The 111,269-nt window shown below is 39.8% G+C and overlaps 1 protein-coding gene across 3 annotated transcripts; it reads right to left on the minus strand.

The window, feature by feature from the left end:
• Window positions 1-6,677: 6,677 nt before the first annotated feature.
• PRMT3 (protein arginine methyltransferase 3) lies at window positions 6,678-99,486 on the minus strand. Of its 3 annotated transcripts, XM_067558189.1 has the most exons (15): window positions 99,289-99,486; window positions 96,260-96,342; window positions 90,830-90,879; window positions 89,528-89,630; window positions 87,043-87,196; window positions 83,330-83,474; window positions 79,636-79,701; window positions 74,480-74,601; window positions 72,258-72,357; window positions 55,659-55,737; window positions 46,584-46,771; window positions 42,799-42,885; window positions 25,520-25,570; window positions 25,236-25,323; window positions 6,678-7,385 (listed from the first exon to the last, which is right to left on the minus strand). In XM_067558189.1, exons 1-15 carry the CDS (start codon window positions 99,396-99,398, stop codon window positions 7,276-7,278), a joined length of 1,536 nt encoding a protein of 511 aa, XP_067414290.1. In that variant the 5' UTR covers window positions 99,399-99,486; the 3' UTR covers window positions 6,678-7,275. The 3 variants fall into 3 exon arrangements, with proteins under 3 accessions (XP_067414290.1, XP_067414291.1, XP_067414292.1); XM_067558190.1 differs by lacking the exon at window positions 25,236-25,323; XM_067558191.1 differs by lacking the exons at window positions 6,678-7,385; window positions 25,236-25,323; window positions 25,520-25,570 and adding an exon at window positions 41,836-41,998.
• Window positions 99,487-111,269: the final 11,783 nt, after the last annotated feature.

Genomic DNA, 111,269 nt, shown 5'->3' on the forward strand with positions numbered 1-111,269 from the left:
AGGGCACCACACCTTACTAAAGACATGTGAACCCACCCACAGTGCCCAAAGTGCGCGCACTGCGGGTGTGGCGTGTGTCCCCCATGGCAACTTTGTTCATTTGAGTAACAGAGGGCAGTGTAGGATTGGATTTAAGGAGCGTATTGCCGGAGATTTTAACCCTGGGCTCAAGACACCTAATCCCCACAGGGTTGGGTATGGAACTCCGCTATGGGTGCATAGCACCCCGTTCAAGTTTGGCACTACAGGGCATTGTGGTGTTGGGTGGGGGATTATAGGGGGGGAAGTAAAGGTACTCTTACACAATCTCGGTCCTGCGACAGTTACCATTCACCAGGGGGACCGAATAGCCCAGTTGATCTGTGAGCGAGCACTGAGGTACTGGTGAGTGAATGTCCAGGGCCCCCTACCAGAAGGGGACTCAGTGGCTTTGGAAGTATGGGGCAAAAGATATGGGTTCATATGCCAGGGAAAGCCCGAAAAGAGGGGGAGATATTTGCTGAGGGCCCAGGTGACACATTTGCAATTTTGTTGAAAAATGATAACCAGCCTGTTTATGTTCCTGCCGCCAGATTATTCTCACAATCTGGGCAGAAACCCTCGTGTGGCAACAATGTTCAGCCTGCCAGCAGGGTCCGCATCCCATCTACGCTATGTGCAGCCTGACGGCCTCCCATCTGAATGCTACAACAAACCCGTGTGTCAACTGGACCACAGTTCAAGGGGGCCACCAGGACTGGGGCGTGTTGGCGGTAAAACATTACCATGAACTGTAATTGGACCACCAGATGGAACCAGGGGCATATTTGGGTGGTGGGGAATGGGAATATATTTTGGACACTTGTCCCGGCCATGGATATAATTATTGTTAGGTGCTCAGGGGAAGCCCCCGGGGGGATGGGGGAGGAAACCCACTCGGGCTGAGCTGGAGGCAACCTGAGTATGGATTCTAAGTTGCCTGGCAGCGGGTACCACTGGAATACTGTCCCCCAATGAAACGTTGGTAGTGTATGCTCCTAATTTGTTAGGCCGCCCCGGCAACCCGGGTCAGCCAAAGATCTTTGCTTGTTTATGGTATTACCCACTAAGCAGGGCCGCAGTCGCTTCTTGGGACCGTACTGCCGCCTGAGGGAGCGTCCACAGGGGTCAACCCGGTGCCTCATCCGAGGGCGCCGTGGTGCAGCAAGTGTCAGCTTGCCAGTTTATGATACAAGCAGCCCTAATCTGGGATGTTACCTTAATCTTTGACATGTCCCGAGTTAATGTTTCAAGTTATGTCCCTGGGTGCTGGCAATATACCCACTTCATGTGGCCCATACCCCCACTGCGCATCCAACGAGATCTGGGCACAATAATAGCCAGAGGGGTAGACCGCAGGGACGAGATTACCTCCCTGATGAATTCTGACACCGAGCGAAGCTATTCACTCACTGCTTATGAGACCCAGGTAGAGAACTTAAAGGTTACCACACCCGTGGCTTCAGGAATACAATTAGAAGGGTGACAAGTGCAGCACCTGTTTGCCCGAGCCAAGGCTTCGGCCAGGGTAGCAACAGTTAGAATGACAATTGACAGCCAAGGGGTGGTCTGCTTAGCATATCATAGCCCACAGTTAACGGTATGTCATTGGTATGATATGTTTTTAAATTGGTCCCCTGGGGCCAGCAAGTTTTTAAATTTAATATTACTTATGTTAGTGGTAAGTGTAGTGGTTAGTATTTGGAATGTTTATGTTTGTTGTAGATTGAAGAAAGTATACAGGAGTGTTTTGTATTTGCAGCACATCACCAACGGTCAGACCATACCCGCCTCGCCAAGGGGTAGATTGTAGGCCGCGGAAGATATTTGTGACGCGTTGGACAGAGATAGGGGCTTGACAGGCCTGGTCAGAACCAGTTTGATGAGAGGCGCTGCTCAGCTTGGTAAACAGGCTGTGCAAGGTCGTGTGAATTTGTCTGTGGTGCCAAAAGAGGAGGAAAGTGAGGAAGCAAGGTCACGTGCTGTAAATGAGCCAATGCTTGCTGTTCCCCAGAGAATGCTGGATAAAAGCTTGAAATGCAAATTGCGCCACGAGACTCGGCCATGAATCCACTTGGATTGCGTGGCAAAATCCCCCGGCAGCCCGCTTTGCAGCTCACCATAGAGTCTCCCATTGCTGTTTGGAGCGTAAGATGTGATTAAAGATAAGTGTACCTACCTGGTGTGGGCGTGTTTATTCCTCACCTGGTATCCAGAACTTGCAGGCAGCTGCGAGCAGCAGTGCCTGGTATAACAATTGGTAACCCACCTTATTAAAAATAATACAAGCTATTTTTTGTTCAAACCAGAACTTGGATCAAACTGGTTTTTTCGATATACCGTATACTATAGTTGAATGTGGTGGCTGTGCACAAACTTACACATTTAAACCTACTGTAGGGCACAAATACTGTACAACTTGGGCCTCTATATGTGTGTGCGTTTGCATGTGCACACTCATGAGCATGCACATACATATAATATTCCAGTACAGGAACAACACACAGCAAATATTCTAAATATATCAATAATAGAAAATAAGCTATTTTACAGTTAGGTGTCAATGATACTGCAGTTCATGTACTGCTTATTATATGATTACAGGTAAAAGTTGTTTAAATAGAATTGTAAATTTACATGGCACTCTGCAACAAGCAAACTGGACCAAACTGGCCCAATATTTTTTTTAATCTGAAATGTAAATAAAGTTTAAATAAACTTATAAAACTAAGAGCCCAAGCCAGTAGCAGAATAAAGAAATACTATTCCCCAGTGGTGGACAAATCATCCTATATTTGTGCACATGCTTCCACTCATGCATGCATTGTCAACCACTAACATCTGTGCATAAAGGTGTGATAGGATTTGCACATGTATTTGTGTGCACAGGAATTTGAATCTGACACCTGGACACGTGTTTGCCTGTGTGCAAACACAGATCACCAAATATTTAACCCTACATGTACAGACTTCAATATAAATATATGAAAGAGTATCAGAAAACAAAATGTAACCATACTTACATGCTAAGTCTTCAGTACAAGAGTCACGTTTGCCCTGAGGCAGCTAATGACCTTGAACTGTTTTAAGTGAATGTAATGTCAAAGCTGTTCAACAGAAGTCATGTTTTGGCTGGTAATTGGAGAAGTGCCTTTTCAAATAGTTCCGTTCATTGTTCCTCCTGCAAGCGTGCAGTACTCTAAGAATTTTAAATTTTTTATAAACAAAATCTTTCAGTGGAATAATTCCAGCTAGTTTGCTCGAAATCTCGTTAAACCCCTTAGACAGCACTTTTATACAGATTTTTTCTTTATATTCATATCATACTGGTGCTATTTGAAGAGAGATTCTGGAACAGAGTATTTTGATTAATGACGACGAACTTACCTACATTGTGTTACCAAAGCTGCTGAATACTGACTCCTGAAATTTATTTCTAGAAATCAAATATTGTGAACAGAAAGGGTTTTCCACTGGGAAATCGGCAAAATGGCTACAACACCTAGTTATAAAGGCCATTCCTTTCCCAAAACTTTGGCTCTCACACCTTGCAAATGAGTTGGCTGCCTCTGTGCATTCTTGTGGGGCCAGGTTACCTCTGCTCTGACCTTTATTCTCCTGCTTCCAGGCCCTTTTACAGAGACACTCTTACAGGGGTCTGAGTTTATTCAGACAATGAGTTTTGCTTCTGAGTTAGAGACCCAAGTATCTGTCCCAAGGCATAGCTCTGACCTCAGATCCTGGGCAACTGAAAGGGTTCCTTCTAGTCCTTTTTGTTTTTTGAATGAGTCCTTAGGGGGTGACCTGCCTGGAGTTCAGCTTGCAGTTGTCCAGTTCAGAGCTGACTTACCTGTAGACTCCCAGGATCAGCCCCCCTAACAGCAGCTTTGATTCTCTTACAAGGAACCAGCTGCTTGTGGTTCCCTCCCCACACTCCATGTCTCTGGTTAGCTCATTTAGCAAGCTTGCTCCAGGCTTAAAGTTTCCTGCAGGCAGCTCCCTCCTTCCCTCTGCTCTTTCACTCCTCCTCTCCAGACTCATGATATTAATGGTCAGGGCTTTGGGCTCTCTCTGCTTCCTCCAGCAGAGAGGAAGTCATAAGCAGGTGTTCGTGAAGCTGTTGTAGCACCCTACCAAAACCCCTAATGAACCAATAAACCTTTTTTTCATAAAATGCCAATAGTGTGTTAAGCATCATAACTGCAGGGAATGTCAGGAACTATTAAATAGGTATGCTCACACATGACAATTGCTAGACCATCTGTACACTTGAAAATTCAGCTGACTGGAATGAAAAAAGTGACTTGTAATTTTGATAGCAGCCTACATGAGTGTTTGTAAATATATCCACCACCTTTCTGAATTCCCCTTAGAGCTTTGTCTATCTGAGGATCAAAAGCCTTTTTCTATATCACAGGCGTTGTGTCTCATTAAAGCAAACACCATGCAAAAGCATAAAGAGCAAGGACAAACTAAGGTACATATGAAGAAATGCTATTAGGGCCCCCAGCAGGAGGCTCATTCAAGAGACACTTGCTAATGAAGGACCTCGAGCTGCATCCATGTTAATGTTTGGCTTCCCCTCTCCCATGGGTAAATCAGGAGATCGCTTTTGCAGCTTGACCAGACAAACGTACAAACGCCATTCAAAAGCTTATAAAACAAAAACCAAAAACCTTGACCTTGCTGGAAAAGGACAGGTTAATTTTCAAATTGGGTTTCCTATCGTCCAGCATCTAAATACAAGTTGGGAGCAGCAGGTGCCCAACACTGTTTCAGATCAGGCCACTTATATTGAAAGGCACATGAATATGGTTTTAGCCAGAGTCTGAATGTGTTTGTGAAAGTACAATCGGAGTCCTGATGTTCATCTGAAGAGATATTTATAGAGTTTTCATCAACCATTAAACAAATGCAGCAGTCTTGCATTTGGTCTTGGTCTATGCCTTTTATGTAAATTATACCTGTGGGAAAATAGATGACTGATGTTAATAACTCGTGTTTACTGGAAGCACATTCAGGTTTTTTGACTAGTTATCCCTCAATAAAGCTAACATTCTTGCTCTCTGAAAGCTTTGCAGGGTTACAGGATCAAACATCTATAAACACAGCAAATGGTACATATCATTTGCGAGAATATTAACTACTAATGAATAATTTTCAAACTATTTCCCATTTAAGGGGTGGGGGGGGGGGTGTATGTAAAACCAAAAATAATTATGGGTTACTAGAAGAGATAATTGAATACGGTAGCTTTCTCCACAAATTCTGTAGTTACTGCAGCTAATGACCAATCTGTTAGCTTTAATAGCCTGCAGTCTTTGAGCCATTAACTAGCAAACTAATCATTAACCACCATTAATGATCAAGTTCTTGGGGATCTTCCTTTAAGTATTGAGCTGTTCTCACAAAATATTATTAAAACGGATGTTAAATTTAAGGATTGAAGAAAATGCCTATTCTCCCTTCCCCTGATGGCAAATATGGCTCTAAACTGGCCAAAGGTTTTGGCTGAAAAAATTAACTGGCTCCCTCTTCGCCATCCCCACTCCCTTTTCTATACGTTGCTTCAACATGTAGGGTTAAATGAGTCTCAGAATGTTTAAAAAAAAAATCTTTTCTCCTAAAGAGGACACAAAATTTAGTGCTAAAACTTATTTTTACAGTTAAAGATTTAAGTTAATTAGAATTCTGATGCACCCATGTTCTTAATACCTCTACACTGAACTGACAGGGTGAGCAAGAGATTTTCAGCAGAATTGCATTTGGTTACAATGGATATTGTCAAGATCATTTTTAAAAACCCCACCTGCCTTAGCACAGGTAACAGTAGAAACTGAAAATTAAAAAAGTTAATTATCTAGTCATTTGTGCTATTCCATTCACCCGCTGTACTTCACCTCAGACTGAACAATTAAAATAGGTGAGTTGCCATCAATGAACTAATGGAACTTTGTTGTCTGGAACCACAGTGCTGCTTAGGAACATTTATAGACTTTATTAATTAGAAACGGGCTCAAACACCAAAACTAAATAAAATGCCCTCCTCCTCCCCCTGCGAACAGGGAAAGGTGGGTTCAAACTTTGCAAGTGGTCATTAATCACCACAAGCTGCATGATGCAGATGGGATAATGTTACTGCAGGAATGTTGAGTGATTTTTAAGGACACCTCAGCTCCCACTTAGGCCTCTACATGAAGTAGCCAGGTTTTCAGAAGGATTCAGCCCCCAGCTGCTCCCATTTAAGGTGCCTAAATGGGAGCTGAGCTCTTGAAAATTTGGCCCTTGAATTTTTGAATCTTTTGTTTTGTACGTTACCGTGTACAATATTAAACATTAAAGCAATGTCAATTTTTACTCTTAACACAGGGTAAAATTCCTGTCCTGTGCACAAAGTCCAAGGCAAATTTTTGTTTTGCTAGATGGGAGAATTGGATATATGACAACAATCAGTTGCATTTTTGTGTAATGATGCTCTGAAGAGGGACAGAGTGAATGAAGGATTGTACTATCCAGATACATGTGCAAGTTTGCGAAAGACAATCCATAGACCAATGCAGGAATATCCTCAGTAATGACTAGAAGAGCCATTGTAGATATTGAAATTCTTAATTTTCCAATAAATGGACAATGAAAATTAAGGCAAATGCAGAACAAAATGTACTTTAATAGTTTATTATGACAAGAGCAATTTACACAATTGACAATACATCATACAGTAATAGAAATTTTATATAAACAAATGTAGTCTTCATCACTAGAGCGTGATGGGCCAAATCCTGAAGCACTTACTCCTACTGAATTTTTCCAAATAAAAACTAAATGAGGTCTGCATAGAATTTGGCTCTCTTTTAATCTTAGCTATGAAATTGTGCAAGACTGTCTTTTTTTTGGTGACAATAATACGGTTTGCCAGTTAGCACAGTAAGAATAAGGTATGCTCCGCTGAATTAAAATTTTACAGACAGCACGTTATCGTTACGGTAAGAATTTCAGAGCCACATCTGATACTTTTCTAGTAGAGTCATCTAAATTAAAACCTTTTTCATTCCTTCTCTCCAGATTATATGAAATGCACTCAGATTTGGTTTCATTGTCTGATCTATCACCTCTGCAAGACCACACAAATAAGCCAATCAGTTCCAACTAAATCTTGCATCATTCTTGAGGCAAACACCGTTTTTATTTAGAAGAATTGTTTAGTATTTACATCAGATACATATAAAATTTGCATTTCTTGACATCTGTTTAGTATTTTCACTGCAGGCTATATGTCTGTTTTGTATTGTTCACTGAAAGGGTTATAATGAGGGACCGTGGATCCTTCCTATTCTTGAGGACAGATATGTTTCCTCTCAAGGCTTCACCTACAAGAGCAAAAAAAGAAAGATTGCATTTACATTAATTTTGATCCAGTAAATGGCTTAATTAGAATAGCAGTATTACATTTCTCCCCTTGTATTGGTTTGCATGAGGAGCCTGTTTTAGAGGACAAGAGATGAATAAGAGGCACTGAAAATTACAAAAGCTACAGCTATGTGCTGAAAGCATCTTCCTACTTCTATCAATTAGTAAAATCATTGACTGTGAATCTAGCCAGTCAAACTGATTGACTTAATGTAGGTTAGGTTTCACTGTACCTGTTAACTTCTCATTTGACCCATCCAGTGAGCTATTAATTCCAATCAAGATTACTATACAATTTATCTGATTATAGCAAAGGACTCAATATATCCTGCATACACAGAGTTCTCCTCCCCCAAGCCTCTCAGAATTGTTTCTAGTTAGGAGGATATGCACACCAACTGCTTAGCAGGCCACTTGCAATAACTTCTGGAAGCATTCCTCAATACTTCATTAATATAGCAGATATAAAAAGTCATCATTTTGGTATTACTTCTGCCCTTGAGTTTAAGAAGTAGCTCTCATTCCCTAAGGAAAAAGTTAAAATTTTAAATGCTTTAATTACATATTAGAAATCTTCTTCATGAAGTAAACATTTGGTGTTAGCAATAGAACACTATTAAAAGCAAATTATTACTCCCTGAAGCGTACATCTGTTATTCCTTCCATGTGTTCTATATGTAAACAGGGACATTACTACAACCAACTCAAAGGAGTAAAACTCAGTGAACTGTATAAGACTTTTCACCATGTATGCGGAGTGTTTCCTATTTGTATTACAATAACCTGGGCCTTGATTTTAGACGGTTTCGTTTTTAGACAGATCCTGCAGAGGAATGTTTAAATAAAAAAATCTTCATGAAATTAAAAATCTGCATAAACATAATTAGTGTAACAGTTCTAGGCAACTACAACTATATTGTCCCTCCAAGACCCACTCTCAGGTTTCCAGCTTTCCCAGTCGTTGCCTCCCTAGGGTGGAGACACATCCCTTTCCCTCCTGTTATTTCCAGGCTCAACAGTTCCCTGTCTTCACTGTGTTATTCCCAGAAAAATAGTTTACCTAAGCAGGCCTGCTTCACTTCTCTCCTCCGATGGTATACAGTGTAACTGACACAGCTATAAGTTACCAAAGAGTTCTTTCTAACCAAGCACAAATTTATTCTTAAGGTAAAAGCAATACAGAGAAAACATATTAAAAACAATAAAGAAACTACACACACTAATAAGCTTACCAGAGATCACCCCTATTGCAACATGGGCTCTGTCAGGAGAGGCCTTTCATCCCTGCCTACGGGTTTTCCTGTAGTTTCAAGTTCATCACACCCTTTGCTCTGAACAAGAACCCTCAAGCGTAACCTCTCATTCATCCAGCATGGCTCTTTGAAGACATCATGACTAGATAATCAGTGGGACAGAGGGTTTTTGCTCAAAGTGCAGCTTCAAAAGGATGGCTTCGAAGTGGGTTATTTGCATTCTCCTCACCCCTAAATATTTCCTAGGAAATCCACTTCACATGTATTGACCCAAAAAGTCCTTTGAAGTTCCTAATATCTCCCAGAGACTACATTAATCCTGCTTTCCTCCTAAAAAAGTTCTATACAATCGCACAATATAAAAACATTTGCATTTTCAATACGCTGGATCTCAAAAACTTAATTTTAGAAGGTTTAATTCCATAAGGTTTGTTCAGGATATGGCAAATCACTGTCACATCAGTCACAATTAGGATTACATTCTGTTAAACTCAAGATGGCTTAGATGCGAAGGAGACGTCTTGGCAGAGGTCTCAAAGCTCTTTTCATAAGAGTAAGGACGGGGTGGGGGGAGGGGACGGAGAATTACCTTTGGTTTTCTGGCTATATCCCAACTGAGTAATTGCACTTACCTACCTAAGTTCCATCCCTCCATGTTTCAATTGAACACTCTTTGAACACTGAATTTGCTATTAAACAGCTGTTAGACAGCTACTGTGTTTCATCCCAGAAACCTTTGTGCTTCAATAGTGGATAAAAACTTCCCTAACTTTTTTAATCTATCTTAGAGATTTCTGAAGCTTATTAATGTTTGTAAAACACTTTCAGATCCTATAATGAAAGGTGGTATTATAAGGGTAAATTAATAGTATTAACAATTTGGTACCAGTGTATGCGTGGCTGATTTTTTTTTTTTTTTTTTTTTTAAGATTAGTCTGATGTAGCAGACTGCATAAGATTTGTGGGGACATATGCCAGTAGGCAGGATCCAGCTCTTAATTTTCCAGAGTTACATAAAAATATCCTCCCAGGAAAGACTTCAAGCGTATATCCAAAGGGATACATTTTTCTGCATGTTTTTATAATAGACGTGGACAATAGCTGTTTCTGCAGAGCTACAATTTTGGTTGTTCTAGAAAAATTTACTTTTCTTGATGCAAGATTTCCAGACCAAGAGAATAGCAGTGAGTTTAGAGTTATGAAGACCACCAACAGCTGATTGATGCTTTATGGATCTGAACAAACAGAAAGGACAGAGATCTACAAATAAATATACATATTTGCCCAGAAAATAAAGAGGTGCACAACTGCTGTAGTATTCTGAACAACTGCAACTAGTCACCGTTGCTTACTTTGTACATTTCTTCATGTATTCTCAGATTGAAATGTTAATAAAAAGCAAAAAATGAAATAATGCAGTAAATTTTCATTCCTTCATTAAAGAGCCAGAACTTGCAAATGACTCAAAGCAGCACTTACTACTGACCAAAACACTTGGAAAAAACCCTACAATTTCAGATAAGTTATCAATGAACATAATTGAGAGGCCAGATTTTCAACAGGGAAGTGAACCTCTGTGCAAGGAGTCACTTGCACAAAATTCAATATTAACAGTTGTGGAAGGAACAGTTTTATATACTTTATTTTTTGTATTCCACTTATATACCTAGTTCTATATTCTATTTTGTATTAAGCTTTTAAGACTCCATCTTGTATGCTAAAAATTCCATCTTGGATTTTTAGTAGCTTTCTCAGCCTTGAAACAGGTACATTTTGCAGATGTTGCAGGTTTCTGCAGCTGTCAGTAAATAACAGGACATTGCTAGCTAGCTTCAAAAGATAGTTGTTATAGTAATCAGGGGCCCTGTTCAATTAGCAATATGGAGGAATTTCTTAGTATATCTTAGTGTAGAAAAGGTTGAGCTAATGGAAATGTACTGCAATACGTCATCTTTTTCTTTGTTCTCTTTGTCTGAATACTGTATAAAACTTAGTGATGTGAGTCTGTAAGGCAGAAAGTCCTCGGGAGCTTTAGGGTGACCGACACTTCTCTGAGCTGCTCGTAATAAGCTGCCTCAAAGAACTATGCACTCAAGTCTTTATTTAGGAGGGCCCTGAGCTTTCCTATGACACAGTAATATTAATTGCTATTGCTAATATGACTATTTAACAACAAATTACAACATTACATTACTATTAATTAATATTGCTAACATGGCTAACACGAACACTATCTAGCTTTTGAATAGCACTTTTCATCCATGAATATCAAAGTGTTTTACAAAGGAAGGTAAATATTAAACCTCCATTTTAAAGGTGGGAAAATGGAAGCACAGCCAATGGACTGACTAACTTACACATGGAAGGTTGGCAGCAAAAACTGGAATTAGGACCCTAGTGTCCTAACCCACAGTCCTATGTCCTCTCTACTGGAACATGCTGCACAAAATCCATTTATGTTCTATGCATGTGAGCAAACAGGACTGCATATATAAAGTATGTTACTTGTACCCATGCAAAAGTGAACACAAAAAGTTGTGTGCACGTAACAAGACAATGTTAAGTTAACCAATTCAGAAACATTCTTGCAAATTTAATCTATTTAGCTGTTTATCTTGCACTTTGTTCCCTAAATATTCAATTATAAAAAAGAAACCAATACTAGGTTTTTGAATGTACTGTAACTGTTAAAATTGCAGTGATGCCATCTGTCATAGGAAGTACATGGCTGAGATTCTTTTCATAGTTGTCATTTAGAGTCCACTTCAGTTTGTTTTAAATTTCATTACAACTTTTTGAATACATGTATGAATGCAGCACAAACTGTGTTTCTAGTCCAATAGTTCAGTTTCTTTTAAACCCATGTATAACAAATGGATTATTTATCAAGTACAGAAATACCTACTCCATAACTTCATGAAGAATGGATAATCCAATGGTTAAAGGCTGATGCTAGATAAATTCAGACTAGAAATAAGGCACATATTTTAATCAGAAATTATGGGTTTGATGCAGGAATTAACTGGGTGAATTTCTATGGCCTGGGTTATGTGGGTGGTCAGACTAGATCTTTATAACAGTTCATGGCCATTAGGGAAAAAAAAAATCTATAAATCCATGGGTACGTTCAATGCTTTGTAATATTATCAGCACTTTCATACCAGATTGTACTAAAAATAGAAGTTTAATCCACGAGCAAAACTTTTCAGATATAAATACCTAAAATTAAGCATCCATACAATAACAGCCTGATTTTTGGAGGCACTGAGCACCTGCATCTCCTAATGAAGTTAACAGAAGCTGTGGATATGCAACGCCTCTGGAAGTTAGATATTCAAATTAACATGGCATCCAAAAGTTGAGTCATGGCTCATAAGACAAATTGCAAATGGAACATGTATTGCCAGTGAATTTAATTTAGATGTACTCTAACAGTCTAGCTTTGGTTTGTGGCATCATATCTTCCAATCTGATGCTCAAAAGAATTAAGAGTCAAGCTACATATGAATATCCCGCCTACTCTCAAGAGATCATCAATCAATATGCATATTCCTTCACACGGTGGGGAAATTTGACCTCTGGGTTTATCATAGGACTACCTAGCAGTGGGATCTCGAGGTTGGCTACCTTTGTTCTGAGGAACCTTTAAGACCAGATCTGCAACAGAATTATCCTTAGGGTTTGGGTTCTTTTGTTTTTTTTTTTTTTTTTGAAGATTAAATTATCTATTAACTGTTCATCCTTAGAAGCTCTCCCCTTTAACATTTTCCAAAACATTTAGAAAAAAGGTAACTGAAAAAGCTTTATAAACAAATTATTTTTCTTTCAGCCTTACGAGGGTTTCAAAACAGTAAAATATTGTAAATACCATTTGGAAAATCCATAAACTGGGCTATTTACTATCATTTATGCAGAAAAACTGAGAAGTTCTGCTTAAAAATGGATGGTAATGAACAGTGCAATAATAAAATAGAAGGATATTTATGTAAAGCATTAAATTAATTTGCTGCTCCCCCAGCAGGCTGTATTCTTTACTGATCTTCATCCACCGATCCCCTAGCCTCTCCAACAGTGATCTTCACTATTTTTCAAGTGGGGACCACTTTGACAAAAAACTTTCAATGTGAGAGCCACATCAACTACTAAATTAACACATTGCTTGCTATTCCTTAATGGTGTAATGTTACAGAGCGACTCCTATAACGAAAACTTTTGTTTGTTCGTTTCATTAATATCCACAGTTACCTTCTCATCTGCTTTTTCTCCTGTTTCACTTTCTGATTTTCTCTTCAACGGAATTAAGAATCTATCCATTCTTTCCAGTAACTCACTGGGGCCAAAAAATAATATACAACACAAAGGTTGAACACTCCGAGTTCTACGTTGGTAGCTATGGTAATATTACTGTTATTATACAATGGATATACGTAGATGTACTTATTGGCACACATCGTACCATGGGGTCAAGAAGACGGACTTTGATAGGCTCGGTACATATTCTAATGTTAAAAATAAATTGGAATATGAACAGGGAGCCACACTTAGGGTCGATGGGAGCCGCCACTGGCTCCTGGGCCTTGCAATAAAGAACACTGCTCTACTACCTTCTCATGTCTCCCCTCCATTGCTGTTAGTCTCAGAGTAGCTAGAGATGCTTGTTATTTAGTAGGATTTCTAAAGAGATTGTCAACATCTGCAACTTTTGGTTGTTGTTGAAAAAGGTGAAATGTATAGTGCTGTCTTTGGATAAACAAAAGCTATGAGCCAAGAAAAGGCAGCATTATCAGCACTGTTTAAAACCAAGTGGGACTGTTTCAAATTTAAATGGATTTAAAAAAAAAAATCTATTCTTGCAACTGTCAGCTAGATACCATATTAAACATAAATATGACACCATATCCACATTTAAAATGATTGAATGGCAGGAGTTTGTCACAGGATGCAGTATAAATTCAGATTCAAGGAAGATTTTCAAGAGAGTTTAAACATGGTAGAGTGGTACCCTCCAAAGGACAATAAAAATAAATCTTGTTCTCAAATTTTAGAACTATTTAGTCATTTCCCTGAAATTCCAGCAGAGCTTTTATTAATGGTCCACTTTGCTCAACAAGACTGCTCCACTGTGGTACTTGTTATTCTATAACAAAAACACTGTTAAAATGGAATGACTAGTTACTTAAATGCAACAAACCTGTCAAGCCAAAGGATAAGATTTGATACCAGTTAACTACTTCATCACCAGCAAATGGAAGACATTTTATATCAGACTAATATATGTTAGGGGAACTCTCATTTTTAAAATAAAAAAATGAATGTCAGTTTCCACCGTAAGTGGTCCAACTTAACCTACAGAACATGAGCACTGAACTCTAATACAGCAGATCTAAAATAAATATGGCAAACTGAAGACTGTTTCAAAGCATTTTTGTGATCATCTTTTGAGCGCAGATCAAGGATATCTAACATTCTATTATACAAAATTAGGAGGTTTCTATTAGTTGTTTAAAAGCTGGCTCACACATAACTGAATGTTAAAAATCCTGAATTTCAGAGGTGTTCTACTTTAACATGCTCTAAATCAGTGTTTTTCTATCTATATTACAATTACAAAAATATTAAAATTAGCCATTTTTAATGTGAAATAATCCCTTGGAATCCCCTAAACCCATCTTGTTTATTTTTTTTTAAAGTAATAGAACTAGCAATTAAAGCCGCAAGAAAAGCTTTAAGAGCATCTCTAATAAATTGCCGATGATTTCATGAAAAAGAAAGCCCTCAGTTATTTATAAAAAGTTAATTGCATTAAGCAATTCATTGTCACGAGGCACAGCTATGCCTACCCCCACCACACTACCCCACATTAAATTTGCCTTTCTGGATAGTCTTTTCTGTAGCTGAACCAAGCAATGGCTGCGTAACCATGTAACTGGAAGGCAGAACAGAACAATTAATCAATGTCATGTAGATATAAAATGACTGATGCTTTTTAACAGCTCTACTGTCCTATAAGCTGTAGAGGAAGCTCTCTCTCTGGGACTGAGATGCATCACCTTGCTCTTATTATGCTCAGAAGTAAACAACATTGTAGTGCTGCACTCTGATTAGGACAAAATTGAATTTGTTATAATCCTGTTCCAGCATTTTTATTTGTCTCTTGGAAAACCTTGAATTTTATCTCCCAATAAGAAAAAAAAAATACCGCAGTAGATGCTTGCAGCAAGGAACCTGCAATTGCAGCAGATTTTTTAAAAAAAGTCTCCATTTCCATACCAACATAATTCAAGAAGGTAAATTACACATTTACAATTGCCCTACATATGGTAGCATTCTATAGACATGACACTGATCCCTCTGATGTACTATTGTGGCTCTGCTCTGGATTATTAATGTTTAATGAGTATGAAAGGTCCTCAAGACAGGGACCATAACTTCCATTTACATTTGTATAGTGCCAACATAGGAAGTTCCATACTGGGTCTGAACACTGATCCACCTACTCCAGTATCATATCTCTGAAAGGAGCAAGGGCCAGTTTCTTTAGAGAAAAAAATGCTGCAATAAGTAGTTATTGTATAATTTGTACACAGGGTACGTCTCTTTCAACCCCCATGAATTGTAAATGTATGCCCTGAAGCGTAAGAAATAATATCCTGTCCAAAGATGATTTTTTTTAAAAAGTCTTTGCTACTGTAATTTAGGATTTAAAAAAAAAAACTGGAAATTTTTAAATATAACAAAAAAATCCATTTAGCTCTAAGCCTCAGTCATGTCTTGTGTGTCAATGAGTTCCACAAACTAATCATACATTGTGTGGAAAGGTATTTCTTTTTATCAGTTTTAAATTTTCTCCCTTTCAGTTTAATTGAATATTCCCTTGTTCTGGCATTATGAGAAAGGGTGAATAGAAGTGTGTACACCATTCATTACTTTATATACTAAAGGAACCGAACAGGAAAGCCAAAACACTGACACCAGATAAAGGTCCTTGAGGAAACAATGGGGATGCTGTTTATTTGGGAATAAACCCTGCCTGACTCCAGCTGGGCTAAGGCCATGTCTACACTAGAAATCTGACAGTCGCACAGCTATACCAATGCAGCTATAAGATTGCTCGTGTAGCTGCTCTATGCCAATGAAAGACAGCTCTCCTGTCATAATAAAACCACCTTCACGAGCAGCGGTAGCCATGGAGACGGGAGAAGCTCCCCCATTGACATGGCGCTGTCAATACTGGGGGTTAGGTCAGTGTAACTGCGTCACCAGGGATATGGATTTTCCACACCCGATTGATGTAGTTATACCTATGTATGTTTATAGTGCAAATCTGGCCTAAACAACAACATTTATTTTGAAGAACTGAGTTGCTTTAACCACCTTGCTAGCTACAGGTCCCTGGAGCAAATGGCTTATCGGTGTCAAAGTGGGTTGGGCTTGTCGCATTAAAACGGATGGAAAAAAGGGGGCTGCTGCTCAAAGATCCAGTCTAAGGGTGGTTGGAACACATAGTTCCACCCAGAGTGGGGTGGAGGAAGCTAGGTCTCACTGAAGCGGTGCACTCAAAGGGACTAAAAGGGACCTACAGCACAATTTACCCTGGTGGTGACAAAAGGACATTTTTTCAACATTCTCTCCCATTCTCTTACGCACCCTAACATGGTTTAATTCTTGTCTGCTGCTGCACGTTGAGCAAAGGTGTTCACTGAGCTGTCTCCAGTGATATCCAGATCTTACTTGAATGGTACAGTTGATTTAGAAACCAATAAGGGTGTAGGAGTAGTTAAATTATTCCACCCCTGGTGCAATACCTTGCATTTGTCAACAATGACTTTTCATCAGTGGACAGAATATATTTGTAATAGGGGATTTAGAGTCAACTGTGCTCAAAACTAAAATCCACAGAATTTTTAGATGAGATTGCAACAAAGCCATATGAAAGCCAGGGTAGTAAGTCGAAGGTTCACAGGGAAGCAAGAAATCAAACTATGTACTAAAAGAGTGCAAGGGTTTTCTTAAAACTGCACTAGGTAGTAGTATTTCAAGAGACTGAATTAGTCACAACCTCTCTAGTAGATCACTAAGACCAAGAACCTCTGAGTGTCTTCTGAATGGGTGTTTCAAATGTGAATCCAACACATTAAATAAGGATATGAACTTCTGTCTTTTCTTTCATTAAACATTTAGAGCACAGACTTTAGCAGGGATTTCATTGGAACCATTTCTAGTAGGGTTCCTATAGATTGCAGTGGATGGCGAGACTAAGTGGTATGTTAGCTTATGGTGAAACATAAATGTTACTAAACAGGAGGTGCCGAGTATTCATTCCCTGTCTCATCCTAAAAAGCTGTAATTATTAAAATAGTCTTCCAAGTAGCGGTTATACATGCATTTGCAGTTGTGCAAAGATGCCTTACCAGCAGGTAACCATAGAGCTGATGCCAACACAAAACAACATTCCAAGTCAGAGGTGCTATATCTATCTTAGTTTATTTTCAGTAACTGGAATATATTTTCATATGATAAAATATCAGAGCATGCATCCAAGGTCTGAATTTAAATAGGGGAAAAAATATTTTCACATCCTTTGTTTTATTGAGCAGATTTCCTTTTATTGATTGTATGGTTTACTGACATGAAAGTGGAAATTCAAAGCAGTCTACTCTCCCATCCCACCTCAAGGCAAACTGCACCCCTTTCTCCAATCTTCATGATTAAGGATAAGATTTTATCATGGAGGTCACAGAAGCTGTTAGCTTCTGGAGCTCTCAGCCTGTCCCAGAGCTCGGAGGAGTGGGGTGAGAGGAAGAGAGGAGAAGGGGAGCAGCAGTAACTCTCAGCTGCGTTGGGGATCCCCCACCTCCAAGCCACCATGGGCTGCAGGTGCCCCGCTGCTGTCCAGCAGAGCAAACAGCGGGAATCCCCGGCAGCATGGGCAGTAGAGATCCCACAGCTCCAAGCTGCCGCAGACAGCAGGGATTCCTGCTGCTGTCTGCGAGGATGGGCAATGGGACCCTTGGCTTTGCGCCTCCGGCAGCGGCACAGATCCAATGGCTCTCAGCTGTGGGCAGTGTGGGGGGAGGACAACACACACCTCAGAGCCCTGGGCTCTCTGCACTGCCCACAGCAGTTCTGAGCTCTGGGGATCCCCGGAGCTCTCAGTTGCTGCAGAGGGGAACCCGCAACCGGCAGCCACTGCAGGCAGTGGAGGAACCCTGCTACCCCCAGCCATGAGGGGCGGTGGGGGGACCCTGTAGTTCAGAACCACTGTGGGGGGACCACAGTGCCCCAAGCCAGTGTGGGCCCTGCAGTTCCAAGCCATGGGCAGCGGAGCAATGTCAGTGCTCTGGGGTCCCTCTGCTGCCTGTGGCGGCTGACAGAGGGTCCCGGAGCTCTCAGCCGTGGGTGCTCCTAGTCACAGCTCCCAGCTGCTGCCCCCAGCTGTGGTGGGCAGCGGGGAGACTCCTGCTGGGGGACTCTGGAGCAGGCAGCAGGTCCCCCCAGCTCCCAGCCGCTGCACCCCCTTGGCAACTCCCAGCTGCCCCCCTATTATTTTTAGTGAAAGTCACAGACAGGTCATGGACTTCCGTGAATTTTTTGTATATTGCCTGTGACCTGGACCATGATTTTTACTAAAAATAACCGTGACAAAATCTTAATCTTAGTCATGAGTCAACAATAAGAGATTCGTGACTTATGAAAAGCCAGTAAAAGTATTCTGCTTCAACAGGAAAATCATCTGGGACAAAGACAGATAGTAGTTGCATAATTTAAATTCTATCAAGATCCAAAACAGAATTTTTTGTAGAACTGGGCTTCGGACCCATTTGTAAACGTTTATGGCCTCTTGTGACCCAGTAAATTGTCTGGAGACGTAGGCCCTGGGGTGGTTTCAGTTGGATCCTGCCTCCCCCGATCCATGGAGGGAGGTTGGGTCCTGCTCAGCACTCACCCCACAGGGGCAGCTCCTGCACCTCCTCTGCTGTGGGGCTGGTTGGGTTTGGCTCTCGGCTCTGGGCATTGCAATCTTGGGGGTTGCAGCACTGCTCAGGTTTGGCCCTACCCTCCCCAAATGGACCAAATTTGTTAGTGGAGTTGTGACCTGGTTTATGGGGTTGCAGGGCCACTCACTCAAATTTAGCCTACCCCAATTCCCGTCATCATGACAGCTGGGCCAAACGTGAGTGGTGCTGGGACCCCAGAGGTTGCAGTGCTTGGAGCAGGGAAGCGACGAGCCCAGCCAGCCCTGTGAGACAGGAGCTGTCACATGATCCTTTGAAACATTCTGGCACCCAATTTTGGGTCCCGACCCACAGGTTGAGAAACCCTCCATCTCTTCTGATGATAAAAAAACAAGGAAGGATAAGAGATCCTCCAAAGGATTGTTTGCCTTAAACTTAGTAACTTCTACTTATTCCTCCCACACTGCTAGGCTTCCCATTTATCTTGTATTCGAACATTTGCAGCACCCTTCACCCCACACACAAAAAAACTTTTCCTGATTTGGCAACTTCTGCTGCCGTCATCACCAGCTTACAAACGCCAAAGAGCAGCCTCACTTCTGTAATCACTACTGCGGATTATAAAACTGAACTTGTGACTCCAGGTGTTTCAAGGAACTTGTTAGTTCTATAAACTAATTGCTCACTCATGGTTATTGGGCAAGTTCTAGAATTCTCTTTCACATCTTGAGGCTCAGGACCACATCCTCATGAAGGTTTTTCAGAGGGAGTTATTATAGATGTCCTCAAGTCAGACCACGTACTGCCGTACCTCTCTATCAGAAGCATTTTGCAGTGGCATTGTGGGAATGGAAAACAACTATCAGTCACTGGGATGTTTTATGTTCAGATAGCATAGTGGTGTGGACTAAAATATTTATGGTGAGATTGTGTAAACTGACAGGCCAGGGAGGGGTAAAACTAAATTGGTTTTATGCTACCTTTGTGCTCTCCCATGTCTGGGCAGCTGCAGGGGTTAATGCAGTCAAGTCAGCCCTGGTCTGCTGCCTAAATTACAGTATTCTGTCCCCACTTGCCCTACCTTGGGCCCACTTTCATATGCTCAGCAATGCTGCTTGGAATATCCCTGCAGCGCTATGTGCTGCAGCCCCACCCACTCCTACCCCAACATGCCCCTATGTCGGAGTTTGTAATGGGAGGAGCATAAATAGTCTTACACAAAGCCTGCAAGGGTAAATTCTCCACTAGCCAGATCTCAAACTTAACACCTCTTTTTACACTGCAGCAGCATAAAAAAAACAAGAGCAAGGAGAAAACCTCTTCATTAGAAGTGGGTTACAGAGGTTTCTGAAAAATCTTGAGAGCAGTTTACAATGTCAGGTACTGAAAGACGTGTCATAATATAATATGCAAAATACCGACATTCTTACTCAATGCAGGTAATTTGATATTTTAATCTTAAAGAAATGAAAAAAATTAAAAAAGACTGGGTATCAGCAGTTTCACTGGCATGGTCCCCTTTGACCTTAAAGTTCAGTTTGCAAGGAAAACTAGATTTAAAAAGGACAAGATATCGCCACTTCACTTATCAGTAAATGATTGCTATGGTGACAGGGTGACAAAAGAGAATTTAATTGCAATCATAAATAGGCAGAATAGCAATAGAATTTCATTTAAGAACTTAATTCCTCCACAGACTGAATGGGGAATGCATAAGTATCTCAGTTTAAAAATCAAGACTTCAAGTTGCGTTCATTGCGCCAAAACCAATTTCCTACAATTTAACAAACCTCTCTGAGTAAAGAAAATTGACATTTTAAAGTTAATTAGGTAGCTGTTTGCAAGCTAACAATTATGGAAACTGAGGAGGAGTAAAAAGATAATCAAGAATTTTATAAGGTTTAGTTGTAGGATTCCTATTTCAGTTTTGCTGGACTCAACCTTTTTGGCAATGTGGAAAAACAACATCAAGGTTTTATTTCCACCACAAGGCAATATCAAGAACATAAAATAACAGCAATGTGCTGTTTTATTGCTAATGAAGTTTGTTTGCATGCACATGTTCTGTTTCAACGTAATGCATTGTTATAGGAGAGGGGAAAAAAAATCAGTCTAGAGACTCTTAAGACTATTTTTGGAAGCATTACATTTGCCAAATATCTGGACCTACATCAAACTCGTGAACCCATGATCTTCTCTTTTTAATCTTTTGTTTGGAGAAGTTTAGCAAAAAATGTTTAACAGGATGGAAAGCAGTAGATGGAAAATCCAGAAACAAATGCAGTTTTTCTCACTAACAATCCAAGTAAACATAAAAGTATCTGGGTTTTTTGTTTTTTTTTTAATTTTTAAGGAATTTTCAAGGGTGGCTATCTGAAGCCTGAGTGGCATCTGTAGGATGCACATAGTACTTCTGCAATGTGCTCAAAATGGAAAACATATTTGTCTTGCTCCCTCTAGTTTCTTTCATTTTGTTGCATTGTTAACTATTAAAAACAAAACCAGCAGGCTGACAGCACTCTTTTGCTCCATTGTTCATCAGCTTCAAATCACAGATCATGCCCAGTAGGGGAAAATACAGAAGTTACCTTTCAGTTTGAATCAGTAGCAAGAGCTTCCTTCTGCAGGATTAAAGCAGCACATTTCTTGGTTTACTACATAGTTCTGGCTGAAATTGTTGATTACAGACAAATCTTTACATGATTATCATAACAACTAATGTTTATTGACTTGGTCTCAAGAACTTTCAGCCCATGCTGAACCTTTTGGCTCTCTCATCTCCCCACAGACATACTTCTTTCCAGTCTCTCTCATCCAGGTATGGGCTCTTTTTTTTTTTTTGTTTTTTTTTTTTTAAGCAAAGTCTAGTTGTGTTTGGTATTATTAGTATTAAAGTAAAAAAGAATAAACATACATTTTTAGCTCTAAAAGAAAAATACAGAGACATAATTTAAGAGAATACGAACTGGCATGATACCAGATTGAACTAGCTCATACTGCAGAACTGAATAGTCTTGCTTTGGCATAATGCAGCCCTTTTCCTGTTAACGTAATACCCAACAGACTCAACCAGCCGTAGCATTGCAGACAGTAAATCTAAAACAACAAATGCCTTACAACCACTTCAGGCAACTCAAAACAAAAAACTAGCTTTTGTATATTTGATAATTAGAGGATGAGGATTTAGTTTTTCGTGCCAATTTTAACAGTATTTTACTTAACTAAAAAAGGTGTGCAGGAATCACTTGAGTTTTGGCAAACTGGTTATAAAACCTGCTTTCAGAGTCACAAAAAGGATGGGATAGAACTGAACATTAATACTAACCCTAACCATCTTCCTAGAGTCCGAGAAATTAAGCATCTCCCTGAAGTCCTCTGACAGGTCACATCTGGAATCAGGGAGATGCCAATTCTCATATGGGAGTGACAAGACTATGCCTGACAGCTTCCTTTGAAAAGCATGCAGCATTGGGAGGTTCTTCAATCTATTCAATGCTGACAGTATCTTTTCCCAGTTTTTTTTTTTTTTTTTTAAATTGTTTAATGCTTGTATTTGGCCACCATTATGCCCATACCTGTGCAAAATAAACTGATTTAAATGTAGAGTCATACCTATTTACTAGATATTTCCAAAGCCTACTAGGAGAACTGATAATTCTGCCATTACCAATATTTTTGCTGAGCACTGGAATACTTGAAAAGAAGGGATACAATTCTTGGCCAAGGAATTTAGACATTTGTTAGATAACACAATTAAAAATCCACTGATGACCAGGAGAGGATAAAGTCTCCAAATAAACCACATTTGCACTGATCTTTTATACTTGTTTCTTCAGTGCATTAACATTGAGAGGATCCATTTGAAAAAATACTTAGATCTAAATGCTGAGAGTGGGCTTACCTATCACACCAGGTGAAAAGAAAATGGCACAAAAGTGGTGCTAAAGAGAACCATTGGTCTGTGAGGAGCATAAGCAGTGGGAGAAGCAGACAGAAATGAGAACAGAGAAATAGGAGGGGTGGAGCTGTGCAGAGACAAGAAAGATGAGAAAATGGAGTCTGACATAAAGGGAGAGTGAAAGCCAGTGAAGGGAACCCAAGAAGGAGTCATCTAGTCAAAGTGGCAAGAGGAATATTTATGCAGCAGCATTTAGAAAGGACTGAAAGAATGGAGATGAAAAGGAAGTTGTGGTAGGTTAGCTGAGAGATTATTGAACCTTAGAGTTCTAGAGACAGGTATAGAGCAGAACAGATTTTTGGAGATTAAGGGAGAAACCCACGTAGTTACAGCGGTAAGAATATGCAAATAAAAATTAGGAAGACTAGGACCATTTAGATCCCAACTGCTGCAGCATCATCATGCACTCAGGTTACCTGCAAATATACTGGACACCTGCACAGTGATTTTTGCCTTTAAAGCACTGCACAAACATTAAGTAATTAAGTATCATAGAAACAGATGAAAGGGCTGGAAAGGACCTCAGGAGGTCATCTAGTGCAACTCCCTGCTCAAAGCAAGACCAACCCCAACTAAATCATCCCAGCCAGGGCTTTGTCAAGCTGCACGTGGAAAACCTCTAAGGATGGAGATTCCACCACTTCCCTAGGTAACCCATTCCAGTGCGTCACCACTTTTCTAGTGAAAACGTTTTTCCTAATATCCAATCTAGACCTTCCCCATTGCTTGAGACCATTGCTCCTATTTCTGTCATCCACCACACTGAGAACAGCTAAGCTCCATCCTACCTGGAACCCCCTTTCAGGTAGTTAAAGGCTGCTATCAAATCCCTCCTCATTCTTCTATTCTGCAGACTAAAGAAGTCTAGTTCCCTCAGCTTCTCCTCATACGTCATGTGCTCCAGTCCTCTAATCATTTTTGTTGCTCTCCTCTGGACTGTCTCCAATTTTTCCACATCCTTTCTGTAATGGGGGGTCCCAAAACTAGACACAATACTCCAGGTATGGTCTCACCAGTGCCGAATAGAAGGGAATAATCATCACTTCCCTTGATCAGCTGGCAATGCTCTTACTGATGCAACCCAATATGCTGTTAGCCTTCTGGGCAATAAAGAGCACACTGTTGACTCATATCCAGCTTCTTGTCCATTGTAAGCCTCAGATCCTTTTCTGCAGAACTGCTGCCTAGCCAGTCAGTCCCCAGTCTGTAGCAGTGTACGGGATTCTTCTGTCCTAAGTGGAGGACTCTGCACTTGTCCTTGCTGAATCTCATCAGATTTTTTTGGCCCAATACTCCAATTGTCTAGGTCACTCTGTATCCTATCCCTGCCTCCAGCATCTTGTATTTCAGTTTAGACTATTACCTAACTAAACCTCATCTCCAAAGTCATAGAACAAGATGGCTGCAGCCATTGCACATATTCACTCTTCTGGTGGTGTTATATTCCTTGTCCCCTACCCTATATCAATCTAGTGTATTTAGTATGAAAGGTCTTGGGAGCAGGGAACACCTCTTACTCTGCCTTTATACAGTGACTAGCACAATGAGGCCCCATTCTAGGCTGATCCCTAGACACTACTAGTATCAAAGTCTTCATGATGACTGAACGTGAGGGTACACATTCTTAATTCACAAGATGGTGATGACAACTTCAGTTACAAATTTATAGCTCACTAAAAATTATCATCATCTACTTTGACTGTAAAACTCTAAAAAAGATTGAGGTCACCAAAAACAAGAGGGAGACGTTTGGTCCAATGGACTGGACATAGGAATAGGAGCTAGGAGTTCTTGAGTCCTAATCCTAGCTCTGCTACTGATTAACATTGTGCCTTTTGCAATTCACTTGTGCCTCGGTTCCCTCCTCCATAAAATGAGGGGTAATAGTAAACTATCTATTCACAGATTTTTTTCAAAATTGATGAATATCTGTACAATGCTTAGAAGTAGTACGTAGTAATTTTCTCATTAGCACTATTTAATTTCAATGTTCCCAGATGAAATCTTACATTAGAGTTTTGTTTCACTTCAATGAATAGCAAGAGAATATGGGCTTGATCCACGAAAGGACTTAGACATTGCGACACTCAACATTTCAATTTCACAGTATTAATTTAAGAGCAACGGCAACAGCAAAATATGTAGTCATTGATCTGATATATTAATGTAAGCGTCCTTTTGTAGTGGCATTCAATAAAACTATCCATAATTTGACAAATAGGGAATTTAAACAAATGGGTACAACTGTCACATTTTTAAAAAACATTTGTAAGATTAATACTCAACGATAAATACTGCAGTACGCTAGTTTTACATTACCCAGCTACAGAAAAGAACAAACAAACCAACCATCTATATCCATTGAAAAATGGGCAATTTAAAAAAAAAAAAAACAAAACCCAAAGCCAGACAATAGTAATGGGAGCAGGATAAAAATCATGAATAGATATTTTTTCTCATTTCCTGCTTATTGTAAAAAGGAACTTCCAAATAATCATTTTCAACTTATAATGGTGATACCAGGTTTTAAAGTGTTTTCAAATATAATTTAATAGTGACGTATAGCACTGTCACTGTTACATCAAAAGATATGTTTCTTTAAAAAAAAAAAAAAAAAAAAAAAAAAAAAAGATAAAAGCATACCTGTTTTTATAGAAACAGGGTTCTCCAGAAGAAACACTGTTTGTTTCCAGTGTGTTTTGGTATACTGGGGACCCGTCGAGAACATGACCTGAATTGACAGAGTTCAAAAATCTGATTACATACAACATTTTTAATATCATGCTACATTAATCTATTACACAAAACACACTTCAAATGCTTGCAACAGCAAAATAGGCCTGCTCTCAAACACCTCGAGGCGACAAACTGAAAAATACAATACATTTGACATAATTAATTTTGAACGTACAACCCGCAGTACTCACACTGTTGTGGCAGTTCCTCTCAAAAAATACATCGAAGTAGCCAGCAACCGCCTATAATAAAAAGGAAAACACAAATGTGAACAGGGAATATTAAGTACAATAATAGTGACACCCATTATTCCATACATTTTCTATGAGTAAAATATCCTTTTTTTTAAAATCAGCAAAGGTAACTTCTTCCTTAACATAGTCATTTCCATTTTTCTGCAGTGGTAATTCAGGAAATTAAAATAGTCACAAAATATTTGAGCTTTACTGGAAAGCCTATAATAAAGAATAGATTGAGATAATTCCTGAATTAATTCCTAGATTTATATTTCTATTGTTTCCAAATATGCCACAAACTTTATTTTACAACTGAAATGAAGAGTCACTTGGATCTAAAAAAGAAGTTTGTACCTTCAGACAAAACACAGCCACATATCACTTTGAAAGTCAAAAGATTTGATCTCAACTTTCATTATACTGAAGCTTTTAATCATGACCTTTCATTTAAAAATTATCACACTGGTGCAACCGTAGCTATTTAATATTACAGTAATTTCTTTAGGTACACACTCATTAATGGGTAATCCAGCCCTCTCTTTTGTGACTGCTATAATATGCACCTATGGTGCAATTATACACATAAAGGGGGCTGTGCCAGGCCTCCATGATGTTTCCCCTTCTCTTACATTCCACCTCAAATGACATGGAGCCCTATTGTACACAAGCTCCCTGTGCATAGAGGACAGGGCACAGCCAGTACGAGGACTAATCTCCTCCACCACACGCACAGGTAAAGAAAAAGTCTCAGAAAGTAACCCCGCATGGATAGCTCAGTACTTTGATTTATACCCAATTTAAAAACTACATAAAGATTTGACCTTAAAGAAGGACTTTCTACAGGAAAAGAAGAAAGAACATTTACACCACAAGCAGGCTTAATATACCAGAATTTATTTTCCCTTTAAAAATTAACTGCCCTGCTTTCATAAGGAGGGGGGAGTTCTTCAGAGGCCTCAGTGATCCAAAGGATAAAGTAATGAAAAAACCCATCTCAATAAAAAGGAGGCTACTAAAAAATGATGCACAACAATGCAATGCACCAGGCTCTTCCTCAGACTTACTTGTTTCCTATCATCTTCTATTAAAAAAAAGTAATGTAAAAATGCTTGACAAATGTGGCCTCAAGGCAGACTATGGTTATACAATCCAAAAGTATGAAGCTGAGACCTATAAGAGTCCTTTCTGTATTGTGCATGACTGTCAAGCTGGCAACTGGGGAATCTCCACCCAATGGGATATCAAATAGGGTTTCCTTCTTGTCTCTTCTGGTACATTCAAGTAGGACTCCACATGAAGGCAAGTTCACTGAATCAGTTCTCCCTAGTGCAACTGACTTGCTTTTGTTACAAGTATCTGTCTGAATGAAGTTTCCTACTCACAGCCCAGCTTTTTACTTTCTACTTAATGTCTATTTAGAATACCAGTCTCTTGCTAAGAAAGTGATTACAAAAATAATAAACTAAGCATTATGCTTCTGTATTGACTCAAAGAAATGGATTGTGTGGAAAAAAATACCTAAGTATCTTCAACAAGACAAAACATGTGACTGGTAAATAGATTTCTTTGGGTATCAGGTACATGAAATATTTAACCACTGCGCCATCTCATGTTTCCCCTTTCTAGCCTAAAACCTGAATAGGCCATATAATAAATGGAGAATGTGGCATCTCTTAAAATGGATCAATCTATGTCTAAACATTTTATTTGATTTTCAACTAAAAGCAGTCTGGAAATTCTTAGAAAGCTTTAAACTCCAATTTGGACTAATATTCTTCTTGGCAGAGAAACCACACCAAGGAGACACACTGTCAATGACTCAGTTCAGGAGATACAAATGCCAGCCTCTCAAAGCAGTGATTGTTCAATTCCTCGAGGGCCACTCTTTGATGTTGAGAATCCCAGTCTCTAATCTCTGTTTCCCTTGGAAGATCCACAAGGTTTTGGCAAAGTCTGGAGTCCTTAGATTATTTTGACCCCTGTCAAACTGCTTTTGTTAATCCACAATCTCTTAAGAACGGACAAAGATCTACTGAGTCATGCAAAGCCTTTCAGGTCACTAGGTTGATACTTTCAGAGGGGTAGCCGTGTTAGTCTGTATACAGCAAAAACAACGAGAGTCCTGTAGCACTTTAAAGACTAACCAATTTAATTTCTGCAGGCATAAGCTTTCGTGGGCTGTAACCCACTTCGTCAGATGTCCGACAGCCCACGAAAGCTTATACCTGCAGAAATTAAATTTGTTAGTCTTTAAAATGCTACAGGACTCTCGTTGTTTAGGCTGATACTATTGATGAGGTATTGTTGACATACCTGAAGATGCATTCAGGGATATGGTGCTATCATTTTCTCTGCGGTGTTATTAATTTCTTGTGAAGCCTCTCAATCCGAGCACACGAGGCTTTATTCTATTATCAATCTTGTTCAGTGTCTCTTTAAATACCGTAAACAAATGACTTTTGCTACCTTTAAGTGTGCATACATTTGTATTAACATAACCGAAGGAAAACTCTAGGAAAAATCCAACTTGAGTCGCAAACAAAATTTCTTCAGTCCATCTAGCAGGCAAAAGCCTGGGACGGAGACTAACATAGGACAATAACTCCCCTTATGCCCTTTTGAAAATCCCAGCTCAAGTGAACAGAAAGGCCTTGTAGAGTGTCCTAAAGTTCATCAAACTCACGTTCTGATGGATCAACCAGGGAAGCAATTGCCTTAAAAGAAGACCCCATTGCTGGAAATACCTTGCCTCCAGTTACTTAGGGAATCTGGCAACTATTAGCAAAACTTGTTTGGCTGTCGGGACAAAGCACAGAAGAAAGGCTCTCTAAGGACCCAATCCTGTATGTACACAAGTAAGCCAACTTTTTTTTAATGCATAAAGTTAAGCACATGCTTAAGAGCTTGTAGAATAAGATTTAAACAATATCTGTGCTACCACACTTTAGATTATTAAATTTGAGGGACTGTTATATGTTGTTTATTTTTTACATTTCTCTTCAGCTTGAATGATTAACATCAATTGCCAATGCAGTCAGGTTCCTAGTGCAACAACTTTTGATTCTGAATGCTGTGGGGAGTTTAGGAACTATTGCTTCATTGTAAGTTTTATTAAGAATTTTAGAAACATTTCTGTCAATCCTAGATTTAATAACAGCTTGTTTTTAGAAAAATAGGGTAAACTGGCCAGTGACTATGAGAAACCTATCCATGAAGTTTGTTTTCCCAAAGTACAACACATCTTTTTACTTTTAGGAAGTCTTTACTGAATAGAATTTTAATACATTTTCAAAGCTTAATGAATCAAAACGTATTAACACATGTTAAATATGCAAAGAGAAACAGTATGAATTGTGAAGCTAGTTTTCATAATAAGCTTCTGTTGAGGCTACAAAACCATTGATTGAGGAAGCATATGTTGATTGCCATGAAGCAAGACTCAACATGACCTGCAGCATAATTGATTTTTGACACTCAAACAGTCATCCATTCTGCCAAGTAGGATTGAGGGAGACTACAGTTGTTTAGCCGAGTCCATAAACTAAGATCAATGACAATAGTTAGATACTCCTTACACTCAAATACATAATTATGCTTTCCCACTGATGGTTTCCTGTTTTCACGCTTTCCTTCACGAGTGAGCCACACATAGTAACATTCAGAGCTATGGTTTGCCTCCTTTTCTTACTTAACGCAAAAAAATCAATCACTGACTCACTAACCCCAATTAATATAACTAATTCCCTTTACTTCTGAAAGCTGCATTACTGAAATCATGCCAAGACCACAAAATCATTCAATGGAGTAGACTCCCAACTAGAATGCAAGTCTTAGTTATGGAAAACACTATTTAGCATGTTAACACTGATCTAAATGAACACAAAATTAAGAGCAGTACAAGAAACACTGAACAAGAACTCCCAGAACTTACATGTTCTCAGACTGAGAACCTCCTTTCTACAGGTCATAAAATAAAGGTATTATATTTACTAAGCTATTCATAAAACGATCAGAACACAAAGCCTAATCTTAAAATCTATTTATATGATAGAACAGGTGTTGCTAAATACTCATTTTAGGTAATCCTTCAAAACAAGCATAAGCTCGCAAAGATCAAAACCCCCTTATGAACAATGAACGATATAACAATTAAAATTAAGTTCTAAAACCAAAAGCATTGTTCCAACCTGAGTAGCATTTATACCAAGTGTCCTTGTTTTTAAAAAATTAAAATATAACACTCATTTTCTCAGGCTCTTTCCAGAACGATCTTCCCTCCCACAATATATTTCTAAAAACTTTTTTTTAAAAGTATGTCTGTATGTTTTCCTCAGATTTCCCCACTTATAACTTTTTAAACAGCTTGCAGGTAAGGTTGAGATTTTGAAACCACCCTCCTTACCCCCCGCCGAAACATACATCTCTTTCTGTGCTGGTACATAAATACTGAATACTGAAGGCCTGTTGGTGTTCTATTGAGAACTATATTCACAAATAAATCAGTGAGATTATCTAAGTTTCCCAAAAGCACTTCCCCATCTTTTATTAGCAGGTAAAAGAATGTATATGAGATGAAATCACCAAATCAGATTTAGACATTGGTCCCAAAACAGGTACAGGAAACAAACCAATCTCAATATAATTTTATTTATATAATTTTCATTTAGAAGTTACCAACTGCTAGTAGGAGTTGACAGATTCCATTCCAGCAATAATGTCATTTAACGTTACATGCCAGATGATGTCAGAAAAACAAAGAGGATTAAAGTTGTAGGTCAGGATTCTCATCTGTAGTATTTGTATCAATAAAGTGTGGTTACAGACAGGAGATCGCACTACATAAAACTGGCACCTTCTAATTTAACTATTTGCTTACAGTCTATTTCCAAGTCAAACCTGCTCCATTTTCCTCACAGAGCGCCAAGTTCTGTGCGATTCCTACTGACTTTGATTGATGGCTACACGGTTAACGGAAATAAAAGTTTCTGATCTGAGGCTGGGGTGAAATGGGGAGAGGCACTCAACAGTGAGCAGATTTTGCATTAAAATTACTAATGCCCCAATTCTTTGCTCAATGGCAAGCACAAAGTAGCTGAGCACTGGACAGATGGGCAGAAAGAATAAATATGATGGAGACATCTTCTTGGCAAGCCAGTAGAATCACTTCAGAGGCCATCTCAGCCCAACAACTAAAACAGCAACTGCTGGACACTGGAGGTGCAACAGATCCTCTGACTGTCCTTCCTGCTCATATTCAACCATCCCATTCAGGTTGTCACAGGGTCAGTCTTCAACAGAGCTGCTGTCAGGGGAGGGGACCCTTTATGGCAGCAGAAGCAGAATTTGTGCCAAAGAGAATAAACACAGTAATCCACATATATATGTTTACTGTTGATTTTCTGGCTCTAGCTTAGTTTTTAAACAGTGTGCACCTGTCTCTAAACTAAATGTAGAACAGGTTTGGGAAAAAGCTAAGAGAATCAAGCAGTAACAGTTTTTCACACTTTTGTCAAATATTTCTAGCTAATTTCTCTTTAATGTTGGCAAGTAACTGATTTCTCTTCAGTGCTGGAAGCTCTATTCCCTGATTCTGCCCTCAAACAATGATTGTTTGTATTTTAAGTTCAATATCAAAATTACACTTTGGTCTCAATCAAAACTCAAAAACACACTAGGTAGTCAGTATCATGTCAGATGTAATTTTGCTTTACATTCATCATCTCAACTATTCTACAAGCCAATCATACCTGAAAATATACAACACAAAAAAGAAATACATAAAGGCTGAACAATGAGTCAGCTTTGGAATGATATCTGAAGCTCAAATTTCAGCTGGCAGATTTTCAGATTCACTCCATAAGACTGACCATTCCAAAAATATAACAGTATTTTGGTCTTTCTAGGTCATGTTACCCAGCTCATTAAACAAGTTATTTTTTCTATATTACTAACCAAAAGCTTTTGATATGGAGTGACTAATAAATGGAACTAGTTTTATAATTTTGCTGCTAAGGTGATCACTGGTCATTTCCTAAAAGACCCTTTTCCTTTACATTGAGATTTTGACAGATGTTAGATCAGCCAGCTCTTCCAGCTAAAAGAATTCTCTACAAGTGGTATTCCTCTCTAGTACATTTAGATCCTGATTCAGCAAAGCACTTACTTGCATATGTGCTGAAAATATTAAGTTCATGAGTAGTCCTAGTGATTTTAATGGAACTACTCACACGCATAAAATGTTTTGCTGGTTCATGGCCTTAGTGTGTTTCTGAATGATCTTGATCATGTCTGGCTATGCCCCAGGTTAGAAATTAGTCCAACTGTTCTCAAACTGAGGTGCACAGATCCATGGAAGGGCCAGCCTATAAGACTGGTTTATAGAAGTACAGCAGAGAAGCAGCCACCAGACACTGCTATTAGGAGCTGCAAGGCTAGGTCAAGTCCCAGTACTGGGTGGTTTTTGTGTGTGTTTGTTTTAAACATAAGGACAATACTTATTTCTTCTGTTGCAGTTTCACTATCTCGTTACTTCATCTTCGACAGCCCATCTATAGTTCCCTTGAGGACTAATTTGATGAACTTTAGCATTTCTCTGAACAACACTTACTAAGAAACTGAAAACAATGACTCCTAGACTGGTAATAAATAACTGAAGTTGTAGCATGCCACATGCTTCCAAAGGATTCTATATGTTAGGAAATGCAGCAGCAAAAATTATTCTGCTTCTTGTTCTCAGTAAGTATCTTGTCCGGAGAAACAGAACTGCTAAGAAAAAAAATTAAAAGGCAAATCAAAGCTAAAGCAGCTAGGTTAATTAAGAAGCAAAGTAATAGTCATAACTGACTACTATTGCTTAGACTGCCAAAACAGCATTCCACTGCAGTCAGCAATGTTTCAATCAGCTATAGGAGAGTAAAAAGTGAAACCTCCTCAAATGTGATCACTAATCTATAAAAGAAATGATTAAATCTATGCACAGAATACGATCACTGTAACACAATGCAGCCAGGATATTTTGCTTAATCTCTAAACTACACTAAATGTGTAAATAACATTTGTTTTAGAAATGCAGGTTAACATCCTAAACACTGCTAAATTTGGAGACTGCAAATGCAGCTTCTGAAAGAGATTCTGTACGCTTCCAGCACAAATACAAGAACCAATATTTGTCACAAACTACAGACATTTTACTGAATTGCCTTAGGAAAAGTAGATTATTTTTACTCAAATAACACATGTGAAATGTAAAGGCATCACAAACATTAAGATACAAAAAAGTTAACACATGGCATACCTCGCAGCAATCAAATATCCAATGTATAGTCCTTACATTTACACTTGGTCTTATTTTATGACTAGCTAGCTGAAATGAAAAGAAACCACTGGCTTTTGATTCAAGTATCTTATTATAAAAAGTCTTTCTATAAAGAAAATGGCTTTGTAAACATGCAGAATCTCATCTGATCTAAACAAATAAGACTGCTTGAGACCCCATGAGAAGTAGGAAAGACAACTTTACCAATTCACTTAAGGAACAAGGAAATTAAAAATTATCATCATCCCTATCACCTGCAGGGAGTAATTTATCATTTTTGCTCATCACTGGTATCATGTTCCAACAGCGCCTGGCTATATCAGATACAATTAGGCAGCTGGCCACAGAAGTAGGACGATAATGCGCTTTTGATGGAGTTTATCCAAGCATGGAGATGGAATGCTTGTAATCCAGGCAGCAGAGAAAGTTACTACATTTGTCTCACAGAAATACAAAGGCTATTTTAAAAACTATTATTTCTGTAAAAAGAATACAGAACCCTGAGGTGCCCTATTGTATAGCTTTCTCGACAGCAAATGGATTATAAAGACAAGTCATTTTTAATAGTATGCTATAGCAATGCATAAATTATCCACTAATTTAAAAACAGACTAAGTGTATTCTAGAATGTGTTTGACATTGATACATACGACACAAGGCCTGGGTTTCCTACTTGTGTCTATAGATATTCAATACTATGATTATGGTTCAAATTAACACTTATGTATTCAAATACCTGTGGTTAGGCTCTTATTGTATCTGGCAAATGAGTTCTCAAGTGCAGCAACCAAAATTGTTCCAAATTTTAAATCTTTCAGAAATACAGCTGCCCTTCAATTAAAATCACTTTAATCAAAATTAACTGCATTTTTATTCTAGTCACTGAGATTTAGTACATTAATAATGTCCTCTCATTCCCTTTCCCTTTGTCCATCCCCTTTTAATAAAAATGCATACACTGCTCTTTGACAACTGACACTTCCCTTTTTCTCCCATGGGATATTGCTGTTCACCCAGGAAAGAACCAAACAAACAATCTTGACAGGATCATGGGGAAAGCATTCAAACAAAACAGAAAGTTCATCAATTGATCTCTGCTGAGGGTAATACTCCATTATATTTTAATCTCAAAAACTCACCAAAAACTAAACTTTCAAATACAATTAATGGAATATTCTCCTAACACACTCTCTTGACTGATTTTAGCAAATATCTCATTAAAATCTGCAATGACAACCTTAGTTCTCTAGCAGGAAAGATGTGCTTTTCAAGCTAATTAGATTTTTTTTTTAGCAGATTAATTCTGTGAGGTTGAAATTAGGTCAATCTGCACCAAAAGGGTTTAGACTCATTATGATCATCTTGAGCCTGTTTGCACTCTCAGAGAATTTTCAGAGGCTATGACAGCAAAATTTAAAATCAAGGTGATGCCAAGAAAGGAGAAGCTTAATTCTATGAGAGATTTAATTGGAGAAAACAAAAAGAAAACAGTGGAAAGAGAAAACTTGGCCAGAGTGGAGGCTTGAAAGTTTATGCTTTCAAAAAGCTTTGAAGATGAAGATCCACATACATCAAATATTAAATATTAAGTTTATAGTCAATTTTAAACATTTAATTTGACTTAACCTTCACATATTTTCCAGGTCAAATGAAAAACACTTCCCAAAAATTCTGCAAAACTGTGTTTAATTGTTTGGACATCTTGAAGAATTATCTGAAGAAATAAATATAACTATTTAAAGAAACAAAAGCCAGTTCTTTTTAAGGCTATTATAGGATATTTAAGCAATAAAACAAATCACAGGTTAAGTTGGAGTAGTGCTGATCCACGAACACTGCAGAGGCACATTAAACAGGGTGACAGTAAGGGTCTGTCTACCCTGTAATATAAACTCAAAGTTCAAACTCAAGCTCAAACCTATCGCCGCTTCCATGTCTACACAAATCGGGCTTATCCGAGGCTTGGACCTAGAGTCCTAGAACCCTTCCAAGCCTGAGTCATGTTAGAACTTAGCATTCAAGCCCTATTGCTTTGCAGTGTAGACACAACCCCACTGGACTCATGCTCTGGGAGTGTGTCAAAAGTATTTCACGATCCCACTGTCCTCTGGATAGTCAAGTTTTCCCACACTGCAGCACAAACAAAGGGCCACATTCTGAGAGGAGGCTAAGAAGTCTGTGATATGGGTAGTTGGACTCAGGCCTACATAGCTCAGTGTTGATGCTGGAGCCCCAGGTTGGGACCTAGGATTCAACAATTCCTAACCTAGGTTACAAATGAGTGTAAATGCTCAAGCCCTCGGTTAACCAACCCAGAGTCTGCTAACTTGAATTCTACTAACCCTGGTGCGCTCCGCCAAGGCGGAGAGTTCTATTTTTAGATCTCAGTGGTGAAGAGACAGGTAGTGCCCAAACAGCAGTTTATTCACGCAGCACTTACGTTACAGATTTTGGGCTGCTGCTAAGCTGTTAGGAGTACAATTTAGGGATCCAGGCGCTTACCAGCACGAGGGCAAGGAGACCCATGCTTTGCCCTATGAAGTGAGTTGCAACCAGGAAACCGGCCCACCCGAGACATCCGCTATCGCCTCAACGGATGCATGGAGAATCTCAGGGCAGGGAACACGTGGGTGGTCCTAAAATACCCCCTCCCACAATCCTAGCAATAAGCTTATTGGCTACATTTCAATTCCCGTGGGGATTGGGCCTTAACACTTGTTATTCTCTTTTCTATTGGCAGTTAGCTAGGGACCAATCCACTATAAGACGCAGTCACTTGTTTACTGCTGTAGCTAGCTTTTAGCTGGCTTAAACTGGTTTTGCAGTCAGCCTACTTCTGCTTTCATCCTGAGGTTATGTCTGGGTCATTTTGGGCCTAGCTATTGTTACTTATGTCAACTCAGGCCTAGCCATTGTTACTTATGCTAACTCAGGCCTAGCCTTGTCACTATGCTACCCTCGCGTTACAATATTCTTCCGCTCCTTACACCTGGGCTTACATTGCAGGTTAGTGGGGGAAGATCTCCAAGCCCAGGCTCTAGCCCAACCCTGGACATCTTCACTGCAGTTTTATAGCTCTGCAGCCTGAGTCCTACAAGCCCAAGTCATCTGACTTGTTTAATTGCAGTGTAGACATTCCCTAAGTTTCTCCATTAATCTGCATTACTTAATGCTCTAAAATATCTTATTAAAATTGCAAGGTGGAAATAAAAAGTTAGTGTTATTGAAATCTTCTCCCTCTGTGTAATAGTTTAAGTCCCCTGTACTTCCAAATACATGAAGTTAATCTCAAGGTCAGCAATGTTGCATTTAATATTATTTTTCTGGCATCTATTTCAGTTTTGTCTCCATTGTCCACTGTCCCTAACACTCCACTTCAGTGCTTCAGGTGTGTTGGCAGGGGTGGGGAAGGTTGAGCATTGTAGCAGTGCAGATATGCCTGCAGGTTTTGCTTCTGTCGTTCTGAGACTGTATCCCCATGTTCACTCCTTGCATGCTACTGCACTTCGTACAAAATATGCCTGGTGATAGATCATTTGAAAACTCACAATTTGCTGATCATTATTGTCCTGGTAAATTATGTGTAGCAACATTGTATGTAAAGTTATCAGATTCCACTCTACGGTGTTACTAAAACATGTTCCAAGTCTGGGGAGTGGTCAAACCAGTTCCTCAAAGACAAAGAGCAAGCTGATGCCTCAGCCAGGTATAAACAAAGTCAATGGGCCATTACCTGCTAAGTGGCTATTCAATGGCAGGAAGAAAAGGGCCATGGGCAGAAATCTACTTCTTAGGTCATGTCTACACTAGTACTTATGTCGGCAAAACTTTTGTTGCTGAGCAACAAGCTTTGCCAGCATAAGCACTCAAGTGCACAGAGCTATGTCTCCTGCCAACATAGCTACCACCGCTCGTTCAGCTAGTTTTATTATGTCAGCAAGAGAGCTCTCTCCCATCAGCGTAATGCGGCTACACAAGTGGTCTTACAACAGCACAGCTGTGCTGCTGTAAGCTTGTAAGTCTAGACATGGCCTTAGTAAAGCAGCAGCATGGGGTTTCCTTCCTGCCTGCATCATGCTCCCAGCTGAAAATGCTTCTCAAACAGGACAGGACTATACAAAGAAGGGGCAGACACCCCAATGACCACCACCCTTCTCCGTCTCCCCCTCTCTCTCTGTCCATCGATTCACTGCACTAGAAGGAACAAAGGAAGCAGCCACTACAGAGAAGGGGTCCTGACCTAAAGTGGCCAGTAAGAATGATGAGAGCATATGATGAGAAAAACTTTACTTGGAGTTTAACATAGTTTGTCAAATTAGGCATTCGTTGCATTTTCTATATTTTTCTTGTAACCATTTTTTACTTTTATTATGCCTCATTACTGATATTCACTTAAAATCTCTCTTTGTAGTTAATAAAAGAATAAAATAAGTTTACCCAACTCAGTGTGTTTGAATTGAAATGTTTGGGAAACTCCACTGCGATAAGATTTGTGCATGTCATTGCTATTAATAAAAATGATGGACTTTATATAAGCTTGCATTGTCCAGTACAAGACGTACATTTCTGGGGGAAAATCTGGTACTGGGAATGTGTTGGGATCACTATGCAGTATAATTCAGGCTAGTAAGAGCCTAGGTGTTACTGGCAGGCTGTAAGTGCACATGGACATAGCTGGGAGTGACATGTATGCTATAGGCTGTTTGTGAGCAGTCCTGATGGGCAGTTACAGCAGCAAAGCAGTGTAAAGGGTAGGGGTGGCACAGCTACTCACTAGTCTAGATTGTGCCCTGAGATGTCACAGCCATAATTCTGCAAGACACCAAAAATCATGGACTGAAGAGAGAGGATTTATAGCTAATTAAAATAATCTATAACCCATTAACACCCCTGCCCCCACTATGCCCCCACTCCTTTCCTCCCTGTGACTAGAGGTATGTTAACAGGCCACTTCACCTTGAATGTTCCTTTGAAATACATGTTAACTACTTATGCTAAACAATCTATTCCATCTTGTATTTAGCTGTAACACTAGTAAGTTTCCTAGACCTGAAGATTAGCTCTGTGTAAACTCTTGTCTCTCACCAACACAAGCTGGTCCAATAAAAGATATTACCTCATCCACTTTGTCTCTCTAATATTCTGGGACCGACACAGCTACAACAACACTGCATACAACAACTTAAAGTACAGTGTTATTTTTATGTTAAAAAACAAAAGTCAGAGCAGGCACAAACATCATCATTTTCTTTTATCAGAACTTTTGTCAAGTACAAAAAAACAAGCTTTCAGATTTTCTTCCTCTCGTGTAAAATATAAAATTACATCTTAAAGAAACAGAAGCTGATGCATTCAAACAAAGTCTTTTAATGCTTAATGCATCTGACGAAGTGGGTTGCAGCCCACGAAAGCTTATGCCCACAGAAATTTGTTAGTCTTTAAGGTGCTACAGGACTCACGTTGTTTTTCATTTTAATGCTGTTTTCAAAGCACACATCTGTACTTTTAAAAGCACCACCTCAAAAATTCTCAATATAAGTAATGGACTTTTATTGTTCATTTACTGCAAGGTTAGGCAGCCTGATATGACAGATGGACTGTCAGCCGCTAACTAAACCTGCATACTCCATCATAAAAGGAATGGAAATTTTACTCATAAAACATCAATCTGACATGATTAAGTGCAAAATACTTGAGAGAGTTCTACTTGCTTTTTTTAAGGCCTGTGTTAATCAGAAAATTCCTACAACAAACAATAAAATTTCATGAAGCATCAAAACTTAAATCAACATTTAACCTACATTACCTTAAAACAGTAGCACAACAATAGAGGGGAGTTTTTGTAAAAATCCAGTATTAAAGGAAAATGATACTTTAGCCAATATCCTGTCTCGCTCCATCAAACAACACAGGACGACAAAGACCAAGTGGAGTTCTCTAACTGATCATAATTATTCAAAGAAGGCCAAATAAATCAGTGTCATCCAACACTAGCATGAATTAAAAACAGGAGATACGTTTTTATAAGGCTACAGGGTCCAGAGATCATTTTGTTGCAATTAAAATATAAAATCTCTAATTTTTCATTAGAAAACATTTTATTATGAAATGTTCATACAAAGAATTGCACTGAGAATTTGCATATTTCACTTTTGATTCACACACATTCAATAAATAAGAGAACACAATGTTAACCATAGCATTCCAATTTACAAAAAACATGGAGAAACACCCAACAATGGCATATTTTTTTACCCCTCTTGATGCACACAGCCAATACCATTATTGGGAGGTACACTTAGAAACACTACAAAGTAGTTAGATTTTTAAAATTTCCTGACTTGTGTAGCTAATTTCTCGATTTTAACATTACATTAATGTGAGTTTTTCAATTTTATATTTATTATATGGCCATACATATCCTTTTGTCCAATCTGCAACTGCCTGTCAAAGGAAATGCACATCATTCTCCTGCATCCACATAGAAAAAGCAATGGAATTTAACTATGGATGTAAATTAATCCAGTTAATGCATGTGATTAACGCAAAAAGAGTTAACTAATTTTTTTAAAATTGCAATTAATCGCAGTTTTCATCGCACTGTTAACAATAGAATACCAATTTAAATTTATTATAAATAGTATTTTTCAATTCAACTCATACAAGTCCACTCAGTCTACTTTTTGTTCAACCAATCACTAAGACAAACAAGTTTGTTAACATTTTCAGGAGATAATGCTGTCTGCTTCTTACTTACAATGTAACCTGAAAGTAAGAACAGGCATGGCATTGTTGAAGCTGGTGTTGCAAGGTATTTACGTGCCAGATACGATCAGCATTCATATGTCCCTTCATGATTCGACTTGCAAGCACTGAAGTTTTACACTGCACTCAAAAGCAAAAGTTATGTAAAAAAAATTCTATATTTGTAAACTGCACTTTCATGATAAACAAATTGTACTACAGTACTTGTATGAGGTTAATTGAAAAATACTATTTCTTTTATTTATCTTTTTTCAGTGCAAATATTTGTAATAAAAATATAAAGTGAGCACTGTACACTTTGTATTCTGCATTGTACTGAAAATGAATATATTTGAAAATGTAGAAAAAAAATCCAAAAATATTTATAATAAATTTAAATTGGTATTCCATTATTGTTTAACAGTGTGATTACAACTGCGATTAATCATGACTATTTTTTTAATCTCACTATAAATCGCAATTATTTTTTTAATCGTTTGACAGCCCTAAATGTAACACGCACACAGACACACACACAGCTGAAATCCCTTCACTTTACTGTTCACACATTTATTTTTGTCTCTTTCTGGTCCCAATTGTGTGAGGTACTGAACACCTGAAGCAAGATATTAGGCATCTACAATTCCACCAAAATCAATTTGAGTTTAAGATGCACAGCACGCTCCAGAACTATGCTTTCAGCACCTATTACAACAACCCATTAATACAGATTACTCTTTTGTTAGGTAAATTCTTTTTTATTCCAAACTTCTCAATACAATTTGATATAGACATTCATAAAATGATACAAAAAGGATGCCTTATAATACACAATGGGAAAAAATGCATATATACAATTTTAATTGAGAAATCAGATATACAGAAGACAGGAAATTCAAAATTTAAGGTCACTGCAGCAATTCATACTTTCCTATTTATTTGATGGTATACATTTAAAAGCAGTAATACATTAAGGCAACTTTACAAAATTGTATGCATCTACTACCCCCAGGGTACTTTTAAGTAAAATTTCACTAGATTCCCCCCCCCCCACACACACACTATTGTCTCCATCATGGTAATGGGTGGTCTGGTAGACTTTGTGCTTGAATCTGTGTCTTCTCATGATTATTTTGCAAGGCTGCATTTGAAATACACATTTAAAGACGAAAAACAGGCATTAAATAATTCCACTTATGTGAATAGTGCCTGTGACGGATGACTATGGCTGTACATTTGATCTATAGTCTTGCATTATACTGCTGAACATGTTTTAAAAAGGGCTTGTCTACACAGCAAGTTAAGTGTGCAGCAAACCAGCACGTGAATCTACATCTCATTAGTTTGTCATGCACTAACTCGCCACATGGACCCTGCTACGGCAGAGTAGAAGTTCCATGGTGTGCTTTGACGTACAGTGTTCCAACAGTATGGCAAAGAGCATTATGGTACTGTTACAGAACGGTTAGTGCGCTGTAGCGAGGTCCACATGGAGAGTTAGTGCACGGTAAGATAGTGTGCTGCAGATTCACACACCAGCTTACTGCACACTTATCTTGCCATGTACACAAGCCCACAGAAACCTTTCTATCGACAGCGCCCAACACAACAGCAAGGGCCCTAATTAAATGCCTTTCGGCATTATCAGAAGAAATGATTACATAAAAACTATAAGAAAACACTAAGGTTGAACTGATAAGCCCCAAGAGATAAGAAATTCAATTTTAACAATCTTAATTCTGCACAAGGGGTGTCTATATTACAATAGTCTGATTACATATACATGTTTTCTACAGACTTATACGGTGCCTCTTAAGATGCGCAATAAATCAATTAGGTATGTAAATATCTCATGACTCAGGATGGCAGACAAAGTAGTCCAAACAGCTATGTACATATCTAAGCCAACACTTTACCTCCTTCTCACCCACCATCTTGTGAAAACTGTATGTATGGAGTCTTGGCAGTCCTTTCAGACTCCACTAATAATGGATACCCAAATAGTAACCCTTAAAAAATGCCTCCTTCCCTCTACAGATGGGAATGGGGCATGTTCCCTTGGCTAACAGGACTCAGATATGGCCATTTAGCCATATATTTTGACTGACAGGTCAATAGCTTGACTATTCCAACATATCATACCCAGGAATAAAATCACGGACAACTAAAAAGATCTAGCTCATTCAACATGCAGCAATAACACACACTACTCATCAACACAGGTTTGCTGAGACATGGCTACACTGGCTCCCCATTAATTACCGGACTGATTTTAAGGTCTTGATCTTGATTTTCAGAACTAACAGCAGTTAGGAACTGGTTAGTTTAAGACCCTGCTTCTCCCTCCAGAGGAAGTCCTAGAATGTTGGCCAGGCCTTTCAGGAAAAAATGGGACCATCACAAAAGCAGAACTAGAAAGAGTTGGGAAACAGAGCCTTATTTGTCCATAGCTGTGAACACTCTTAAAACCTAATAACCAATCTTGAGAACAAAATGCATGACTCAAACCATTGCCAAAGTTATACTGCATAAAAGGTTAATGGTAAAAATAATACATCAACTCAGCACCATATATTTAAGTCCCTATTGCATTAATCAGGTTCAAGGACCTACTACAAATGAATTTAGTATTTAATAATTTACATTGGCCTGATTCAGAGCAGGGACTTGAACCTGGGTCTCCCACATCTCAAATGAGTGTCCTAACAACGAGGACATTTGGGTGGGTGGGTGAGTCATTTTTGCAAAAATATTTAAAAAGGTCTGATTTGTCTTGATGTGGAATGGGAAAATTGTTGTAATCTTGAAAATATCACAGGATGGGAAAAAACATTTCCCTCTCAGCTCTATGCTACAGAAAGCTAAGTTATAGTAACAGAAAATTCTTCTGACTAGCCTGGAGGGGAGAGTCAGAGTGCAAGGCAATAGAAAAATACAAAAGAAAAAATAGCTTTCAATAACCATGCCTCCCCTTTTACTTCCCCCACTGAACCAGACTATTATTGGGGGTTCTGCCTTAATCTATTTAAAGGACCAGTTTCACACCTCTGTAAATGCACAGATGAACTGTCAAAGGCAATAGTTACATTCATTTATCATCAGCCCTTTAATGAATGCACTGAGCTGCCAATCAAGAGCAATGTTAGTCAAATGCAAAAAGAGTAAGTTGTCTTACCGTACACACAGTATTTTCAGTAACAATTAGGGTGAAATCCGACGAAAACTCCAGATCTGGAATGGATGTTGTGTGACAATCTATACGCTACCAAAAAAGTGAAACATTAATTTTAACAATAAACAGTTTAATCAGAATTAAGAAATACATCTCAGATGAACTTACTCGTCCCCCCCTCCTACTTTTTTTAAATAAAGAAGACAACTCATAATATACTACTGATCAATTCTTCAGGGGGAGAGAGAAAACAATCCTACACAGTGAAATTTACAAAAAAGACCTAGAACAACATAATTAAGTAACAGTTGTGCAAAGATCCACAAAGATTTGTCTAACAACAATCCCCAAACATTTAACCTTAACATAAAGAAAGACTCTAAATAGAAGTTGGGATATGGAGCCTTTGGTTGAAGTCTCATTAAGATTAGTAGTGACCTAGAGTATATCCATTTGGATGTCTTGGCCTAAGGTAGCCTAAGGTGAGTAATTTGCTGGTTTCAGTCTAGCTCCCTATGGACAAATATCCATATCTCAAAAAAGATTGTTAATTATATTAATTGGCATCAATGTTGGCAGGTTCAGTAGAAAAGAATGGTTAAGCATGGAGACGTCTACCCTCTGAACAGGACAGTTCCTCCAGGTTACAGTTGAGGAATACTGGCATGGCCTAATGAGAACCTGCATTGTAGCAGCCCGCTATGCTGTATGCATTCTGGGGATTAAAAATTTAACAGTAGTAAGAAAATTTAGTACCACTATCAATAGAATCCCATTACACATTCAATCTCATCATAACCCAAAAACATTTCACTGTACACATTTTTGCTTTCTACTGATCTTTTTATTTACTTAAAGCAAATTCATAATTTGTGCAGTGCAGCTAAAGTGTGCCGGCCAAGAACAAAGGATAACTGAACATTTTACTGAGTTTAAAAAAAGTACCCTTCTAATTTTTACACTTCCATAGTTTAGCTAAACATTACGCAATACTCAAACATTTCTCAATGCTATACGCTCTTTATTTTCCGGAACCCAGTTCTAAAGAATACTCAAAATTAATGAACAGCTAATGTGAGGAAAGTATACCAAACTATTTCCTTTAATAATCATATGATGAATGGGAACATTTTTATAATTTCCTTGATATTTTAAATCCATTTGTTATGTGGAACAGTTATTGATTAAAATTGTTTACCTATCATGTCATTCCTGCTTAACTCAATTTTACCACAGCTTGTGCAATGAGCGCTAAGAAACAAAGGAACTCAAGAGCTATGGCTTTTTATGTTAAAAAGATACTATTGTTACTAAAAATTCTGTAAAAAGTATAAATTTAAACTGTAAAATAGTGTAAGCATTATACAAGAGCTGTTTTATCAGAGACCAATTTTATTAATGCATACCATGGCCGCCTTTTACAGCTCGGACAATAATTGTTCCTAACGGTATATATTAAAAAGGACTTATTGCACTATTTGATAAAGTATGTTTTAACTGGCAATAAACTTTAAAACTAGTATGTTCAGTAATATCACAGAAATAGTATTAGTACTATATTATAGGTAGCAACACCTACAGTTAAGACACTACTCATTAAAGATCCTGTTTGCAGTTATGACTTAGCCTAAAAGACTGCTCAGGCTGAATTTTTTGATACCAGGTGTTGGCTTAAGTCTGATTTGTCCACGTTAAATGTTGCTTCAGAGGTTCCACTAAAAAGCTCCAGTACCTCCATCCTTTGGAGCAGAACCTTGAAATTTGGTAGGGACTGGCCTTTGTATCAAGGATAAGCCTTTTGCTAGCCATGTAAAAATTCACCCAAACGTGCCAAAATTATAAGCCTCGGAATGAAATTCAAGTAGAGACTTGCTGGAATTCAGCAGCTAAATTCTCAAAAGATTCTGTCTGCATTGGGCATGCAGCACCCTCTCAGATTCCTAGCACTGATTTGCAGAAGTGCTGAGCACTCAACTGCATCAGCAGGAGTTCTGCTCTGGACATATGAAGTACTTTTAAATGCTAAGTACTCTGAAAAAATCAAGCCCTAGGCTTCTCAAGCTGGGCACCCAAAGTTAGTGGACACTTGACAATTGTAGCTTTAATCTCTATTTCTCAGTTTCACATGTGAGAAATGGGAATAGTACCTCCATCTCATTTCACAGTGATGTTGCAAAAATTCAGTAATGTCTCTAAACACGAAGAAACAAGGACAACAGCAGCAGAGAAAAGCCCATAAGGAAATTAATTTCTGTATTCAATGCAGGGTTTAGAGCAGTAAATAAATCAAGGGACTACATAGAATAAGGAGGATAGAATTAAATATTGAATAACTGTTTATTCAGTGAGTAAGGTCCTTCCTGGGCACTCAATGAGGGTCCTGTTGGAAAAACAGGATGTGATCAAGGAATCAAAGACTGTCTCCTGATGCAAACACAAAAGGGAGGCAAACTAAGGTTGAATTTGTAATGGGCATTTCCTAACTTTTGAGTGCTTGACCCTGAAACCTTAATGTTTTTATATCCCCAGCATGATATTGGGACATATGCCTGTACTAAAACTGACTTAGGCAATATATTTTGTGCTGTTGTGGAGCTGCCCATAGCTCCATGTTAATTTTGAGTTGGCAGCATACCAACACATTCTGAAGCCATTGCTAACTCACCCTGGACAGGTCATAACTCAGTAAGTATAACACTTATAATCAAAATTGACAGCCCGCTGGCCATATTTTAACCTCTGGGATACAGTTTATAAATACAAGCTACCCTTGCACTTGATAAGAGACAAATTTAAGCCAGAGAAGCTTTTGGCACTAGAAGTATTTGGACAGAATTCCTTTACAGAAGTAACTATCCAGGGAAATTATAGGAGAAACTATTTTATATAGGTTTAAGAGTTCAAATAGTTGAAGGAAAGACAGAAACTTCTAATGAAAATAGAAAATGTGGATCTAGTTGGGTTGTCTTGCCTCCTTACAGTCTTAAAATTTCTTGCAGAAGTATAGCCTCTTTTCTCCAGGATGGAAGTGGAAAAGACAAGAGGGGATGAGGCTCTCCAGCTGCCCACAGATCAGCCTGTTTTATCTGCACCCCACAGAAACACAGACTTCTTTCCTGGCAACCCTTTCTCCTATTGAGGTGGTCTGAACTGTTTGTGTTATTTGCCATTCAGTGCACACTTAAAATTTCAGACAAGTAAGTGTTCAAGAATTTAACCTCAGCCACTAGACATACATTATTAAATTAATCAGTATGAAATAAGAATCACAATATCTATTTACACAGAAAGCTATTTACTTTGTAATCACTCATCTCCTTTGCAATGTCACTATGAAAACAGAGCACAGACTGGTTCAGAGAGGAACCTGAAGATATAAACTGACATGGAAGTCAGAAATTTGTAGCAAGTTAGTTACAAAATTATATAACCTGTACATTTTCTTTGTTCTCAGGTGTGGGGATAAAAGGGGGAGGGGAAGGGTAGAAGAAAGACCAAGAGTAGAGTCTGAGGGAAAAAAGTTTAAGATTACTTTTATACATCAGGAACCAGAAGTTCCAAAACGGAGACTATACACATCAGACACCAGGTGCAGATTCTAACATCAGTAATTTTAATAATGTGAACCGTGCTGCATTTGTTTCAATTACAAGTTTCTCTAGATTAAATATTTGTTATTAATCATTCCCATATTAAACTTACTTATGTTTGAGAATTTATGAATGGAAATAAACTGACGGATGCATTTCTAGCGTGTGCTTATTTTATATTAGTATTTGGTACAGTACCTTAATGACATTGGCTTCAGATATAAGTGTGCTTGGATCCACTACTTCCACAACAGCTTCTGGAATTACAGCCTTCTTCATGCAGGACATGTTGAAGCCATACACATTATCCCAGAAAGCTAGTCTATCTGCATGTTTATTCTTATCACCGATAGCCACCAGGCTAATGGTGCAGATGTCTGGATAGACTGTAACAAACAGAAAGGACTAGATATGAAAAAGGAATGAGAATTCAGATGCTCTTTTACATTTTTTAAATTAGTAACAACAAAAGAAAAAAGAAACTGATTATAGGGCTTGCACAGACACCCAACCAACAGTCTCACAGGCTGAAGTGCTTTTATCCACAGAATACGGGTAGGCTAGACTGTAGCATTGAAAGTTTCACTACACTACCGTGGCAACATGCCTCAATCCTTTTCAGAAGAAAATACTTCCAGAGTTGGGTTATGTTGGGTTATGGATCTGGAGGGGAATCATTCAGTGGAGAATGCCCTGGGCCACAGGGCATTCTTTGGCTTCTATATTGAGATTGCCCATAAATGAGTATATCAAGGACTGAAAATTCACCAGACAGCTAGGCTAGAAAGGCCTCTAGGAAAACGGAAGCAAGCCTACTAGCAATGTCAAAGGGCAAATCCCTTGTGAAATATCCTTCCTCCAGAAGGGGAAGAATTCTGTGATGCCTATTACAATACTGTCTCTCTTTTATATTAGCTTCATTTGATGGCATTTTTAAGAAATACCTTATGACTCTGGAAAGGAGGAGTTCTCTCCCCATTCATTCCATCTCCAAGGAGTCTCCTCCCTACACACTCTTCATTTGAGTAGTTGAGATGGACGATGAAAGCCTCCACAACTCTACCACTCCCCAACTTCCATTTGTGGCTGCTCCTCTCTCATCTCCACTCCACTTATAGTTTCCCAAAGAGACTGACAATCTTTTTTAACAGTTGCCCAGAGTGAAACTGGCTCCTTAGCAATTTCACTCAGCTGCTAATTGGAAAAATTGTGAACTTAGTCTGCAGTCTCAGGAGCACAGAATTGCATCAGCTAGAAGGTTATCCTCACACAGGAATCAGAAGTTAAATAACCACCTTACTTTTTGCAGACTACATGACTAGGTTTCTCCCCAGAGGGAAGTTTCCTACTTGCCACTGGTGAGATTAAGCCTTTACAGGAGGATTTATCAATAAATATACACAAATAGATACAGCCACACATTTTATTTCTTTAGATAAATATAAATAGTAAGCACATTGCAGGGCACTTTAACATTTTTACAGAGAAGTGCAGCAAGAGGTGATAAAATTTAAGCTTGGTTTCTCTTTTCTTCTCCAACAGCTGGTGAACTGTAAAATTGATTTTATCTTCAATTCTACTTGAAAGTTTTAGCTTTATGAGAACGAACATGATGTAATCAGTGAGATGCTGGAGTTGTATAGGAAGACAAATATACAAATAGATTAAATAATTTTTATTTTTAATACACTGAAAAGAAGAAATAGTAAAGTAAAAGGTACATTTATGTAGCAAGAGCAGGTTTATTTCAAATAAAGTTACCTCATTAGTAAAAAAGCCACTCTCTTTCATACAAAATATTCAGTAAGAAACCATTATCTTTGACATTGGGGAAAAGTTTTACATAAATAATCAAGCATGTTGTAATATCCTTAACACATCCTATAGCTTTCTGACTAGCTCTTTTAAATAGACTTAATTAATAATATTTGTAAAACCTAAGTATTAACTACTCTAACACCCCACTGATTAGGAGAATATCATCCCCATGTTATAGATGAGGAAACTGAAGCAAAGCTATTGACTTTTTGCAAGAGAGAGCTCTGATTAACTCAACAGGAAAAAGGCAACATGATGAGAGCTAAAAGGGCAGCAGCCCAACACCTATGTTTGCAACAAATCAGTTGCTTTCCACACACCTGACAGCTGTCACACAAAACTAGCATCTGGTTTGTGAGTGGTTTCCTGGAGCAAGTGACAAGAGGCTGCAGTTTCTCAAAGCTCCCTATTGCTGCTCTGTGCCAGAGAGACTTGCCAACTGTTTTTTGTTAATTTTTACCTCTCTGCATTCCAAGCCTCCGCCTGGATCACAATGAGAATGCAGGACTATTAAATAACTGACTCACAATGCAAGCAAAATTTCCTGAATGTTACCGCTGCTCTGTAAATTGGCTAATAGGGTTTGCAGGAAAAGTTCCAAAGCAATTAGCAATTTTGCTTCCTGGGCCAGCAGACGAAGGGAATATTGTGATGGTAATTTCAAAATGGTTGTGTGCATGTTGGTCAGATCCTGCAGCTCTTAGCAACAGTGCAGCACAGTACACAAGGACATGCTAGCAAGCAGCTGGCACTAGGATTATAATGTGATAGGGAGGGAATGGCAATCTGTGATAAATATGTACTACTACTTTACAACATGCCCTCCTTGATTAGGTTCATAGTTCTAAGCCATTGTGTCAACAGATGATGGCTTGCCATATATGTTATGTTAAGCCAGAAATAATATAGGTTTGCCATCCAATTGTTATTACATTACTTTTACTGAGTGCTGAACTCCTAAATCAGCTGCAAAACTTATGATTGATTAGAGTAAGCTCTGAACAGCAATTGGAAAGTAAACACTAACTGCCCAAATGTAATCTTTAATCTAGCAACCAAAATGAATCAACAGGCTCTGTACAGAGTTAAACAGAGCACTGTTCCACACCCAGGATACATAGGTGAAGGACCATAACATGTGTGCTACTGTTTGTAGAACTATTTGCCTTTTTAACATGTTGTTCAACCACTGTCTGTCCAGCTCATTTAGCTGTACATAAGAGATTCGGCAGTTACTGTGGATTTAGCCCACCATGAAGGATAGTACTACCTATGGAAAAACAGACAAGAATCAAGATTCCCTCCCTCCCCCTCCTTTCCACCCCCCAAATAGCAGGAACAGGGACACCTATGCGTAAATTGTTCTTAATTTTATCCTGCAAATGGGATTTTAACAATTTTATGAAACAACATAAGCCTTAAGTTCTTACATTTGGTAACAACAATATAACTTCACACACATTTGTAAAGATAACTAATTTGCCATGAATTTTTTACTTCCAAATTATCTGTATAATTACAAATCCAATGGTGGCTATGGATTTATACCATGTTCATCATCAGGGTATCAGAGGGCTTAAAAAATTAGGAGGTTTTGTATGATTCCAATACTTAGATCATCAAACTACACAAATTCCTATGTTAAAAAGTCTCTCCTTTCATCCCATGATTTATTGGAAAGTAGATCACTAAATATTTCAAATAAGTGGCTTTAATCATATTGGTCCATTTCACACCCCATCCTCCTTGTTGCTTTTAAAAATTCAACCCTCCCCACTCCACCTATGTCTCAACCACTCCTAACCTTTTCCCATCCAATCCTGACACGTCTGTCATTTAGTTTTCTCCGACTGAAGCTATAATTGAATACTTATTCCTTCTCACATGTGAAATTAACAAAATGCTGATTGGACAGAAGTACTCATCAGCCTGCTCACAAATTCATAGCTTTGACATCTGTGTCCTTCTCGACTCACTGCCCAGAAATCATTTATCACTGGTAACAGCTCACGTGGTGAACAGAGTAAGATGGGAAATCCTTTATCCCTTCGTAATGCCTCACAAATTTCAGGACATTAAGACTATAAACCTTAGGGTATATAGAAATAATTCCAAGTGAACAATAATGTCATCTGACCACAAACAAGCAAAGACGACCTTCCCTCCCCCCTTAAGATGGAGATTCTAAATAAAAAATAAAATCTTGTGTACCTCGCCCCACTCGCAATCACTGTATATTTCATCAAAATATATGGGAAAAACACATTCCTGATCAAGAAAAAAAGTTATGCGTAATGAACAGATGGGCATTGTATAACGAGAACTTTTCATTCACAAATAGAGATTATGTACTATACCCAACACCCCAGATATTTTGGCACCAATTACTATGGGGAGCTGATAAAGTAAGTTGGGGTAGCTGGTATCTAATTCATAAAGCATGAATCTGGAGATTTAGAACCCACTCCAGGCTCAACCTGACTTACTGCAAAGACTGTGGACAAGTCACAACCTCTTCTGAAGTCAGGAAATTTGACAAAATAGAGACCATAATACTTACCCATCTTGTAAAATGGTTAGAGATCCAAGAATAAAATGTGTGCCAAAGTTCAGGACCTTAACATTGTACCTCTAGCTGAAGGCTGGCCAGAAAGTTTCATCCTAGAACTGATTTATACATTTAGCCCATCTGGGTTTGGAAGTGTCCTTTGTTCTACTGCTACTCACATATACTCCAGAACTGACCTTTTTGTACTATGGAGATTGGGAGTCTTTGGTTGCCTGAACCTCACCTGCTGTCTGATTTATGGGGTGACATTGGTCAGTGTCTCAGAGGCAGCTATTCACCTTCCATACCAGCTGGCAGAAGAGCAGTGATTATAAGTGCCTAAAGGAAAAAGCGTTCTATTTAAAATCTAGCTAAATGAGCTGGACAGACAGTGGTTGAACAACATGGTATCACTGAGGAAAAAAAGATGAGAGAATTCCTAGGATGGCTGCTGAACAAGCACATTGAGGAAAATGAGGAATGCTCAAATTTCTAACAACTTTCCAGAGGTGCTGATGGAAAGCAACATACCACCCTCTTTTTCAACTACAATGGATAGTATTCTTGATTAAATGGAAGGTCCAAATATTTCTTGGTGTTCTAAGATGAGCTCGGCACAATCAGTTAGGGAGGAAAAAAGCATTGCTGAATGCCACAGATACATTACAGAATGTTGAAAAATCTTCAATATACCTATATCAAACTATAAGCAATTCAGGACAAGGACTACCTATTAATAGGTATCTATAGAAAGCCCAATATTTGGACCCCAATTTTGACTGTAGCGTCTGTGGAATCAAAGAATTAAACATAGAATTGATTATACAATGCCTGGCCTGAAATTGATTATAGAGGGCCTGGCCTGAAACTGGGTAGCCTGAACTGTGATGGAAGCCCTCAGGTTAAATCACTGACAGGATGCCCCAAACTGAGACTGAGATAAAGATGCTAAAATCCCACAGGATGTCTCAGGACCATCATGTAAATGCAAACTCCTTTTGTGATGTCTGTAAACCGACATCTCCTGTCCTGATAAGTATCAGTACGTGCCCCCCGTCTTCCTGGCCCCATAGGAAGTTACTCCATACAAATTAGCATTTTAACATGTATTGTGTAGCCACCCATCTTTGGGTGATAGCCAGGTACCTGATAACCACATTGTATAATCAAGTGACTCTTTGGTCTTTCCTGTGAAAACATCTGGCATACCCCATTGTACATATAATTGTCTTTCCTGTTAAGTATAAACTGTTAATCAAATTCCACTATACGATCAACATGTAAATGAACCTAAGCAACCCCTATATAAGTCTTTTGTATCTGGTAGCCAGGTGAAGTACATTTGCCCAGCATCCAGATATGCTGCTTGACTTCCCTATAGCCACCTGGGTTTTCCCTATGGCTATAGTATTCCCCATAGCTATGGTTATGTGATTGTGTGTGTGTCACAATTAAAGCTGCACCCGATCCAACTCTAAAATGTAGCAGTGTGACTTTATTTTTCCTCAACACTTCTATGCACTACTTAAATCAGAACATGAGCAACACTACATATTATAAAGTTTAACATGAATACTAATCTCTTATTCACATGTGTAATTTTCCGCTTTATAACTGAATACCACGCAACTGCACAAGAGTGATTTTTTTTTTTTTTGCTGTCGCACCTCTGATCACATGATAGCACATTGCAATCAAAACAGTGAACTGCAGTGTGGGCTGTTACAAAGTCATTAATCCAATCATTAAATCAGCGTAGTGAAACTGAATACAGGCATGGTTAGCACAACATTGAAAAACTGAGTGTTAACAGCTGCAACAAAAAAAGTCAACATAAAATAGAATATAGGTAGAAATCTTACATTAAGAAAATGTATACAAATGTAAAGTCTAGACAACAGTATCATAGGAACAGTATGAAATAATTTAAAGGCATCTGTTTAGCACCCATTACATTACCATCAGAACCACTTAAATTTGCAAATTAGTCTATCCAAACTAAACCACTACTACCCAGTTCTGTGTTTTTCTTTCCAAATGAGCAAGAGAACACCTCCTCTGGGACAAACATACATGTATAAAAAACCCTGAAACAGTGCCATATTTATAATACCTGGTTTTTTATAATGCCTCCTGTGTCTAGGACAGCCTCTATATGTGCAAAGTATATTAACTGCTTATCTTGAAACCCAACTTTTCCACCACCATTTTGCTAATTTAGTGCTATGTTGCTTTTACTCTGACTTACACTAAAAAATTAATACCAACACTTTCAAATTTAATGCACAAAATTTGGTTTGCATCTCTTATTTGTTACCTTTGTGTCTCCTTTTCTCTCCCCTTCTAGGTCAGTTACCCTTATTTCCTGTTTAAGTGCCTTAGCATATGAAGTATGTCTACTTCTATAAAGAACCATCCCACAAATATTAATGCTGACTTGAAGGCATATCTATCTGTGCATTAGTTCTGGTTTGCTGGCTGACTCCAGAAAGTGAAAAATTAAAATTTTTTTTTTTTTTGGTAAATGTTAAACTACATACAATTGTTCCTTTAAAAAATATTTATTTTTAGCAGCAATAAAAAAGTATAGGTAGCTTAGAAAATATGTATTTTAGTCAATATATTCATGTTTGTATCTCCCCTGAGGAAGAACACCATGAAGGAGACTATTACTTGAATCTAAAAGGAAAGACTTCATAATGAACATCTGATCCAGTAGATCCAACATATTGAGTTATCTTTCTCACAAAACATAGCTTTGACAAACAGTAACCAACAATGGTTGATGACACCTCAATCATTTTCTCCCACCATTCACACTGGGTCAAAACAGTCATTTTGTCTTCAGCCTCTTATCCAAAAATCCAAACCTTCTTCTCCATCCTGACAGCTAAGACCCTTGCCCATACCCTGAGCATTGACCATCTTCATTAATAATGGGTCATTAAGGCCAAACACTTAAGAAAATTGAAAAAAAATTACACATTTATATGAACAAGAATAGCTTTAACTATTATACCTCTGGATAAAATATTTAGAAAAGATAAAGCCTCATACTTCAGGGTTTAAGCCAATGTTTAATTACTAGGGAGTAGGAGAAGACCTACCATGTAGGGTAAATTATCCCACATCTCTTAATGCAAGGTTTCTTACATCATCCTCTGAAATACCTGATCCTTGTCACTTCATTGTCAACCATAGGAATACTGGACTAGACTAACCACAAGTCTGATCCATATGACAATTCCTATGTTCCTACTACAATTTGTAGTCTCCAACTTCCCCTCCACCCACATTACCCATCTCCACTTCATTCAAAAAATAGTCTTCAATAAATTTCATGCCCACTCCAACCATGTCAGTTCTCCTCCTTTACTTGAACCCTTCCCTTGATTTCCCCTTACCTTCCACATGAGATTTAGGCCTCCCTTCTTCAAAGCACACTCAATACAACATCCTGGCCCACATCTCTACACTTCTGCTCCATCAACTATACCATCCTTGATACACAATTCATTTCCTTTCCACCCCTCACTGTCATTTTCATGCCACCCTTTCTGAACGGCCTCCGTATGCCAACTTGACAAGCCATCCCCACTTCTTTCAATCACCTCCCTAAATACTCCCAGGTTCTGTATTGTCCACAAGTAGAGAAAAAGAACACTATTATCAACACTTTTATTCTGTTGAATCTGTGCTGCTGGGGCAATGGACCAATTACTATCATTTCAGGCAGCTCAGTTTTATATTGGCCAGCTGTCTGAGATCACTAACACTAAAAAATAACCTTTCTAAATCTTTAAAATATGATGGCTCTTTCCCCTCAAAACTGGTAATGGATCGACATTAGTAAATAAATTACCACCACTACCAATCTACAACTGCAGTATTAACAATATAATAACAGATTCATAGTTTATTTAATCTAAGATAACATACAGTATCACTCAAAAACAGACCCAGAGTTCTTGTAATACTGAAAGCTCATCTGGTAACTAACCTATATATTTCCCTGGCTAAGCACAATTTTTAATTAAGCTACCCATCTGTGCACGTAACTAGTTTGTGAATAAGTGACCGCTTAGAAGTCCCATTTTCTACTAGAAAACCAAAACTGAGAATACTAAAAATTCCCAAAATTAGTTTTGGTAATAGAAAAGTGGATTGAAAGCAGTCACAAAAATTTGGCTGGCATCCTGGTAATGTATATATATATTTTGAAGTGGGAAGGAGGGGAGCAGTTTTAATAAAACTTCTTCAATTAAGAAACTGAACTAGAATCCGTGTAGTTCCTAGTTCAGTTTCTTACAGCTGGGGTCTATTTCAGAGTGGCCCTGTGTGAGCATCCAAATAGATTAGATGCAAAAATAAGATCTGAGAGGCAAAAAAAGGGTATTTTTCTCAAATATGTTATTTTGAAGCATGGATCCGGATAGATTTAAATAACTACACCCTCAAAATGGTTAATTTATGAACCAAAGTCTCCGAGCTTTAGTTCTCTATTTTATAGGACATATAGCCTTGGAGAAGTTAATGTACTTTTCAACCTTAAAACTGGTCTTGGGAAAGACTGCATATAGCATTCAAGGATTTACATAGGTAAAAATGAAGTGATGTGTCATTTCTGGTTGCAAATGCATCCTGTTATTTACAAACTTCCAAAGTTTTGCTTTGTTATAATGCAAAGTGTTCTTGAAAATACCATTAACTCTAAGGTCTGTGTAATCCCATCTAATGCTCTTCTATTACCTTTATAGTAACTGAATGCCTTAAAGCTTCCTCTAATGGAAACATTTTTCATTTCAAGTGAGAACCTTCTCAGCCAGGCATAGCATATTCTAAGCCTTTGGGTTCATTTGCCTTCCCCCCGGAGTTGGATTATTTATTAAAAAGAATTCTGAACCAACCTGAGCCTCCCTCTGCCAGGTACTTGTCCTTTGCGTAAATGACAGAATCCAGCATAGACTCAAAAAGAAGGAAATAGCCCTGTACATGGAAGCAGGGGAAAAGAGAGAGTTTAGAAAACTATTTTTGATATCTACAAGTCAACTCAAAGGTTTGTTATTACATCAGTTCATCATCTCATCCTCTTGATTCATTAGAGAATTTTCTGGCCCCAACAGTGGTTATAAGCAACCAAAGAGAGGTTTGTAAGAAAAGAGTTATCTAGGTTCTTATATGGTCCCCATGAAACACAGTATGTGAATGCCTTACAAGCATTCATGTTTTTCCTCAATATTGATTTCGGTACAGTACTGCTACTGTAATGCTCTAGTTACATACAGTAGCATCATAAGTTTCTCTAATGGTTAAAGGAGACAGATGCCAACTGCTAAATTAGTGGTTGTATACACTAAATATTTCATGCACACTAACTCTAAAATATACCTATAATATACAACTACAGACGTGTTTCCAAATTAATATATTTTGACTCAGTTTCAGGCAACACAGGTATACTTGTGTATTTACATTACTTTCTAAATGTGATTCCAACAAAATCTTTGGTAACACACACAGCACAGGCAATGGATCAGTTGATCTTCAAAGGTGATAAATTGAATGTGTTGATCTGATTGTACAACAGTTCAAAACTAATACAAGATAGGAAAATCCCTTTCCATTTAAAACTGGAAAATCACATTAAAACAACTATCAAAGAGATAAACACCAGAAAGAAAATGTTTATGTTATTTAGCATTTGTAACTTGGTGATATTCTGTACCATCTTGGACAATACACGCAAAGAAACTCAGAAATATAAATTCTCTGGGTGTCCTATATTTCGTGAACAGGATTTCATACCAACAGCAATTCATATCAGTGCATACATTTATAGGAAATAAATTGGTTAGAACTTTGACAGGTTAATTCTGTTTATTTCTTTTGATAAATGTTTAGGGTTTATTTGTATACGATTGATTGCTAAGCTGTAATTGTTTAAAGCAACATATTCACATTTTTAAAAAAAATCAAGTCAATTGTTTTCTGCCATACAGCGACAATGCCCACAGAAATATAATGTTAGAAGAACCAGATGATTTACATACAATAAACATTAAGTAGTCACAGCATGTTTTATGGTACATGCAAATAACTATTGTTGTACAAACTGGCCTAGTTCCCTTCATACCACAGTGCCTGTATTTTATGGCTTACAGAATGGCGCTATCTACACTAATGATCATCAATTATTATTATTATGATGTTTCATCTACATTTGTATTTTTATATTTCTGAAGCAACTGAGAAAAGTTAGCGCCTATTTTGTATTTTCATTTGGATGTCCTCATTCCCACTCTATTCAAAACTAAGTTTAGTTATACAACCTGACCTGTGCCAGTACTTGCACTTCCATGTGCAAAACCCAGATTTAGGACTTTCAGTTCCACAACCCATAGCAGCAGTGACCAATAAAAAGGTCAGATGTGGAAAGATTCATCACTAGAAAAAGAAGTATTTCAATTTTAGTAAAGAGAATACTTCTATATTTGTAACTACTGAAATAAAATTTAAAATTATAAACATCGTAAATGCTGGTAAACATGTCTGCACTATACATAGTTCTAATGGCATCTATGTAAAGTAGAGGAATCCTGCCTGCTAATGTAACCTCTACATTTTTTTCAGTGCCACACCACTAAAGTGCATCTTACACTTCTGGTAGGGTACTGCAAGAACCTGACCTATAAAATGTTATCTGCATTTCCAGACAGGGAAATGTTTTATGCAGGGGGGGAAAAGAGATCATAGAAAACTTATTCTGCACTTCAGACTCCTACATAGCTTAATATATTCTGTTTGTTCAGACACAAAAGTGTTTATTATTTTCTACACAAGAATAAACCACCAGCTTCAGGTAGTTTTCTTTTGAAAATGCATACTAACATAACTCAGTAAAAGCTGTTAATAAATGAGTATCGCTTACGTGGGATGCTCCTGTATTAACCACCAAGTACTATCATATTTAAATGTAATTATAACTAAAGTCCCATTAGTCAACAGCATACAACACTGAGTAAAAGCCAGCTTATCAGACAAGCAAAGTCTTTATTACTGATGAGTCTACTAGAGAATTAAAACTGTCCTCTTGGATGCAACTTTTCTTGACTGTTCCACTTGTATTATTCTTATTGGACATGTCTTAGCATATACTAATTTCTGCATTTTTACCACCATCCATATATCAAAGACCTCTTACAAATCAATAACCTAATATAATTCCCTCAAAAACTAGCACGCAATGGAACACTAAAGCCAGAAAATGCAGAGTTAACAACCGAGTTCCTTTTTAAACTCCCCCTACTTGGTGCTGGATGTTGCTAATACACGGGGCAGGCAAAATCACCTGCTAGAATGAATAAAAATTGGCAAATTGAGGATGACAGCAATACTTAAAATCTCTCAGACTTAAAGGAAATGCCCATCACCACACAAAGCAGCTCTGAACTTGTATAAATATAGCCAATACACCTGCTCAATACAGAATTTGAGTAGAGCCTAGGCAGTTTAGTTTCCATCTACGACTTTTATTTCAGCAATTCCTAGAGCATGTATCATTGTTGGTAGTTGAGAGTTTACAGAAAATTATACAAAATAAAAAAATATTAAATCAAATACTAACCAACTTTAATTCTGATGGGCTCTCGTTCCTGAGTGTCCTGAAGACACACAAAAAACACCAGGGCCAATTGAATGTTGAAAATGAGGTTCCATTACTGTGTGCTAAGCAATGAATGTTACCTGATGTGACAGGTAGTCAGGGTAAGTCTACACAGGGCAAAAAACACCAAAAAAACATGGCTGGCCCTTGTCAGTTGACTGGGGCTTGAGCTCTGGACTGAAAAATTGCTGTGTAGATGTTCAGGCTCAGGCTGAAACCTAAGCCCTGGGACCCTGTAGGAGCAGGTGGTCTACAAAACAATCAGAGTCAGCTGATCTGGGCCAGCCAGGGCAAGCTGCAGGTCTTTCAATCCCTGTGTAGACGTATCCTCAAGGAACCAGGTCTCAGACCTTCCAGATGACTGTCTCTGTGTCTCCTCCCCCCACCCCCACCCCCACACAAAGCTTGTGCAGAAAATAACAGAGGCACATTTACACTAGCCTGCGCCATTCAGGAGTTGGATAGCTTCATTTTGCATTAGCCAGAGCTCCAGCAGTAACCAAAAGTAAAACACGCTGAAGAGGGAAGGAATTGTTGAGGGCCTCAGTAGAGAAGGCTGAATCATTCTCATAATTCCTATAACAATGGGCTATCATTGCACTGTAACCTAGGAATTCAGGGACTGAAGTAATTTGGTTATTCTCAGATGTAGTGGAATGTTTACCTATACCGAGAAGAGCTGGATTGTGATGTTTTCCTCCCAGTCCAGATCCACATATAGTTACTTATTAGCTTCCTATTATTGCCCAACAGCTGAGCTGATAATACTCATTTAATTTTAGCCATTAACTGGTGTTCAACCATAACAAGGTAAGAATTTCCTATGCTAGAAAAAAAAAACGTCTTGGCAAGGCCAAGATGTTTTTAGTCTATAAATGCAAAGCAGCAAATGATTTTTTTTTAAGCTCAATGTATGAAGAGATTACCTGGAGTTTCCAATAACGAGCCCACAAAAATGTGTTACTGATACTAACGTCAGTCAAAAGGTTAAAGATTTTTTAATGGACTGACAAAAAATGAGTAGGGGGAGGGAGAAGGAAAAAACATTTTAAAGACCCCCGTTTGACTGATGCTGAATTAATCAACTACAGCAAATAGGTACCTCTCGTATCCCAAAACATACTGATGTCCCCAAATTCCATCAACTCTACTCCCTGAAAACAATCAAGCAAAGAAATTCTCCAACAATGAAGGTTTATTGTTTAAAAAGCAATCCACTTCAAAGAGGTTAATGAAGTCTTACACCATTAAACATACATACACAGCACAATGGCCTGTTTATTTTACTTGATACTTCATGTATAAATGGATTGATCTTTTCTAGATCTGGTACACGGACTAAACTCAGGCAACCTGTACTAATAGGTACTAAAAACACAAATGTAGCGAGTGTAATTACTAGCTTGTCTTGTCAGCACATTTGAGGGCTCTCAAAACATAACAGATAACACAAAAATCCTCATGGCCTTGGTTTACATAAATAGTTGCTTATTTTCAAAATGCTAAAAAACTTAAATTGAAACAAAGTCAATTTATCCCAAACTAATTCCCTTCCCCCTTGTACCATCCCTCCAAAAATTGTGAACTTTCAGTACTGAGCTTAATCATTACAAACTTCCATGGGCAGAATAAAAAAGCCCAAAGGAAGAAACTTCTTGGAGGCTAAGGAATGGTTGGAAAATTGTTTTTACTCCTCCCACCAGAGCTGAAACTCTGTTTAAAAAAGAAAAATCAATATTGTCAGTATCCTACAATTACAATATTTCTAGACTGTAAAGTGTGCCTCATTCTCCTACATACATTTGGTTCTTCACCTACAGTATTGCTCCCAGTCTCTTAAAACCACAGCGAAGAATTTTCACACCATGCCAATGAAGACAGATGACATTACCTGGAAACCGTGTGTTACAAAGGGTACAACGTTTATTTTCAGATGAGTCCCTGAATGTATATTTTCCTCATCCTGTTAAAAATTCTATACTTTATACTTTTCTCTAAATGCTATCTAACATTGCTGCCTTTATACTTTTAAAAAAATCGAGTCATTCAATAGACAGACTAGATACCTGGCTTGTTTTCACACAATTTGATCATTTCACTTGTCAGGAAATGGGTATTTCCTTTTCTGGTCCTGCTTCCACTGCTAGTTTGCTGGTCACCAACAGGAAACTGTTGCCTTTAGGATACAAAATTCCTGTGTCTCCCAGGATGAATGCTATGCTCAATGCTGGAGTCAGCCAAAAGTTAGCTAATATCACTCTTACTTCATTAACATTAACGGATTCAATACAGTAGAACCTCAGAGTTACGAACACCAGAGTAATGAACTAACTGGTCAACCACACACCACATTTGGAAGTGGAAGTATGCAATCAGGTAGCAGCAGAGACAAAATTTTTAAAAAAGGCAATTACAGTACAGTACTGTGTTAAATGTAAACTAATAAAATAAAGGGAAAAAAGATTTGACAAGGTAAGAAAACTTTCTGTGCTTGTTTCATTTAAATCAAGATGGTTAAAAGCAGCATTTTTCTTCTGCATAATAAAGTTTCAAAGCTGTATTAAGTCAATGTTCAGTTGTAAACTTTTGAAAGAACCACCATAATGTTTTGTTCAGAGTTATGATCAACCTCCATTCCCAAGGTGTTTACAACTCCGAGGTTCTACTCTATACAGTATTATGTCAACTATCATTCTATACATTTAGCTTTGCATAAGGTCAGTATAAACATTTTGTTAACCTTTGCACAGTGGTTAAAGGCTGAACTAGGATAGGGGGCTCCTATTGCACCAGCTAAGGGGGTGTTCCTATTCTTACAATGAGCCAGGAAGGGGGACGCATGATCTTCTCCTCCTCTGAAGAAAGGAGAAGGAGCTGCGTGCTCCTTGTTACTTTACCCCATCTTTGTAGTTACAAAAATAAAATAGCGTTAATTTAGCAAAAGACTTTCCACTTCTTGAGCAAAGAATGAGCCTTGGTTCCAGCAATGTATTTTTAAATCTAATCATTTGAACATTCTTTAGCAATAGCTCACCTGTTTTTAGTTAAAATACCCAAATTCTCAATTGTGATAGGAATATTGAAGACTAATGTCCTAACATTTAATACTGGAACTACAGTGAGTGGGAAGTCATGTTGACGTGTGCCCACAAAGATCAGACCATACAATTTTTTTTTAAAGTTCTTTAAAAAAAAAAAAAAAAGCAGTTAACCTTAAGTTTCAATTCTATTGATTAATTCTTTAGGAAATTTTTTCTAAAATGTCTGCTGTCTACAATGACAGACAAGGTGGGTGAGACAATATCTTTTACTGGACCAATTTCTCTTAGTGACAGAGACCAACTGAAGTTGGTCCAATAAAAGATACCAACTCACCTACCTGGTTTCTCTAATATCCTGGGGACCGACAGGGTGACGACAACATTGCAGGCATATCATCTAAAATGCTTACCAATCTAGTCTAAATGGTAAGAGACGGTAAATATCCCTTACAGCAATATGACCCGATCTTAGTAAACACCACTGTCCTTTCCCTGACCTTTCCACTGTGGCTCTGATGGCTTTATGTCAGCCCTGTGTTCTCCCCAATGCAATAGAACAACTCTGCTGTCCTTGGTACTGAATCAAGTCATTTATTACCAATATCAGAATCTTTGCTCTAAGTGCTGTGCTCATCTGCAGGGTAATTTAGAATGTAATTTCACAGGCTACTGCCTCACCTGTAGGGGTGCCATCTGGAAAGAGAATTATACCTGACATTTTCTCCCAGGATGCTCTGGGGCATTCTTGCTTCCACACTGACAATGTTAAAGTTTTTAAAAAAACAAAACAAACATGCATTAGCACCTTCAGAAATAATTACTGCAAAGGGATCTTTACTGCACAAATCTGTGAGTAGAATATTAATGACTCAGTCTTGCTAGTGGCTGAACTAAGAGACATAAAAGATGGCATGTTCTCCGTAAGAGACCAAACTGAATACACTGAACACTCCTGTGCTGTGGAATGAAGCATTTCATTTTCTCAAAGCTCACTGTTCTTCCACTAACAATCGATAATTAAAACAAATTACCAAGGTTCTTTTCCTTTTTCTTTATGCTTTACCATCGTAAGTGATGAGATAGTTCGCCAGCTGCCAAAAGGCAATAAAAACAGATAAACAGTTCTTTGTATTAAATTCAAGGAAGGATAAATCAGCAGACTACCCTAAGTGATGAACAAAAATATTTCTACAAATTGGACATTCCTTTAAAGCAAAGTTACAAAGCTTGGTTCTATGCAAAGAGACCCTGCTACAGAAATCATCTACAGACATTAATACAAATAGTCAGACATTGACATTAAAAAAACCTCATTGTCAAATTTTTAAATCCAGTATGAGAGGACAGATTTACTACAGGTTCACAACTCTTGCCGGCTGAATAGCATATAGTGCTACATATTAGTATCCTTCTGTATTATTTCATGAAATGCAATACCTTGTACTCTCTAATAGTCATTGAAAAATAAAGGAGTTTTCCTTAAATTGTTCAATTCTTAAGACCTGGACTAAAATCAAAGTACAGCAAATACGGTATATATAGTTTCATACCAACACCTAGCGATTTAGACTTGTTCTCATCACTAAAGGGAAGTAAATGGGTTAACCTCTTTGGATACAACAGGAAACATGGCCCTTTCAATAGAAAAGGGTATACTGGTGTACCTGTTTAGTTACATATAGAGCTGAAATATTTTGGGAAATGTACTTCTGACATGACAAATGACAATATCTTGCAATAATCTGGACAAACCTTATGGAATTAAGATAAACATTACTGAATGAAGTTTAATACCTCTGGGATCCACTGGATTAAAAATGCACTTGTGATTTGTTATTGTGGAATGGTATATCATTTCTCTAGGCAACTGTCTAATATAATCTCTAAAAAGAATTAGGGCTTTTTGGGACAATACATGTGAAGTGGATTTCGTAGGAAACACCTGGAAACCCATACCTACAAACTCAGCCTTTAAGGCATTGCCCTGGTGGGGGGAATGGCGCGACACCTTTTGTCTGCTGATCATCTGTCACACAAGGACCGTTCAAAGACCTAGTCTGGATTCTCCAGGGACCAAACAGACAAAGAAAGGATTTTGGAATGAACAGCCTAAGTTTAAGGTGATTCAGGGCCTTCTTCCTGACCCAGCAAACAGACAGGACCTTTGGTCCATCGAAGGCCCCAATCCTTAGCAAAGGGTTGGAAGGACGAGGCTTACTGAGGCTCCATAAAACTGGGTGCTAGTTCTGAGCTGAGGCTGGGATGAACTGGTGATCACAAAAGAGACTCCTTTGGAGGACTCACCTGCCAGAGCCCCATGTTGGAGACAGTTGAGGGGCAAGGAGTAGAAGGAAAGGGGGAATTCTGGTAATTATTAGCATGCATGTAGGTTCTTTTGTTTTTAATGTTTTCTCTATAATGTTTTCTCTTTCCTTAAGAATAAGCTATGCTTGCTTAGGAAATGCTGTGTGTGGTAACTTATAACTGTGGCAATTAACTGTGTAGCATCTGTGAGGGGAGAAGCAATCAGGCCTGTTTAGACAGACTATCTTTTTCTGGGAATAAGGCAGGACACTGTTTAGCCTGGAAATATCCTGGTGTGAGTCTCCACTCAAGAACAGCAACAGCTGGGGAGCTGGAAGTCTGAGAGGGGATGTCCTTGCTGAACCACTGAAGGGAAATACAGGTGCAGCTGCCCTGAAATGTGCCATTTATAAAAATTGATAATTTTTCAGTACAGAATAGGACCCAAGATGGAGAGAGGGAAGAAGTGAACAACCTCGTTTGGCAGCCAACTGAATAATTGCTCTTATTGCATTCTATTACCTGATTAGGATCTGTGGTAACAGCAAAAAGAACATAGAAAATCCTATACCAGATGAAACCTGTAGTCCATCTAGTCTAATACCATGCCTCCAAGAGAGGCCAATATCCGATACTTCAGAGGAAAACAAGAAATCTTGCAGAAGGCAACTAGAGAATAACCTGCCCATAGACAAAATATCTTCCTAACATTAGAGTTTGATTTATTTCGTCAAGGAAGAAGATTCTTAACTATCAAGAGAAATTTCAAACAAAGAGGGTCTGCTAGCCTGTGGAGAAAGGTACAGGGTGGAAGACAAATAAAATAAACTAGACAGAGAACTTTGGCTGATAATCTGCACAACAGTATTGCATTGGCAGGTACACAAACAGGACAATCAATCTCTCAATTTTTTAGTTAAAGAAAGACTGATTTGCAGATTTTTATGAAACTGTTCTTTATTTTAAAACTATTCATAGGGAACAAATAAATGCAAAAATAAAGCTGTGACATTTAAATGCAGAATAAGCTATATAGGAACTCAATCACATGGTCTGCAGCATCCCCCATTCTCCTTACACTCAACATTTCCTTTACACTACTTGAAATTAGTGACATTATGCAAGTTAATTCAAACATACATCAGGGAATCAATATTTATTCACAGCAAACTCACACCTCTCAAAAACAGTGATTTTATTAGTATTCACATTTTGCTGTGTGCTTAATAAAGTGTAGTATCAAACTGAAAGATAGTAAGGCAAATTGAAGGTTTAAAAACAGAAATCTGGTATGCCTTTTGAATGTGGGCAGAAATCATATATTTTCATACAACCTTACAGGAATCAATGTATTCAGTATTTAAATAACTTCTCTTCATAATGTAATAAACCAAAAAAAAAAATTCAAGTGTAATGCAAAATATAGTTTACAATTTCACACAAACAAAAAATATGTAAAGGTATGTTATTGCCAGCAAAATTATAAGCTCTTACTTCCAATGGTTAATGAGGTCATCATAAAAAGTAAGTTTGAGTAAAATTTGGTAAATAGCTTAAAAGCATCAATGTTTTAAGCTAATAAAATTGAATTTTTTAAAAAATAATGTACAACTGTAAAAAGTGTTCATTCTCTAGCTCCCACCAGCAACAGGGAGTGATAAATGCTATTTGCATCTCATCCCAACTACCCCTCATCTCAGTAAAATTATGAGCTTTAGAATTGACTACAGTACAAGTATAGCAATTACAGTAAGGAAAACCTGACAAAATTTTCCTTCAAATGTCAGCTATTCTAACAACTGAAGGATTGAGAGAGAGGAATTTCGGGTTAATACCTGGCTCTGTTAAGGATTCACTGTTTTAACTTAGAAGCATAGAGAAGTTGTGACTTGTCCATTTACCCATATGTAAATCAGGTATAACAGTCTCAGGAGTTTTGGAGACTTCATTTAACTGTAAAATTCTTTTCAGAGAACAAGAGCAAATGGAAATAAACTGGCCAATAAGAAGTTCAGACTTGAAATTAGACTAAGGTTTCTAACCATCAGAGGAGTGAAGTTCTTGAACAGCCTTCCAAGGGGAGCAGTGGGGGCAAGAAACCTAGCTGGATTCAAGACTGAGGTTGATAATTTTATGGAGGGGATGGTATGATGGGACAGCCTATTTTGGCAATTGACTGATCTTTGACTACTAGCAGTAAATATGCCCAATGGCCTGTGAGGGGATATTAGATGTCATGAGTTCTGAGTTACTACAGAGAATTCTTTCAGGGTGTCTGGCTCGTGAGTCTTGCCCACATGCTCAGGGTTTAGATGATCGCCATATTTGGGGTTGGGAAGGAATTTTCCCCAAGGGCAAATTGGCATAGTCCCTGTGGGTTTTCTGCCTTCCTCTGCAGCAGGGGGCACGGGTCACTTGCTAGTGGATTCTCTGTACCTTGACATCTTTAAACCATGATTTGAGGACTTCAATAACTCATTCATAGATTAGGGGTCTATTATAGGAGTGGGTTGGGTTGAGGTTCTGTGACCTGCGTTGTGCAGAAGGTCAGACTAGATTATCATAATGGTCCCTTCTGACCTTATAGTCTGAGAGTCTATGAATTGCAAACGTTTTTAAGTGATAATGAAAATTCCAGGCTTCTTTCCAATCCAAGTATGGAATCTAAAATTCATCAGGCTGAAATGAGGAAGGGAAGGAGTAACTAAAGAATAAAAACCATCAAAAACAGGAAAGGTAAATAAAGGTTTAAATGTGAGAAAATGTTTTGGAAGAGGAATATTCTTCCATGAACCTGCTGGTACAACATGGTGTTTTCTTTGTTGAGTTATCTGCACTCATCGTCTCCACAAGCAGCATCTAAAATTGGCATCTATGCAAAAAAACGTTTCATGTTTGCAATAAAATACCCACCACCCTAACTTGTGTAGGGAATGTGTTTGAGAGGGAACATTCAATTTAACTGTAGAACTGGCAACGGCACTTCATATAGCAGCTCTTGTTTCATTGTTAAGTACTGTATGTAGAATTACTGTAATTGCTGTAAAACATCATTACCTCTTAAAAATCTTTATCTCCAGGGAGAGGGCATAATGTGATTCTGCCTGTGAACAAGCTTTTTTGCACAGAGTACCTGCTAACAATGCAGTGTTCAAAGAAAGATTCTGAACTTCCACTTAAACTTGGTATAAAAATATACAAATATATAATAAACAAAAATTGGTACCCATAGCGATTTATATCTGAAGCAATGTACGAATATTAATGTTACACACACAAAATAGATTAACAAAATCATTTAACTACTCGGTATTAACTTGCATCAGACTGTCACTAGACAGTATATATGAGCATTATTTGTTTTATTTGCATCTTGATACGGAATATAAGAGTAAGTGGGAATCAATCAATTTAAGAGTTACATTTTGAAAAAAATAATCTGATCAGTTTGCCTGTAGAATACCCATGACAAAGGTAAAAAGTTAAATATATTGGTCAAGTTTCTGGGTTTTTAAGGGCCGGATAATTGTGTGGCCAATCATAATATTTATAGTTCTGTAAATTTAGGTTTTCTATGGTTCAGAACACAAGGCAACTGAAGGGCATTATGGCAGGTTCATCTTTCTTTAACACTGCAAGTACAACTCTAGGGGTAAGATACCTCTGCATGTAGGAGCAATGGTCCAATCTGGGACAGAAAGTCTTATGTTTCTACATTCACAGAACTGGTCACTAAAAACTGGATGTCTGGCAACAACATTTGCTTACTTAGAATCCTCACAATCACTGCTATTCTAAAGCAGCTTATTTTTCTTAAGCTACTCAAAAGCATTTAACATTGCCACCTCTTTGTTGGTGGAAGGCGCAACCATAAATCGTGGCCCTGCTTTATGCGGAAAGATGACATATGCCAACTATACACCCGTCTAACTGATCAAGGACATTGAAGCCCTTCAAGGGGAAAGATATATTTTTGCTCGCTTTGCGGAGTTTTTCTGCTCTAGGGCTTCACCTGTAAATAGGTCTAAAAGTATATGGATCTGTGGCAGAAGAAATGAAAAGAACAGTTTCCTCCAATACATACAAGTACTTTGCCAACCTGTGTGGAAAGGAGGATGGATCATTACTTGGTCACTATCTTCCTCCTCCAAACCATGTTTATCACTACCTGGGGGTGGTACTTTGGTCCAAATGCCCACCGGTGGTCTCCTGGCTAACAAACAAGAAATCCCTAACTTGGGTGGTGCAGCCAACCAGTCTCTCCATTGAATGCACAGCTCAGGAGGAACCTTGGAAGGAAGCTCCTCTGGGGTTAGCTGCAGTCTTTGGCATCACACCTCTCAATACACACTACATGAAGTGTAGCTCTCAACTCCTCACACTTTTTCATATCTTCTGAGTAATCTACAAGCTAGTTTTAGTGGAGAACAGAAACAAACTGATGTCTTGGTTACATTCTGGACTTAAGAGGAAAGATGTACATTTTAGTCTTTCAGCTTCACCAATAGTGCATTCAGTCTCTGGAACAGAAGAGGACTGGCTTCACTATCTATCAATGTCCCCTGCCTGCTAGCCAGCCAAGAAACACAACTAAAATTAACAGAGGAGACAAATTGCTCATCATCCTACCTCTAAGCTTGATGAGGATGATAACTAGAGGCAGAAAGCAAGAAACTTTTATAGCAAATTTGTTTTAGAGACACAAAATTAGATACAAAAACGTTCTGTGCAGTGTACCACCAGCTCTATCTTCATCCTATTGTTTTCTTAAGGGAAATTTAATCTAAACAACTAATCTGCTACAATATCTGCTAAGTGAAATCTTTGCCAGTGAATGCACTCAAAGAATGGAACGCCGACAGGTTAAAAACTGGCATTTGTCTAGGACAATGGGTTTCCTTCATATAATCTTCAGTAGTCTCATATTTTCGTTTTTGTATCTATGTATGATTATATTTCCATTCCCATTCCAATAGCTCCACTGAAGTGGAACGTGAACAGCTAAGTGAGAAAAAACGTTTAAGGAGGCAACCAATCTGGAAGCTATGTAGTAATGCCGTGCTATACAAGATCTGCAGTTTCAAGAAAGAAAGAAAAAGAAAATTCTCTGAGACCTGAACAGATTGAGGTAGTTGACTTTACAGATGAAAAAGTATTAAAGATCTACCAATACACATTTTTTAACTCTAAAATAATGCTCTGTAAGCCATGGGACATATACAGATTTGCTTGGGCTTAGAAACTCGTAATGAAACACTAAAACCTTTATACCACATTTCATTCTGCATATGCCACATCTCTTCCAGAAATACTCAGAAGCATTAGAGGGGAAATTAATTTGTTGTTATCCTCATTCTTCCTCCAATTTCCTTTCTATTGTTTATGACTCTCTGCTAGTTTTCTGGAACAAATTAGGCTAAGTTTTGTGCAGCAAAGTCTGTCTTCCTAATGCCTGTACATGGCATAATACAACAGTGCCCAAATCCTAACAAGGGTCTTGGGAGCTACTACAGTAGTAAATAACATTTTAAAATTTGTACTGATATTTTTCATAACCTTGAAATTTTAAAAAATTTCTTTCCACTCCATGTGTGTTTGTTTTTAAGTATTATGGAAATCATTTCTGTGTCTTTGCTTCTGTAAGCATTTAGTTGCTATTTTTTAATTTAATTTGTAATGTTTTATATATTCAGATTTTTCATACAATAGCATCCCTTTAAAGAACTGGCAGACAGACATTGTCTTCAGTTCTTCTCTTCCTCTCTACCAGGCGCCTATACCGATTCTGTCAATTCAGTGGCAGTCAGTCTTTAGGGACATATCTACTCATATCAACAAAGGTTTCATATCAGTCAATGTAGGGAAAAAGCAGGACGAAATAAGTGCAGAATCCTTTTAGAACAGTTTCAACAGTGAGAAACTGACCACCACCAGTATATTATACACAAGACAATCTTCCTTTGCATCTAACCAGCACAAAGTTCCTCTTTTTGGGCAGCACTGAAACATACTGTTCATTATCCAGCTGTTAATCTTACTGTCCCACAACATACTGCGCTCTCTGTTCTGAAGCATCTGACAGAAATGCTCTGACTTTTAAATTAAAATAAAAGTAACTTATTCTGAGAAAGAACAGAATATTCAAAACAGCTCATCACCTCTCCAAGAAGTTTGCATGTTGGCATTTGTAGTATATGCACCATAACTGTTCTAAGTGCAGACAGGCTCTAGTAGTTCGTGTCATGCTTCATATGACTTTTAGTTCTGCAACCTGATATTCTTATCCTCTATCGATTCTGTTTCTTTGGACTAGTCAATTAACCTGACACTTTTGTCAAGTAAGCCTCCATTGTTTCAGCACAACTCATCAGATTGAACTCTCTGAGTATGGGAATAAGGTTAGATAAAAAATTACAACATTCTGCTACATTTTGGTGCAAGACACTGATTTTGCCCTCTCACTGGTTTCAGAACCAAAATATAAAATTCAAGAATATCTTCTGTATGACAACACTTGGGGTAAAATGTCACAACAGCCTTTAGATGACTTAGGCATGTAACTCCTATTTTCAAAAGTGACAGACTGCTACATGCCCAAGTCACTTCCAAGGTAGAACTCAGACTCCTAAGTCACTAGGGGTATGTCTACACTGCAATTAAAAACCTGTGGCTGGCCCATGTCAGCTGACTCAGGCTCACAGGGCTCAGATTAAAGGGCTGTTAACTGCGGTGTAGATGTTCAGGCTTGGGCTGAAGCTGGTGTCTAGGACCCCGTTAGGTGGAAGAGTCCCAAAGCCCAAACATCCATATTGCAATTAAACAGCCCCTTAGCTCAAGTCAACTGTGAGTGTCTATTTGCAGTGCAGACATACACTAAGATGCTTTGGGAAGTTTCACTGTTGGAGTCGAACACTAGGTAATGACAGAAACTTTGCCCTCCAAATAGCAAGAAGTATTTATACTGTCAAAAGTAACCAAAATAGCTAACTTGAGATTGGGGGCTTTACTAGTTTAGTTAACAGGTGATTAAACCAAGGTATCACACTGATATGAAACTGCATGAAGTATTTGTAACTAAGGGCAGTATAACTCAGAACATTTGCATATTTCCAACTCAAAACTACTTAATGCTAACAATATGGAAGGTCAGTGTGGTTAGAGCCAAGAGTGCATTTCCAAATGCAATAAAAAGCCAGTTAATTTTTGTTAAGTGCTGGCAGTATGAAAAGACAGACGTGATACCTGTCCCAAAGAATCTTGAGTGTAAAACAGACAAATTAGACAAAAAGTATATGGAGAGAATCAGACAACAGCTGTAGCTTAGAGTACAGGCTTCAGTCTTCAATTTAGTGGGCAAAAAACAGTCACTGAGGTGAGTCAGACTCAGAATTAATGAGCTTCATAGGGAAAGTGTTTTTTTTAAATGGTATTTAAATAGACAAGGTGGACGCTAAGACAACTGAGATAGGGAAGGAGTTTCAAGAGCAGAAGGCAGCAAGATAAAAGCAGGATACAAAGGCAATGGTGAGGTGGGACTTATTGGTGCAAAAAGGGGGAAAAGGGAAGTTGCGCATAAATATCTGGCATTATTCAACTTTCACACATATGAATAATCAAAGTGTAGCTGAAACACTCTACATCTACTTACAAAACCCACTAAGTGTGGTAAACAAAAACAAGGCAGTTTTTAGGACTATGAAAATATTTCTCCTTTTCACTAATAATATTCACATGTGTGAGAAACTGTCTTAAGCATCACATAATTTCCTATTCACTATAACTTCTGTTATGCACACTGGTACTTTTATTTAGATCTGTTTCAATGTATGAAGTACACTGGAGGCTATTTAAGTTCACATTAACTCCTCTCTAATACAAACCACAGAAAAATTCTCCAATCTCAAACCTAGATAAATCAAATTTCGTCTTCCAGATTTGCCATAAATTCCTTTCCCTCTCAGTTCTGCCCACCAGAATGTTCTATTTTCTTGTGATGTGATACCAGTTTAAAAATTAAGCCACTTTGCTTTGTTAAATCCCCCACCCCCAATCTAATACTTACCGTTGTAAGCAAGATGATGATTTTTCAACTAAAAAGTACATGGCAAAGCTCAATTTTTTTAATAGACTTCCTATATGAACCTATGTGATAAGACTTTACCCATGAGACATCATGCCATAGTCACACACAACCACACAAGCCTCAAACTGCAAACTCAATATAGATAAGTCCTATCAGACACAGGACACTACATAAAAGCAATATAACGGCTTTAAAAATCTTGATTTGGGGCAACAAAGACAAGAGGTGCCATGTAGTGAGGACCATTTTCTCTACCTTCCCTTGTGACAAAAGTTTTCCTTCAGGCAAGACAGATTTCAAAATTCAATGAACAAAATCGAGACTGAAAAGACAGGATTATTTTTGTAAAACTGATTCTGATAATGCTTTTGCTAAAAAATCCTTTACACTACATTTAGTTATTTGTGCATCTTACCATCCATTCAGATATAATAATGTCCACTTTCTCAACAGGCAAATCAACCTCTTCAATTCTTCCTTTGACCAGAGTAATGGTATCTTCAAGATTATTCAGCCTGCAAGTTACAATTGAACAATATCAGTAACATTAGATGACCCTTTAATGTTACTTCTTGGTGAGTTTCAATAAGGTAGAAGATCTATCCTGGATGTTTACATTTTCCATGTTCTCCTTTCCAAGGGGTAAAACATTCTTCTCTACTATGGAGTAAAAAACCTGTAGTAGAGTAAGATTTCAGAAAACCTAGTGCTTACAGTCCAAGTTTCCAAAGAGTAATCCTTCTCTTTTCAGTCATCTTTCAAAATAGCTGAGAATATGCTAAAAGTTCCATAAACTATCAGGAAAGCAACAGGTAAAAGATGGTGGTCAGTAGATCAACAGGGACATCCCTGAAGCACTGTGCATATAAAGTTGTTGGTCTCACAGGAAAAATCAAATGAAATATGCCTCTCCCTTCTTTTGAGTTATGGGTACCCAATACTCTTTCTCTGACACCCCCTCTCCACCAAATAAATCTGAAGAGTTTTGATGCATGCACACTAATGAGTGATGAAAATCAACTCCCTCCCAAAGTTATTTTAACAAAAACAAATTCAAACACAAACCCAAAAGTGATATGTAGACAGGTATTTTCATCATTTTCTAAACTAAGCTAAAATACAGTAAATACTAAATACTTTCTATATTCTTAATAAGAGACAAAAAATTATGAACAATCCCAAATGAGAAGACATGTAGAGTAGCAACAATATACCACATAGATGACAGATTGAAAGAAACCAAAGATCCTGGGAACAATTGTTCCTTTTGGAAAAGTGCTAGTTATTCTGCAATAAAAGCAGTTTAGTCAAGTGCTCTGTAATGCTTAACACCTCACCGTATAACTCTCTTTTATACAGGCAACTGACCTACAAAAGAAAAATGTTATAGTATCAAAGTGTGTCTTGGCTGTATCACTATAATTTGTGTAAAGAAGAATTTGATGTCTACATCCAGGATTCCATCTACACAAGACTTCATACTTTTGGGAGCCATGCTCAGTTGGCAATCCCTCTCAGGATCCCCTTAGAACTTCACATGTATGCAGGCCTTTATATCCTGAATTCTCAATATCTACTTTGAAACAATCTTGGGGAACTAACTACTCTTCCCACCAGCTTCTCCCAACATATTACTTCTCATTCCAATTGTTCCATGTTTCTCAAGGTCTAGCCTCTTCACATTGCAAAGCCTTCCTCTTCCAAGCATATAAATGTCCCCATCCTTCCTCCTCCTCCACAACATCCAACTTTTAAACATGGCCACACACATCCTAGTGAAACTGGAAGCAATAATTTGTTCCCTGTGACTTTGCAGTATCTTTTTTAACAAAGATTTTGCTGACACTAACGAAAGTTAATGTTAGCAACACAATAATGTTCCCCTTCAGCAAGTAAGAAAGTAAATAGAGGACAATTAGTCTTACTTTGTATACTTAACAGAGGGTCAAAATACAGTAAGTAGTAAATGTCCATTTTGTAACCATGTACTACAAAAGGGAGACTCCATTAAAGTCTATTACAGACGACGAAGTTATTTACAAGCACTCTAGTACAGTATGGCTCTCAACAGCCAACTTATAAAGCTAAGACATTGTCTTAACTAAGAAGTCAATTGATATATTCTTAAATAACTAAGTCAAGACAGTGAGTTTTATAAACCCTCTTTAAATCACTATAAAAGCATAAAATTAGCTAAAGCTTGAAAAGTCCTCATTTTCAAGTACTAACAAGGACTTCAACCATAAAGGTAATTACAAAACTTACAATATAAAATTAAATATGATTGCTTTGATTAACTGAAGTGGACCAGTATTGTAGCAATAACTTAGTGTAATGTAGCCCTGCAAAATACTTTTCATTCTCTAGGATCTAGTCTTACACTAAGATTTGTTACCAAAAATTTCCCACCATCGTTACCACTGGTAGAGCTGCTAGTGGAAGCATAAGCATAGAAAAGGTACTGGTGGTTGCTTTCCATTTATCCTCACTAAAAGATAGGCACTCAGCCTCAGACACTGCTGGTTAAAAGCGAAGATTTTTAAAGAAGTAGATCTGATCACTAATCACCAACAGCAGCAGCTTTAGCCACTAAATGTCACTTTAGTTACAGCATAACAATTTCAGAACTTCTCCTACCTAATGATGTCCATTGCCTGATAAACAATTTCAGACTGGTCAACTCCAATCACCTTCTTTGCACCTGCTTTGGCAGCGAACATTGAGAGTATTCCAGTCCCACAGCCAACATCCAAAACTACCTGAAACAAAGAAGGTAGCATTACTTTCTTAGGATGAAAAAGCTTTGTGGTGCTTGATAGGAAAATAAGCTAACAGGAGGAATTAAACTGTACAAATAATGTCAATCACAAAACCTAACCATTATTAGAGCATACTGGCCGACAGATTTACATGAAGACAGAAAGAGGATTTCAAGCCTGAGTCTGGGCTTACGCCACAATTAAAAACCCATGGCTAGCCTAGACCACCTGACACAGGCTAAGGGTCTGTTTAATTGCTGTATAGATGTTCGGGCTAGGGCTAGAGCCTGGGCACCAGGACCCTCACAGGGTCGTAAAGCCTGGGCTCCAGCCCAAGCCCAAATGTCTACACCACAATAGAAAAGCAACCTAGCTCAAGTGCACAAATCCAAGTCAGCTGGCATGGGCCAGCCATGGGTGTCTAATTACAGTGTAGCCATACTTTAAGATTCCTAACTTGAGCTTGGGTTTTCAGGGCTTCCAAGCTCCTGGCTGTAGACTCCTCACTCTGCTACAGAGACACTGGAAATCTGAAGTCCCCAGTCCCTAGCGAAGTCTGCCCCAGAGCCTTGGACCCCAGAGACCCTGAAGTTCCCTAGTAGCCTACTAGATGAGCTAGCAGGGAACCAGGAAGCTTTGCATCAGAAACCTGCCTGGCAGACAGACAGACCTCCTGCGAGTCGGTGTACTAGATTAAGAATTTCTCAAACCCTTTGCTTATTTTATTTGATTGTAGTGTACTAGGAATGGTTCTAGAGTGCAACAAAAGACATAAATTGGCACTGAATTTAAATAAGAAAAACGTATAGCCTTCTTGTATCTGTAGCACTACACAACCCATACCAAGTCTTAAAAAAATAACAGGAGTGAACACATTAACTGTGGACTTAAAAGAATCGTAAAAATAAATTGAAACATGAAAAGCTCCATAGTATATTTCTCTTGAAAACTTCTGAGATGCATTTTTTAGCCTCTGAGCTTTGTTTTGACAAATATGATGCACTTTAATGTTCTGCTAGTGGATTTTTTGGCCAGTTTACCAATATTTTACTACTATTGTTTATTTAGATAGCATTTAAAAATCTTCGCTGTATTTTTATTTAACACAGGAAAAACCCCAAATCTTTTGAGTCCTAAATATTCCAATTACCTGTGTGCTTAACAAAAGCATTAAGCATACCCACTCATTCAATGCTGTTGGTGGCAACTGGGAATTAATATGCTCAGAACTGTAGGCAAATGAGACCTTCTTCCCCGATAAGAGGTCCAAATGTCATGCAATAAAGAGTGGGGAAAAAGGTAATGTGATAAATAGAATATCAAGCTACAGTTATTATGAGTGTAAAAATTAACTATTGGAACATAGCACTGTGCGATTCATCTCCTCTCTTAGTACAACTTGTACTGATGTCATAAAATGGCAACAGCTACTTTTCCCTAGAATATTAAAAAGAGTATTGGCATACATTTCCAAAGAGTGCACCTAACATTACTTCCAGCCTTCACTGATTATGAACTCAATCCTGCAAGTAACTGAGAACTCTGACCCAATCTAGCAAAGCACAGAGGCTTGTGAACAGTTTCATTGACTTCACTGTGCTAATAGTGTCCTGTACCAGACAGCTATTGGCTCTGCCCTGCAAGGTGCTGAGTACTCATCCTGATCTAGGAAACATTTAAGCATATCCTTAAAGACCATAAACAGTATCACCAAAGTCAAGTGCTTAATAAATGCTTTGCTGCTAGTTCTGTGTGGTCTTCTGTTGCGTACAGCACTATGCACACTGACCGTGCTTAACCAACATCACCAACACCAAAGATAGATAAGACTGCAAGCTGGAAAGACAACACAGTAGTGAAACCTGTTTATGGAAATGGAAGTTCTGGACACAGAAAATGGAACTATGCATCTCTCTTCAACCTTTGCAACTGTTCCAGTAAGAAGTCAATTCTGTAGCCAATCCACATATGGTACTACCATTGCTACTAAGTTCTAGCATGAAACAGCTACAAGAGTCAGGCTGAAGTCTTCTGGAGACAGGAATGGAAATTAAAAAATGCTTCTCTAACAGCTGAAGTCTCATGTTTTCTAATGATGTCGTCCTGCTCTTACATAGCATCTCATCTACAGCACAAAATTGTAAGAAAATTGCTGAACCATGAAAGCTGAAAACGGGGGCCAAGAACGAATTTTTCCAAAACAATGATCATGCTTTTCACCTGGACAGAAGCAAGCAATCTCCATTAATGGAAAAACTTAAAACAGCATTTTGGACAGTTGCCCTGGTTAGTGAGGGACGGGGTAGACAGATAGAATAGTTGAGCTGGAGCACATCTGAGAAACTGAAAGATGAAGAATAATTACCATTTAGCCTGAGGACAAAGGTCTCAGCTAAAGTTCTCTTGCCATGATCAAATATGCACTAGATACCTGGAGCAGCTGGGCTGGTGATCTGACAGCACTGCAACGTATTATAACATTGTAGCTACTGAATTCTGAGCATTCACTTCCAGGGACGCATGATTTCATACTAACAGAAAAGTGAATTACTTTGGATTCAGGAAAGAAGTGGTCAGCTATCCAGTCATTTAAATCTATTCCCTGAATGGACATTTGAGTCTTAGGAAGAGCTAAGTTATGAACTCATGAACAGATATCCCACAGCGTGTCACTGATGTCTCCTTCAGAAGACCTTCAGTCTACCTATAACAAATCTTGGACAAAGCAATCTTCCCCCTAAAACAAAACAAAACAGATGTCTCAGAGTTATAAAATAGATCAAAGTTCCTTTTCTGGGTGGAACAAATCAGCCACAAATGATTAAAGTCTGACAATTCTACACTGAGATGCAGGAAACAGCATGGAGCCACATAGGGATAGAAGCGTAATTTATTCTATAGCTGGGCATTACAGAACAGATCGGTTGATTTTCTGAAATAAGTACATCATATGTGCACCTAACTGCCCTCCTAACTTCTGCATTTTTGATGCCTCAGATCTGAACTAAAAAGCAAATGAAATCTGCTGAGCTCTCTGAAAAGACACAGCTGACCTTTCAGACAGACTGTTCAATCCTAAGCATCACAATTTCCTTCCTGGTGGGAAGTAGAATACTGCTATATTTGAATATTCACCCTACCGATTATGACAGCCAATAGACTGGAAACTGATCGAAATAGACGTTCAAGAGGATGTTTGGTTAATATAGTTCCCAGCTTGGAAGCTTTACAATCTTAATGGCCTAGTAATATATGTCACTTTCAGGAAATATTTTTGATGAAGCAAAATATTCAAGCAATTCTTAACAAGAAAGTTTTCTGGGGAAAGTTGGGGGAATGAGTGTTTCTTGAATAGGTTGGGTATCAAACCCAGACACAGAATCTCTTGAAGAAAATCCAAGATGTTGTAAAAATTGTGGGTATCAGATCAATATCGGATCTCAACACCAGCATTCGAGCTTTTGCCAGAATGAGACGCAAGCAAACGTAGCAGTTTTTCCTGGATGCTAGCAGTGTCTCCACTAATGCCACAGAATATCCTTTTCTTAAGTCTCTTCCATTCAATTTTCACACAGTCAGCAGGATTCAGATGCACAATTAGATGCAAGAAAAACTTGTTTTGGGCAGGAAATTGCTCCAGAAGAGGCTTGACTCATCTGTGTTAGGCTTATGAACCAGTCTGTGGAACCAACAGGGGGCTACCAACATGGGTGAAGCTTACTTTATTTGATAGCCACCCACAGGACTGCAGCTGCCAACCACCAAAAGGGAGAGAAGAGATTATATGGGTGGGCAGCATATCCCAGGAAAAGAGAACCAGAGGACAAGGAAGCATGTAGAAGATGAGAAGAAGGGGAAGAGACAGAACCACATGCAGGGAAGCAGGGGAAGACTGCCTGGTTTCACAAAGGATACTTCACATTAGAGCTTTGAAAATATATGAATACAACTCCCTTCCTAATATTACTTTTCCCCATGAGTAATTGTTGAGGTTGCTACAAGGAAGTTACAAAATCAAATGGGAGGAAACATGGGTCACAAGGCATGCTATTATGAGGGGTAGCACTCCATGAAAGAAAACAAGAACCTCATACCGTAGAAAACTATCTTGGTTGATTTCCATCTGAGGGACCATTAAGGAAGAATAACTGTTATTTTGATTCCTTGTGGTAGCACTACCACGTAAAAAACTTTCATCCTGAGAGTATAACAATTAAGAGGACAATTAAAAGGAAAACAAGGGAGGCAGAGAAAAGAAATTCTCATTGAATAAGAAATACCTATAGCAGCTTAAGAAAGAGAAGCATTAGGTATCAGTAGAAACCTATGAAAAAGTAAGAGAACCCATTTCAGATTGCCTCTAAATAGCTCTTAAAGAATGGTTAGCATTAGAAATAGCCAAAACGCCTAGCTGAAGAGCTCCGGAATAACAGAAGTTTAATAGCATGGTGACGAAAGAGCCATAGTTAGGGTAGCAACTGGGGACAAAAAGTTATCTAGCAAAGAACAACATACACCAATAATAATGAATGATTAACTCTGGGTCCATTTCATTTAATTCCTAATCTGGCCAAGAAAGCCTAATTTATAACAACCTGAGTTAGATAAATTAGTTAGATTTGAACCCTTTCCCAATACTAATTTCACGGGAATATCTATGATGCTTTTATCATGCCAGATGTAGGTTAAAAATCCACTTGAATTGCTGTAAATAGAGTCTGTCCAAAATAGATTCTGCTTAAAATACTAGACAAGAAAGATTTACCTTAGCCATGTCATCATAATTAATGAACACTCCAAGACAGTTTACAGAACAATGACAACACTGATCAGCATTTCTGTTATCAGCACTCTGCACCCTCCAGCAGTTGAATGACCCTCTTCCACGCAATAAAGCCAGAGTACATTAAATCAAATCCTGGCAGAGAGATATTCCATCCCCAGAACAAGGAGGTATCCAAACCAAGAGCGTTCAACTGCATGAGAGAATCATGGACTGCAGAAATATTACAGCTTCTGAGCTGTTTCACTTACCTTGCCCTTGAAGATGTGGGAGTTTTTGTATATGAAGTCACGATAACTCTCAGTACGCACTTTATCCTATAAATTAAGCATAAACACAATGCTCACAGTTATGGGCATGACAATCTGAAGAAGTTGGAGCACTCTTTTTAAACAGTCATTTCTCAGAACCCTTTGCTGCTCTACATATTAAAAGCCACAGAGACAACCACCAGTACAATTTCAGGACTTCCCATATAATAATCCTTCAGAATTTACATTGTTTATGAAGCAAAGACAACTTGAGTTGCTATAAACTGTGACAGACAGTAACAAAAGCATCCACGTTTAACATTATATATAGTTTTAATTCATACTATTGAATTCTGGAAGTAAGCAGCTACTTGTAGTTTTTTTTCTGATTTAAAGTGTTTGAATGAGCTTCATGTTTTAAAGTGTCTGTTGTATACGTATTCCCTACCCCGCACAGCAACATTGTAAACGAAAAGGTAATACCTGATCAACATAATCAAACAATGTACTTGAGACTTGACATCTGGGGCAAGAACGCATGTAGAGCAAATATACTATACATTGAAACCAAACAAACTGATTGCATATCCAAATGCCTTGCTTTGTTTTAAACAAACTATTAATCAGGTCCTGATACCAGATAACCCTGTTTCACTTCTGGTAGCCTATTTAACAGTAAATAATACACAGAAATCTACAAACCATAAGACAACAAGTAAATCATGGAAGCTGCACAACACAAAACTAAATGAAATACTAAGTTCAGAAGCAATGACTAAGCATGAATGCAACATCAGCCAAAAGCTGTCAGGCTTTCAAGCACACATATTTGAATATCTGTAGTGCATTAATATGTGAGCTGCCAGAGTAGCTCAGCTTACCAGTGAGCTAACATTGATCCTCTTTATATGTGTAGGCAGGCACTCAAATGGATGGTTTTAGAGCCCCTGTTGCAACAGCTAGAGGATCACGTGACGGAATGAATGAAAAGGAAATTAAAAAGCCATGGTTTAAAATGTTTAAACTATTTATGTCTCTGGCTTGGACAATCTAAAAACAATAATGTGCTGAAAAAGAGTTGGACCCTAGTGCTTGCATACAAGGTTAGCATTGCACCATTAGATGGTAAAGGATCAAGAATTTAATATTATGGAAGATGAGAGTAATTCCTCTAGCATCCAAAACAGCTTTTTCTTTTTTTTCTCTCTCTCTCTCTCTCTTTTTTTTTTATTAAAAAAAACCAAATAAAGTTAATTAAGCTTTTAAGAGTAAAGAACAAACATGCAAACTTTTGTCTATGTTAAAGACTTAGTTTAGATTCAAGTGAGATCCATTTTAATTTAAGGTAAATCAGTTCCTCACAAATCAGTATTTGAAAAACAAATATGCTACAAAAATGAAATAGTTTAATAAAATGGTTAAAGAATTATAGCTTTGCCTTGTTTTGATAAAACTGTGAATTTTAAAAGCTTACATTAGGATCATCTAAAATTATATTATTTTGTTATGAGGGCAGATTCTAAGGCTTTAGGGTGTTTTTACACTCAGCAGCACTAACATTGGATTTGCTGAAACTACAAAAATTCGAAAGGTTCAGCATCAATCGAGAAAGCAGTCAGCTGGAAAGCTTTCAGCCTTCAGCCTCACCTATCACACTGCCTCAGCACTGCCCCAACTTAATCAATAGAATTCCAACTGCTGTCTTTACTACACGCACTGCTGCTCGAATGAGCTTCAGTCATTCATTTTGGGTCTCTATTAATCAATTCCTTCTCTCCTCCCACCCAACCCTTCAGTACAATAAAATTACTTAATTTTCAGTTATCAGACACTCCTCAAGCAATTTTTAAATAAAGTGCATCATCAGCTGTGTGTCAGTTTAAAGCAGCAATCTTCCTGTCCTCTGAAACATTATGGGAGGAGGCAGCATAAACAACACTAACCTGCCAGGGCCCAGTCAGAGGACAAAAAATGAGGAAGATTTTTTTTTTTTTGGGTGCATGTGTGGTTTTTTTTAACCCAATAAAACAGATTTAGGATTACTGTAACAAAAGTTCGCTATCACTTCAGTTTAATGAGCCATTATTTTTAATGTAAAAAACCTCACAATAATAAAAACTTAAGCAAAAAAATGTTTGTATGTGTTGAGTATTCACCTGGAACTAAAAACTAAGTATATACAAGAATTTACATGTGCCATAACTCGGGTAATTTTCATGTTTTAATAGGCAGAAGTCAGATGTTACTAAAAGGTTTTTAACATCACAAAAGTTTCCTGAAGCCAGTGAAATAGTTCTGTACTTTGTGATAAATCTTTCTATCAGTTCTTCAGAGGTTCAGAACCTTTACTATTGCTCCAAATCAAGTTATTATGAACTGTTAGTACCAAATAAATGGTTGGGTTTTTTCCCCCATCTGACAAATTAATGTACTGTTTATGATTTCAGATTATTTTCTTTGTATGTGGCTAACAAAAAAAAAACAAACAAAAAAAAACAAAACAAAAAAAAACTTCTAGCACCATATTTAAATGTCATTTTATTAGTCTGCCAGACACACAGTGCAGAAGCAAATCTTATTAAAACTGGTCTTTTCAAAGTTCTGCACACTCTTCTTCACTATGTTCTTCATTTTGGAACGTTTGTTACTTTCCATCTCCACAGACACCTATGCCATGAAGGCATTTCTGCAAGAATGCTCCATAAAAACATTCTGACTGCTCAATACTACTCAAGTGCGCTATAAAACAGATGCAGAGGATTTTTCTGAGTCTAGGACCACTAAATGTTTCAGAAAGCAGGAAGCCTAAATCTGCTACCTATGCTATACAAGAATGAATGTACTTCATGGCTTCATATTTTAGCTGATTTTATTTAGATACACATGTTCGGTCTTTATTATATGAAGTTGCAAATTGCTTTATGATATTTCAGAGCAACAAAACTCCTGTCCTTATACACTACATAATATTCTTTTTTCAGAAAGGAGGTACTAAGATTTTGGGCTAAAATAATCAAATTTTACAAATGGCTTTTAACATCCAGGATGAAGGGATTTTTGTTTGTTTTTAAAGAGTTATGGATTTTTCTCCTGCTAATATATTTTCCATTTTAAAATTCTGTACTATTTAGACAATCCTAGTAATTGTTCAATGTAATGCTTATCAATACACTAAACAGAGTTCAAATACATTTCTGAATAACTACATCAATTGGCAAAGATCGCATTTAGAGGTTTAGTGTTTTATGAACGCTAAATTTTCATCTCAAGAGCAAAATAAAAAATGAAGGACATTTACTGTTCATACCATATAGTAATGCACAGAATTAATCCACATTTCTATAGCAAAAGAAATAAAAGCGGAAAGAACAGATTATGTTATAGATCTTGAGCGATGAATATTTTCTTACTAACAGTCAAGTATACCTGTAAACTCAATATAGTTTTATTACATTTCTAGTTCTTCTGGTACAGTAAAGAATTTATACAACAGTGACCTAGATACAATGGCGGCTGAAAATATAAGCTCTCTTTTTGTGATTCTTTCACTCCAGCTCCCAGTATAAACTATCAAGCACTGAAAGAGTTAAAAATGCAGCTACTCTGCAGCATATATTTATGGGCACATAGCTTTTTGTCACTACATCTTTCCTTCCTAGTGACGAGTAAGACGCATTTGTGCTGACTTTCTAACCTTTAGCATCTCTTCATGTATCCCATAATGCCCATATGAACTGAAGTAAACGCCATCCTCATCCTCCTGGAGATCCACAATGGCACTAGATGATGACGAGCTGCTTCTGACATCTGCGTTCATCACAAAATCCTGTGCAAATTGTCTGTAATCAATTTGAAACATACCCTTGAGACATGTTTACGGGACCATGAAAAAGAAAGAGGGGGGCAGGCGAGAGGAGATAAGAAATGCAGACTGCAGAGGGCCTTTTTCAATAGCGAAACTCTATTGTGCCTTAACCATGCTGCAACTCCCCCTGCCGGCTTCTAGAAGAAGCTGCTGCATGATGATTTGCTATTCTTTCTGCATTTCGATATCAGCATTTCTTCTGCATCTTAGACACTAAATTTCAGCACTGTGAAGTTTGCAGTGTTTCATTTATCTGCCTGCAACATGCTCACCTTCCATCTATTTTGATAAAGCATGCCAATTACAACACACCTGATTTAGATTTCATAAGGTTGTTTTTTTTTTTTTGTTTTTTTTAAAAGAGGGAAATGCTCATTTTGTAAACTGTTTCTAGGATAACAGTATGTCAGAAGTCAAAATACAGAATGAGACAAATATGACAGACACCATATTATCTAAAGATGTGGTTTAATACTATGACACATTTTAAAACTACTCTTAAAACACAACTATGTGAGTGATTTATGGAAGACAGTATAACAATACAAATCATGATAAAAATTATTTTTAATGTAAGTTGTTTTTAATTTTAAAAGAGTTATTTTCTTTACATGTTGCTAATTCTCCACTTATTTCCCCTTTTATAGCTATAAATTGCTAAAGAGGATTTTTTGTATTTGTTTCTTCATTAAGAATTTACAGAGCTTTTTGCTAAGAAGTTTCCCACTGAAAATTTTCCTCTATACTAAAAAAGATAAGCCCATGGCCTCACTAATAGAACACTATAAACTCAAATACAAAACTGATAAGCAAAAAGCTAGTGCTATATTTGCAGCCAACAGTACTTTTAGATATTATGAACTCCCACAAGTCAAGTACAGAAGTGCTTCAACCAGCCTACACTCCTCCAATAGAGTCTATGGTTTACAGTTAATAGGACTTGTGCTGTTAAGTGATTTAGGTATAGGATATCTAAAAGCACCTAGGTGCCTAAATGTGGTGGTCTTAGTAACCTAACTTTAGGAACCTATTTTGAAAATTTTGGCTTTTGTACACAAAAGAGTGGATAATAATTTTGTTAGTGTATTGGAAATTTAATTACTTTTCATTGTAAATGATTTTTTCTGGAAGTGGCAAACATTTTATGCCTCTAAGAGAAGTTTCAGTTAAATACAATTTTAGTCTAACGCTGAAAATGCTTATCTTTACACTTGAGCAGGACCATTATTCATGTGAGCAAAGCTACATTCCCGCTCAGTGTGCGCAGAGCAAGGCCTTAGATTTCAATATTTTGTTTTTTCCTATAACAGTTTTGTAAATTTGAAATAAGAATCTTTCAGTAGCAGCATTTGAAAATAGAATTCAGTTGTGCTCACTATAAATTTTAGCTTAAAGTTGCAAGAGGACATATTTTCAAATTAGTTTTATAAGGTCTCAATCTGGTTTAAAAAAATCAAGATTTTTGTTGTTGTTGTTAATTGGGATCATTATTTAAGGTCACTGCATTCTGATGTCAGTGGTACAATTATCAAGCAATTTAACTGTAAGGAAACTCCAGGTCTAAACTCCCAACAGAATGAATTTTAAAACTGTCAAGAAAGATCAGGAGAAATGCAAATAAAAAGCAAAAGTTTGACATTCAATTGGACACTGATGATAAATTCAAGATAAATGTGACATGCCTTTAAATTCGTAAAGTGTGTCAAATATTGTAGGTTGCAACCTAGTTTCATTTAGAAAAGATGGTTACTTTTGCCACCAGTTAACCAAAAGATTGTTACCATTAGCCTCCAGCCACATACTTCTGCACTCTCAATCTGTCAGCTGAAACTAAACATCATTAGAACAGGACTATTTGGACTGGCAACCAGTAAGGAAAACCCAGGTGCTGCATATTTGTGATTCAAAAGGTGGCTGTCCTCACAGTAACTGCTGGAGACAGCTTCTAATAGTTTTATATGCGTCTGTGCTCAGATGAGATGTAAAACTGAAGTCCTGAATATCTGTGGCCATTGAAACTCCTAAATCATTTTTCATAACTGTAGAGATGTTAACCCTAGTGTGCTGGCCAGAACTGCAACACAGATTATTGTAATTTTGATTATACAGACTGTATATAATCTGACAGTGGATCACTTTTTGACCTGGAGGATTTAAAACAGCAACCTTTTATTCTTTACTTTGAGATCAGCAGTCAAACCTTTTCAGCTAACCAACCTAACAAGAGCAGAAGTCAGCTACACTTCTACACAAAGACTGCTCTGCTTGATCAGATTCACAATGGACTGTTGCTGCCAACATCTTTACTAAAATGTAGCTTTACCTCCCTTCTGAATTGAAGCTCTGACAAAGAATCAGAACTGGCATCAAAAGAAATATTTATAAAAGGTGAGTCGACTTTCTGAGAGGACTTTACCCTCAAGAGAGCCCAAAGGATCTATTTTATTGAGAAAACTTCACTGGGATGAGAATATGACAAGGGGGAGGGGGAAGAGGGCACTGACCTACTGATTTGGAAGATGTAGATACGTACCTTTTCTCTTATTTTTGTTAAACTTAAAGTAGATAAGTTACTAAAGCTGTTCATGGTACTGGAAGAACATTGCACATCACAAACCAGGATTTACAAAAATGAATCATGGCTCAAGAAGAGACTTCTGCTTTGTGAAGATCACACTGATATCCCGTGAAAGTACTGGCTTCCTATTACGAGGCCTCATATGTGGCATGTTCTTGCTAAGTGTAATTACTAGGTTTTAAACAAGAATAAGTTTACATTCCACAAGTTTGTTAAGTATGCAGAACTCTAGTTCTGTAACTTGAAAGCATGTGGTGGACTCAAACATCTCATGCTATGTAACATGTAAGATACACTTTATACAACTTGCACCTGCCAACAGGCAGCAACCATAACTTCTTAAATAAGGCTGATTCAAGGTATATTAATATTTAATCTTTTCAATGTCTTTGATTGCTTCAACTGGAGTGGTTACAGTGGTCATCTTGAACTAACAGTTTGGCAGGATTTTATAAATTCCAGGTGATCCCAACGAAGTCTGAACTCCCTTAATATTTATGCTGCACCATCAACAATTACATATTGCAAAACTTCATGATTTAAAGTTAACATGCGCAATGAAGTTAAGATCAGCTGAAATATTCTTGCTAGTAGTCCCTAGGTTTAAGTTTGGGGATAAGAGAGCAGTCAAAGGAAAGAAATTTTCAACACTCTAATTTGATTTCACTATTGATGCATTGGGGAATGGGAAGAAGTTTGTTTCATGGCTCAGGAGTTTTATCTAGACAGTTGATCAATTTATTTGTGTTTTAACTTGTAATCTTTTTAAAAAAACACGACAATAGACACTATTTACAAACAGAGATGAAACACACAGATACCACCAGTAGGACATTAGTTTCAACTTGTATTCTGCAGCTTCTTTGAGTTTCTATTGACCTTTAATATTTCCTGAGCAAATTTCTGTCTACCATCCAGAACTCTGCCATCTGTTTCAGAAAAACCTTGTCAAAAACCATCTTACCTCATTTTCTGAAGATCTTCTTGTGCTCTGGCTAATGCTGTTTCTGCAAGCTCTGCTCTGCGTTCTGCACATTTCAACTGTTCAAGGATTGCTGTATTATCACTTAACCCATTGGGGTATGAGATGTTTGTAGAATCATGAAGATCCTCTATGTCTAATGAAACAACAATAAATTTCATCAATCACTGTCAACTGACGGCATTACCTAATTACAGATGTGTACAAACATATCTAAGGATGAATTAAGTGCCTGATCCCGCTACCTTCATTCACTAAATAGTACCTTGTTCCACAAGTAACCTCACTGATAAGTGTTATCTTGCTCTGCAAGTAGCCCTACCATGAGTGAGCATGGTGGAAGTGGGTCCTTAACACCAGTACCCAAAATCTAACCAACTTTCAAAGTTGTCTGAATACTAGTCTTCATGACTTAACAAATCAGACATTCACTTTAGCTGAAGCCCAAAAAGGTGTTACCCCTTCCTTCACCAATTACCTTAGCCCAGAGCTAGAAGGGCTATTAACTCAAAGGACAAGTTGTTCTACAAACTGAAGGCTTTCATAACTAGCAAGCAACAAAGAATATATTCACAGCCCTTCAAACTCATCCCTCAGCTGTTGTGGGGCATAATAAAAATGTGTGAAATGCTTTGAGATCCATAGGTAAATAGAATTCATTATTAATAAAATAGTGCCTTGGCCTGAAAACATAGGTCCAATTTTGCACCTACTGAACTCCCACTGGATATCAATGGTGTAAGATTAGGCCCCATCACATCTGGGAAATGGGGTTATTGGAATTGACACTCTTGCATGGTTGAGCGCACTGATCCCCTGGCTTGTCTTCCTCTCACTAGCCAGAAGCACTGCAGAGAAAATTAGCTTGGATTTAGGGGCCAAATACGCACATACTTTGATCTAATAGAGCTATGCATTTCTGGGGGCACTGCACAAGGTCAATAAGAGCTGTGGCAACAGAACTTCTAGAAGTGGTTAGGGTCATAGATAATGGGGGAAAATAACGTTTCCACACCACTCAAAACAGGAAACAAAGTATTCCTTCCCTAAAGGAAGTCTCCAACATGAGGGTTAGGAGAATGCAGTGCAGAAAACTGCTGATGATTATATTAGATTAGGATTAGATTGAGAGAGCATGGAACATGTTAGAAACCATCAAAAATGTACAATGGAAACAGTAAAGCACAAATAAAGCCACAGAACAGGACTTCAGTGGTTGTCAAGGCCATAACAAGCCGGTAAGACAGTCATGAAGCATAGGACATTGCTCCTGAAGACCTGGAGAGAGCCATTCTTCTTTAGGTTTTGTCAAGCAGTTTAGAGATTACCTCAGTGTATTAACAGCAAAATTATAGCTTCCCCTAGATACAGTTTGGATGTTCTAAAATACGAACTAGAGATAGAGAGAATAATCTCCACTAACAGGAATAATAATTTGGATTAAAAAAAATTACACCCCAGCTGGTAGGCAAATACTCATTTTACTCAATGGATTAAAATGGAAGACACATTTACAGCATGATATTCTCAAGTACTGAGCACCTCTGACTACTAGTAATTTCAAATGGAGTTGTGAGTACACAGCACCTCTGGCCCTTGGCAACTTGTCCAAGGGTCATATTGCAAGTCAGCGGTATATTCAGAAAAATTCCAATTATCAGATGGTTATGAAAGGAACAAATCTCCATTCCCTATTGTGTGTGGTACTGCAAGAAATTCTAATCAAGACAGGGCCCACCTTGAGCTAGGATGGTGTACAAACATAAGAGGACACAGCCCCTACCCTAAAAATCTTACAGTTTAAGTGAAGGAAAGATGCACCAAGTGAGTGACAAAATAGTAATGGCAAAGGGGAGAAGTTTATAGTAACAAAAATATAAGTCTTGAGGGATAAACACAAGTGATTTATATATAGGTCATTGGAACTCCAAGATGAAAATACAACCCTATGATGTATATTTTTGTCATATTAATGTATGTCGGGTATCAAATGAAAGACAACCAATATAAAATGTGAATCACTTTTCAAAGACACACATTACTGCCTCTAATATATTTGTTTGTGTTCTGATTAATTTTAAATTCCCAAAAGTAATATTCAAAGATGTTTTGCTGCAGCATAAGAATGGAAATTCCATGACCATTTAGCGTTAGGTGAGACTCCCCCCTCCCTAGTCTGTTCAGACAATCTCTTTTTTATGATACAAAATATTCATAGAGGTCACAGTAACATGCCATGTTGTAAAAGCTGGCATGGGTAAGGCTACGGCATAAAATGTTACTTCATCTGTGTGGTAACTAGAATCTTTAAAAATCAGTCACTTCACTTCAACATTTTGGATAGTAACGTTACCCCGGGAAATATAAATCCACAAGTAAGGATATCATCTCACATGGAATGTACTGAACTATGAAAGGGAAGAATTCACTTATGTTTCTAGCAGGACTATACTCTGAAAAGTCTTACCAAACTGAAGTAAGAGATCATCTTCTAGCTCTGGTTTCAAGTATTCCTCTTCCTCCCAAGGCAGTGGGCTGCTGAGAGAATTCAAGTATTCGGCAGTTGGTTTCTAGACAAAGTTAAATGAGCATATGAAATAAGGTTCTTCAAAATCACAGGATCTTTGTTTAAAAGAAGAAAAACAACAATACATAAATGGTATTAGTTTCACTTTTCTTCCATCATTAAAACCACTGCTACGAGCGCCTAAATGATTTATTAAAAATCATAACAAAAGCTGAGAGGAAAGCATTACTGGGCAACATGACCAAAATAGGAGAGAAAGGTACTCCTGGATTCTATATCTGGCTCTGACTTGGAGCAAGTCGCGCTGGGCCCAGTTTTTACAAGTGCTGAACCCATCATCTCATTAGCTGGGTATGTTCAGCATATCTTGAGGGGAAAATCAGACTTGAAACATCAGTTTCTCCAGTTGCAAAATAGGAAAAATTATCTACCTCACAAAACTAATACTAAGATGTAACTAACCAACCCATGCAACCTGAAGGTCAATGCATGCCCAGGTATAACAGGTCTCAAAAATGATAGGTTGTGTAAGACCCCGTCCATGTCAAAACTAAGCTGAATGAGAAGAATGAGTTACAATATGTTAATAAGTTGTAGTGTACACAGGGACTTGAGGTGGCCCCTGCTACACTACAGCTTTGAACCATATATACTGACATCAGTATGCCTAGAAACACAGAGAGGGCCTAAAACAACCAAATTAAAAATGAGCAAGCTCCATTCTCTCTCGAGTACTCCTCAGGGTTCTCTCCTTTTGCACTGTCTACCCACGATATGTAATCTAGCCTTATCTACCAGAGACAGTGATTCTGCACAGACAGGTATCAAGTGTCAGGGAAAACCCCTCCATAAACTGAATGGAGCCGCCCATCTGGGGCCAGGCAAGTAGTAAATTCCACTCATTTCACCAAACCCCAACATGCAGTACAACCCCATGAAGGCCAATTATATGGACTTTATAGAAGACTGGAAATATCGCCCTGGAATGAACGAATCTTGTGTCTCAACTTTAAAATATTTTTAAATTATTTGAAGTGGATTTTATTAAATAAAAACTAAAAACTACTTAAGCTGCTCACAGATCTGCATAAACTCACTGATAAATTATTTTAAACCAATTTCCAAAATTACTTATTTCTAGAGAGACTTAGTGTACCATAAAAACAAACTCAAAACATCTTGGTGTTTTCCCCCCTATGCACAAAATAAGAAATTAAAGTAATAAACTGTCTGTCCACTTACCTTCTTTCTAACAAAGTTTATTAGCTTAATGTATCCATAAAACTCAAGTGCTGAAAAAGAAAAAAAGCTCATGTAACAATAAAATCACATATTTTACAATAATGTGAATGTTAATTAGTTGTTCAATTGGCCAGTGTTCCCATCGGGTATACACTATTATCCAGTGCAGTGTTCCTACCTTAATTTGCCATCTACATTATTCTGATATTTTTTCTTCAGGACTTGTGTGTCAGACCCTTTAATTCAATCTTCAGATTATATTTGCAACACACTAAAAACTGAACACATGTAAACATATCTTAACTAACTGGGAATTCTGTCACTTAGCAAACAACTCTCCACCTGTCTTGCTGAGAAAGGCAGCAACATCCACAATAAGAGCCTTTGGCTAGAAACCAGAGTATAAATGCTGGTATTTTATCCCATGAACATTTTTATACACATTAGCAGCTTTCTAATTATCGATTGTCAACTGTAACTAATTTATGACAAAACAATCCTTTAAACTGGCTGTGCAGCACAGTAACAAAAGTGGTTTTAACACATTACATGATCACCATACGAGGACAGCAATAGAACTATTACATTCAGTTGCTATATAATTAAAGTCAATTCATTGTTTCTTATCAATATTTTATAGCCCAATACAAGATTTTATTTATGGTTTTCCAAAATTCTTGACGACTTGCCATCCTATCAGCATAGCATCCTATTATCCCGGACACTCCTCAAACAGTGAAATCCCTCCTATCCTGCTTTCCTCCCCATTTCCCAAAATTATGCATCTAGATAATTTACTATTTCTCTTCAAATCCCATCTCATGAGTCATCCGTTCTCCTTGGCTGAGAACGACTAAGTCTCTCTACCAAAATGACCATATGATGCTCCCCAATTCCTCCAGTTTCTTCATAATATGGCTTTTCAACCATGATGTATCATAAATACAGAAAGTCTACATGTACAGTACTGTTCTGCATACTTTACTTTCATTAGCACTTTCACAACTCTATTACAGTTATTTTAAATTCCTCGTTTTATTTTCAGTAAACTCCATACAATGACAGAACCTACATATCTTCCTGATCAATATCCTAAATAAATAACATATGGGGTAAAATTTTAAGTCACATTTCCAGAAATGATTTAGGCAATTAGGACTTTCAATGAGATTTAGGATCCAGTGCCTAAGACACTTAAAAACCCAGTGAGAGTCCAAAGTGTCTAAATGACTTTGAAAATGTGACTCAAAAAGTACTTTTGAAATTTTTATGCTGGTCTTATATACAGAATGTGTATATATTTTAAAGAAAAATATATATGTTTGTTTTGAATGGCACGTGCAATAATCTTCAAGTTATGATAAGTTTAATGTGATCAATTATAGAGCATGCAGAAGTGCAAACTGTTTTCCAACACAGTCCAGACAACCGGTATCTATTCAAACCAATTCATACCATGTTTAGGACCATCTATGCTGCAGATTTGTATTGATTTTATAATGGATTATAATTACAACATAAATTAACAATTTTTTTCTTTATAATATGGTCACATGCAGGGTTTTAAAGAAGTCATGCTGTAACCAGGCTTCATCTCAGTCCAGCTTCTGCAAGGCAGGACTAACAGTGTCTGCTAAAGCATGAGTCTAAGGCCAAAAAGGACCATCATGGTCATCTAATCTGACCTCCTGCACATCGCAGACCACAGAACTTTCCCCACCCACTCCTGTAACTTCTGGCTGAGATACTGACGTATTCAAATCTTGATTTAAAAACTTCAAGTTAAAGAGAATCCGCCATTTACTCTAGTTCAAACCAGCAAGTGATCCATACTGCAGAGAAAGACAACTCCACCTGCCACCCCAGAGTCTGTTAAACTGACCTGGGGGAAAATTCCTTCTGAACCCCAAATAAAGCAATCAGTTAAACCCTGAACATGTGGGCAAGACCCACGAGAGAGACATCTGGGAAAGAATTCTCTCTTGTAACTCAGAGCCCTCGCCATCGAGTATTCCATCACCAGTCATTGAGATATTTGCTAATAGATACAAATAGGTCATGAGACGTTGCAGGCAATCACATCATACCATCTCCTCCAAAAACTTAACAAGCTCAGTCTTAAAATAAGTTAGGTTTTTTGCCTCTCATTGCAAGACTGTTCCAGAACTTCACTCGTTTGATGGTTAGACACCTTCATCTAATTTTAAACTTAAACTTATTGACGGACAGTTTATATCCATTTGTTCTTGTGCCAACATTGGTCCTTAACTTAAATAACTCCTCTTGCACCCTGGTATTTATCACTCTGATGCATTTAGAGAGAACCTCTCTCCCCTAGCCTGTGTTTGGTTAGGCTAAACCAGACAAACTCCTTAAGTTTCGTCTCAGAAGGTAGGTTCTCCATTCCTCTTCATCCCAGTAGCCCTTCTCTGCACCTGTTCCAGTTTGCATTCATCTTTCTTAAGCATTGGAAACCGGAACTGCACACAGCATTCCAGATGAGGTCTGACTAGTGCCTTGTATAATGATACTAACACTTCCCTATCTCTACTGGCAATACCTCACTTGATGCATCCTAGGACTGCATTAGCCTTTTTCATGGCTGCTCCACTTTGGCAGCTCAGTCATTCTGTGATCAACAAATCACCCAGGTCTTTCTTCGCCTCTGTCGCTTTCAACAGATATGTCCACAGCTTATAGCAAAAATTCTTGTTGTTAGTCCCCAAGTATATGACCTTGCACACTGAACTATTCCATTCCACCCCTCTTCTATTACTCCAGTTTTCTAGGTCATCCAAATCTTGTATGATATTCCAATCCTCCTCCACATTGGTATTGGTCTCCCAACTTTGTGTCACCACAAATTTTATTAGCACTCTCCCATTTTCATTGAAGTGTTAAATAAGACCCATCTTCAAGGAACTCAACTAGTAAGCTCCCTTCAGCCTTACAGTACCCCTTTCAGCATGACCCATTGTAGTTTCCTCTTTACCCAGTTCTTTACCCACCTTTTGAGTCTCATATTAATCCCCATCTTCTCCAATTTAACAATTATTTCCCATGTGGAATTGTATCAAATGCTTCACTAGAATCCAGGTATATTAGATCTACTGCATTTCCTTTGTCTAGAAAATCAGTTATCTTCTCAAAGAAAGGTCAGACTGATCTGGCACAATCTACCCTTTGTAAAAGTATGATACATTTTATCCCAATTACCATTTACTTCTATGTCCTTAGCTACTCATTCTCTCAAAATTTGTTCTAAAACCTTGCACAGAATTGAGATTAAACTAATGTGCCTGTAGTTTCCCAGATCACTCCCTCCCTCCCCTTCTTAAATATAGATACTATATTTGCAATTCCCCAGTCATAGAGTAGGATCTCTAATTTCCCACATTCAATAAAAATTCTTGCTATTGGGCTTGCAATCTCATATGCCAATTCCTTTATTATAGAATGGAGATTATTCAGGCTCTCTGATTAGGTCCCATTAACCTGTTTGATCTTGGCTTCCTTCTCAGATGTGGTAATTTCTACTTCTAGATCCTCATCTGCATTACATCACTCTGCCAATGCCCCCAAACTCCTCATTACTCTTCTTAAAAACTGAGGCAAAGTATTTGTGTACATGTTGGACCATATCTACATTACCTTTAATCTCCCCCCATCCTCAGTGCTTAATGTTCCCACTTCTTTCTTTGTTTAATTTTTATTTATATGGCTAAAGAACCTTTTACTATTGTTTTAATGTCATTTGTAAGGTCCAATTCTGCTTGACTTTTGACAGTTCTCACTTTTTCCTTCCCATACTTCTTGACCTCCAAGAGTTAACTTTCCTTGCTGATCCACCCCTTCTTTCATTATTTGCAGGCTCTCTTAACAACCTGTTTGACATCCTTGTTCATCCAATTTAGTTTGCAACCTTTTCCTACATTCCCCCCTCACCCTCTTTGCTTGGGATGCAGGCTTCAGAAACTAAAGTCAAAGTTGCAGAAAAGACTTCCAAATCTCCTCCATATTCAGAATCTTGAGTTCCTTCAGTCAAGTCCACTTCCCTAACTTTTTGCAAAGTCTGCCCTTTTGAAATCAAGGATCCTAGTTACAGACCTGTTTTCTTTTAATCCTTCCATTTATTTTAAATTGAATTAACTCCTGATCACTTGAACCAAAGTTGTTCTCTAGAACCAGTTCTTCTACGAGGTCCTCACTACTTACAATACTAACTCTTGCCAGTTTGGTGACTACTTGGTGTGTCAGCTATCACATCCAAGAATATCTGGGTTCTACCATTATTAGTAGCACTTATCTACCAATCTATAGCTGAGAAATTAAATGCTCCCATTATCACACAATTCCCAGAATATTTATTTCATCAAAAATATTAAAGAGGTCTCTATCCACAGAGAAACCAGCGTTGCAGACCCCAAACTCTTCCTCCAGGAGCCTTTGTTACTTTTCTTCCCCAAAGTGATTTTGACTCAAACAGATCTATTTTATCTATTGCATCACTTCTAATTTCTTTACAACCTACTTCGTCACTAATATACAATGCTACTGCACCATCTTTACCTCTACTTCTATCTTCCCTGAACAGCATATACCTATCAATGCCTCTCTATCTAGGTTCTTATTACCATGTCCACCACTATAATATCTTAGTCCCTGAGTGCCTGTAATTCCATCGGTATTTTTTCCATCTGCTTCACTGTACCCTCCCCTCACGAGGCACTTCCACATCTGCCATCCTGCTACCCTTCCCCCTATTCTCTTCACATGCAGTCCATATCCTCCTCTCTCTCTCTAGTGGATAATTACAAAGGCCCTGGTTACACAATGATTGTCCTGACACCATGAAGCAGTTCTATTTTGCAATATAGATAGGTCCTATTTAAATCATCTAAACCCCAATGTGTCAAAGGTTAAGAGCCTTTTAAACTGGATTCCTTGGCAACAACTGAATTATAAATGTAGATGGGACTGCGCCCTGTGAAAAACAGTTGAGGCATTTTTAGATAGCTGCCCAGATTTTAGAATGCTCTAGTACAAACATGGCTGTTCAGCGTGGCAAGTATGAAAAAGCAGAAACAGAGCTAAGCAGGGAAGATGGCTTGTAGGTGGATGCACTCAGTTACGTTAGCAAAAACTGTCAGACACTGTTCACACTTAACTAGTTCTGTCTATAGTGGAGACAGAGCTTACTGACAGAAATAAAGAATAAAAAGTACCAACATACAAATGATGTGTGGGAATTTTATAAGGCTTAGTAGAGCATACATGGCCCAGACACAAATATGTTTTGTTTGCTGAGTCTTCAGAGGGATGTTTTTGTTCTTTTTAAACACTTTTCCTTTCTTGGTCCACAAAAACTTTATTTATTTAAATAAAATGTCACTTCATAGCAAAGAGTGAAAAAAATTCAGAGTTACTTACCATGCTTATGGATCGTATTACTAATATTAAATTGATGCACCGATTTACAGTGGGAAAACGTATCTTCAGCAGAACTGAACAGCCTATAGGTAAAAAGGGAGAGAGATGAATATATATTGAGTCAACAGTATTATAATTGTAATTTATATTTAGATTGTTTAGAGCGAGGTGTGAAATGCATGCAAGAGAACTAAACTTTCCCAGAGGGCTGCTACACATCATTTAAACAAGCTTTGTCATTTTAGCAGAGGAAGTATTAAGTGGTGCCTAAATATTTCTTACCTACCACAAGGAAGTTGTTAGCCCAATTGTTGTTTGTGAAGTGCTTTAGATAAGGGGATATACAAACACCAAGATTTTTGTTTTAAAATTTCCCACAAGTCTCTTCTTTACCAGTTACATTATCAAACTATTTAGAAAGAACACATTAAAATCATAGCCTGACATCTAGCTTTTGTCAATAAAATGAAGTTTGCCAGGTACCTGTTGTGACGCTGGTAAACCAAGTGTCAATTCTGGCCAAAGCCTACGTGTCAGCTAAGAACTGAAACTCACAGCTGGAGGCCAGACCAGCTCACCTGTGTGTTAGTATAGTTCAAAATAGATGTTAATATGTACAAGAATGTGTTTAGTGTTTAAACTTCATGAAAACCGGTGGGATATTGCATGCACGGTTTTCATTATTTGTACCCTGTTATAATGTAATGGCAAACATTTGCATTGTAACTAGGCCTTGTCTACACTAGCACTTATGCTGGTAAAACTTTTGTCACTCAGGGGTGTGGAAAAAAAATAAGTTTTGCGGGCATAAGCAGTAGTGTGGACAGCAGTATGTCTGCTGGGATAGCTACCACCGCTCATTTACATGGTATTATGATATCAGCGGGAGAGCTCTTATGTCACTTAAGGGAGTGTTTCTTCCACACCCTGAGCAACAGAAGTTGTCAGCATACGTGCCAATGTAGACAAGTAACCCATCAAATAAGAAAGCAGCCTATGTAACACAAATGAAGAACTTTAACAAGAAAGTGCTAATTCCTGCACAGGGAAAGCAAATGGTCCTTGTGTGTGAGATCAAAGACTTTGCTAAGTGCATTCCTTTCTCCCACCCCTGCACAAAGAAGGGAACTGCCTGGAAACTGTTGCAGTCAGCTTCATTCCTGTGAGAAGCTATATATATATATATATATATATATATATATATATATATATATATATATATATATATATATATAGACACAAGGAAAAATTCTTCATCTCTGGACTGTTTGGATTCTAAAAGGGCAGAATAAGCGAACGAGAATATGGAGATCCCCAGCGTTATTCTGGGTAGCCCTAAAAGACTTTTGGAAAACTGGCAGATTACTATTTCTCTGCTATCTTTTGAAACTACAGACTGAACTTACCTGTACATCTATTTTTACCTGCTTTAACCTCTCAGTAACTCTCATTCCTTTTTCTTAGCTAGTAAACCTTTATTTAGTCTGATTTACACTACACACCTATATCAGTATAACCACACTCCTGAACAACATAATTATACTGACCTAACCCCCTGTGTAAACAAAGCTATGTCAGCAGCAGAACTTTTCCCAATAACATAGCTACCAGGGAACCATGTGAAGATGGATTAACTCACCTAATGAGAGATAACTCTCCCATCGGCTTAGAGCATCTTCATTAAAACACTGCAGTTGTGCTGATGCAGTGTATCAAATGTAGATGTGCCCTTAGTTCACTATAGCATTGTCTTTTGCGTGAGATCTAGGATGCAAATTCACCTGGATGAGTGACTGATCTCTTGGGACTGGGCGTAATCTGAATATTTTGTGATTTTTGTAAGTGACCATTTATCACATAGACCAGCTTGCCTGTGTGGCAAGATAAACTGGAATGTCTTAAAGGACTGTCTATGACTCCATTATAAGACTATTATAGCATTTTGGGAGTTCACATTTGGTACCGGGTTGATGAAATCTAATTACAGAACATACCACCAGTCTGGAGTGTCTGTCCGACTTTTGACAGTCTGCCCTGAGGAAAGCACTTGTAAGACTCTTCAGACAGCATGACGCCCATGACATATGAGAATAAAGACCTTCAATTTACTGAGGAATACAGAGTAAAGAGAAAGATAGTCCTTTGTTTTCCTCCCAGAAACACAATCTTCCTTTTCATACCATTTTTCCCTACTTTAACCTTGTCGCAGTGGACTCTGTATCTTAAGTAACACATTTCTAGCCAAAGATTCTATGTACCTATTTGTTTTCTCAGTGTGTGTCTATACGCTATCACTATGCCCCACCTACACACTAAAGTTAGTATTTGTATTATAACAGCAACTAGAAATGCCAGCCGAGATCAGCGACCCACTGTGCACGGCGCTGTAAAACCTATCGTGACAGATCTGATGCTTTGGAACAGAAACGAAGCAGACAAGAGGAGGGAGGATCAGAACAGAAACGGGGCACAGAAAGGGAGCGTGAGTTACCCACAACCGCACAGATCAGCATCAGAGCCCAGCTGGACCGGGCCCGGTTTGCAGGCGCACACGAAGGAACTACGGGGCCCCGACGACATTTGCTTTAAGGCAACAGCACCGCAAACACAAGCCCCTAGTCCAGTGTTTCTTAACCTGGGGTTTTAGAGGGGTGGCAAGAAAGGCAATTGCCTGGAGCCACAGGGGGGCCATGAAACTAAGTTACATGCCTCAGCCCCGTGGGGGTGGGACTCAGGCTTCAGGGGTACAGTAGTTTGGAAAGGTTAAGAACCACTGCCCTAGTCTGAGGGCAGCCGGGGCTGGAGCAGGCGCCGCAGGCCAAAGATATCAGGCTAGCTCGGGGAGAAGCAAGCGGGGGCGAGAGGAGGGGAGGCCGGGCGGCGGCACCGCGGGAAGCAGCGGACAAGAGGGGAGCGCACGCAGCTGCCCACGTGGCCTCTCCGGGCCAGGCACCGGCACCTGGCCCTGCTCTTCGCCCCCACCCAGCATCCCCGGGGCGGGACCCGGCTGCCCGGCCGCGCGTACGCACCGCTCACAGAAGAGGCAGGGAGTCTCCGGCTCCGGGTCCGAGCAGAGCTGGGCGAGGCCCTCCTCGTCCTGCCAGGCCTCCTCGCCGCCGCTGTCAGACAGCTCCGCCATCGCCACCTCCGGCGCTGCGACCCGGGCGCCGCCGGGGCAGGGGAACGAGACCGGCGCTGCCCTGGAACACACTGGTCCGGCCCCCCGCGCGCGCTCAGCCTACCCACGTCACGTGCTGCGCGCGCGCGCATGCGGGAGAGGACAAACTAGACGCCGCGCACACCCCGCCCGCCCGCACTTCCGGCTTGAGGTCCATTAGCGTTCGAAGAGAACGCGCGTGGAGAGGCGGGGCCGGCTACGGCGCCGGGAGGAGAATGGGCCAAGAGAGGCTCACCCTGCCGGGAGGGGGCCCACTGGTGGGCTGCGCGCCCCCTGCCGTCCGGCGAGGGAATAGCGCCCAGACAGCAGGTGGATAATTAAGGCCAGTCTGACCAGAGGTGCCGGGGCGCAGCCCTGCCACAATTAACCTAACCACGGGCTGAGAGCAGCGGGCAGGACTCGGGCTTATCCCATGTCTGAGGTGTCCCCGCGTTGCCCCGGGGCGCCGGGCCCTGCCTCAGACGGGTTGTCCCGGCTCACAGCACTTTGCACCCACCTCCCGCCCGGGCACAGAGAGAGGCTGAGCGTAACAAGCTGCTGGGCAGCAGCCCTGCTGCAGACACGGAGCCGGGCTGCTCGGGGATCACCACCGCCCCAGGCGTCGGTGCCATGCAGCAGGGCCAGTCCCAGCCGTGCTGACTGCAGCGCTGTGCACACACGCACGGTCACGGGCCCACGCTGCTCAGCACCGGGGAGGCCCCTGCAGGAGGGCGGGGACCAGTTCTGGGCACCACGCTTGAGGCAGCGCTGTGCCGCTTGCATGGGGCGAGGTTGGCTCCCCCCCAAGGCCTCCTCCCCGCTCAGCCTCCTCCCGGCAAGGTCCCACTCACAGTCCACCCTCGTTCTGCTCCACCCCGGCCCCAGCGCCTGCCACGCGTGACTCTCCGCCCCGGGGCCCCTCCACCTGCTGCTTGTGCCGATCCCTCCTCCCTCCCACGGGGCCCTCCTGCGGCTCATGTCTCTCCGCCCCCGAGCCCCCGCACCCACTGCTCGTGCTGGTCCCCCTTCCTTCCTCCCTCCCCCCCCCCCCACTACCACCACTCCTGCTGCTGTGCATGCTGCTGATGCTGGAGCAACTCAGCTAGGGCCAGCAACGGAGGGGGGGGGAGAGGTGTGAGTGGCAGGTGGGGGGAGGGCCCGAGAGGTGGGCAGGGCACGACCTGGGGGGAAGAGAAGCAGCAGGGGTGGGATCGTGGGGGCAGAGCAGCCACCAAGCCTCTTATACCTGCCACCCACGTTGTGGACAAATCGGAGAGAGACCAGAGGAGAGCACCACAAATGATAAAGGATTTAAAAAACCTGAGCTAGGAGGAAAAGTTACCAAAACCCTGGGCACGTTTCGGCTTGAAAGAAGCAGCTTGAGAGGGGACTTGATAACAGTCTTCAAATAAGTTAAATAAGGGCTGTTCTAAAGAGCAAAGAGAAGCCTGCAGCATCCAGTCTCCGAGCCTAGGTCACTTGAGTCAGGCTTGCAGGGCTAAAAATAACAGTGTAGATGTTCAGGCTTGGGTTGGAGCCCAGGCTCCGAGACCCGTCGCCCTTGCTGGATTTCAGAATCCAGGCTGCAGCCCAAGTGGGAACGTCTCTACAGCTGCTTTTAGTCTTGGAGCCCATTGATCCAGGCTCCCAGACTTGGCACTGCGGTTTGTTCTTTGTAGTGTAGCCATACCCAAAGAGGATTACTCTCCATGTCCCCTGAGGGCAGGACACGAAGTAATGGGCTGAATCTGCGGCAAGGAATATTTGTCAGCTATTAGGGGAAATCTTGTCAACTAAAAGGATAGTTAAGCTCTGGAACAGGCTTCCTAGGGAGGTTGTGGAATCCCCATCATTTGAGGTTTTTAAGAACAGGCTGGACAAACACCTGTCATGGATGGTTTAGGTTTACTTGGTCCTTCTTCAGCACAGGGGGCTGAACTTGATGACTTCTCAAAGTCTCTTCCAGGCCGACATTTCTCCATTCTATGATAAGTGATCACACAGGGGAAGGCTGTGCCAGAGCAGGGAATTGAACCTGGCTCTCCTGAATCCCAAACTAGTGTCATAACCCTCAAACCGCATGAGATTTAACACCATGTGTGCAATGTGCCCTGGGAAACAAACACATTCAGGTTTGTTTTTTGTTCTTCATCTTTTTATTATTATGCGGGGACAGCTGTCTTCCTCACATCTGCTGTGTCCGTGACCCTGCGTGTATATAACCCACATTATCCCAGTATGGGGATTTGTCCTTCTTCCCCTCCTGTGAAAAATGGACTAGTTCTTCTTTGCTGCTCTCCATCCCTGTAAATCCAAGTCAAGGAAGGGTGAGAGGGATGGTGAAGAACCCCTGGAGCTGGTGATGGTTCTCGGGGCACACAGGACTGTGAGTCTCCTTGTCACTGCCGCTGCATCCAGTATGAGGGAGTCTTGCCTGTGCCTGACTGGGTTTCAGCTCCCTAACACCGGAGCCTTTCAGCCTCTCAAACACTCTCCTCTGGGCTATGTCGGCCCTGCCTTCACCTTGCAGGTTAACAATAGGTGCACCCCAATCTTGAGTCCCATAGATGCATCCCGCTATAATGTCCAGCCCATGAAACTGGCTCCTCAGAGACAACCCAGATCCTCTGCCCACAAAAGGGCAGTGTACCCCAGTTTACTGGCTTTACCTTCACTACCACTCCACCGTGAGCCACACAGCACTTGTGAGCACTTATAATAAAACAAAAGGAGGTTTATTTAAGAAAGGGTAGATTTAACTAAAAGTGAGGGAAAGTGATGGAAACAAATGGTTCCCAAACAAAACAAAATCATAAAACACAGACCTAATAAAGTAAGGTTCACCCCTCCCCCAAAAGTCAGACTGTTGCTGAGCTGGCTGGCTTCACAGGAACCAGGATTCAATTTTTCATAAGAACATCCCTGCTCCCCAAGATATCTCCTCAGTGAAAGGATCCAGAGTGCTTTTTCCCACTCTTTTGTCTTTATTCATAGGCAGGGTGATTCTCTGTCTGTTGTAATGTTCCCCCTTTTTTTTTTTTTTTTTTAACCTCCAAGTGACTTTGATTGTTTGCAGTTGGCTCTGATGGTTTTCCATTAAAGACTTGGGACAGAGGAAGGCTAGACAACTTAGTCTTGATTACATCATTTGTTAACCAGCATGGGGTGACATCTTCCTTCTGTTCAAAAACAGGGTTACTTACCAGTAACTGATGTTCTTCGAGATATGTTGCTCACATCCATTCCATTATAGGTGTGTGCGCACCCTGTGCACAGATTCCCGGAACTTTTTTCCCTAGCAAGCCCCACAGGGCCAGCCCAGGAGCCCCCTGGAGTGCCGCGCTCATGTCCCGCGGGCCCTCAGTCCCTTCTTTCTGCCGACTCTGACAGTGGGGAAGGAGGGTGGGTTTAGAATGGATATGAGCAACACATCTCAAAGAACAACAGTTACTGGTAAGTAACCTTGTTTTCTTTCTTCGAGTGATTGCTCATATCCATTCCAGTATAGGGGATTAATTAGCCATACCTTGGAGGTGGGTAGGAGTTATCGGTGACCTGCTCTTGTCAGCACAGCTCTGCCGAAGCCCGCATCTTCTCTCGCCTGCTCCACGATGGCGTAGTGCAACGTGAAGGTGTGGACCGATGACCAGGTTGCTGCTCTGCAGATGTCCTGCAGGGGCACTCGCTCCAGGAAGGTTGAGGATGAGGCCTGGGCTCTGATTGAGTGCGCCTTCACAGCCCCCGGAAGGGGCACCCTTGCCTGCTCATGGCAGGCTCTGATGCAGGCGGTAATCCAGTTGGAGATTCACTGGGTGGAGACAGGTGAGCCTTTCATCTGGTCAGCCACTGCCACAAACAGCTGTGAAGTGAGGGCCTGGTCCGCTCGATGTAGTAGGCCAAGGCTCGTCTGACATCCAGCAAATGCCACCTCCGCTCCTCCTCCGAACCGTGTGGTTTAGGGAAAAACACGGGGAGGAAGATATCTTGATTACAATGGAACTGAGACACCACCTTAGGCAGGAAAGCCGGGTGGGGCCTCAGCCGAACCTTATCCTTATAGAAAACCGTGTAGGGGGGCTCCGAGGTCAAAGCTCTTATCTCGGAGACCCTCCTAGCCGATGTAATGGCCACCAGGAAGGCTACCTTCCAAGACAGGAGGAGTAGGGAGCATGTGGCCATGGGCTCAAAAGGGGGTCTCATCAACATGGTAAGGACCAGGTTGAGATCCCAGGGCGGTACCGGGTCCCGGACCTGAGGGAAGGTCCTCTCCACCCCTTAAGGAACCTAACTGACATGGGTTGGGAAAACAGGGACCGCCTCTCCATCGGCTGGTGGAAGGCCGAGATGACCACCAGGTGCACCTTCAGGGAAGCCAGAGCTAGGCCCTGAAGCTTAAGGTGCAGCAGGTATTCCAAGATCGCCTGTATAGGCGAGAGACTTGGCAGTATACCTCAAGACTCCGCCCAACAGGAAAACTGCCTCCACTTGGCCCTATACGTAACCTGTGTGGATGATTTCCTGCTACCCAGCAGAACCTGTTGGACCTGTAAGGAGCAGTCTCTCTCTCCCTCCCTCAGCCACAGAATCTCCATGCCATCAGGTGGAGGGAGTCCAGGTCCGGGTGCAGCAGGTGCCCCTGGTCCTGGGAGAGCAAGTCGTAGTGCCTGGGTAGCGGAATCGGCGCGGTGGTGGACAGATCGAGCAGCATGCTGTACCAATGCTGCCTTGGCCATGCTGGGGCGATCAGAATGATGTCCGCTCTGTCCCTCTTGATTTTGAGAAGGACTTGGGGCAGGAGCGGGATGGGGGGAAATGCATACATCAGGCCCCCCGTCCAGTCTATAAGGAACATGTCGGACAGGGAGCCCAGCTCGCAACCCCGGAGCGAGCAAAACCTTGGGAATTTCCTGTTCCAGGCCGACGCAAACAGGTCTAGTTGGGGAACACCCCACTCTTGGAAAATTGAAGTCACTATATCCTGGTGCAATGACCAGTCGTGGTGGGGTGAGAACGACCTGCTGAGGTGGTCTGCCTCATCATTCCTGACCCCGGGGAGGTGAGAGGCCGATAAATGAAAATCATGCCTCACTACAAAGTCCCAGAGTTGAATAGTCTCCTGGCAAAGAGCCGAGGAACGCGCTCCCCCCTGCCTGTTCGCATAAAACATGGCCGCCGTATTGTCCGTGAGGACCTGGACCACCCTGTGCCTCAGGAATCTGAGGAAGGCCTTGCAGGCCAACTAGACTGCTCTGAGCTCGCGTAAGTTGATGTGCAGAGCTCTCTCCTCGGGTGACCATAGCCCTTAGGTGCCCAGGTCGCAACTGATGTGGGCTCCCCATCCCACATCGGATGCATCTGTGATGAGAGTCACTGATGGGGCCAAGTCTCTGAACGGGACTCCCTTCATCACTTCCCTTGGGTCCCTCCACCAATTGAGGGATGACAGCACCTGTGGGGGAACCATGACCACTCTAGTCAGTGAATGTCTGTTTGGCACATACACTGAGGACAACCACACCTGGAGAGGCCTAAGCCTGAGGCGAGCCAGCCTCACCACATACGTAGAGGCTGCCATGTGTCCCAACAGCTGCAGACAGTGTCTGGCCGTAGTCGTGGGGGACCTGTAGAGATCGGTTATTATGGCCGACATTGCCTCGAATCGAGGCTGTGGGAGGAAGGGTCTGGCCTGTATAGCATCCAGTGTGGCCCCAATAAAATGTATACGCTGCACCGGGGTAAGCGTGGACTTCTGCTCGTTGATGAGCAGCCCCAGTATGGTGCATATTGCGCAAGTAAGCCCCAGGTTGTTCCTCACATGGGCCCTGGACTTGCCCCGGATCAGCCAGTTGTCCAGGTAGGGGAAAATTTGTACCCCTCTGCGGCGCAGGTGGGCCACCACAACCGCCATGCATTTTGTAAAGACCCTGGGTGCTGAGGAAAGACCAAAGGGCAAGGCCCCAAACTGGTAGTGGCTCCCACTACCACAAACCTTAGGAACCTCCTATGGGCAGGTAAAATAGAGATATGAAAGTACGTATCTTTAGATCGAGGACGGTGTACCAGTCCCCTGGATCTAGGACAGGAATGATGGAGGCGAGGGAGACCATGCGGAACCTGATGCGTCTGATATACTTGTTCAGACGGCGTAGGTCTAAGATAGGTCTAAGTCCCCCCTTGGCCTTGAGAATCAGGAAATACCTGGAATAGAATCCCCTCCCCCTCTCAGTCACTGGGACTTCTTCCACCGCCCCGAGCGCTAGGAGGGAATTAACCTCCTGTACGAGGAGTTGTTCGTGGGCAGGGTCCCCAAGGGAGAATAACCTGGGGGGGAGTCTGGGGGGAAGGCCGTGAGTTGAAGGGCATAGCCCTTGAGAACCACCTCCAGGGCCCAACGGTCCATAGTAATGGCTTCCCACTCTGCAAAGAATGGTCGAAGCCTTTCCGCAAACAGTCGGGTAAGATCCAGGGGAAAAGGAAGAGTGCCACCCTCGTGCACACTATCAAAACCGTTTATTTGGATTACCCTTTTTAGGAGGCTCCTGCTGGGCCCCAGCAGAGGACCCCTGCCGGCCTCCTCTGTTTGGCCCCTGGTAGCGATCCCGACCTCTCCTTGGCTGGGCGGGCCAGGGAGCTGGTCTCGGCGGGGGGCTGGTTGCCTCTGGGCCTGAGGCCGGGACTGATGTCTCGAGGCCTGGGGGATATAGAGCCCTAGGGCCTTCAGGGTAGCCCGAGAGTCTTTTAAGGTGTGTAATTTCTCATCGGTCTTTTCGGAGAATAGCCCGGTGCTGTCGAAAGGGAGGTCCTGTATGGCCTGCTGGACCTAACACTTGGAGCCAGGAGCAGCGACGCATGATGACAGCTGATGCCATGGCCCTGCTAGTTGTGTCCGCCACATCACTGGCGGACTGCAGGGCCGCATTCGCCACAGCTTCTCCCTCTTGGGTCACCGTGGCAAAATCAGCCGCTTGGTCAGGTGGTAATGCCGATGCGAATCTCTGTAGCGATGACCAGAGGTTGAGATTATATTTTCCCAACAGAGCCTGGTGATTCGCTACTCTGAACTGCAACGATGCAGTGGAGTAGACTTTTCTCCCAAAGAGGTCTAGTTTCCTCCCATCCTTATCCTTCGGGGTATTCTTTTGGTTCCCCTGGCAGTCTCTCTGATTGGCTGCGTCAACCACTAGAGACCCGGATGTCGGGTGATTATAGAGGAACTCAAAGGGCTCCTTAGGGACATAATATTTCCTTTCTGCCCCCTTGGATGTAGGAAGTACAGAGGACAGGGTTTTCCAGAGGTTTTTGCAATTTTCATAACCCTGTCGTGTACAGGGAGGGCCACTCTTGAAGGGCCCACCGACCCTGATGGCCCAAAGAGGATTTTTAACTCCATGCCCAAGTTCTCAGCGGCCCTTTTTAGAAGGTCCTGATGGGCCCGGAAGTCAAACAGGGGAGCCCTGTGATCCCTGGCCACTACATTGTCCGGAGACAAGGAGGAGGATTGAGGAAGGGGCCCTGCAGAGGGGCCTTCCTCAGGGTCTGAGTCTTCCTCCGCATCATGCCCCTGGGTTGGCTTAACCGGCAGGGATGCTGGCAGGGCCGCCGAGGAGTGCAGCGACGCAGTGCCCTGAGCCACTTGTGCACTCCATGGGCCCCAGTAAGGCCATTGCCACGGCCCTTGGCCCCATCCCGGTACCGGTATGGGGTGTGGCTGGTGTGCTGTAGAGTGCCGGCCACCTGAGCCGCCAGAGCGTCGCTTGCCACCACAGTACGGTGAGCGGCTCCGCGAAGACGAAGATGTTGACTGGCGCCGACGCCTTCGGTGCCGGCCGGAGGATGAAGCCGAAGAAGAAGAGGTTGAGGACCTGCCCCTGCGCCGAGATGTCTTGTGACACCGTTTGCCCCCTCGAGATCGGGACTGCGTTGGTGATGGCTGTGTGGAGCAGATCTGGACTGCACAGCTGTCGGTGCCAGGGCTGTCGGTGCCGGGGCTGTCAGTGCCGGCACGGTTGGTGGGACCACGAAGGACGGCGGTGCTGTAAAGTCTGGGACCAATGCGAAGGCCGGTACCTGGACCCTCGGTGCTGGTGGTGATGCCCGGACCGGCGACAGTGGACTGCTGTCCCTGGATCAGCTGCAGCTGCAGGACAGGGATCTGGAATGGCGCCGCAACGAACTCCACACCGGAGTTTGCGAGCCTGAACTGCGGTCCCTGCCGGGGTCGGAGCTGGATCTCTGACGACCCTGGTGCCAGCCTCGCAACCGCCCACGGTGCTGCGGTGCCGAGGTGCTCGATGACCTAGAGTCGGAGCTCGGAGGGGAGCTGACACTCTCCACCCTCCGTGACCGTCTGGGTGGAGACTTAGATTGTGGACGTCTCCACCCACCGGGGCCACCCAGGGTGGGTTTGCCCTGAGACGCAGATCCCTGAGCCCTCGGCCGAGGGGGGGACGGAGGCGTGGGCATAGCCATGAGGGCGCGTGCCACAGTGAACGCTTCCGGCATCGATGGCCCTTGCAGGGGCGCTCCCCCACACCCCAGGAGTCAGGGGAGGCTCCCTGCGTAGAGACGCCGGTGCTGGAGTAACCTCCACAGCACGTGGCTGGGGCATCTCCTTGATCTCTCCCTGCTGTCCTGGTCTCAGGGAGGAGTCCATAGGTGCAGCCTCAGGCCGTGTTTTCTTCTTGGGCACCTTCAGGCTCAGTGCCGGTGCTGGTGTCGGTGCCGGAGGAGCACTCCGCACTGACGACACGCTCGGTGCCGTCAGGGACCGCGATGGTTCAGACGCTGGCCGGAGCGCGGACTCCATCAAGATGGCCTTTAGCCTGGCGTCCCTCTCTTTTTGCGTCCGGGGCTTAAAGGCCTTACAGATCCGGCACTTGTCTCTCCTATGCTGCTCCCCGAGACATCCGAGGCAGCGGTCGTGAGGATCACTCACGGGAAAGGCTTTAGCGCAGAGATCACAGCTTTTAAAGCTCATAGAGCCAGGCATGGCTCAGCAGGAACCCCTAAGGGTACTTACTCTAACTACTTAACTGACTATTAACAACTACTTAACACTCCAACACTAGAACTTCAAAGAACAGTCGAACAAACAAGCTAGGGTAATGAATGCTACTTGCAGACAGCAAGAGGCAGCAGTTCCAGCAACCGTCACAGGCGCAAAGAAGGGACTGAGGGCCCGCGGGGCCAGCAACGCCCTTTATACCGAGACATGAGCATGGCACTCCAGGGGACTCCTGGGCTGGCCCTGCGGGGCTTGCTAGGGAAAAAAATTCCAGGAATCTGTGCACGGGGTGCGCACACACCTATATTGGAATGCATATGAGCAATCACTCGAAGATAGAATGGGCCATCACTGAGACATAACATCCCCCCATGACTAACTTTTATTCCAAGTCCATAAACCATGCTTTCAATATAAACACATTATTCCTTAAATATTACCTTTCCATATATCTTGCAAGGATTAGGAGTCTTGACAAGTTACACATGTTCCATAGATACTTCACGTTGCTCTTTATGGGTAAATATTCTGCAAGACGAGTTTGATGTAGTGAGTCTGTCAGGTTTGAGATGAGAGGTGTTTGCAAAGAACAGGGGTGGAGACCACCCGTACCTGCTTATAGTGGGGCACAATATAAAGGTTCAGCCACCCCCAGAACAGCTTGAGTCATGCCCTCCCCAGCTTTACACTCAGTCTCCCCTCCTGGAAAGCAGCAGCCCCTCCCTGCAGCTCCCAGTCCTAGCTGTTGCTCCTGCCCCTCCTGGGCTCCAGCAGCATCATGTGACTGAGTATGGCCAGCACACCCAGGCAGAAATCTGGGGGGACACATGACCCTGCATGTGCCCCCAACACATCACCTCTGAACAGGGGGACCCTTTGCCAAGAAGTCTCTGACACAAGCTGCCCCACTAGGCTAAAAAACACTTAGAGCTGTCTCCTAAGCCAGATAGGTGGTGAAGAATCCAGAGAGCTGCAGAGATGAGGGGCTAGAAGGTTGCATAATTAATGGATGGCCTGGGGGACAGCAGATATGGAGCTGGGGGGCACATAATTAATTAAAATTTGGGGATTTCAGGAGAAGGGACAGCTCCACATTATCATGGAACATTTGTACAGATATTTCTAATTTGATCTCAGTTGGGTCGTCCAGTAAGAGTTCCTGAAGGTGGGGCCAAAAATTTCCTTACTCTTTAAATGTGGGAGAGTTGGCAACACTATAATTGACTCTCTCTCTTTCTTATACATGTACACATGCACAGAGTCCAAAAATCACAATACAGACAACCCCCCTACACACACACATCTTTTGAATAAAATCTCATAGTTGGGCGAGGGGAGGTGTCTTCCTCATGATTTTTGAACTTTGGAGGTTGGCAATATTATTTACTTTTAAAACACAACATACAATTCATGCCCTCGCTCAATGTTTTCATCTGTCTGTTAACGAGGGCCAGAAAGCTGATGATTCCACCTTGTGGGGAATGAGAGGAAAAGCAAGTACAACCTAAGAACCAAACCTGCAATAGAAAAATATGTCCAAGAAAAATAATACATTCTCTATTTTAGGACATGATTCCGTTTAAAAAAAATCAAGAAAGAGAGCGTGCAGGTTATATTTTCTAACATTAAAATATGCAGTATGTGCCATTTTTAGTAACACTTTAAATACATTTTAACAAATATTTGATAAGCAGAAAACAAGTTTAAGCACAGTACTTTAGTACTAATTATTAAGCAATAAAATTTAATTCATATTGCTTGTACAATATGTAGTGTTTATGTTATTAGGTATCATAAAGCATTACTTTACAAAACTGCTTTTTAAGCCTGGAGTCAGTAACAAAAATACTAATAATGGAATCCTGTATGTTTACTAGTCGGTAATATACATCAGCGGCCACAACCTTTTTTGTTGTGTAAGAGTTGCACACCATTACTTTTTCCTGTATTGCAAGGCAAGTAGTGTAAGGGACAGATACTGGGAAATAAATGAAAAAAATTAAGGAGATTAAGAAGCATAAGTGATCACTAAAAGAGCCATTATCTATTAACATCTTGTCTGGTATTTGCCATTTTAGCTACTCGGATTGACTGGTCTGCCTGGCTATAGATTTTTCTTTACTTGATTCTTGTCTTGATTACAGATAACTCCTCTGGCCTCCTTGACATCTGCGGTGCCCCTCTTGAGCCCATACAAACTGTACCCAAATACTGTTATAAATGTATACAGTGCTTTGCAAACAATCCTTGCCTCAGTTTATTGTGTATATGTGGATGGTGAGCTGTTTGGGACAAGGATTGCGTCTTACAATATATTTGAAAAGCGTTGTGTAAATTTATGGCACCAAATAAATATGCATATATGTATATATGACAGAGAAAGAGGCAGATATAGGGCCATGTCCTCAGCTGGTGTAAATCAATATAGCATGATTGAAGTCAATGGAACAACTCCAGTTTATACAAGCTGAGGTTCTAGTCCAAACTAATTTATATATGTTACTGTTCTTACTATTACTATTTATTTTATTAATAAGAATTTAGTCAGAGAAAGTAATAAAATCAATCACTTAATATATTGCTAGGTACCGATTTTGGTACCGATTTTAAATGATTTCTTCAAGGAAATTAAAGCAAAGCGATTCATTTATCAAAGATGAGTCTGTCATTGTGTCTAGTTAAAAAAAATTAAATTAATATTTAAAAGGCAGAAAAATGAACTGTTTCAAAGTTTGGCACCAGCCTTTTAGTATTTCTTGTAACAAAGAGCCTTCATTTTTGTTCAAAAGCTTCAAAATTATTTTAATTTGCAACATTAAATACGGATGGATGTAAAGTATGAGCGGTCA

This window comes from Emydura macquarii, unplaced genomic scaffold, assembly GCF_026122565.2.
Source record: "Emydura macquarii macquarii isolate MOO-44397 ecotype Brisbane River unplaced genomic scaffold, CSIRO-AGI_Emac_v2 contig_1876, whole genome shotgun sequence".
Classification (NCBI taxonomy): Eukaryota; Metazoa; Chordata; order Testudines; family Chelidae; genus Emydura; species Emydura macquarii.

Bases quoted from the DNA above. Each gene is read 5' to 3' on its own strand.
- PRMT3 (XM_067558189.1), bottom strand. From the start codon at position 99,398: ATGGCGGAGCTGTCTGACAGCGGCGGCGAGGAGGCCTGGCAGGACGAG. The intron at 72,358-74,479 runs GTAGGAGAAGTT...TGTAACTTGCAG, and splicing joins CAGGCAATGGACATCATTAG to GCTGAATAATCTTGAAGATA. The intron at 46,772-55,658 runs GTTGGTTCAGAA...TGTTTGTTACAG, and splicing joins CCTGGCAGAGGGAGGCTCAG to TCTATCCAGACATCTGCACC.